The 144,179-nt window shown below is 46.9% G+C and overlaps 1 protein-coding gene across 3 annotated transcripts; it reads right to left on the bottom strand.

Annotated features, from left to right (window-relative positions):
• Positions 1-61,351: 61,351 nt before the first annotated feature.
• On the bottom strand, positions 61,352-105,229 carry LOC144167370 (carbohydrate sulfotransferase 3-like). 3 transcript variants are annotated; one of them, XM_077696655.1, is made up of 5 exons: positions 105,116-105,229; positions 90,750-90,882; positions 75,100-75,251; positions 66,124-66,626; positions 61,352-62,337 (listed from the first exon to the last, which is right to left on the bottom strand). In XM_077696655.1, the coding sequence occupies exons 2-5, from the start codon at positions 90,758-90,760 to the stop codon at positions 61,798-61,800; spliced, it is 1,206 nt and encodes a 401-aa protein (XP_077552781.1). In that variant the 5' UTR covers positions 90,761-90,882; positions 105,116-105,229; the 3' UTR covers positions 61,352-61,797. The 3 variants fall into 3 exon arrangements, with proteins under 3 accessions (XP_077552781.1, XP_077552782.1, XP_077552783.1); XM_077696656.1 differs by lacking the exon at positions 90,750-90,882; XM_077696657.1 differs by lacking the exons at positions 90,750-90,882; positions 105,116-105,229 and adding an exon at positions 90,598-90,661.
• Positions 105,230-144,179: the final 38,950 nt, after the last annotated feature.

Below are 144,179 nucleotides of genomic sequence, written 5' to 3'. Positions count from 1 at the left end.
ACGAAGGTCCGCGGGGATGACGAGGAGGTAATTCGCTCTTGTTCCGGGGCAGAAATTCTTCTTCACAAGGACGGAGTTTCTCAGGCTGAATGCTGGTAAGCTGCGTTTGAAGGTCCTAGGAACGGCAACGTTGCATCCCTCGAGGTACTCGATTATGACGCGTAAGTCGGGGTCGGCACGCTGCTGGGCGGCTAGGTCGCTCTCCGTCACGATCCCGAAGAACGCGCTGAGTCTTGTGGTGGGTCGACGGGGGCGCGGGACAGGCAGTCGGCGTCGGAGTGTTTCCTGCCGGATTTATAAACGACGGTAACGTCGAACTCCTGCAGGCGCAAGCTCTACCGCCCAAGACGGCCAGAGGGGTCCTTCAAATTGGCGAGCCAACACAGCGCATGGTGGTCTGTTACAACCTTGAATGGCCTTCCATACACGTATGGTCGAAATTTTGAAATCGCCCATATAATAGCCAGGCACTCTTTCTCAGAGGCAGAATAGTTTTTCTCCTCCTTCGACAGACCACGGCTGGCATAGGCGATTACCCTTTCGCAGCCGCTTTGCTTTTGGACAAGGACGGCACCCAAGCCGATATCACTGGCGTCCGTGTGCATTTCCGTTTCGGCATTTTCGTCGAAATGAGCGAGCACGGGCGGGCTTTGCAGGCGTATTTGCAGCTCGCAGAATGCTTTTTCTTGGTCGTTTTCCCAGCTGAAAGGGGTGCTATCTTTCGTCAAGCGCGTGAGTGGCTCTGCAATGCGTGCGAAGTTTGCCACGAAGCGCCGGTAGTATGCGCACAGCCCGAGAAATCTTCGCACGCCCTTCTTGTCTTTCGGCCTTGGGAAGTTCGCAATCGCTGAAGTTTTTGCCGGGTCAGGTAGGACTCCCGCGGCGTTGACGACGTGGCCCAAGAACTTGAGTTCCCCGTATGCGAAACGGCACTTTTCAGGCTTTAGCGTCAACCCCGACGTACGAATGGCCTCGAGTACAGACTCCAACCTTGCAAGGTGTTCGTCGAAAGTCCGGGCGAATACCACTACGTCGTCGAGGTATACGAGGCAGGTGTGCCACTTAAGGCCAGCTAGCACAGTGTCCATGACTCTTTGAAACGTCGCTGGTGCTGTGCACAGCCCAAACGGCATCACCTTGAACTCGTATAGGCCGTCTGGGGTTATAAATGCAGTCTTCTCTCGGTCTCTCTCGTCGACTTCGATTTGCCAGTAGCCGGTCTTCAGGTCCATCGATGAGAAGTACTTCGCGTGGCAGAGGTGGTCGAGGGCGTCGTCGATTCGGGGAAGGGGGTACACGTCCTTTTTCGTGATTTTGTTCAGTCGCCGGTAGTCAACGCAAAACCTTAATGTGCCGTCTTTTTTCTTTACGAGTACGACGGGCGCAGCCCAGGGGCTTTTCGATGGCTGTATAATGTCATCGCTCAGCATGTTGTCGACTTGAGTCCGGATGGCTTCCCGTTCGTGTGAAGAGACGCGGTACGGTGACTGTCTGGTAGGTCGGGCTCCATCTTCGGTTATTATTCGGTGCTTCGCTAGAGGGGTCTGACGTAGTTTTGCGCTCGACGAAAAACATTCGCTGTAGCGACGCAGCAAAGCCAATAATTTTTTCCGTTGTTCTTGCGGTAGCGCCGGATTCACGTCGAATGGCTGCGGGAGCTTGAAGGTTTCTACGGGTGTGCGCTCAAAGTCGGCGACTGCGATCACATCACTTGCTTCTTGCGTTTCTTCGAGGAACGCAATTGCAGCTCCCTTGTTTAAATGCTGGTACTCTTCGGTGAAATTAGTGACCAAAACGTGAGATTGGCGTTGCTTAAAGTGCGCAATGCCTCTTGCGACGGAGACGCCGCGGTCGAGAAGCAACCTTCGATCACTCTCTACGATAGCGTCGATGTCAGAAGCAGCATCCTCACAGTAGACGGCGATCATCAAGCTTGCGCGGGGTGGCAGGGTGATGTGATCGTCGGCGATCCTGACAGCAGCACGGTGATCGGGGTTCGGTTGCGGCGTCGTGGAGTGATCGGAGGAAAATGTTATCGACTTGGTCTGCAGATCAATTATTGCGCCGTTGTCCGTCAAAAAGTCAATTCCGAGAATCACGTCGCGGGAGCAGTTAGGCAGAACGACGAACGCCGCAGGGTACGTTGTGCCGTCTATGGTGACGCGCGATGTGCACATTCCACTTGGCGTCACGAGGTGGCCTCCTGCTGTGCGTATGTGCGGACCGTCCCATCTGGTCATAACTTTCTTCAGTTTAGACGCAAATGGTCCGCTCATTACCGAATAGTCGGCTCCCGTGTCTACGAGGGCGACTACGTCAAAGCCGTCGATGGACACCTTGACGTCGGATGCCGCCTTCCTCGAGTTCCGGGTGCGTCGGGGCGTCGCATCTCGGCTTGTGCGTGTTGACGGTCGGGCACTGTGCGTCGTCGTTGTCATCGTCTTCTCAGCGGACGTCTCGTCGTGTACGGGAGTCTCGTCAGGTCTGGGTCGGGTCGTCGGGATGAGGGCATGTTGTGAGTCACTGTCTTCCGCGAGTCGTTGCGTCGTTGGAGGGTTTTCATTTTTCCGCGATCGTGCAACTTTACCTCCAGAAGTTGCTGCTTTTAGTTTCCCCCGCGTGGGCTGGGGGACCTTCCACGTGAGAACTCAGCATTGCTACGGCGGTTCGGCGACTGGTATGGGTAGGGTGACGGCGAACGGTTGAAACGGGCTGGTCGACGGCTGGTGTTGGACAGGTACTCTTCGATCTCCGATGGGTGCTGGCCGGTTCGGGGGCGGGGTGCGTCGACGGAGAACCCTCGCAAACCGAGCCTCCTGTAGGGGCAGCGACGGTAGACGTGGTCGGCCTCTCCGCAGTGGTAGCACAGCGGACGATTGTCGGACGTTCGCCACACGTCGGTCTTCCTTGGGGCAGGGGGTTGCGCCGCAGGTGGTCGGGCCGGCGAGAGGGGACGACGGTACGGAGCCTCGTGACGATAGGGTGCAGGTGGGCGAGGGCGATGTACAGCAGCCGCGTAGGTCATGGCTTGCGGCTCGCGAGGTGCTACTGGCGTCGTTGAAGTTCCCAGCGCTTGCTGCACTTCTTCTCTAATGACGTCGGTAAGAGAAGCGACTTGTGGTTGCGGCGTCGTCGGGAGCAGTTTCCGCAGCTCCTCCCTCACTATTTCGCGGATAGCCTCGCGTATGCTATCAGCCGGAACCCGCATGTTGTCGATGTAGTTCGCACTGGCCGCGCCAACAAAGTTCCGGTCATACTGCTTAGCACGCATTTCGAGAGCCTTCTCAATCGTGCTGGCTTCGGTCACGAATTCAGCGATGGTTTTGGGCGGGTTGCGGACAAGTCCAGCAAACAGCTCCTCCTTCACACCGCGCATCAAGAAGCGTAACTTCTTTTCTTCCGTCATTTCGGGGTCCGCGCGGCGAAATAATTGCTTCATCTCCTCAACGAAGATCACGACCCCTTCGTTGGGGTGTTGTGTCCGAGTTTCAAGCAAAAGCGCAGCTCGCTCTTTTCTCACAACGGTAGTGAATGTCTTCAGGAACTCCCTTTTGAAGTGAGTCCAGTCGGTCAAAGAACTCTCATGGTTCTCGAACCAAGTTCGAGCAGCATCTTCTAAGTAAAAGAAGACATGCCGGAAAGTTTCTTCGTCGTCCCACCTGTTGAAGATGCGGACGCGCTCCAGCTTCTCCAACCATTCTTCGGTGTCTTCAGCGGGGGCTCCCCGGAACGATGGCGGTTCCCGGGGCTGCTGCAGGACGATTGGCGATGTTGTTTCTTGCACCATGGTGTTGGTTGCAGCGTTCTTTTTCTTGGGCCCTTCTGGCATCAAACCGAACTCGGGTGGTAAATTTTGCAGGCGGGGGCTGGCTCTTGTTGGACTGGCTTGGCGGCTTCTCGAGGTTGTAGTGGGCATGAAGGGTGCGTACCCCGCACCTCCACCAGATGTCACGAAGCCAAGGACGATGCAGTTGTCTTGCAGGAGAAACAAGTTTATTGGAGCGAACTTGTGCTCCCCTAACAACTCAAAAGAATACAGAGGCGGCGAAGCAGCGGTCAACAAAGTGACTTGCGTCAGCGAGCGTCGCAGAATCGAATGCCCCGGCGTCCGCACTGCAGGCTTTTTATCTTTTGGCGCGCGTGGTTCTCGAAACGTCGATTCGCATCGAGAACGTAGTAGACCCAAGATTATTCTGGGCTGTTCACGTTAGATCGGAATGCTCTCCCTATCACAACAGATAACACATGCGGCATAGAAAGAAAGAATTGAACACGCGCTTTCCTTGGCGCAGAGATAACACAGACCGGCACAGCCGGGCGGTAAAAGCAAAATACAAATAAACAAACCCAATGTATGGTTCGCGGCAATATGTAGAATGGCGCTTGGACATACTTCTCCCCTTCTACTCCAGTTTTCGAATGATAGATATTACGAAAAAAGTTCAACCTGTGGTTTCGTCTGTGATCTTTCACGTCCTGCCATTTCAGTTTACTTTTACTTTCTCTCATGCTAAGTTGAGCGTTCCAATTACCTAATACGAATCGCACTGACATATCCTGTATGTTTTCCAGCGTATCAACCAGCTCTTTAGTGTAGGGATCCACGAAAACACATGCGTACTCCAAGATTGAGCGCACATGAGTGAAATACGGTTGTTCTTTTCAGTTCGATGGATGTTCACTGAAATTTCGTCTCAGAAAGCCAAAAACATATGCAGCCGTAACTTTTATGGTGTGAACCTGCCTATTTAACCTCTAACCACTCCCTAAATAAACTCCTAGGTATTTATATTCCTCGGCCCTTGTCACAGCAGCATAATTTGTGGTATACGTATCCAATTGGAATGAAGGTTTTCTTGTAAAGGTGCCGTTAACACACTGTTTAACATCCAAAAACTTTTCTGAATCAGCCCACCAGGATGTTATTAAATCCGAATAAAGCTTTAGGTATACAGAATCACGTTCATTCGCTATAGTCCGGTAAACTACACAGTACTTTTGAACAAAGCTATAGGGCCTATAGTAATAACAATGCAAAAACCGATTCATTCAGTTCATAGGATGAAATGTACTACGCATAAGGTGATATGGAACACCATCATTTGCTTTTTTTCAGTCCAAGAATATACAGCCAACCACTTTAAGCTTATCTATTGCAAGAGCGAAATCGTGCGTGAACTCAACAATCTGTGTTGAACAAGAAAATCCTGACAAAATTCGTGTTTGCTAGGATGCTGGCGATTGTGTTTAACCAAATGAGTCATATCCCAAGAGTAGCTGTTCACCTTCAAACATCGGAACTAAATTAACAGCTAGGCTTCGTCAGTGACAAGGCTCCGTTGTTATCGAAAATTTAATTTTTTTTCTTTCTAAATAGGCAGTCGTAAAATCCCATGAAGTAACATAGTGCAGGGCATGAAGTTGATCCTACCAATGCACGAGCGAGTCTCTTCTACGTTTATCACCAACAACATAGTGCAACATTGCTTGTCGCAGTTTAATTGTAAGCAGAATAACTTGCGCTTTTGCTCGCACTTGCCTTTCTTTGGTGGGGAGTCCTTGACATGGTGGCGGTTTAGCTCCTGCGTGGTGGCCGCTTGCTCGACGCCCTTGAAGACCAGTTATTTTGGTGAACCATCTCCATCTCGGATCGGACATCTCTGCCGGGACGATGTCTCCAATGCTCTCCATTTCTTGAGGGGGCGAATAGCCTCGAGCTGATGCGTCGACGAAGCCGGCGGCAGAGGCGTGGTAGCGGCGATGACTGGCGAGGCTTAGCTCACCCGTCGGTGTGGCACAGTCTTCTTGTGGCAATAAATGACATTTCGATGGCCTAAAAGGCTCCCTGCTAATGTGCAGTGAGTCCTTGCACCTTGCCCGTTCACCAAGAACACTCATTACTGTTTGAAAAACGATGTTCGTTTATTTAAAACGTAGAAACACGGAGCGGATGAAAAACGTGTCCCCGTCGTTCGGCTCCCTAACGGCTTTTTCTCCCCCCAGGAAAAAACCGGTCGGTCTCCTTCCAAACACGCCTGTGCATGAATTCTCGGCGCCCAGGCGCGTGCCGTTGTTCGGCTGTATGCCGTTTGCCGAAAAAATGACGTATAACCAGATACCTTACGTAGGCCGGTCTCCTCTTGAACACCGGTTGCCAAATATTCTGTGGCCATTCGCTTGCCGTAATTCGGCCGAGGACCACTAACCGAATGACAAACGTATATTCTGGGGCCGTACGTCGGCCGGTATCCTTCATAACACTGGTTGCCCGAAGAAAACGAATATTCTACCGCCGGACGCGCGGTTCACCGTTGAAACAACGAATGCACGGCAGCCGCGCTCCGGCCGGTCTCCTTTCGAACACCAACTGCCGCAAGAATACGCATATTCTGTGGCCGGTCGCTTGCCGTGCTTCGGCCGATTACCGCTTCCCGAAGAAAAAACGGATGCCCTAAGGCCGTAATTCGGCCGTTCTCTTTCTCAACATCGGCAGCCGTAAGAAAACTGAATATCTGGCAGCCGGTTAGCTGCCGTTGTGCGTCCGGACACGGGCGGACGGAAAAATACCGAAGCGCTGGTTGCCGAATGTTGGCCGTTCAACGCATGATCAGTGGCTGCCAGAACCTGGATGCTGGCCGGACATGCCAGAAAGCGGCCATAGACGGGCCGGTCTTGGGGCACACTTTCTGTGCCGCCTGGGCGAGTAGTTCGAATGGCGCTGGCTGCCACCCCCAAGCACAGGAAACAAAAATACCTAACATAAATAGCCCAGAAAGTGAAGGGGAAAACCGCCCCGCCGGTAGCGTAGTGGTTATCGCACCAGACCGGTATTCTGGAGGTCGTGGGTTCGGATCCCACCTGGCGGGCATTTTTTCTTCACTTTCTTTCTTTCTTTCCAAATTCTTAATCTGTTTCAATGATCTACCACATCCTCCCCTTTGCTTTCCGATGTTTTCTCGACTGCCAACCCTTATTTCTGTGTTATTTTCAATGAGCCCCTCATTTCCTATTCTGATTCGCTACATGCATAGCGAGGGCCTCTCTTCTGGCAGTCTTGGTGCCATAGGGAGCTTAAGAGGGTTCAACGCTGGTCGACCACTCTGGACATGTCGTAGACACTCGAGTCCCGACCAGGGATTAAAAAGAAGGTCCCCTTCACCCCGAGTAGTCCGAATGGCGCTGGCTGCCACCCCCAAGCACAGGAAACAAAAATACCTAACATAAATAGCCCAGAAAGTGAAGGGGAAAATCGCCCCGCCGGTAGCGTAGTGGTTATCGCACCAGACCGGTATTCTGGAGGTCGTGGGTTCGGATCCCACCTGGCGGGCATTTTTTCTTCACTTTCTTTCTTCCTTTCCAAATTCTTAATCTGTTTCAATGATCTACCACATCCTCCCCTTTGCTTTCCGAGGTTTTCTCGACTGCCAACCCTTATTTCTGTGTTATTTTCAACGAGCCCCTCATTTCCTATTCTGATTCGCTACATATATATATATATATATATATATATATATATATATATATATATATATATATATATATATATATGTATATATATATATATATATATATATATATATATATATATATATATATATATATATACATAAGAAGGTCCCCTTCACCCCGAGTAGTCCGAGTGGCGCTGGCGTCCACCCCCAAGTGCAGGAAACAAAACATACCTTAACATAAATACCCGAGAAAGTGCTGGGGAAACAGCCCCGCCGATAGCGGAATGGTTATCGCACCAGACCGGTATTATGGAGGTCGTGGGTTCGAATCCCACTCGGCGGGCATTTTTTCACCACTTTCTTTTCAACTCAAAATATTCTTCATCTCTTTCTATGACCCACCACAACCTCCCCTTTGCTTTCCGAGGTTTTCATGACTGCCATCCCTTATTTTCTGTCTTATTTCACGGAGCCCCTCATTTCCCATTTTCTGATTCGCTACATGCTTGGCGAGGGCCTCTGTTCTGGCAGTCTTGGTGCCAAAGGGAGCTTGAGAGGGTTCAACGCTGGTCGACCACTCTCGACATGTCGTAGACACTCGAGTCACGGCCCGGGGGTTAAAAAGAAGGTCCCCTTCACCCCGAGTAGTCCGACTGGCGCTGGCTTCCACCCCCAAGTGCAGGAAACAAAAAATACCTTAACATAAATACCCGAGAAAGTGCTGGGGAAACAGCCCCGCCGGTAGCGTAGTGGTTATCGCACCAGACCGGTATTCGGGAGGTCGTGGGTTCGGATCCCACCCGGCGGGCATTTTTTCACCACTTTCTTTTCGACTGAAAAAATTCTTCATCTCTTTCTATGACCCACCACAACCTCCCCTTTGCTTTCCGAGGTTTTCATGTCTGTCATCCCTTATTTTCTGTCTTATTTCACGGAGCCCCTCATTTCCCATTTTCTGATTCGCTATATATATATATATATATATATTTACATATATATATATATATATATATATATATATATATCTACATATATATATATATATATATATATATATATATATATATAATAAAGGGAGTAGTAGAACTTTGAAGATGGTAGAGAACACAAGAGAAGAAAAATTTCGAACAAGGTAAAAGCACGATTGTGGCCTACGTTTCAGCAAAGAGAACTTGCTTTCCGAGGAAAGCAAGTTCTCTTTGCTGAAACGTAGGCCACAATCGTGCTTTTACCTTGTTCGAAGTTTTTCTTCTCTTATATATATAATATATATATATATAGCGCCAAGGGGTAACGTTTCCAGCGCGCACTTGAGCCACGGCATTCATCACATGATTGGATCAGCCACAGTTCAAAGCGCCATAACGTCTCCACTTCCCTCGCTCTGAAAGTGTGGGCGCGTTAGACTTAGATACCTTTCAGCACAGGGGGTGGATAGCCGGGTTCGGTTAGGTAAGGGAACAGTTGAAACTATTTTTGTTGCGTCCGATCCCATATTTTGAGGCTTGCCCGTTAGACTGGCTCTATATACTAATACAGAACGTCCTGTGGAATTACAATAACTAAAGTAATGATTGGTATTCAAATAAACAGTTATTCATATGTGTGTTTACTTTACAACAAAACAGACTTTTCGCTAGAAATTCTGTGAAACTTACGTGGAACGTTGAATACCCCGAAGGGTTTTGAAGAACAATGGTTTATTGTGGTTCCAGAACTGCTAATATATTCAAGAAAATTGAACTGAACATAATTTAGATCAATTTATAGCCGAGCATCATTGCCTACAAACAACAACTAGGAGGATCAATCACCATACCTGTGCTATTAGGCTGTGCACCATGTCGGCGGTGGATATAGCTGCGCCATTGTACTGGGTTGTATGAAGGCCGAAATAAGTTTCCAGTTCACTAGCTGATACTACACTCATTATTAAGATGTAATTCGTCTTACCTAATAACGGGGGATTTAAAATAAAAACACAAATATACAATCAGAATTCCAGGTCCTAGTATAGCGAACGTACGTCAAGGCACTCAAACAACCAGATGACGGTTTCTGTATAACATATTACCTGTAAAAGTTTCTGGTATGTGCCCACAATTTTGTAAAAAGAAAACGTTTAAAGCATTTTTGACTCATTCTTGCAACGCATGTCCCATCTGCATTGCGGGCTTCGTTAGTAAAAAAAATATTTTTTACAGATAAAACGTCACCGAGGAAAATTTTACGTAAGGTTCACCAACTATGGAGACAATCGGTACCATCAATGCATGTCAGCCGAAATGCTGTCCCAAGCGGGTCGTTTATGGAGAGTGCGGCTCCGCTCAGCCGAATCGTACGCTAAAAACTTGTAAGTAATCAAGTATATTCTCTTCTTATTGCACCAACCACAAATTCCGCTGTTATTGATGGTAACACGTCCCCATTCAGGGCATGTTTTGACACCACCGTAAATGTATCTGAAACTGGAGATGTCACAAAATCAACTGTATTGTCCTACCAGATTGGACCGCGTAAGTAACGAAATATTCTTCTCGCATTCGGAATTGTAAGTTATACTGAACTCATATCTTAAGCATAGCATTAGATATCTTTTGCGTCAATATTCCTCTGCTGATATTTACTTGTTGACCACGAGACCTTGCAAACCACGAGACCTTAACAAATGAGAATGCTTTGTCAGAAATCCGGAGCATCACAGCTTCAACACCCTCTAAAAACTGCGTACATAGGTATCTCGGCTGTTTAGGGACGCTGGTAGTAATAGTTGTTTTAAATATTTAAATTTTTTGACTAACATAAAACGTTCTTCAGTAACCCAAATGGGATTACCAAAATATTCAAAATATTCACATGGGCGTAGCGTTGCGAACGCTAAACTGTTTTTAGGGACTTGTCCGGGTAAACACAGTAATAACTGCAGAAACTAGAGAAATATTCCCTGGCATGTTTTCGTCCCTATACATACATGTACTTCAATAAGATTTGATTGATTGATTGTAGGGTTTAACGCGCCGACTCAACGCAGACGATGAGGCGCGCCGTAGCGGAGGGCTCCGGATTAATTTTGACCACCTGGGGATCTTTAACGTGCGCCGAAATCTCGTACACACGGGCATTTTTGCTTTTCGCCTTCATCAGAAAAGCGGCCGCCGCGGCCGGGAATCGAACCCGCGACCTCGTGCTCAGCAGCGCAACGCCTTAGCTGCTTAGCCACCGCGGCGGGTTGTACTTCAATCAGGACACGCAGCAAGATCACATTGTTCGGGCCACATTAAACTTCACAATGATGCTCACTGATCTAAAATTGTTAGAACAAATCACCACTGTTTATTTCTGTTTTTGGGAGAAATACAGGGCTAAATTTCAAATATTGCTGTAACTTTGAAATTCTTCGTGTATTGACAGTTCAAGTGTAAACCGATTTTGCTGATACGAGGGTCGGTTGCATTCTTCCGGAATGGAAAATTATTATTCAAACCTTTTAAAGTCAAACTGAGTAGCTGCGTACAATCAGCTATTAAGAGTCGCAATTGTCATTCCGGAAAACAACACTCCGTGCATTATCCCATATATTTTGATTAGTGGGTAGTATTCTACAATAAATACTTACATGCCTCGAACTTTTATTGGCGCTGCAAATCCTTACAAGAAAGTGGTAACAGACCACTGGAACCGTTGTTTTTTGTTATCGTAAATTGGCAGATAATTGTTACAGCAAGGATTTAAACAAATGGGAAGTATTGAACCAGCCAGTGCCTTGCACAAAGGCTTGTGGGAAATTTGCAGACACCGTGGTCTTTTACCTTCCATAATGATGTGGCGGAAAAGAGTTTTGATAGCTTCCCTTCAGCGGAGTAACTTGAGGAATCGATTCATTCAAGAAAAATCTGTTAAACTGTAAAGCTACGTGGGTGTGAACGGCGCAGGATGTAGGTTGTAAAAAAGGCACTTGTTATCGCTCATAATTACAAGTTTGTATTGCAGTGATGTGTCTTACGAACGCCTTGGTAACCAGTATCGTTAAGTACTTCAACCACGTGAGGACATTTCAGCAATTCGTCCAGATACCTGATGGGCGAGAACTGTGCGGTAGACAACCTTACAATATCTATGATCCACCAATAAGTGCAGAAACTTTCATGCTGCAGAGATTTCATAGGTGTTGTTGACATGTTCAAACAAATGTACAAATAATTCACATGTGGTTCCCGCAGACCATCAAGTACAGCACCGGAAACTTATCTACGTGAATGACGACGCCTCCTGCTGGATTCTTCAAGATCTCAATATTACTAATCACGCAGGTGAGTGTCCACTCCTCGAGGTCGTAATTTTGAGAAAGCATAAATTTTGAAAATTTCACCACGCATCCTGCTCTATTGCCCTTGTTCTTCTCGCGTGATTTATTGGCCTATGAGACATGCAATGAAAGCTTTTACCTTCGCCTATGTTTGCCTAAACCACTGTTTTGTGCAATATATTTTTTTAATAATGTGCGTAGCAGCACTTACAGGACGCGACTACCGTCTTCACTGCCATGTTTGTTTTATCCTGTTTTAACAGCTTAGCGAGATTGGGAATAAAAATGAGCAGCAACTTTTGTGGTGACTTAGTGCCTGAAGCGGTAGGGCGCTTGTGGCAGACTTTGATAGAGGCGACACAGGCAGCTTTTCTAGCTGAAGCGAGCGAAAAATTGAATGCAGTGATGTGTCCGCGGTGTCAATTAGGCCGAAGGTCGCGCTAATGCTCGTTGTCCTCAACGAAGTGCCGCATCTTCGCGCAAAAACACCGATTTAAAGGATATCTCTGACCATGGTAAAAAAGAAGGCTCTTACACCTATTAGAGTGGTTTGTACATTATCGAAATGAATACACAAATCACGCTGAAAATAAACAATCCTTTATCGGAAAATAAGCGTTATACTTGTTGTGAGTAAAAATGTTTGGTTAAATGGAGTGTTGTATGGTAAGAAGAAATGAGAGGTGGGCTAGTTGGTGAATCATGCCTTACAAAACGCAGCCGCAAACGGACGAGACAAAAGAAAGGAAGGTGCACAAAGAAAGGAAGGTGCACAACTCAAACACTGCGTTGTGCACCTTCCTTTCTTTTGTCCCGTCCGTGTGTGCGCTGTTTTTTTGTAAGACATGCCAAGGGCTTGACTGAATACTATGAAATACATTTATTGCTCATATTTGTATGTATCACCGGTTTTGAAGCGCATATTTACTATACATTTTAAAGCTACCGTAAAAGAAGTGTGGCAAATCGGAGACAAGAAACGAAACAAATAGGACAGCAATCGTTCCTCAACGAACAGTTCCCAGAGCTTAACTCGCCAGTTTGTTGCACGTTAACACAAGAACAGAACATTCTGCCTCAATCAGCGGGGCAGTCTGTCGAGGTCCGTTCGCACTGCGGAGCCGCAAGCGATTCTCTAAAAGAGCTAGTTGTTACCTTCTGTGAACAGTTGCCGCAAGAGTGTACGGTGTGCAGTCGGCTGTCAAGCAGTTTCCCGTCTGTAGTGAGCACTGCAGGGTTGGCTCTGAAAGATGGAAGTTTTTTAGTTGAGGACGGTTAATTGTGCTAATGCCCTTCTGGTTTATTTGGAATCGGGGGAAGCATGTTTCGTAGTAGTCGTAGGATTCATCCACGCGTAAAAATGCATCTGCATACCTAGGCGAAGCCCAAGCTGCACCTTTGGCATGGGCTTAGCCTGTTTTTTTTGTGCACCTACTTGCTCTCTACGTTCATTTCGAGGATGTTGTCCTAACAATGATCCTGCCCAAAACTTAGTAAACTCAATATTGGCTGCACCCTGCCTCTTGATATTACATAGGCTAAACTTAATGGCTTCTCGGCTTCAAAACCAAAAGTATGTCAGGTAGCACTGCTTCGGACAATAATTTGCAGAGAATATCTAAGTTTCCGTTTTAAGATATATGACACTACAATGCTACTTTTATGAAGAGGGATCCTTGCGGCATGCAATTGCTCAATTTAGGATGTATGCTTTCCGAGCACTGAAGTTAAGCCAAAAAAGCAAGAGTAGCCGCAACGGTTCTCATTCGCTATGACACAGGAAGGAGACGGGTCATCTGCGCTTGTGTGGCTTAAGGCGTGGGCATGAAAGGTTGTGGTTAAGTCATATTTTTTTTATTTTAAGCGAGAAGGGGAGAGTGTCAGTCTTGAAAAGTGTTTATTCGCTAATTGCGACGCCGGACCGAACGTTTTGGCTGTTTGCTAAGGGAGAAAGCAAGAGCAAGACAAAGCGAGGCAGAGGCAATATTAGTATTCAGTACGATATATTGTGTGGCAGAAAAGGAAGTACGCCGACCGTGGGGACTTCAAGAGTGGTAGCCGAACTGCGGAACTGAGGGGATGCAGCTCCTTCCCTTGTCCTTTTAGTAAGCTCGCGTTAGTTCAGAAGTGAATAGCTGGCCAAAGCTGCATTCATTTTTCCTGAGAGGCGGATTGTGAAAAATGAAATTGTTGTTTCTTGAGCACCCGGTTGGCATTGGAAAATTGGTTCAAACGGGGTGCACGCTTGCGCGAATTTAGCGCAGTTTCATTTTAGTCTAGATTTACAGCCATCAGAAAGTAATTAACCTACCCCAGTTCGGCACAAAGAGTACGGGACATTAAGATTGTATCATTGCTACGGGCCGCTAAACCAAAACAAAAAAAATAGCAGTGGCTTAGTTTGGCTTGCCAGGATATACGTAGCGGGAGCTAAGGTTCGGCTGGTTATTCTTAGCTTTCCTGGTAGTCTAGGATTAGCTTGGTTATCATGCATACTGCTGCTTCAATACCATATACGGTATACGCATTATGTTACACATATATATTTATCAAGCGGCTGCGGTGCAGCGTAACCAGTCGCTCCACAGCTAAGCTGGTTCTACAGGCGCACGCCGGTGTTGCTGCGACGCACAAGCCATCGCAGCCACACCCGGCCACACCTGGCATGATCAAGTGGACTGGTCCGCCACGTGCGGAACGGATGTCTAGGAAGACGCTGCGCGTGTGCGGTGTGTGAGAGACGCCGGGAATCGAGCAACGTTCTGTGCGCCTTGTGAAGTCTCTGCTTCTCGCGCATGCGCAGCACGACTTACTGGGAGCCACGCAAAACTTTCAAGCCTCGGCCAATGTAGCTCACGCTACAAAAAGACGCCCACCCATTCACACGAATCGACAGCATACTCAACCACTTTTGTGAGCGAAGAACAGTAGAACCCCGCTGTTACGTTCCTCAATGTTGCGTTTTCCCGGCTGTTACGTTGTGTGCCATCGGCCCCGGCATAGCTCCATTAGGATATAATGTATTGCGAAACCCGCTGTAACACGGCTGTAACATCGGACCCTGACACTCCGAAGCGGCTGGGGCACCGCAATTTTGGCTTTGGTGAGTCTTGGGCAGGCTTTGTTACTGAACTGGCTACAAGCAGCCGCAAGCGAGTTGGAGAGGCCGTCACTATATAGCCATCCGTCGAACGCGCTATCACGATCATCCCTAAACTTACAACAGAAGCTTCACTTCGGAACGCGGGAAGTGCGTGATCTTAGCGCCGCCAAACTGCTGTAATGGTGCCATGCAGCGTTTTTAGATTAGGCCAGTTGGCAAAGAGCCCAGCTTTCCAGTACCGCAGCACGGGCCGGTGCTGCCGCCGACGAGGCGGTGGCGCTGCTATAGCGTTGACTTAGGTCCCGACGTGTCGTCTGCTGCTCCTTCCTTGCAACTTTCGGCGCTTTCTACACCACCCATACATTCACTTGCGCCAGTCCTCGTAAATCGCCGTTATACACACTGCGCTTTCTGCACCACCGATACAGGCGGTGCTAACGGCGAGCGAGTAGTACGGGGAATTCACGACGCCAGATTTGTAGCCGAGTTTGAGCAGTTTCGCGTGGACCTTGAAGGGCCGTGCTGCGCAAGCGCAAGGAGCATTGGCTTGGATTGGCTTGGATTGGATTGGGTTCGATTCGATTGAATTAAATTGGATTATGTGGAAACTCAATCCAATTGTAGTACGGGTGTCTAGAGAATTGTGTCTGCAGATTCGGCGGTCTGTGCATACCAATAGAGTGACGTCATAGCCGCGGCAGGCGAACTGGCGCCGGCGCGTGCCAAGCTGTGCGCCTCTGTTGCGCAGCAGCAAAGTCTGACGGTGCGCCGGAGCCCCTTGATAGCCGTTACGCGTGGCTCCTGGAGAGCTGGGCGGCGCATGCGCAAGGAACAGTGACTGGACTGGACCGGACTGAATTGGATTGAATTGGACTGGACAGGACTAAGTTCGATTAGATTGAATTGGATTGTAAATCGTTTTAGCAGCTGTAAGCAAGATAATCAGCTAATCCTAGACAACCAGGAAACCTAAGAATAACCAGCTGAACCTTAGCTCACGCTACGTATACCCTGGCATAGCCGAGGTAAGCCACTGCTAATTTTTGTTGTCGGCCTTCACGAGTAGGATGACGGCAAGCGAGTAGTACAGTGATTTTACGACTCCTAACATGACCTGAAGCCGTCTTAATTGCTATTGGAAAAACTAAATTTGCACATAAAACTACGAAATACCGCTAAATTTGGCAGAACGGGCCGAAACCAAGTTGGAAACAATGGAGCTCTGCTTAGGGGTTGATTTAACGACGCCAGTTAGACGCCGGCTCGTTTTCGTCGCTTTCCTCCTTCTTAGGTTTTCCTGGCTTTTACGGTTTCTTTTCCGGGTCTGGTAAAAACGTATTAATGGGGTTCCACTGTACTTGTCTTCCATGAGCCCGCAAACCTGGTATTGCCAAGTCAAAGTACACGGGAGAGATAGTGAAAACAATGCGCTCCTAACGCGAGACTGACTGTACGAGTGATAGGTGCTGCCGTTTCTAATCCACACGGCAGCAGCAATGTTTTCAAGAGAGACATCGACGCTGCGCTTGTCGGTCTGAAGAGGCACAACTGTCTCGTCTACCTCTATTACGTTATCACATTCGCCCCGAGATACGGCGAATAGCTTGGAAGATTGGAGTCGGTACTGGAGTCCACACGTACATCGGAATTAACGCTTAGACCTATAAAGACATCGCGTTGGAGGAACTAACGCGTCTGATTTATTGTCAACTCGGAAAAAGTTCTGCCTGACGAACAAAAAATTCAGCGTTTGCAAAATTTCTTAGGCTCAACTACAAGAAAAGACAAGAAATATTCCTCGCAGCTAGCACGTACTTCGGCACCTCTTCGAAAAAACTTCGGGCGCATAGATCTTCTACTTCCACTTCTGACCAACGACAACGTCCCTTTCTGTTGGCGGGAAGCGCAACAGGAAATGTTCAGTGATTGGCACAAATGCCTACTAGCCTGCAATGTCATTGTGCTTTCCCGGTTTGATGAGCATGCCGAAACTGAAATTCACAAAAATGGCATTGACAAATACTTGGGTGTTGTTCTTGCACAGAAAAAAACAGCTCTGAAAATGTAGTCGCTTAGAAAAGCCGTAGTTTGATGAGGGATACGAAAATTCAATGAGCTAAACCAAGTGCAAAATGTCATGCAACAGCGGATGTGAGTGGTTTTTACAAAGGTTTAGATTCGGCTTCTTTTTGTGCATGACAGTAGAGTCGTCTTCATCGACCATATTTAGGGGAAATCCCCAAGGCGGTTTAACTTTCCTGTATAGCTTTCCTTTGTAGCCGCACGGCTGCATTTAGATGGATGTCAAACTTTTCTTCGTAGAGTCGTGTTGACAGCCAATTGTCTTGTTATTTTTATACAGTTCCCGTTAAACCACCGTTACAGCCATTTACTGTAACCACACGTCCTATGTAGATGGCCGCTACTCACAGCAAGCAGTAATTCTGCTATGTCTACTCTTTCACTGCGAACTAAATATGACAAGTAAATGAAACCCGTCGTAATAAAGATTGCTATCCCTCGCCGTTACGGCATAATGGTAGAGTCGTCGTAGGGGTTACTGCTATATAATATTTTTAGGAGTGCCGTCCATAACAAAATACTTATGTAGCAATAATCGCGCCGCCGAATGCCAAGCTTCACTGCGCAATGGGCAGCTTACAAAGGCCGAGCTTATAATATTGGTCTACTTACCATCGGCTTCACCTCTAGACAAACAACGAGTGCAAGTAAGACTATTTGGTAAGCCGCCTTACATCATTGGCGAAGGCCCTACGACCTGTTTTGTATTTCGAAAGAATTTTTCTATGGGCGGAATTCACTGGCGTGGAATGCATGCAGGAAACCATGCGACTGCGCCGCCATATCTGTGGCCAAGCGTCTGTTGCCAAGCCGACGTTGGGCGCATGGCCCTCAGATAAGGCACCCTCTTCTCCTCCATGCCTTCATGGCGCCAGGCAGGCCGCGGGCCGTGGCGTGGCCTTGGGTTTCCGTGCAAAGCGTGTGGGAGTGATTTGATAGTCAGTTGTACCGCGATATCATTGGTTACGCGAAAAGTCATGATTCCGCTAATGATTTTGACAACCTTATCTGCAATTCCGCCCCAGCCTCCGCGCACAACTACGAGCGAGTGCTAGTCGGGTGTGGCACAAAGGCTGCAACGTGAGTGCAGTGGTCCGCTTAGCAGCAGGAACTGCATCATTTCCGAACTGTTGCCCACTGAACGCAAAGTAATACTTCGACGCTAAGTGCTGTTGAGTGCAGCACAGTACGATCTAGCGGTCGCCAGACGCGTATGAAGTAGCCGCCGCAGATCTTCTGATTGCCAGCCGCCGCGCGCTAACGTCAGGCGTGAGTTGTTTTGCTGAGTGTGAAAAATTTAGCGCACGAGACAGCCAGTGCTAAATCGGCGTACACGTGAACCATTTCTCCAAAGAAATTATTCAGCTTTTGTACTCAACCACGCATTAGAGGGCACTTACAAGACATAAAGTCGTGAAAGCGGCACGGGTGCACTTGCGTCGACACCAGCAGCGGCAGCCAACTTCAGCGTCGGACTTATGCGCGCCGTTCGCAGCCGCGGTTTTGTCCTCTGTAGATTCGAAGTGCTAGAGGGTAGGTAGAGCACCCATACATAATCTGAGTGCGATTATTATTGTATCGGTTGATGCCACTATCGATAATCGGCCTCAAACGCAGCAGACGATGTACGCTGGTGTTTTTGTTTCTGCGAGATGCGGGCGCAAAACACATGCGCTGGTATGGTGGCCACCGACATGCCGGTTTTCAGTGTTACCCGACGGAGAAATCGCCCGCTAAACATTTCATTGAATACCACCTACACTGGCAACGATCCTGTGCGAGAAGGAACGTGCTCTGGGGGCAGCGGGGCACGATATCAGTAGAGACTGCAGGGCAGCGCTAAAATAGCGCCGATGTTAAAAGTGTACAGCTTCTAAATAACTGGATCGCTATTATAGGAGTAACTTTTAAGTCTTGCACTACTACTACAGATAAATGAAAGTACTAGTAAAAGACCATTCTGCGCTGTGTTGGCTCCCAATTTGGAAGGACCCCTGTGGCCATCTCCGGCGATACAGCCTGCGCCTGCGGGAGGTCGACCTCACCATCTTCTAGAGACCCGAGAAGATACATTCAGAAGCTGACAGCTCATCACATGCACATGTATACCCACCTCCACAGGATTGTGATGCGGCCAGCGTATTTTTCGGCGTCGTTACAAAGAGACACCTAGTCAATCAGCAGCATGGTTGCCCGAATTCTGTGTCACCATCGTCCTTTTAGAATTACAGTCAGTAAAATGTCCGTATATAACATACGTTCTCCTTCAACTGGCTATATTTAAAACGTTCCGACACATACTCTTCAAGCATGTTAAGGGGAATGAATTCGTTGGCGTAGACTTCAGAATGGTAGAGTAATTTTCTCTAAAATAATTCAAGCCAACAGCACAGAAGCTTGGAAAAACACATGCAGGCTTCCAGTTCCTCGGCCAACGTTAACTGCTCCGACGTTGAAGCTTTGAGTTACGCGCTGCAGTCAGACTGGATCTACTTTTTTTTCTCCTTTTGTGCCTTTTTCTTTTCCCTGGCCGTACAAAGTAGCACAATTTTCTTTGAATTTGGAGGGTGGCTTTAGAGCGGACATTTCTCAATTATAAACTTACTTGTTCATGCAGGTTGTGAACATCTCTGCAGGAACCAAGATTTATAATTATGCCGACTTGACCGATAGTTTTTTGAAGTGGCCGGGCCGGTTCTCACACACTATACGCCGTATTCTGAATGTGTCCTTTACTTCACCTGCCAACAAAAAGATCTTTGAAAGCTATTTCCGCATGTAAAAGCATTTCGGTATCCTCCACTCAGCCAAGTCGAGAAAACGCGTGGAGTGGAGGACAGACTCAGAATAAGGCCATAAATATATTTCGAATGTGACGACTTCCTTCAGGGAGACGCCGCTTTAACGTGAAAGTGTGCAGAAAGCCTCCCGAGATTATGATTCTTTGGCACATTTACGTAATTGGCGACAAACGCGTGCTTCTCACCGTAGTTTATTTGGTCCTTTAAATTCAATGGCGAGTCGAGGCTTGCCTGAATATCCACAGGCAATGATAACACACTGGTTGTTCCCAGCTGGGAATTTTTTTTCAAGGTCCCTCCTGTTATCCCGCAATACAACCACAATCCAAGTTTTTAAAATTTATATGCGACTCTTCACTTCGCCGCAGAACGCGAAGATTACTTCATACTACACGAACCGGCCAGATATGACGATCTTTAGTATATTTGTCGCTTTTCCCACAAAAAAATTGAGTAGTTCTACGCCACACACCAAGCTGGACTTGAACATTTTGATTTAGCGAAGACTCGACCCCGACACCAAGGGAAAATGGTCAGGTGACAGCGCTGTCGCTGTCTCTGTCCCTCTTCTAGTGTCCATGTAGCGTCTGCGCTACCTTAAGATGCTTGACAACCAATACCAACTACGTAAACTGCGCATTCTTCAAAAATTAGATTTCGCTGCAGCGTATCTAAGCAAAGTAGCCGCCTTCAAGATGTCTGGCGCTCATTTAAAATTTTTGTTCATGCAGGTGTGTCTACATGCCGAGCAGTGCATTAACTTATTTATCTAGAAAATGTTAATGCTCTTGCTTTAACAATCCTGTTGAGAAGCCTTTGTTTTCCACTGTGTGGTAATATGTTGTGTACTTTTTTCACAGTAAATTTCAATAGAGCTTGGTCACCTCAACCTATCTTTAAGTTTTTTAGTTGTAATAGCTATTTCTCCCTTGAAGTACCGCCGGATGTTTTCGAATACTATTAAGCGTGTCACCGCAGTACGGCTACAGGGCATATGTCGTGTTTTGTGGGTACAAAACTACAAAAATAGTGCAACAAATTTTAAACCGTGAGATAGAGAACGCTTTCGCTTGGTTTTGTAAAAATTAAAAAAAAATCGAAGATTGCATTTTTTTAGTGGATTTCATATTTCAGCAACATGCGTGACTGTCATGTGATGCAGCGCGTCATTCATGAGAAGATTTTAAAAATAAAATACAACGGATTTGAAGAATAAACTATGATGAAGAAACAATACTAAAAACATATAGCTCCTTAGTTTCTATACACGCACACAAAAAGGGCCCGTCATTTTGGCAGTTTGTAAAAATGTGTAAAGTTTGCAATATTTATTCGAGAGAATGTTCTCTGCAACTCAAACAGTTTGCACGGCTACTTCTTGTAATTTCATAAAGTATTCACAGAAAAAAACTGCACAGATACCCGCAGTATTTAAGTGTTTCGTTTAGAATTTCGTGCGATTCGCCACGACCAAACCAGCGCGCGTGTGACCCAGCCGGCCTTGAGATTTTTATGTATTTATTACAAGTATCTACATGTCCCATTGAGAGTTCTCTTATGGTATAGTAGGAAAAAATGGGAACACGAAATTATAACCAAAATATTATAATACATAACATAATAAAAGAGAAATCTAAAAACTTACAGCACAGCATTGTAAGAAAATAAGAAAATACAGGAGTGCAAAGATAGCACTAATAATACAAAACTAAAAGAAACTGCCAAAGTAAGTACAGAGCAAGAGGAATACAACATTTTAAATGTACGGGTTATTACATGAACTCACAATTCCGTTTCGATGACTCTTAGGAAATTACAGTCGTAGAACATTGATAGTTTTAGCGCGTTCAAGTGTCTAATAGTGTGTGAAAAAAAAGAGTATTTAACTAACATTTAACCGACAGGTATATTCTCTCACTAGTTCTCTGTGATCTCTTCTTTCGGAAATATAACCAAGTGTGCTTAAATATTGTTATTTACACGCTCAAAAGTCAGTATGGAATATATTTTAAAGAAATTTAAGTCTCTGAACTTACCCTCGTGCAGAAAAAGGTTTTAGCAGGGGAAATGTTTTTCCCACAAACTAACTTCAGATATGCTTTTCTTTACACAAGAGGAGCTGTATGTAACATTTTTGTCAATATTAAACATGTCGACCGGACACGCCTGTCCAATCTTTAGAGACAACACTCGCGGGAAAAGTCCTCTGGCACTTAAGCCTCCTAGCGTGGTTTGAAAGCGAAAGCCTAGCATTTGCAAGACGTCTTTTCTGCGGAATTTTTTTCGTGTCTCTTCACTTTTCTGTATTTCTTTTGGTGCAGATTACTTCGACAGTTGGACAGATAGATTGGTGGCAGCCTGCAAGACAGATCCTCCTGAATAAGAGCTCTCCGTGCCAAGTGTTCACCTGTTCTAATCGTTTGCAGTAGCGTTCACCTGTCACGCGGAACGACCAGACAACCTCCTGTTCCCCTCATCCAGGGTGCCTATTAGCTTTATGGTAACTCTATAGTAACCTAAGCTGCCTTGGGAAACAGCGTTTATATCCCACAAAAACCAACCGACGATTTTATTTATCTATTTCCTCCCTCTCCACTGAAGGCTGCATTCAGTGGGAGCAGCAACATGGCACTGCGAGATTTTATCGCTTGTGGTCAACACCACTGCCGGCGCCGGCTTTTCGGCGGCACATGGTCTTACCGCTACATGTTTATATGCCAATGTGTGACTTCGCGGAAGTGTTCTTCAATTGTGAGAATCATGCCATATGTAACACTATACATTTGGAAGACTTAAATATGCAAGGTAGTGAATATAGCTTCGAAAAAATGCAAGGACAGGAATACGCAAAGCACTCAAAAACTCAAAAAGTAGAATCTGTACACCGTACGTCTTTAGGGCGATGGCCATCGACTTTGTGTCCTTGAACGAGTTATGTACAATAAATTGCTGTGAGTGCACGGAATGGCAGAGCAAATTGCTGCGCGGGTCGAGAATACAAAACAGCTCCGAAGGAGGGTTCAAGGAAAGGATGAAAGAGCCTGTTAGAGATAGAGGCTGTCGTCGCATGTTCAATACGAGCCGCGCTGTAGAGAAAATTTAATGACGAGGTGACGACCATGCGACTCTTACGACGGCGAGCAGATAGAAACCGCTTCAGAGAAAGTAAGTGCCTGGTCAAGATATGACGTGCGCGTTCACAAAGTTCAAATAAAATTGAACCGACGACCAACTGTATACCGAACTGGAAAGTTCCTAACATCCCGCATAAATTTTCTAGACTCGTAATTTTTTCACTCAACTGTGTCGTTGGGCATCCCTCATGCTGCCGTAATTTCGGTGTCAAACAATTTTTTCTGGTTAGTGGCCTCGTGCTCTCTGTTTGCTGCTCTGTTGTTTCGGATGATTGCGTGACGCGTGCGGTTGTGTTGCTGCCGTTGTGTCAATGTTGTTTTCTCAACAAAACTGATACAAACATTAACTCTTGTAAAAGGTTATTTTTAGAATTTACTTTAGGAGCCAATACTTATTGTTACAATAGAAAATCTTACACCGGGATTTCACTTCCAAGTTTCCCAATCACTCAGTATAGATTCATTTATTCTGTAATTGATTCTTACTGTTTGCACTGTTTCGGCTTTAACAGGACTTAATTAAGTAAAACAAAATAGAAACAATGAATGCAACTGAATTAGAAGCTGTGAATCACCAAGCCCACCAAAAAGGAAAAAAATTCATTCGGCGTAGTTTTTTTTTTCAAAGCCATTGCGTGTTGTAATCATTGTTAGGATTGCTGCTACAACAACATTTTGAAATGCAGAGTTACGATATTAATTCAGTTTTATATTTTAGGGGACAACAAATTGCAATGCCAACTAATGATGAGTGAAAGCACCGTTAATGGAGATGTTCCACAGGAGTGCCTAAATTCCTACCTCACACACTGCGGGACAGTCACGGCTGGTAGCTACAGACACGGATGCCTACATGAGCCAGACGACAAGAAATTATGTCCTCCTGTCGACCCACGACCACTGGGTTGCTAAACCAACAAGGGAAAAAATCATCCGACTACTTCTAGGATCGCAGAAAAGAAAAACAACCAGTTTTCAGCTGCGGTCATTTGTTTCGAACGGAATAACGGCAAGAAAACCATGCGAAGCGGGTAACTGCATACGTTGTTGACATTTTGCTTCTTTGCTTATGCCTACTGCTGGCGTGGCAAATGCTAGTTTCGTACCTTATATATTTTTTTAAAAATAAAGTACCAGCTCTTCGGAATGGTGTTTTCACACTTGCTTTTAAAGTAAAAGTAGTTTTTGTGTTCAATGAAAAATGGCGGGCAAAATTGAAAATGTGGGATACGTATTCTTGAATGTGCCTGATATGTACCGAGCGTCGTTTCAAACGACTACCATTGGCTAGCCATGCTGACATGAAAACATACTCAACACTCGCCCATCCATGCCCCTCCAATGATAATTTCTTTTTTTACGTTGTACACACTCAGATCCATTCTTATGCAGCGCAGCCTTAGATGGCGTATAGTTTCATTTAATTTTGCGTGGTCGTGGTATTTCCTTTCGTTACCGTTAGTACTTGCAGCGTTGCGGATCCTAAGGTGCCTGATCCTGGGGCCAGTGTTTGCGATTTTCGCATTGACGCTGCTCCGACCGCACCGCCCTGTCCTCTGACGGCAATTATCGCTTGATTGTGCTTCCCAGAGAGTTTCTTAGTAAGTATACTAAAGAAGAAACTGCGCCTCGTAAGCCATGTCGTCGTGGGGGTTCATGGGAAGACATCCTTTTTGGCTTGGGTTGGCATGACAATGGGGTTCTTCAGCGGTTTTTAGGATTTGGTTTCTTCACAATGCATTAACACGTTTATGAGCTACAAGGAAGCCTGAATCCTCCCTGTTCTGTGGTAGCCGTGTTCGGTGAAAAAGCAGGCACTGCGTTATCGCACCTGACGTCGGTCATGCTGCATTCGAAGGACGTATGATTGGGCGGGTATTATGCCGCCGCGGAATTTGTAGCCCACGAAAAGAAGAAGCAAAACGTAATTCGACGGAGACAAGATGCGACAGATACGGGCCCTTGTATGCACCCTATTTTGTCATCGTCCACCACTGTTTAGCGCCACGTTTTCTTTTTTTTTATTCAGTGATTGATTGTGTGGTTTAACGCGCCGACGCAATGCTGGGAATGAGGCACGCTGTAGTGGAGGGCTCCGGATTTATTTTGACCACATGCCCTATTCTCGACTGCACAAATTGCCGCCAATTCGCCATGTTTTTTGCGTAAACACGACGTAAGCAATCAGTGACGTGCTGCCCTTATAGCTGTGACGACGTGTAGTGTAATTTGACGATTCACTCATAAAGATCGCAACCAAGGTAATAAATATTATTCAAGAAAGATATAAAAACACTTGGCATGTACTCTCAAACTTAAGGCAGTAGCTGAGACTGACAAGAAAAACACATTTCTGGAGGTCAAAATTGGCGTCAACACCACATGGCGATCGAGTAACGTTGATCCAAAAGCGAGCGAAAGGCGTATGCCGAACGAAAGAACATCACGCATTTTTTTTTACCGTACTTATTTATTCCTTTCAATCGCTCTTAGTAACATACCTTGGCTCTCTGCTTCAATGCAAGCTTTGTTGCGTTGTCTGCTTCCCTGCCGCCACCGCGCAGCGATATATGTTACAAGTTGACGCCGTGATCATAGAAAAAGACGGCCACGAACATCGCTTCTATGACACATAAGAGCAGCGAAGCGCTACGCCTGATAACCGCGGAGCGCACCGATGTCGCCGATTTAATCATTCGTAAATATCGACTTCAATCAGCGCTGTAATAAACCAAAGAATCAATTTTTTTTGTTATTTTTCTCTTGAGTTCGATCACGTGACCCAACAGCTTACTAGGATGAGTGCGGACAAATGCCATGCATTGAGTTCTCTTTGTAATGGAGAGACTTGTACTGCCCTCTTATGTTGTGATTACGGCAAACAAATGAATTTTATTTTATTGCCAAACATAAAAGCGAAATACTTCACGTTATTTGCATGCTCTATGATCGCTGACTTGGAAGCAGCGAAAACTATAATTTGTTTTGGTAGGAAACATGCTTTAAACAGCATGCATGCGAAAGTGCACCTGCTGCAACTTGGCGGACATTTCGTGGCTCCGAAAGCGGGGGCAATCTTTTGCACTTTTTCCTTGTTTTTGGCGACAAAAACACCCCCATTTTTAAGCTGTTACGTAGCATTACGCCACTTTTACGCAGGATGAAGTTGCCAATGCATGACGTAATCGTTCACGCCAACTGTTTATATTACGTCATGCCTTCTCAGCCAATCACAGATAGGGCGTGTATTACAGGCATTATTGTTGTTCAATAGCAAAGACAGGCTTACGTTGTCATGTCTAGTGCTTTTAGTCTGGTTTTTCATTGCCGGCCAAGAATTATGCGCTTTCACTACAGAGAAATAAGGCAAACTTTAGAACTGGTACCCGTAACCGCAATAAAGGTCAAAATGACGACAGCACACACAACCGCTTTGTCAACCGGAAGCACGTGGCCAAAATTGAACACCAATCAGAAAAGACTTCCAGCGAATTGCCGGCAAACATGGCGAATTGCCGGCAATTTGTGCAGTCGAGCATAGGGCCCCACCTGGGGATTCTTAACATGCGCCGAAATCTCGTACAGACGGGCGTTTTTGCTTTTCGCGTCCATGGGAAATCCGGCCGCCGCGTTTTGTTTTTTTTTGTTAAACTAGCTGCGGGTCGGTGCACCGGTTCATCAAGAAGGCAACGTTTTCTTAGGCACGCCCAAAAAAATTTCCAATCTGTTCAAACGACGTTATATTTTAAATAATGGTAAAATTGTTAAAATCGGAGTCTCTCATGAGTTTACCTCCCCCCCGCCAAATATTAACATTGTTCGTAACTACAACCTTGGCGGCCTGCGGAATAGCAGGCACAACCGTTCCGCAAAAATACGGCTTACTTCTTTTTTTCTTAATTTTAAAACAGCCTGCTTTTATTTTCCACTTACAGAATTGCTCACTAATCTTCGCGTTTTTGTGGCAGTTTGTTTAGATTTGTGCTCACTAAATCGTTTCAATCCAAGACAATGATGAAACTAATGCTAGCGCATGATATAATGGCGGTCCAGGACGACACAGAAGGCCTTGATGTGAGCCACCTAGACGCTAGCGCCAGATTCCTCTCTAGTGTATATTGTAAGAAACTCTATGTTGCTTCTCGCTGTAGCTGGGGGTGCGCCCACACTGCTACGAGCGAGATAAACGCCGCCACCATCTGTGCTCCTCGGCCTAACTCCTCTCCAATGTTCTTGCTACGTAGAGGCGTAGCCAATCAAGAAAAGAGCATTGTAACCTAGACTGTAACATATAATTCTCCGTTGCATTGACCGTAATAAATGACCTATAATGTTTGTTTTCACGCCACCGTTATAGAATCCACGCACGAATTTAAGGTTGGCAGTTGGTGCCGGTAATAATTTTGGTACCGTCATTCGGACTTTCCTTTTCAAACAGTGCCTATCTCGCATTTATACTTTTGTATTTTGTCCGTGAATCAAAGTTCCTCTGCAGCGGGAACGATCTAGAAAACAAGAATAAGCATAAAACATTGCATCAGTGCGCTAAATCATCAGCTTTGAGTGTTTCACCCACCGACATTACACCTTGGTCACGGGGCGTGACTAGTTAAGAGCTACAGATTGTTATGCAGTAGCGGGTGATCTTGACCGGTGCAGAAACGTTGTTGCATAAGCCCGCTTTATTTTTCGGCTTCTTGAGGGAAAAGGCACTTATGGGACAGATTGCAGGGGTGGCAAACAAACCCTACGATGTACATAACGTCGCACACAATGACGTGTCTTTGAGCCTACTATTAACCATCTACGGATCGGTTTATTTTTTGTGTTTCAGTCTGTATTGGTAGCTTGCTTTGTGCGCGTGCATATTTACCCGTGGTGATTTTGAGCGTACAGCTTGTTCAAGAGAAAGATCTGGTCTTAGCCGTAGCCGTACCAATACGCAAGCCGTAGCCAAATACAAGTGGTTGCTTTGGTTCAGCGGTCGCTCACGCAGTGTTGACTATTATAGAGGCATCGCTGTTGTCCTGTCTGCTATGAAAACCTTGTTGATGCTCTCGCATTCGCGTGCGAAACAGTTATTTGGCGGTGTCTGCGCTTAATAAACCGCTGTGAACAGTAGATATATAGAATATTTTTTTCGTAAATCTGGTCTTGCACGACCAATCCAGAGGTTGGGATATACTCCTCGCGAGAACCAAGTCTACTCACCAAAACTAGGCACCTGCCAAAGAAAAAAATATACAGCCCTTTTCTCTTCAGGCCACGAAATCGCCGCGATCCCATCGTATCCACCTCTCTCTCCAAATGGATGCAGAGCATCTGCGTAATAAATTGTTGCTTTCTGATTTCGCTTATCAAAATTATACTTAGCTGTTACTATAACCTTACAACAAAAAAGGTCACTTATAGCCTCAAGCAATTTTAAAAAAAAATCATCAAAACATAGCGAGCCCTTAAATACGCACTGACAAATGCCAGAAATGTAGCAGTCCTGGCACGAGTGATGGAAGGCTTCCCTCAAAAGCTTACACCAATCTCCCTTCCGGGGTATGCACCACTCAGAGAAGAGCAAAAGACAAAGAAGCTGTTTAAGTCTAAAGGCGGCCGCTCAACTTCTTGGCACAAACCAAGTAGCCTTGGAAACTACATCCCACAGAAAAGCTGGTAAACCATCGGAGGCTACTAAGTATACCGTAAAAAAGATAGGTAAATGTCCGTCACCCATTATGTACGTTCTGATCGACCAGTTAACTGCAAACTAGTGTGGCAGTCCGTCAAGCCCTGCGCTATAAGGTTCTACTGGGTGCCACATGTCTCGGCATCCTGTCCGGGAGTAATCCAGGCCCTCCTCAGTTCGCAAGCAGCGCCCGCAACTACGACGCACCAAAGTGCAGCGGCAGTGGCAATGACGCCGATGGGCAACAAAGGAAATGATTCAGCAGTTTCAGGGAGGCCTTCTACCAAGCTCAATGTCGTGTACTCCCGAGATTCCACGCTCTGCACATACAACTAAGCAGCTATATTTAATCCCAATGGCGCTGATCATGATACTGCGCTTGGTTGGTGCCCTATTGCTTTCCATGTAGGTCTTTAGAGCACGGATTAAAGCAAACGATCGACAAAAACCGCAAAAAATTACGTACTTGGCAAACGCTCCTATGATCAAGGATGGTGCCGATGGTTCCAGACCCTCGTCCGAGGAGCCGGCAGTCGGTTTTATGAGCAGCGAAGAGGACTCAACAACTGCTTCAGCCACGCATGGTATCAGATTTGGAAGCAGTAATGTCGCTTCATCGTCTGCAGTTAAAGCCACACGACGCAAACAACGCTCGAGGTACCGTACTCATCGTAAATACTTCGCTAGCACCCATGTCCTCCGTTATTCTGACACGCCGAACTATACCCCACGACACCAAGTAAACCTTACCCGAGTAACGCGCTCAAAAAAACTTAAACCTACTTTCCCCGACTCCAAAAAGTGGCATGGCACCTCGCAGAAGACTACGAGGCTCCACCGTACCGAAATACATGAAAGCTGGAAGTTCTGAAATCCATCAGGCAACGCGGTCTTTTCGCGAGACTTACTCAACAAGCAGACAAGAACAAATAAAGCATCCAGTAAAACATTTTCACGTTTTCATTATGCTCTGTCAAATGGGTCAAGAACTTTGTAAACTTTTTAGGAACTTTACCTCATGCATAGGCGCAATATCAAAGGCCTTTCATTACATCAAAAATAAAAATTTATGTAATCCGTACTCTATTAGGCTTAGCTCTTAGTTGCTGCGCTTGCCGCGATGCACGGAAATATGCCTAAACAGCACTTGATGTTCTCAAGAGCATTTTGAACTGTAACTCTTCTTTTACTAATTAAGGAGCGCCGCCGCCACTCTTCCAGGTCAATTTTGGTGGTGCACGTACTGGGCAGGTTTGAAGTATTTTGTTGTGGTCCTATAATTACGCCAAACAATTACGTGCTCCTTGACACAAAACCACGGCACTTTTAGCAGCCGTAAAACAGACTCATCACGTAGGTCGAAAAACGCGTGCCTTCAGCTCACTAAAGGAACCGTGACAGGAACAAATAAATTCAGTGGGACACGTTAACCAGGCAAGTGCTTAACCACAAAAAGGACGCCCCCTCTGTATTCATTACACGCGTCACAGTTCGTATTTTGCCGGAATTGAAGCAGCATAGGCGACACTGGGACGAGCTATTCCTCTGTCTTGTCCATTCGACCTTTGCGACCGAAAAAATTCTTCTTGGCGAATACCATTAAGTTGGTATGCGCCATTTTTTATATGTCACCAACACCCCACCCAGATCCAGCCATGACTGACATTACGGACAAGCAAGCGTCGTGTCCAACGTTCTCAGTCCAACGAATTTGCAAGACAGAGGCGCAAAGTTTCAACCAACACCATCGGACGAGAGCCATGAAGACCACCTGGCCGCCTGCCCACTCATCCCTTTTCGGCAATCAAGCGGTGCACGGTCGCCTCCGAGAACATGCACGCCGGAAGCGCAATGGGATGACGAGACGGCTATACATGCATCCTACACAACGACTTGACCCTTTACTACAGGATCACAAGACGCACCTTTCATGCGCCGGTCGACCAATCTATGAAAGAACCACATGCCCCCGTTGGACGCCTTCAAACGAGTACATTTCCGAACTCCGCGGGCCCTAACCGTCATTTATTTAGGCGCCAAACAAGCACTAAAAAGTCAACAAAAGACACGGGTGAGCACTTCACGCAACCAGGCATTTTATTCTTGAAGACAAATATATAGTCGCCAAATGGTCTCCGCCCACACGGTAGAACAGCGAAAACAATTAAAGTGACAGGACTGCCGAGCCTTGAAGCTATAAAATTACACCAGTGACATCAATAATTCTGCGTAATCAAGGAACTCTATATCATCACATTTAAATCCTCAAGCACTTTTTCAGGACGTTCCTTAACCGTTGTGTGACTAAAGAAGCCGTCGCGTTTATTCGGATGTGGATTACCGCCGTAATTTCTGCCTTGCGTACCATAGTAAAATATTCGTATCCTGAAAAACGGAGCTACATTTCCATTTATATTTTTCACAACTCAGGGGCAGCTGTTATACAACACTATCCTCATAGGGGCCAAAGTTACATTGCTCGTCACAGCGGTACAAGTCGGTCGCTGTCGGCTAAGCAGAGCACCCTACTACGGAGGGCAGTGAAGGTAAATTCTTAGACCACAAAGGAACACTGTACGCAAAAACGTGAAAAATAGGGCAGAGAAGAAGCCATTGACAGGTAGCAAATGTTATATGAAAAAGAAAAGAAAAGCGAAGAGGAACAAAACCAAGTGCCGTAAGAAACTAAAGTTATCAGCGTAAACCAATGAACATTAAGTTTTTGTTAGAGTAAAGCGTGTGGCTTGTTTGAGTTAATAGTAAGAAAACTTTGGTTGATTCCTCTGTGACAGGTATCGGTAAAACAGGAATATGAAACGTGCAGCGAAATTTGCAGCGAAAGTAGCATGATTACGGGTCGACGGCTCTCCTGTGGGTGTGCTTGGCGGGCGACGTCCTGCTGCTGGGTTGCTGCGGCAAAGGTGCAACCACTTCGGTCCTGCTTTATTGCGTGTACGGCAGACGATTGGGTTGCTATGAGCTCAGCTTGTGGAATTAAGAGGCAGAGTTGGTAGCTTGGACCGTGAATGTGCGAACGTGTTCCACTTCCCCCTGACGCTTCTCTTTGCACCAAATCAGTAACGTTAGCGGAATCCGCTCGTCAGAGTAGTTGCCTTTTTAATGGCGCGTAATATAACCGTATGGCCATCGCGCTGAAAACGACGCAGCTTACGCTGTCCGATCGAGGCGCCAAATGTCGGCACTCGTTAGCGTCCTGATGCAGTACATCGCTTCACTTTTACTAGACAGCGGCACCATCTACGTCAAACAAACTTTTTGTGCAGTTTTTCCAGTGTTGTTGTACTGGGGTCATTTCAGTGACGGATATGATGTCGGTGAAATAAATCTTTGTGTATCCCGGCATAAAACACTTTCGTGTTAAAATAGTGGGCTGGCGCCGCTACCGAACACCTGTTATACAACCAATGCGTTCTTGTAGTAATGACGTACGAAGCAGAAACTTGCGGTTTCAGTAAAGAACCCGAAAATAAAGTTAGCTAGCATTGCCCAGCTATGATTAAAGAATACAAGGAGCCAGAAGCCAGGAAGGGCAGAAAAAACGGGTCTGAAATACATTCTAGCTTACATTAGGCGATGAAAACGGGCACGGCTGGGTAAGGTAATGTCCATGAGGCACAAAAAAGTGGTCCATACATTGCACGGAGAGGCTCACAATATACCGCCAATGCAACAGGGGTCGGCCAAATACTTGGATGAGGGATCATCATCATCATCATCATCACCGGCCTATCTACGTCCACTGCTGGGCAAAGGCCTCTCCCATTATTCTCCAATTGCCTCGGTCATGTGCCAACTGTGACCAATTTATCCCCGCAAACTTCTTTATCTCATCTGCCCATCTAACTTTCTGCCCCCCCCTGCAACGCTTGCCTTCTCTAGGGATCCACTCTGTTACCCTTAATGACCAGCGGTTATCTTGCCTTCGCATTACATGTCCTGCCCACGTCCGTTTCTTCTTCTTAATTTCTACTAATATGTCTTTAACACCAGTTTTCTCCCTGGCCCACTCCGCTCTCTTCCTGTCCCTTAATTTTACACCTATCATTTTCCGCTCCATTGCCCGCTGAGTCGTTCTCAATTTAAGTTGAACCCTCTTAGTGAGCCTCCAAGTTTCTTCCCCGTAGGTGAGTACCGGTAAGATGCAGCTGTCATACACTTTCTTCTTCAGCGACAATGGTAGGCTGCAATTCATTATCTGCGAATGTCTGCCATATGCACCCCACCCCATTCTGATCCTTCTAATTATCTCTGCCTCATGGTTTGGATCTGGGGTCACAACTTGGCCTAAGTGGATATAATCGCTTACCACTTCCACTGCCTCGCCACCTATGTCAAACCGCTGTGCTGTCCCGAGGTTATCGATCATTACTTTAGTTTTCTGCATATTAATCTTCAGTCCCACGGTTCTACTCTGTTCGCCCAGTGCGGAAAGCATGCTTTGCAATTCGTCCCCCGAGTTACTTGGATGAGGGATAAGATACCACAATTTAGTGTGAAAGGGTAAACTCGGTAACACTCGCTAGAAGAGGCTGGAGATCCTTTGGAGAGGCCTTCGTGCTGCAGTCGACACAACAAGGATGATGTTATGCTTGATGGTGACGGGGATGAGAATAGACCCTTATATTACTACTACGTGTGAAAGAGGGAACCGAAGAAAACACAAAAAATAAGAAACGCCCAAATGTTCAAACACCGATCAAATGTAATAACAAAGGCACTACATAACGTAAATTTTCACACACAAGTCGAGGGAACGACTGAAAGTCCCGAAGGAGAAATGTTTCGCAGCATGTTATGTTGAAAGGAGACAACCATTTTAACAGATTATATTCATTTTCTAAGCTTGATATGGCAATCAAGTTTGAAGGAAGGCTGTTGAACAAAAACGTGACATATTAATGACGTCTTCTGTTTCCGTACTTGGCGAAAGCACGCGCGGTGGAATATCGTTCAGCTTGCCGCAGCAATTTCTTCTTTTTCACGGGTGATTTATATTCTGAATCGTAGTATAGGGTAGTGAGTTCAATATAGGTGTATAGGTGAGAAAAATTAATGATCCGTAATTCATTCATTATCTCGGCAGTTCTAGAATGTTATGAACGTTCTATGGAGGGTCTTGTTTATTTTCATTTGCCCTGTGGCAGTACAGCCCCTTAACTTGTTATGCCAAATCGGATGACGCTTTCAGCTAAGGGCAGGAATAAGTAATATCGCGTTCATGTGTGGCAACCATACTGAAACTTATAAATACTCGCTTAGTATGCTTTAGCATTTTACATATTGGAGCAGTTTGTTCTTCCCAGCTGAAATGCTCACGGGTGCAAATACCAAGATGCTCTAAATCATGATCATATTAGAAGCTGGCAAGAATTATTTTTGAAGTCTCTGGTGCGTAGAAACATCGAGGGTCGGGCAGACGCCTTTAAAAAGAATTCCCATTTACGTACCGTTGTTTTTGTTTAGATCATACATATATACTTTTGCGACACTCAAACTAACAGTTTGATTATATCGCCTATATAACTTTGACTTCAGGTTCATGAAAAGAGTGGACATTGTTTAATGCAGTGTCTTCCGCGTGTTGGTAAAAAGGAGGCAATACGGTACGGTACGACAACTTTATTGATAGTGCCTGCAGACGGCTTGTCGCCCATGGAGGTAACGCCGGATCATGTTGTTTTACACATACACAGTATGCTAGTAACATCGGTGTCTGATTTAGATGTTTACATTACCCGACTCGTGTACAAAAGAATAGTAATGTCGCAAATAAAGCATTCAATTATTCCGTTTCGGAAAAGGCTAATCCATATGCGCATTCTGTTCCAGGAATAGTCTCATTGAGAACCATCGCGCCCTGCCTGTTGCACTTCGAGTTCCTTTGCCCTTGACGCCCAACGCTAAACGTTTGTGCTCTGGCTGATAGTTGCGGGATTCTTTGACCGCCTGTTACGATTTCAGAACACCAAGAAATCAACACCATCACGCTGCTTCTTTCCCGTGGGCACTGCTGCTGCTGCTTCTTATCCCTGTAATCACTGACGGTGCCCTCCTCCTGCACTACTACACGCTGGGGACAGTCGATGCTGGCACCAATAAGAGCACAACAGACAGCATTGTGGCAACAGAGATATTTATTGTGACCATAAATCCATAGAATCCAGCCCTATCACGAAACAACAAGCCACGACAGAAGAAAGCACGCCCGAGGCGTCCTCTATGGTTCAGCGAAATGACGAGCGTACCAATTCAGCCGCCAAATCGAGCCGCAACCTGCACAAAGAACACGGTATTTGTACGATACTAACGTTCACCCGGTTTTTATGAAAATTAGCCTTCAAGTTTGTGTGCTTGTTGCAGTAAGTCTGAAAACCGAAGTCTGCTTCAAAGCAGCCAGGAGCCTTGCCACGGACATGAAGTCCTCAAAATTTAACATAAAGGCACCCTGCAACTCTTAGTGCAGTGCAAGTAAACCTGCGTGGCGTTTAGATTACACTGCCAGGAATACCCGAGCCATATATCACACGCACACGTGAAACGGTCATCGCGCAAATTGCTGTGAAAGACGCGGAAAACCCAACCGCGCTTTCTTCTACTGATGTCATTATGCACCCCTGACACGGCCTAAATGACGTCATTTGGGCCAAGGCTGTCCTATTGGCTTTCTCTTATCAACTTCACGGATCATTTCTCGCATTTCCTGTGACGATACGCCGTCGTCGGCGCTGTGTACCAGCCTCTGCTATGTCTGATCCTGTCCGCATAGTTTGGTCTTTATTTTTTGTTCGCGCAACAAACTCAGTACTCCCCTTCGAACGAGACCACTCGACAACAAATGCTTATTGCCCCAAAGACGCCCTACCAGCTTCAGCGCGCGCTTGTGAGTAGGCAGCCATACCAGACCGGAAATAGACCCCTCCATGTTGCGTAGCAAACACGAAAACTCCCCGGCATGTGATATATCGAAGGCCACAAAAAAAAAAAACGCAGCGAGTCGCACCCCTTTCCGAGAGATAGCGCGCAGGTTTCGCCGTGTTGTCCGCGGTTGAGTTGAGAAGGAACAATTATGCGCGATTCGCGCGTAGTTTCGGAGATAGTGAACGGATTTTCATAGTACTGCGCGAGGAGATTGCTGGGACAATAGACTTCACCTCAAAATACATTCCGAGTAGTCGATGGTAAGTGTTGCAGGGTCCCTTCAAATAAATCAAAAGTCTTCTATCAACATCACGTGAGTAAATTTTGTTAAACACATTCCTCAATTGACATTCCTAAGCCAGCTGTTGCACATCTTTCTGCCACTAAAATTGGCCCCTCGTTCCAGCAGTTGTGACTAAGAAAAAGTAACGCTATGAACAAGGGATCCTCATGCAGACCGAGCGTCTCGGAGCTATGAATGCGTGATTGATGTCAGCCAAGTACAGAATATAATTCCATGCTTTGTAACTCTCAGAATCGTGATGCGCAGTATACACCTTAATTCCCGCTTTACTTAGTTTTATAGATCATGCGTTGAAGGGACACGACCCTTATCTATGATGCGCCCCACTCCCGGTGATCACAGGAACACAGATAAGGCCGTCAACCCTAACGTGTCCTGTGCCTCGTGCGTGTGTGTGCAATGAACAGTGAGTGCGCAGGAAACACATTGTTGCGCATCACACCCGGAACAATCTCACAACCATGAAGACTGGCTTAAAAGCAGCGTTCACGAGTGCTGATGGGATAATTGCACGGAATAGTGCAGCGGCAGCGGATGGGCACCATGAGACAAGCACGGGACAGGCAACCACAACTGAAACCCCTGCCGGCCTGGACTAACCAGCACATGTGGTGAGAGTGCACTGTAGTGCTTGGGACAATGGACTCTGAAACTGTCGTGAATCCTCTGGCATGCGGTGTGTTATCTTCCGCAGGATCGTTGCAATACGTTGTTTAGTGTCGCGTTGCGCCGACGACTCTCGGTTTCATGCTGATATTTCTGCACATGCTGTTTTTTTTTGTTATCCCGGAATAAACCGGTGATTTATGTTTTTGCGTTTCATTGTCGCCTCGTCGGTCGGGGTCAGGCTTGCGAACCCTTCACACACGAAGGAGGTTCCTTCAGCGTCAATCGCTCAGATTTCTTCGTAGTTGTTAATTTGTAGCACACTCCTTACTAGGCAATTCGGCAAACTCATTTTTTTTTAATTGCGAGAGCTTGCCCTACGGCATAATGGAAAGTTTTAGAGGTAACACTGCACCCGTTTCCGACAAAATCCGAAAAGAAACTGGTACCGGCGTCCCAACATCCGACACCTAAAACCTCTGGGTCTCCCAGGATGGAGCCCTCTGCCTAGAAGTATTGAATTACAGAGTTTCTGAGACCTAAACAAGTCCACAACAGGTGTTTAACGCCAGCTCCGGCGCAGGCTCCACACAAAAGGGGCGGGTGTCCGAAACCTGGGCGTTATATCGGGCAGTCCAAGCGTGAGTAACTTCTGGGGATAGCGCCGCCCCAACTAGAAGCCTCCGCCGCAAGACCTCCCCCAGCGAGCGAGCCCACTCGGAAGGTCAGTTCCACAAGGTGGAAGTAAAGCACGCGTGGCAGGGCGGAGGGTGTCCTTTTTCGCCGGCAGTTCTTCTAGGGTAGGTACTCGAAGAAGTGGTAGTGGCCGTGGAAAGTCTCTTCGGTGGCAGGTGCGATCTGCCGCAGTGTGGTCAGGAAGCGTGTCCCTGCGAATCCACAACACAAAGAGAGGGCATGGGTAAGTGTTCATAATCACGTGAATGCATGCAGCCACGCTTGTACACCGCACAATGAGATGTAAATCTGAATCGCTGCCGTTGAGTCTGTGAAAATTTAAAGTATCACCCCACTAGTCACTGTCGCTGCAAGCGCCTGCATATCATCCTGAATGGCAGTAAGTTCTGCTAGCAGGCTAGGAAGAGCGCGGAGAGTCTCGTACCTGCAGCTTTCGTTCAAGGCAAGGTAAGACGGACACGTCAAGGCCGTGGTGACAATGTTGTCGTATGCACCGGCGTCCTAGAAAGCCTGGGCAACCGGTTGCGTTGCAGGTACCCTGTCAGGGGCACGAAAGACGGTGTCTGGAGCTGATGTAGGCCAGAGGTACGGACATAGTAGTCAGATGCTTGTTGTCTGTCACCTGATGGTAGAAATAGATCAGCCTAGCTGTAGAAAAGGCTGGAATCGTCTCGAGAGGCTGGCCCATGTACGCGGCGAGAGCTGCCGCCTGTGGAACTAGTCTCCCTTTCGGAAGGCGGGTGGGTAGACGCTGCTGCATGATTTCATTGAGCGTGTTTATTTGAGCTTCCGCTTTCAGCTGCGGGATTGGCGTTAAGCTGGGGAGGCCAGTGGTGTTGCACATGGTGGCCATATTAATGCAGGCAAACGCATCCTCGAAGAGCTAGGCTACCCTTCAGCAGGATCCTCGAGGAGCAGTACCCTGATCCCTAGGTGCATTCGAGAGAAGTTCATAGTGGCCCCCGTGCCCCGAAACGTGCATCCTGTCAACAACGAGGGCAGACGCAAGGCAAGAGCAGCAGCGATCCTCAAACAGATCAAGCAAAAAAACATTATAGCAAGCTTCGTTGACGCTGCGGAGTACAGCAGTGGGAAGACCTTTGCCGTCGCTGTGGTCGACTCCAGCGGAAATATTTCTAACTGCGCTTCCATTCGCACATCAGACCCCCAAGTCGATGAGCAAGTCGCCATCGCCCTCGCCCTGCTAGACGGTCGTGGGTCAGAGATCTACAGTGACTCCAAAACGGCAGTGAGGGCTTTTCAGAATGGCCGCATAGCTGAGCAAGCTGCTCGCCTTCTTAGCGTTTGGCGTACAGATGCTCTCACGCATCATTCAATTCACTGGTTCCCCGCTCATGTAGGATCTCTCGCGGCTGCTCCCCCGAACCTCAATGAGTCTGCTCACGAGGCTGCGCGCGACCTCACTGACCGCGCTTCCTCTGTAAGGAAAGCTGACTCGCCTCCCCCTTACGGCCACAGGGATGCTCCCGCTACTTATAACGAGGTCACGAAATTTTTCTACATGTCTAGAAGGGTCTTTCCACCCCCTCACCCCAAGTTGAATAGGGCGCAAGCCGTTTCCCTTAGACTATTACAGACCTGCACATATCCGTGTTTGGCAGTTCTACACGAAGTTTACCCCGACGTATATCGCGACGACACCTGCCCGTCCTGCGGACAGACCTCTACTCTAGCTCACATGCTCTGGGAGTGCGGGTCCGCACACCCCAAGTTCAGCAAGGAGGACTGGGACTCTCTTCTGCGTAGCTCCGCTCTAGACAAGCAAATCCTGGCAGTCCAGCATGCCCGCGACCGGACCGGTGGGCTAGACCTGCCAATCCCGACGTGGGACTAGCCGGGTGCGCGACGAGCTCGCGTCATCGCCGGACCCTCAATAAAGTTCTTTCACTCACTCACTCACTCATGTGATGGAACTGAGCCGCGGCTGTAGTACGGAACGCACTAGAAGACGGGCAATCGTCCAGTAGGCCTCGCCTGACTTCTGAGAGATACGGCGGACAAGGTGGAGCGGTTTTCCGGCTTTCTGTAGAGAAGATCGTAGCCACTGAGCTTCCGAGTCTGAGGTCGCTATCTCTAAGCGAAGAACCCGAAGGTATACATTCTGAATGGCGGTACCATTAAGCTACAGGACAATCGGCGATAAAGCAAGGGAGAGACGGCCCCAATCATTGGCGACTAGAAGTGCAGCACTCTTCTCTTGAGAGAGGGTGAGGCCCACATACTCAGACATTTCTGGCAGTGTGTTAACGCTTGCTGGAAGCACTCGGCTTGTCTTGTCAGGTCTGGATGGAGTGCTCATACAGTAATGTCATCCGCGTACATGAGGAAGTACAGGTCTTGAATGTGGCCAGGTGCCAGGCTAGCGGCAACAAGACGATCTTAAACGTAGCGGAGACAAAACAGACCCATGTGGCACGCCGCGCACGGGTTTAAAGGAGCCGAATCTTCCACCGTTGCTGCATACAGAGAAATAGGGGTATTGTAGGAAGTGCCGGCCAAAGACACAGACTTTGTCTGGGAGGAGGAGAGAAATTAGTACCTCTAAGATAGCAGCATGACTAACATTGTCTTACGCCTTGCATATGTACATCATAGCTAGCAGTGTCCTCACACGGCGTAAACGGCTTCCCGCCAAAACCATAGATGACAGGTATTCCAACACAGATTGAAGGCGTGCCAGTTGGTATATAAGTAACTTATAAAACAGCGCTAGAAACAGGACTAACGAGGCAGGTCTCTCTGTGTGCCCTTTCTGCAGTCCTGTTTATAGCGCTGTTTTATAAGTTAGGTATTCCAAGCCATCCTCAGTACAAATAGGAGACCTGAATCCAATGTGCGCCGGGTGATACCATTGAAAAGTATCAAGCCACCAAGAAGACGTGTGGCAAGCATCCGCTCTAACAGCTTCAACAGTGTAGATGTCAAGGCGATTGGTCGCAAGTTACTAAGTTCATGTGGTGGTTTCCCAGGCTTTGGGATGTGTACAATATCCTCCCGAAGCCAGGATTCATGGAATTTACCATTTATGGAGTACATTTTGTTGTTTAATAATTATCGACCTAAGGCAGAGGCACTAAATTGTGGTCTGCAGCGGAGCTCATTCTCCTTGTGAGATAATCAAGGGCAGTTTCCTTATGCGCAGATCTAAACATTTTCCAAGGCCGCTGATTTCTGCAAAAAATCTTGACTTCGCCAGCAAAAAGGCTGAAAACGACAGCAAATTTAAGAACTTATGGGGCTTGATTTGCCTGCCTTCGGCTTCTCTAGAAGTAGTGGCATTAGCCTTTCCGATTCTTTTACAATACCCTTCTCTGCACAGGCATGAATCGTGGGTGGGCACAGTCCGTACCAGTAGTTTGTTGTCTAAGGCAATCCTCCGTGTTTTTTACACCGAATATCACGAAGTGTAGCCCACTGTGCCCCAACACTTTGGTAATTATAATAGTGTCTTGGCATTGGAACCGGGATTATAGGAGGTGACTTGCAGTAATATCTGGAACTAAAAATAACTAAAAGCAATATACTGGCTAGTTGGTGAACGTAGACTACTAAAATTTAGGCGCGAACTAAAACAGGGACAACAAAGGACAACAGGGATGACACTGGCGCTTGCTATCAAGGGGAAAGGAAACAAACACTTATACACTTATCAAAGGAAACACTTATAACCACCTTAAAAAACAACAATGTGCGGCATTGTCCTGTCGTGTGGTCCGGTATATGTGGGCCAGACTGGCCGGTGTAATAATGTACCCCTAATTGAACAGCCCTCTTCTTTGCAAGGAATGCCTTGAACTCATTTGACCTTGCATTGTTCTCAATGTAGTTTGCACAGCGTTTTTACGGCAGGGGAGGGCTTTTCAAGTACCGTAATTGCAAAGCAAGAAAACTTGTCGAAACGATCAACTTACAGATAGGGGGATCAGACTTGTCAGCTAACCCTCTTTGAGTATGTCTTGTTTGAAAGGCTTGTCCTTCGCCATGCAGTGTCAAACGCTTTTTCCATGTCTAAAAAGAGAGTCATGCAGTGTTGCTTATGTAAAAATGCATTCCTTGCATAAGACTCAAAGGCCACGAGCCTTGCGGTTGTGCACCTTTTTGATCAAACGCCTGCCTGGGCATTGTCTGAAATTCCATGTTATTCTAAAAAGTACTCTAAAGGCCTGTTAATCATTTTTTCAAACAGCTTGCACAAGCAGCTCGCCAACGCAATCGGCCTATAGCTGCTTGGTACAAACTTTCCTTTCAGTCTTTTAAGATTGCAATACCGCTGGCCCCTGTCCTTGATTTTGGGAGACGTCCTGTTCGCCATATTTTATTGAATAAATGAACAATTGCAGTTTGGGTGTCTGGGTGTGCATGTTTTTTATTTCGTATGTGATACTTTCCGCCCCTGGGGCTGTTTTCCCGCATGTTGAGGGTTCTAAAGAGAACTCATGCATAGTGAATGGGCAGTTGTATCCCATTTTTTTTATTTCGTCTTTCGCAGGGGTTGTTGTTTCATTAGATTTTTCTGTCTTAAAAACAGTACGGTTTAGTGAGCAGAGCTGAAAACACCCTCAAAGTGTCGGCCAAGAGCATTAGCTTGATCTTCAAGCATGTCTCCCGCTGTGCTAACAAGTTGGAAGGTGTTTGTGTTCCGCCCTTGTAATGCACTAATCCTTTCCCAAACTTTGTGTATATCAGTGTTTGAGTTGATGGATGAGATAAATGCTTTCCATCGCTCAGTTTTGCCCGCGCGTCTTATTCGCCTGCCCATTGCTTTCGCACGTTTAAAAGAAATGAGGTTCTGAGTCGTAGGATGCCTTCTAAACACACCCCAGGCTTTGATTTGTTCCTTTCGACTTTCTCTGCACTCCTCGTTCCACAAAGACATCGGTTTGTTGTTGTTTATACCAGAAGTCTGAGGGATAGAGGAATGAGTGGCCTTAATTATGTGTGCGGTGATGATATCTGTAGCGTGGTAAATGTCAAGCTTTTCTAATTGTGCATAAGACATTTGAGACATTTCATTGAATTTTTTCCAATCCCCACACTTCCCATAAAATATTTGTCCACGTGTTGGGAATTGTGGGGATGCTTATAGCGCTTAACGTGACAGGAAAGTGGTCGCCACAATAAGGATTTTAACCTACACTCCACTTTACTAAAGAAAAGAGAGTGGGGGAACCTATTGCCAGTTCGATCGCAGAGTATGTGTTGTGTGTTATACTGTAACAAGTTGGGTGTTTTTTTGTTAAACAAGCAGGTACCAGATGCAGATGATCGCAAAAAATTTTCGATAAGTCGCACCCGGGCATCGGCACGTGGAGAGCCCCCGAGCTCATGGTGAGCATTGAAATCACCCATCAGTATCAAAGGGTGTGGGAGCTGGTCAACTAGACTTTCAAATTTGTTAGCTCGGTGGTATTCAGGTGGTATATATAAATAACAAACTGTTGTTAGCTTATCATAAATAATTGCCCTCAAGGCAACCGCTTCAAGGTTAGTTTGCAGTCTCATTTGGTGACAAGCTATCGACTTCTGAACGACTAGGGCAACACCTCCAGAAGAACGAGTGCAGCCATCTCTATCCTTTCTAAAGACTGTGTACTGTGACAGAAGGCGTGTGTGATTTGCGTTGAGATGTGTTTCCGGGAGACAAATCACATCTGGCTTGTGTTCTGACAGTATTGCGTAAATGTCGTCAAGATTTTTCAACAGGCCCCTACAGTTCTACTGTACAATGTTTTGAAGCATAAATTTCGTTTTAGGAAAGATTGTGCTCGTTTGTTTACTTCAGTTTTATTTGTTACGTTGTAGGCCTGTTACTCTTGCTTTCTGCTTTCTACGCTCAACTGAGGAGTGCCGCTCCCTCGACAGCTCTGGGGCCACCGGGGATGGCGTTACGTTAATTTTTTCGTCGGGCGCCCCATGAGCAGCTGATGGGTCAGGCTCTTTCGGGCGTGCTCCGGGAGGGTTGGTTTCTTGGTCGGCCGCGCGCGCTGGAGGTGTAGAACGCGGCACGGGAAGCGTGGAGGGTGGAGCCGGCCCCGCAAGTTTATGCTCCCCAACCTCTCAGTAACACTGAGGATGGGTGCATTAGACACCGGAGTGGCCGCACTATCTGCAGAAGTCTTTCTCGCCACTGCTGCTGCAGTTACAGGCATTGTGACGACGTTTTGGGCTTCCGAGGGCAGCACAGCGGGGGGCGAGGATGGGACCAAGCCATACCTGCTGTACTGGGTCGCCACCGACACCAGACTCGGCTCCGCACCCCGGTGAGCCGCGTTGGCATATTTAGAAAACATGGCGTGTTTTCTCCGCGCTTCCTGGTATGAGATGCTTTGTGTTACTTTGAGATTGATTGGTTGTTTTCCTGGTTTGAACTTTTCACATTTTCGGGAAGAAGCTGCGTGCGGTACTTCACAGTTGCAACATTTCAGCTCATCAGATGTACAATTTTTGGGAGGGTGATCGTGCGCTGCACACTTGGGGCACGTCAGATGTCCGCGGCAGGAGGTTGTACTGTGCCCATACCGTTGGCACTTGCAGCATCGACCTGGGCTGGGGATGTGTGGTCGAACTTCGCAATGCAAGAATCCTGCAGTGACTGACTGGGGAAGATTGCTCCGATCAAAAGTTACAATTACATGCTTCGTGGGTATTTCATTTCCATCACGCTTTATCATTATTCTCCTGACTGCAGTAACCCCTTATTCACGCATGCCATCTAGGATGTCAGAATCGGTTTTTTTCAGGAGGTGAGGTTCAGAAATTACACCTTGCGAGCTGTTTAAGCTTCGGTGTGTAGTGACAGCTACTTAGATACTTTGATACGCCTTTAAATGATCGACTTGCCTTTGCTATCTTTATGACGTTATCTTCTTTTCTCCAACGTTTGCGACCCACCTCCAGCGACTGTCGGACGTTCTGGCCGTTTTTCGCTGAGCGGGACTTTAACTTAACTCTGGAAAATGCAAGTTTGGATGATGGAAAGTCACCATCCTTTGCCACCTGGTCGATGCTAAAGGAGTGCAACCTGACCCCGACAAGATTGAAGCTGTGCGAAAATTTCCCGTTCCACGCTCAGCAACAGATTTGCGCAGTTTTGTCGGTTTGTGCTCTTATTTCCGCCGCTTCGTCAGAAATTTTGCCGAGATTGCCAAACCCCTTACCGAACTTCTCAAGAATGATACTCCATTTGCTTGGGGCCCTGAGCAAGCCGCAGCCTCTTCTCGCCTCGTGGACTCCCTGACCAGCTCACCAATCTTGGGCCACTTCGACCCTTCTGTTCCCACGCAGGTGCGCACTGACGCCAGTGGCCATGGCATAGGTGCTGTGCTCACCAAAGTCCAGTGTGGTCACGAGCGGGTGATTGCGTTCGCGAGCCCACTCTTGTCACAGGCAGAACGCAACTATTCCATCTCAGAACGCGAGTGCCTTGCGCTGGTTTGGGCTGTCGAAAAATTTCGACCGTATTTATATGTTCGCGATTTCACCATAGTGACAGAGCGCCGTGCGCTCTGCTAGCTATCGTCCTTAAAATACCCCACCGTGCGGTTTGGTCGTTGGGCACTACGACTTCAAGAGTACAACTTCAACGTAGTTCACAAATCTGGATATTTGCACAAAGACGCCGACTGTCTCTCCCGTTACCCCTTCGGTACGCCGGACACCGCTTACATCGCTGACGATGCTTACCTCTTTGCAATATCCGATTTCCTCCAGATGGGCGAAGAGCAACGCCGTGACTCTTCATTGCGCGCAATAATCGAGCGCCTCCAATGTGACCCATCTGAACCATCGCTACAAGCCTTCCTCCGGGACGGAGTCCTCTACCGTCATAACTAGCGCACGGATGGGCGTGACGTCCTCCTTGGGGTACCTGAACACTTGCGCCTAGTTGCATTTAACAGCTTTACGACGTCCACTTGGCTGGCCGTCTCGGCGTTGCGCGCATTTATGCCCGCGTCCGCCACCGATTCTTCTGGCCTGGTCATTATAAGACGGTCAAGCAATACGTCAACGCTTGCGATTTGTGCCAGCGCCGCAAGAAATTGTCAGTGCTCCCTGCAAGTCCTCTTCATGCCGTGGATATTCCGACCGAACCATTCTTCCCCGTCGGCTTCGACCTCCTTGTTCTTTCTCTTTATTGCTGCCCGGCAATAGGCGGATCGCAGTTGCTACCGACTGCGCGACCCGATATGCTATCACCCGTGCCCCGTCAACAAGCTGTGCCACTGATGTTGCCGACTTCCCCCTAAAAACGTCATTGTGCAGCACGGTGCTCCGCGTGAACTCCTCACAGAACGTGGTCGTTCCTTTCTTTCCAAAGTCGTTGCCGACCTGCTACGCTCGTGCTCCACCCGACCCAAGTTGACCACAGCATTCCATCCCCAGACAAATGGTCTAACCGAGCGCTTTAATCGCACACTCACCTAAATGCTGGCCATGTATGTCTCATCTGATCACAAAGACTGGGATGCCGTGCTTCCATATGTCACATTCGCTTATAACTCTTCATGCCAATATACCACCGGCTATTCCCCGTTTTATCCGTTGTACGTTCGAGAACCAGCTTTGCAAAAGGAAACTTTACTGCCTGCTCCTGCTTCTTCACCGACAGCCTAGGCCACCACGCCATCACGCGGGCTGCGCTGGCACGTAACGTCGCTCGCGCGCTGTTGTGTGATTCCCAGGTTGCCGAAAAGTCCCGTTATGACGATAAGCACCACACTGCGTCTTTTCCGCCTGGCTCTCTGGTGCTCCTGTGGACGCCTCTTCGCCATGTTGGCCTTTCCGCAAAGTTGATGCCCCGTTACACCGGATCTTATCAGGTGCGCCGACAGGTGACGGATGTCACGTATGAAGTTTCTCCTTTACTGCCCTCCACATCCCAAGCGTCTCCTTCATCGGACGTTGTTCACGTATCTCGCCTCAAGGCCTATGAGACGCCTGTCGATAGCGACTCCTAGCCAACACCGGGACAGTGCTTTCGCCGCCGGGGGTCATGTTACGTGACGCTTGAAATACAGGCAGACGACGAAGACGACGAGAGACACTGGACGGTGCTCGGTTCGAGACAGAAGAGGAGAAGGTTGATCGGCCAGATTGCGAACTGTTCGTTTATGCGCTGCTGCATGCAACAATCGCAGATTGTGTGAATATCGCAAATACGCCTCATTTTTATCCTAACAATATCATGCATCTCAGTCTCACTCAAGAGTTCATTGGTTTGTTCTTTGGTGTGCACTTCCACGAGAATGTCGCCTGATGTTAGCTTCTTCGCTTTGTAGTTTGCGCCAACTACAATCTCTATAAACTTAGCTACCAAAAGACTGATTTACTGGTGATTGGTGCACCTTTCTCAACAGAATGTATTATCAGAAAACGAGGGCAGTTGTCAGGTCTTGTTAACAATTGAGCAGAAAATGGTGGGAAAGCAATTACTTCTGTGGGAGCCCTCTTCAGAGCTCGATCGTTTCGTTGGGGGGGGGGGGGATTTAGAATATACCATACGCTATAGATACAGCAGGGAACGGGGGTACTTTCTTCTCGAGCCTTACCCTGTTAGCAAAAGAAGTCCCGGAGCTCCCTTCCTGGTAAACAGACAGGGAACCCAACCACCGGAGCTTGACCTGGGCTCCGACGGCCACCGTTTGAGGTTTCTACCCTTCACCTTAAAACACATCGTCACTGTTAGTCACAACTTATGTACGGTGGCTCGGGGTCCGCTGTGTCGCCAATGCTGTCACCAAGATTACTCAAGGTGCCCCATGAGGGGTGAGAGGGGCAATGTAGATAAGCTGTGTTTAAATGATGTAAGATGTTAACTTGTAAATGTCATCATCATCCTTTTCTCTGCGTGTCTTTTCTTTCCTGTATCTCTTCTTTACGGTGACTAAAGTACTTAGTGAATCACCCTTGTAAGACCAGAGCCATGTAACTGAAGTGTTAATTCATGAGACTTAACCTATGAGACCGTGATTGCAAACCCACAACACATGCAGAATAAATGTGATCCAACTTTCGATAAAACCTGTTATAAACTACACTTCTTCCTTTCAAGCCCCATAACCGAAAATTCTGCTCATATAAAAGGTTTGATACTCGTATACCTGAAATTGTTGTGTCACTCATTCAAAACACATTTTTCTTTCCTGCCTCTCAGCTACGAGGAGGCGGAAAATTCAAACTCCAATAAGTTTGCGCAAATAGGTTGCTTTGAGCAGAACTCCAACCAAATGCGATAAGGTAAATTTTATATTCGCAGGTACTACAGCATTACATATTTTAACCGCTAAAATGAAACTAATCTGATCAATTTTACATTAAGCAATGTTTATTCATACACTTAGACGATGCTCCTACTATGGCTCCATAATTAATCTCTTCCCCGTCGTGGTTTGGTGCAGAATAATTCAATATGACATGCACATTCGTACCTGTTTGACAATTCTTAACCAACTGTTTGCAGGTTTAGGATTGATGTATGCACATTTAGTTAATGACACTTTATTTTAGTTCCTGTGATATTGGCCTGGTCTCTGAAAAAGATGTTTTAATGTTGGATAGAAACATATATTTGATAGACACGTATGTTTATAATGTTTTCCTCGCTTTGCTGCATTTTTGCGAAATGTTTAGAAGAGGTCCCGCTTTTGCTCGTTGCGATTTGAGGTCTTATTTATTTATTTATTTATATATTTATTTATTTATTGTTATTTTTTTATTTATTTATTTATTTATTTATTTGTTTATTTATTTATTTATTTATTTATTTATTTATTTATTTATTTATTTATTTATTTATTTATTTATTTATTTATTGTACCCTCGGGGTAAAAATACATTGTAGAGGGTAGGGGCAATAAAAATAAAAAAGCGAACTATACAAGCACAAAAATACTCCGAAAAGAACATTGGTGAAGAACATCAAGTTCGTAGGAGCTATTTTGACTAAACTACAAGTCAGTGCACAGTTGACACTTAAACAACCACAACAACAATAAAAAAACTTGGCATTTATCTGGAATCCTCTGTATACTTCGTATACCAATGCGAACGCATTCCGTGTATCGAGAAAACAAAGCAGTGGCTAATCTTTCACTGACAGTGGGTAAAAGAAAAAAAAAAGATAAAGGAACGGCGGCGGAATGAGGCTCTTATTTCTACAGTGCATGCGCACAAAAGTACAGGAAGCGGTACATCCAATAATCTATAGCGTTATTGTTTACACTAGATAAAAAAGAACAAAATCATTACAGATAATTTTGAACAATGTCCGCCCATGCTCATACGAAACAAACAAAAACAGCAGCGGAGAAGGACATATAAATCCCATTCCATCACGCTGAATTTCCGCACGCCGCATATCACACTGCAGGTAGCATAGCGGAAACCATAGTGAAAAAAAAATGGCAGCATATCCACTCCGCAGATGATGGCGAGGGAGCGGAGTACGGGGACTCGCAATGACTTTTTAGTTGCGCCACGAGTGACATTCGATTTGCGCCCCGGCCGTCATTCGATTTGAGCCGTGAGCTGCACCTTCATTATTTCCTAAATGAAACTGCAACTCACGGCTCACATCCAATTTCGCTTGATTTTCGCTTGATGGTGGTGTGCGCATGGATGGACGCGGACGGACATGTGAAGGTCTAAGGTAATCCGCATCTTTACAGGCGAGGGAGTAAGCCATTTGAATCTCGGGTACTAACTCACGGTCGGTAGCCCAATGGGTGAGACGACTGACACTAACTCTGTCTTGTCTACCAGACACAAGCTCGAATCCTGCCGGTGCCTGTATAATTTTTTGCTATTGCAAATGCTATGCGCACGGCCGCGGACGGACATTGTGCGCTCTGAAGGTGCTCAGCACCGAAAAGTTAAACAAAAGTATGACACCACGACGGGAGTGAGCTGTTCAACGCATTTTTAAGAGAGTCGGATTGACTATGCAGGTTATGGAATGGGGAGCACAATTCCGGTCATTGCAAGTTTTAGAAAAAAAAATGAGGTTGAGTGCATGACGGTGTTTGAATGAGGAACATCAACTTTCTGGAGGTGGTTTTGGCGCAATGAGATGTAAGATGGAGTCCCTATCAAGATAGGGCGCAAAGCAGGATCATGATAGTACATTTTCTAACAGAGACGCGGGTTTTTCCCCAGGTGGCTAGTCTGGAAAGGCCCAAGTTAAACTTCATTTGCGTTACACTGCATGTGCGATGATAGTTACCAAGAATGAAGCGGGATGCACGGTTCTGAACTCGCTCAAGCATGTCTATTAACGTGGAGTGACCAGGGTCCCACACTGAAGACGCATATTCAAGTTGAGGGCGGCTGTACGTCATGTACACGAGCGGTTTTAGAGCTGTGGGAGCAAGGAAGAATATTCTGCGAAGGTACCCTAGGGTCTGGTTAGCTTTTGCTGCGATATTTTCGATATGAGTATTCCAGGAAAGGCGGTTATGATATTAACGCCAAGGTAAGGGTACGATGTTACAGGATTTAATGGGAAATTGCTTAGGTCTTATGTTCGGGGCGCATCATCTTTCCGGCTTATTCGAATGACGTTGCGTTTCTTAATGTTTGACTCCATTTGCAAAGTTTTACACCAAGTTGATAAAGTGTTCAGATCGCTCTGAAGGTTTGTAATATCCGAGTTAGTAATTTTATGAGAGATGGCACAGTCGTCCGCAAATAATTAAGATTTGGGTCATTCCATGCCAAACGTCCCAGCCGTAAAATCGACCATCCCGGAGTTGCTCAGTAAAAATTGTGGGTGATCCTCGCATGGCCCACAATGCTCCCTGAAAGTGTTTTTGTCCAAAAGAATTTTTGTTCTTTTTCTAGCGGCCATTTTACCTCCATGGTTTAAAGCAAATATACGTCTGTGAAAAAACTCATGAAAAAATAACTTCTGCTACAATCGCCACCATTTTTTGTGAACATCATGTTGAGACCCTTGGCTACGCTATGCCGCTTTTTAAAAATATTTTTCCTTTTCTTGGCTGTGATTACGCCATTCATAATATACACGGTGTCGAGCATTTTCAAACATTTTTAGCAAATACGAGCACATTCTCTCAGCCAATGAAGCATTTGTACCTGTATCTCAGCATTGTGGAAAATTGGTAAAAACTATATTTACACTAAAAACAAGTGAAATGTGCAAGAAAACTTTTGTCAAACTTGGAAAAATCTCCTTTCTGGCCCATATTCAGCATGAAATTGCGCATTGTTGTGCTCGTAGTAAAAATATCAAAAACAAGCCATTCACTAGCACAAATGATCGCAGTTTATTTCAGAAAGTTTAATCATAACAGTTTTTGTTTTAACAGAGAAAAAAAAATTATCAATTTGTACAGCGACACTACTTTACCTCGTTGTTCCACAGAGCGTCTTCTCTGCACGGCATGCACCTGCCTGCATGAAAGAGGCGCGAGCCAGCGGGTTCGCGCTACAAGAATGCCTTTCGCCGCAATGGTATTCGTAGCGTCAGCACAGGAAAAAGGAATATTTTGCGTGTTAGTGGGAAAACTACAACGTTGAGCTAGCGGTGGTGCGCGCATTCCACGAGAACGGGTAACTCAACGAGTAGATGGACATCAGATGTGCATTAAAGCATCGGGTTATGCAATTCCCGCTAACGCACACAAATAAATCCGTTTAACTAAATGACTCCGCCGCTGTTTATTTCATAATTTTCGGCATACTTAAAAGATACCACATATAACGTACCCTGCTTCTTTATGCACGTCCATGTCCAGCTAGTCGTTGAGTTACCCGTACTCGTGGAATGGGCGCACCACCGCTAGCTCAACGTTGAAGTTTTCCCACTAACACGCAAAATATTCCTTTTTCCTGTGCTGACGCTACGAATACCATTGCGGCGAAAGGTATTCTTGTAGCGCGAATCCGCTGGCGCGCGCCTCTTTCATGCAGGCAGGTGCATGCCGTGCAGAGAAGACGCTCTGTGGAACAACGGGGTGAAGTAGTGTCGCTGTACAAATTGAAAACTTTTTTTCTCTGCTAAAACAAAAACTGTTCTGATTAAACTTTCTGGAATGAACTGCGATCATTTGCGCTAGTGAATGGCTTGTTTTTGATATTTTTACTACAAGCACAACAATGCGCAATTTCAAGCTGAATATGGGCCAGAAAGGAGATTTTGCCAAGTTCGAAAAACGTTTTCTCGCACATTTCACCCTTTTTCACAGTAAATATAGTTTTTATCAATTTTCCACAATGCTGAGATACAGGTGCAAATGCTTCATTGGCTGAGAGAATGTGTTCGTATTTGCTAAAAATGTTTGAAAATGCTCGACATCGTGCATTTTCTTTATGGCGTCATTACAGCAAAAAAAAAGAAAAATATTTTAAAAATGCGGCATAGAGCAGCCCAGGGCCTCAACATCACGTTCACAAAAAATTGTGGCAGTTGTAAGAGAAGTTACTTTTTCATGATTTTTTTCACAGACGTAAGTTTGCTTTCAACCCAGGAGGTAAAAGGGCCGCTAGAAAAAGAACATAATTTTTTTGGGCAAAAACACTTTTAGGGAGCATTGTGGGCCATGCGAGGATGACCCACAATTTTTACTGAGCAAATCCGTGATGGTCGATTTTATGGCTGGGGCGTTTGGCATGAATGACCCATTTAAGAATAAATGTTACTAGGCAAGTCGTTCATATAAATTAAAAATAGTAAAAGTCCAAGAACAGACCCTCGGGGGACGCCTGAAAGAACGGGGCCTGTGGGCGAGTGGAATCGTTCGCGTTGACAAATTGTATGCGTGAAGTTAGAAAGGCATGGATCCACCCGAGTATTGAGGGGTCGATATTTAAGTTGTTCATTTTGTGAAGGAGGATGAAATGATTCACCTTGTCAAAAGCTTTCGCAAAATCCAAGAATACGCAGTCAGTTATGAAAGCATTGTCTAGATTTTCATGTAGCTGGTTGGTAAAGGAACCTAACTGAGTGTCGCAAGAGACATTTTCGCGAATCCCGTGCTTGGAGACTGTGAAGAAGTTGTTACTCTCAAGGACACGGGTAAGCTTGGAAAAAATGACATCTTCAATTAATTTACAAGGCACAGGTGTAAGTGAGATGGGTCTGTAATTGCAAGGATCATGGGTTGCTCCAGATTTGTGTACAGGGACAATTTTGTTTGTTTTCCAGTCGTGCGAAAGTATGCCTTCGTTATAGCCGGTATTCAATAGCGTGGAATGCATGCAGCCAACCATGCGAGTGCACCGCCACATCTGTGGCCAAGCGTCTCTTGCCAAGGCGAAGTTTTGCGCACGGCCCACAGATCAGGCACCCCTCTTTTTTCCTCCATTCCTTCACGGCAGCCAGGCGGGCCGTCGGCCACGACGTGACCTTGTGTTTCCGTGCAAGGCGTGTGCGAGTGATTCGATAGTCAGTTGCACCGCGATAGCGTTGGTTACGCGAAAAGTCATGATTCTGCTCATGAGTGTGACAACTTTATCTGCAATTCAACCCCAGCCTCCGCGCACACCTACGAGCGAGTGCGAGTTTTGAACGTGAGAACACTGGTCCGTTTGACAGCAGGAACTGCATGATTTCCAAACTGTTGCCCAATCAACGCAAAGCAATACCTGCACGACAAGTGCTGTTGAATGCAGCGCATAACGGTCTACCTATGGCCAGACACGTATGAAGTAGCCGCCGCGCTCTAACGTCAGACCTAAGTTGTTTTGCTGAGTGTGAAACATTTACCGCACGAGAAAGCCAGCGCTAAATCGGTCTACGCGTGAGCCATTTCTCCAAAGAAATTATTCCGTCTTTGTACTCAAGCACGTATTAGAGGGCACTTACCAGATATAAAGTCGTGCATGCGGTGCGGGTGCACTTGCGTCGACATCCGCGGCGGCAGCCAGCTGCAGCGTCGGACTTATGTGTCTTATACGCACCGTTCGTAGCCGCGGTTTCATCCTCCGTGGATTCGAAATGCTCGAGCGTAGTTAGAGCGCACCACTTAATGTGTGTGCTACTAATATTATATCTGTTGACGCCACTATCGATAATCGGGCTGAAACGCAGCAGAGGATGTACGCTGTGTTTTTTTTTCGAGATGCTGGCGCAAAGCGCATGCACTCGCACGGTGGCCACCGATATGGTGGTTGCCAGTGTTGCCAGGCGGTGAAATCGCCCGCTAAACGTTTCATTGAATAAGGCCTATATGATTGCGAAAATATAAATTGTAAGAATATGCAACAGTACTGGGAGGCCTTCATTGAAAAGTTAGAGATTATTTAGTCCCCGCCGCATGAAGATTTGAATTGATGCCTTTGGATCATTGTTTTAATTCCTGTAGAGCTAAAGGTGATGGGATCCATGGGGGTATGATTATATGGCGGGAGTTCTGGGTATTGAGAGCCGATACCTGACGCAGAAAATAATCTAAGAAAAGTGTGGTTTAGTAAAGAAGCCCAAAGATGGCTTGGCAAATCATCACCAGTAGGGCCAAGTAATTATAGATTGTTACTAGCGGTATGTTTGCAGATGTTCCAAAACTGTTTGCGATTCGTCCTTAAGATGCTAGTAAGGGTAGTGGAAAAGAATGTTGATTTCGTAGCTCTTAAGGCGCCTAAATACTTTTAAGCAGCTTCCTTACACTGCACCTATCGATAAGCGCTTGGTGACCGCCGGAAGCTGCGAAATATTCTTTTTTTTTTTAGTTGGCCAGCCGATTTAAATTCCGATTATACCAGGGGGCGTTAAGATTAGAATAAGCGTGACCAACCGGAATAAATTTATGCATTAGTTCCAGAACCTTATTTTTGACGATATTCCAGTTGGTTTCAACAAACCGTTCAAGGTACCCTGGCAGAAAAATGTCCAGAAATGAACCAATTTATTCATTGATCACCGACTGGTTGCCTTTGCTGTAATCTCTAATGGCTTTGAAGTATTTCAGGGATGATGAGCGACGGTATGGTTTTGATAAATGCAAGAAATTATGATCACTGAGGCCTGGTAAATGCGCGACTGGCGAGATTATACCAGGTGACGAAGTCAAAACAAGATCCAATATAGATGAGGAATGCTCTGTGATTCGTGTAGGCGATGTTACAAGCTGCGAAAGGCCAAAGTCTGCGCAAAGTGTGGTAAAACTGTTTGCTTCCACTTTGTCTGGATGAGGCGAGGGAGGCGTGGTACACCAAATATAATTAGGGAAATTGAAATCACCCAGTAATGGAATGGGCACACCTGGAAATCTAACTCTAATGTGGTTTAGGCAGTCATGCAGTCTTTCGCGAAATAGATGTGGCTGCTGGCGGCGGATGATAACAGTCGCTAAGTATACTTTTTTGAAGTTCACCGTTATGCAACACCCTACAGACTCCAACTCGGATATGAAGGGTAAACAAAAACACTCAAAGCATTCATCAATAGCAATCAGGGCACCTCATTCAATTCTTTCTTTCCTATCGTTCCCAGAAATTCGGTATTGTTTGTTGGCATAAAAAAGTTCAGAATCTCTTACTTTGCTCGATAGCCACGTTTCAGTTAACGCAATCATGTCTGATGGAAAGTCATTAATTAGTGCTCAAAACGCATCTCGTATTGGAATAAGGCTCCCAATGTTGGTGAAAACCACAGGAATGTGGGATTCTGTTGGTGCGAGGCCACCACGCCTCGCATTTTCCTATGTGTATCTACAGGGCCTAACGCGCCCAGAACGAAGGCCTCGTGGAGGCTAATTGGGTTTGTTACCCATTGGTACGCCCATTTCATAGATAGTGTCGTCGGTTGCGTTGTAGCTATATCGTTTGTTATTCGCAGTTAGAACATTGTGCGATATTATAAACGGAACCTTCAAACATTTGCCGTGTTCAGTTACTTTTTTTTTTGCTGCACGAGTTGCTGGACAGAAGTCTACAGACGTCGCTATCTTTGGGTAGCTTCCGGTTTGATAGGACGAGTTCTTTTGTTTTGCATGAGGCAAATTTTACTATGATTGGTCGCGTTTTGCCTTCTTCGAACCATCCGATCCTCTGTGCCCGTTCTATGTGATCACTTGATGAAATAGGAGTGAGGGTGTCCCAAACAATTTTCAAGATTTTGATTTCTCATTCTGGGGATTATTCTTTAGCAGTATCCCGTATGTTAAAAAACAAGAGATCATCTTGAAGAGCACGATCTTCAGCTTCATCGAGACGTGAATGGAGTACGCATGTCTCGCTTTCGACGGGTTTTACCGTTTCGCAACGATTTGTCAAGTCCTGGCGCGACTATTCAAGAACAGACGTTTTGGTTTTCGCTTTTTCTAACCTTGCCTTCACTTCCATGATTTCTTTAGAGTCGTTTTGCTGCTGTAGTTTTAATTGTTCAATTGCTGTAGACATAGCCTTTTGTTCCGATTCCATCCGGATTGATCGAGCATTAAGGTTCTTTACTGTTTCCAGCACCTTAGTTAGGGCGTCACTGGTGGGGCCCGGGTTACGTTCAATGTCACCACACAGCATCAAAAACAAAGAACACAAGGGTTCTGTCAGTGCTATAGGGCATGAAAGCACTACAATGAAAACGTCGTCCGACCTAAAGTAGCGCAGGGGTAACCCTAAAATGTAACTAACCTGCAGAACGAAGAAAACTGGGTGTGAGAACTTCATTCTGTTCGTGCTTCCATGCCCTCTGAGTAACCCGCGAGGGTGCTCCGGCTTTATAGGGTCAAGCAAAGTTCTTCGTGACGTCACTGTGCAGCACTCCGTGATAGCAAGCACGTGCATCGCGCAGATTTGCATCTGAGCAGCGACACAGGGCGATGGCAGGGGCGAGATTGTTGTGGTGCTGCGTAGACGTTCTGCGTGGTTGCTGACAAGTTGAGGCCTCCGTAGCGCTGGGTAGCAGCATTAGAGCACTGGACGGGCCTGATTTTAAGGCCCGAGCCCGGCCCGGGCCCGCTTTGTGAAGCCCGAGCCCGACCCGGGCCCGTGACACCGATCCCGGGCCCGGCCCGGGCCCGGGCATTCATAAGTGAACCTAGCCCGGGCGCGGCCCTGGCCAGCCGTCTCAACCCCAGTCCCGGCCCGGGCCCGGTCATTTATTTTTGAGCCTAGGGAGGGCCCGCATGTGTGTGACCAGGCCCGGTCTTAGACGCTTAAGAAAGTTTGTTTATTATATTTGGACCAGTGTTTCCGTAGCGGGAAATCAGACGGAGCATCTAGTCTGTACAAGCACGTCCTGAATTGAAACGCAAAAAATAAGGGTTTAAAAGTGCACGTAGTTTAGCTTTCACCGTCTGCAGTTCACGCCACATCGGCGTAATAATAGCTCGTATTCTTAAACGAGAGGCATCATCACATTTGATGACCGGACTCTTGGCAATTTCACGTGGTTGTCTCGGTCACAAGTTGGTATTGCTGAGATTTCTTGCTTCCCATTTGAATCCACGAGTACTTGTGGGCGTTGCAATATTTTCCCTGCAGTGGTTGTTAAGCGGTGGTGCTTCTCTGGCACGCGAGTTTGATTTCCAGCCATGGCAGCCGCATTTAGATTGGTTCGACATCGTAAAACACACGTACATAGACATAGGTGTGCAGCTCCAGGGTGTCTTAATTCCTTCCCCGCTAGGGCATTCCTTGTAACCGTATCTTTGATCCGTTATACACCCAAATATAAAACGTGTATGCAGTACATGAAATGTGTATAAAATTACAGTATAGTGACTATCAGACCTAGCAAAACATGTTTGAATCTGAACAATGTTTGAAGTTTGAACATCTGAACAATGTGTACAACTAACATCAAGAAACGCGTAAATGTAAACTCAGAATATTCAATTTTATGCTCTTTTCTACACTTCACGTCAGAACTATTAATAGCCGGAGGTGTGAATTCAAGCCCGAGCCCGGCCCGGGCCCATGGCGTCGAGTCCGAGCCCGGCCCGGGCCCGTGGCACTGAGCCCGGGCCCGGCCCGGGCCCGTGGCACTGAGCCCGGGCCCCGCCCGGGCCCGCCAATAATCGACCTCTGGCGGCCCGGCCCGGCCCGCGGGCCGGGTCGGGCCCGGGCTTTAAGGCCGGCCCGGGCCCGTGCAGTGCTCTAAGAACCGCGGTGCCACCAAGAAGAGGCTAGATAGCTGCAGAACGAAGAAAACTGAGCGTGCGAACTTCATCCTGTTCGTGCTTCCATGCCCTCTGAGGAACCCGCGAGGGTGCTCCGGCTTTATAAGGCTAAGCAAAGTTCTTGGTGACGTCACTGTTCAGCACTCCGTGATAGCAGGCACGTGCATCGCGCAGATATGCATCTGAACAGCGACACAGGGCGATGGCAGGGGGGGGGGGGGGCATTGTTGTGGTGCAGCGCGAACGTTGTCCGTGGTTGCTGACTCGTTCAGGCCTCCGTAGCGCGGGGTAGCAGCATGGAGAAAGAATAAAATAGGAGGGGAAACTAAGCTTCCTGGGGCAGCGTGATAACGTCACAAGCACTTGGCGAACGTCAAGTTTGCGGCATCTGGCGGCAAGCGAAAGAAGTGCGCGGTCATCGGCACGGCCGGGGCGCGTTCTGTTCCCGCTCGCCCAGTCCAACCCGTCCGCGGTATCCCGTCGGCATTTCGCCGGGCTGCCGAAACATTCCGTGGCCGAAGCGAGAGTGTGTGCGCTCTTCTGCGCTTCCGTTGGCTGAAGAGGCCGCCTTCGCGATTAATTTTCGGTCAAATTTAGACCGGCCGGTGCGAGCGAATAAAAGGGGCATTTTCTTTTAATGTGTAACCAATCTTTCGCGAGCACCAAGCCCAGAATAGAGACGTGTACACGCAAAAAAAATGTAAAACCTGTAAACGTACGGCCTTATCTCGCGTGCGATGCGCTCGAAGCGAGTTGAGTGCACCGGTCAGTTTAAGACGTGCGCACGCACGCACGCGCTACGTCGGAGATAAACGCGCGTTCCGTCACCGCGTCGCGCAGCAGCTCGAGCTCGGCTCATGCCTTGTGGTGAATGCTCCAAACAACAGTGTTACTTTTAATACATTCAACCAGGTGCCGCTGTCAAATTGTTCGCCGCCGCAGCTGCGGAGTTTCGTAGGTCGCCGTAGTTATCATTGTGACATTATCTGGTCGCTCGATCGCACCGGCCACAATGGGCGTTTTTTTTTCATTTTTCATTTCATTTATTTCCACCTTAAAGGCCCGAAGGCATTACATAAGGGGGGGCGTACAAGGTATGAATTTCTGCTCAACCAGGAACACAAACAGCCGGAAAAAAAAAGAAAAAGGGAAAAACAAAGTGGCACAAAAAGTGTTGCAATAGACATAGACGCAAAATACATGGCTCCAAAAAATAATCTACAAGGGCATATGTTAGCTCTATTTAGTCATATTGACATGTGACTGCTAAGTTTATTTCGGAAGGTTTGGCGGTTGCCGCACGTGACAATGTTATCAGGCAGGTTGTTCCATAGGGTAATTCCATTGGGGAAAAAGGAGTTGTTCATGGCTGAGGTGCGGCCGCTGATTGGTGCTATAGGGTGGCTGTGGTTAATGCGGGATGAAGTTCTGTGTGATGGTTGTAAGAGGGCGTGCCGTGATTGTGGGCGACAGAAGAAAGCGTGGATCAGGCTGAGCCGACAAACAATGCTACGTGATTCACGAGATGGCAGCTTCAATGATTCTTTTAGTGCGGTCACGCTGATATCGTTAGAATACTGGGAGCAACTGAAACGGGCGGCGCGGTTTTGGATTCGTTCTAGATCGTTAGTAAGATATATGCAAGGGGTGCCAAATTGAACAGTCATACTCGAGTTTCGGTCTCACAAAAGTTTGGTAGGCTAACATCTTAATATCTGGTGAGGCTAGTTTCAGGTTACGGCGCAAGTATCCTAGTGTGCGGGAGGCTTCGGAACAGATAGTTTGTATATGAGTTTCCCATGAAAGTGACGATGACATATGCAATCCGAGGTATTTGTATGAAGATGTAGAGCTAATCGGAACTGAATCAATGTAGTAGGCGTAATGAGGTGAGGTGCGTTTGCGGGTGAACGACATTGTTTTACATTTATTTAGGTTTAACGGCATGAGTGATTTGTTACACCAGGTTGCAATCATTTGGAGATCTTTTTGAAGAGCAGCGCTGTCGTCTGGATTACGGATGGGAGAGTATAGAACGCAGTCATCTGCAAAGAGGCTTAACCTTGATGATATGTTAGTAGGCAAGTCATTAATGTAAATTAGAAACAGCAGAGGGGAGAGCAAGGCACCCTGGGGGATGCCCGACGTTACATCAGAGAGAGGAGAGTCGTAGTTATTTGCGCTAGTGTATTGCTTGCGGTTTTTTAAGAAGTTCTTGATCCAAGAAATAATGTTGAGAGGGATTCCGAGATTATACAACTTAAGGATTAATTGGTTATGGGGGACATGGTCGAATGCTTTTGAAAAATCTAAAAATACGGCATCTGTTTGAATGTTATCGTCCATGAAGTTTTGTATATCGTGCGTGAATTCAGCCAGTTGCGTTTCGCACGACAGAAGTTTCCAGAAGCCGTGTTGGTGATGATAGAAAAAATTGATGGTTTCCAGATGGGTCATTAAAATTGGCGCGATGATGTGTTCGAGCAGTTTGGATGCGATGCTGGTTAAGGAAATAGGGCGGTAGTTGGCTGGCGAAGCGTGATTGCCTGATTTAAAAATTGGTATTATCTGAGCCTCTGATCCTCTCCTATATATTTTTGTTCCGTGGGTAGAAGCATCCAGGAACCCCGGTGCCGCCAAGAAGAGGCTAGAGAGCTGCACAACGAAGAAAACTTGGGGTAGAACTACATCCTGTTCGTGCTTCCATGGCCTCCATGCCCTCGTGATTCCATCTCTTTTATACATAAATGAAACGTACGTAGTAGGGTTACCAGAAATATTTGATTTTATGCATTTATTGCCCGTCGTTAAGAATGCACAGTCACTCTTCTGTGTACCTAGCGAAATCCCTCAAGTTAACTGCATTTGTCTCGCCTGTAATCGAATGATTGCATGCCGAAAATGCTGCACAGCCCCACAAATTATCTTCCCACACCGCCAGGTGAAGTGAAGTTGTAAAGGTGCAATATGAAAGTGTAAAAAGGAGCAAAACGCCATTTCGCCTAACGTTCATGGCGTTTTCATCGCCAGCTAATGATAGTAATGTTCTGATTGGGCAATCTATAGCGAGAAAAGAGGTGTATTTCTGATGCTCTGTTTTTATAATAAGCAAGCGGAAATCCATCTCTAGCATTTTTTTCTGACGTTTTTTGGGTGCATGGAGCTAATTTGACAAAGAAATTAAAGAAATGTAGCGTACACGTTTGCAGGATATTGGCAGTACATTGCATGCTGACAAATGAAGCCCAAGTCTTTTTTTTAATATTATGCCAATCACGACCGCGGTGTCAGATTCGAGATAATAATAAACCAGAGAAGGTGAATCTCTGTAAAAGAGTGTGTAGGTTTTTTTTTAACCCAAAACCACAAGATATACCCGCAACCGGCACAGATAGAGGAAGAACAAACAAATAATAGTGAACCGTGGCAAATGGGTATAGATATCGACATAGAGAGAGTTTAAATAGAAGGGATAGAGTATAATTATTGTGCATAGAAGAAGGACACCGCACATGTTTTTCACTTGTACTCCCGGTTTATTAGGCAGCTCTCGGCCGCGGAGCCCAATCGCGGCGCTGCGGAGTCTTGCGGCAAGGTCACATATCAAGCTTCACGGTTGTGCAACGTACTCCAAGGTGATGTCGCATTCGTAGCGAACGCTGGTCTATTGGAGCGTCGGTGCCGCTCTTCACAGACTCGACGAAACGAATGGCTTCCACAGGAGGGGACCTAGGAGTTCCCGTTGTGGCTGAATAATGGAACGTATAACAGGTCCTAATGCCCGACCGTCATCCGTGCCGGTCACACTGGACACCGCCTATGTTCTCCCTCCCCAGGTTAGCCTACTACACCCTCGGCGCTGTCAGCTCGTGATTGGCCGGCGCGTTGCACTAGGTCGTGCCTTGTCTTCACCCTCAGCGCAATAGCACTGGCTAATGACCTTGGCGCTGCATGCCTCCCGTCTCCTTCTGTCGTTTTCTCTTTCGCGTGGTATTCTTCATTGGCGGGCCCTTGCTATTAACTTTCTTCGCATGACATGGGTAATATTTTGCCCGAGTTATGGGTATTTTTGCAATGTTCAACCGGTTTCTACTCAACTGCAGTATTTTCACGCCAAATACTGTATGGCCACGTTGTTTGCGTTTTTCTAAAAAAAATTCTGTTTTGTTTGCACAGCTCGGCACAGTTCGGCTTTGACATTCTGGCATCACTCCCTCGGTCGCCGCTTGCTTTCGACGCTTTACATAAAAAACTGTTTTTTAGAAGAATGCATCAAAATAGATTGTAAAATCCCCATAATGTTTTTGTTTGTGGATTAATAATACAGCAAAGGTCCACGATGATTTGGGAAGGCTAGCATGCAACATTCTCATAGCCCACGTTATAGGTTGGCGCAGAGGTGCCCATAGCTTGCGATGGACCGGCGAGGATATGTAATTCATGAAATGCGCTGGAAATAGTGGCCAGGAAGAGTAAATGATAAGGAGCAACAAAATAGTGATTGTAAGTATGCCGCAGGCAACCGTTTTGCTCGCGGGGTGCAGTCACCGATAATCTATTTTGCCTTAGTTTAGACAGAAATCCATGTCTTTTAAATCACCCTTTGAACCACGCAGGTGCCGGGATCTGCCCCTTTTCGCTTAGCGTCAAAAGTTCATAATTGAGCCTCAGAAGCACGTCGCTGCAAGCCCTCTCAATAGCATGTATTGTTCCGTTCGACAATTTTCGTTTCCACTCGACTGCAACACGATGCGGATTCCTCTTAGTGGAGTGTGCATTTCTAAGATCTCTGAACGTCGCTCTTGTATGGCTTTTCACGTACTGGGAAACGGCCGTTGTATAGTTTAAACCGAGGTAACGAAACAATTGCGGAGCTTCGTTCTCGGGATCCGCCGCTAGGTCTTCGAAGCGGAGTCTGATAGTACGATTCGGCTGCATTCGTTTCGCCAACTCTTCGAAGCTGTCAAGGTCGGAGCGCATTTGCGCGCACAGGGCTTCGGCACTGTCGCACGCCTCATTGTCCGTACACCAGCGTAGACCACGGCGGGACGAGTAGACGGCACGAGGGTCTCTCACCAGGTGAACCACTTGAACAGCAGGAGCAATGTCTGGATTTCTCTCAATCCAGTCAGCAACCTGCCATAAGTAGAGTCAAACATTCAATCAGCATTGAGTATTTTTATGCGATAACAAAATCTTCGAAATTTTCAATCACTAGAACACAAGGCAACAGGCGTTAAATTCAGTTACACTGCTCTCTAACCATTGAAGTTTGTGCTGAGTGAAAACATTTCTTCTTTACGATGCAAGATAAGTAGCTTCCACTCATCTGTGGTTTTGTCTTTGAAACTTCTCAGTGACGCCTGTGTAATGTTAAGCAGAAGAAATACTCACTGCATTACATCACAGTTTGCTCATATTAAACATGACGTTTGGCTGTAGTACCCCTACACTCTCCAGAAAAGCTCTGGTTGCTTGTCTTCATTGAAAACTGTTCTAGGCAAAAAAACAATCATTGACCGGCTCTTGCATGCCATGTTTCGTTAGGGGCACTTGTGAACATGTTTGTGGTATTTGGGAGCGTTATTTCTTCTCCGGAGCGTTGGAAAATTTTACAATTTCATTGAAGCAATATAGAGAAGACTGAACAGGAGGCCTTTAGGGCGCCCTTTACTTTTAGGTTTCGACAAAAATATCTGTGTTTTCCTTGTATTTTCTGCTCGCCTAAAACACAGTCCGAGAGAAAAATCGCGGAATGCCAGTGACGTTGACAGTTAAGTTTTTACGTGCAGTCAGCATCAGGGAAAACATCACACGCGCAATTTTAAACGGGGAAGGTTATAGTTTGACCTTCTAATTTACGTAGTGCTTCTACTTCTACGTCCAATTGACCTTCTGACACTGATTAACTGCCACTGTAGCTAAAAAATTGAGTGCTTCAAGTTTGCTCAAAATGTCCCACCTGTCAAACAAAAGTTCAGCAAATTATACGCCATTATGTGTCAAAATCAAGGCAAGCAAATATTCATGTACAAAACATTCACAAGTAGGAATGAGTGCTCGAAGCCGGATTACCGACCTGCGCCAGGCGTCCCCAGGTCGCTTCAACCCTGCATGGTACTATTCGCGTACGCCGACTTCAGGTATTGCATTGAGCTATACGTTTTGAAGTGTAAGTCTTCTGGCGGCGATATTACGAGTACTGATTGTCCCACCTAGCGATACCGTTCCCGCACGTCCAAAAAAAAGTTTTTACTGTGTCTCTTTGTGAGTTACCGCATATTAGTCTTGTTTTAGATGGTCAAAAGGACATGTTTCTGTGCCTGTTCCCACAAGACAAAGGTTCTGTTGTTGCCCGTGCTTTACAGGAGAGGTAGACTAAAATGTCGCAAATTTGAGTGCTTGTTATTACCGTGAGGGGAAGGTGTTCGGAGTTGGCTTTTGAGTATGTTTCTCTGCCTACTACGTCTATCGCTGCCTAAGGATGCCTACGACTACGACTGCAAAGCTCTGCTCAGGCCCTGCACGGGTTGGCTATGGCTGGTCTGAATGAGCGTCATGCCAAAAACAGGACGTTTATTGTCAATAAAACATTTGTACCTTTACTGTTGATAGAGCGGAAAGCTGAGCGTGGTGGCGATAAGCTGTTAGCATGATTGCACGGGGTAACGTATAAAAACTAAAACAGGAATGTCCCAACAGGACGAAGTGCGATAGAAAAATGGCCAGTTTTCTGCTGGGCGAGTTCGCGAAATGCTGAAGGCGTGGTTCTTGTGCCTGTCCCTTTTGTGTTCGAACCATGTCATTAAATGTACTTTTTATTTGGGGAAATTGTTTCCAGGTCATATCAACTGCGTTGTAAAACATTTGCTGCCGAATACCTTTTCGAGCCAATCGCATCAGACCGTATAATTAGGTTTCAGGGGGTTAACTCTGCTGTACACTACGCTGCTGCGATGGCATTTGCTTTGCTTATGACGCTGTTCAAATGCTAGGAACTGTTATTTCTTTGCACCACTTCAATTCTCACTGGAACCAAATAGGGATCCAACAAATCTACTTTATTTCCCGCAATGTATTTAAGTTAGAGATCATTGTTTGGCCATGTAAAAAAAAAAACTCTCTCGAGCTGTGACTCCTTATGTCGAACTGCATTCATACAACACTAGAAAATAGTGTCGCCAATTAGCCTTCGGAACGTTGCTCGAGCAAAAACACAAAGAAAAGAACGCGAAAGCGACGCAAATGCAACTCCGCAGTGAATGAGTGAATAAACCTTATTGTGCCGAACACTGGAAAGAGAGGAGCAGAATGGGGTGCCCGGCGGGTCCTTTTCCCTCAGATTGCCTCCAAGAGAACATTGGCCCTAGCGGCATCCTTACCAAGTCTCATCACCTTTCATTGATATTTTTCTTCTCTCCCTCAGGAAGGCGGACGACTCTTAGTTGAGACTCCGCGTCGGAGCTGAGCAGCATTGCGTCCCACAGCTCCCAACTATTAATGAAAACTGTTGGTGCTGTAGGGGCTGCGCGAAGTTCTTGATAATTATGGGCTGGGGTATCCATAATGCTTCGTCTTCAACGCTCATAATCAGACTTAGCTACACATAGAAAGACAACTTTTTCGATGCCATAAAATCAGTCAAGACGGTTTAAAAAAGCAGTCAATAAGACATTAATTGTTTAAATATCATGATCGCACTCTAAAATATACTACTACGCAGGTAATTAGAAAGCAAGTTTAAACTTTTTTTTGTATTTCTCAGAATAGGCATTTTTAGCGAGCTTGATCACCGTCACTCCATTTATAGCGGCGCTATGGGCTGGCTTTTTTCAGTTGTTGGACTGAACTCATTCAATAGCCACTTGTGAAAAAATGGCCACAAAACAAAGCAGAGTGTAATGAGTATCTGCTACGACAAACCTACAGAAGCCGTGCCCTAATGGGCAGGCTGTACTTATTGCATCCAGGGAACTTCCAGACTAAAAAAAAGAGAAATGGGAGCACACGAGTGAACAAGTTCATGCGGCGTTAGAAGAGGGCACTACTCGAGATTTCAGGTCCAATATCCGGCTCAACAAAAATTTCTGGGAAAAAAGGAAAGCAAAAAAAAAAAACGCTCGAAAGGTGTTATATCTAAGAAGGTGAGGAAATATTGGCGAATAATCTTTAAGAAAGCTAGCAGTACGGCACTGAAATTACCACAAACAATCACACAAGCTAAGGGCGGCACCTGGTGTATGCTTACACCCTCGGGCTTTTGTCGACGCGAACCAGCAACATCAAAAGTCGTAAAACTGACAATCGACTTTACTGTAACCTATGAAATTTTGTTATGCACAACGCTGTACGCGCACACAAATCACATGCATCGGTGTCTAAGCTCGGTTACTTCTCCGTACTCTGCAATTCCATGCGCCAGGCGGACGCAACCAAATAGCGAACGGCGTAACATTCCAATGCGTTTTACCCAAAAGCCCGATGAAGTGCTGATACACCATTTGCTGAAAGAAAGGGAATTATTTTGTTCGAAATTCTCCGCCATTCTTAGTGTGTGAGCGACATTGTTAGCTTTGGTACTTTGTCACTAACTGCGGCCGCTAAATCATATATAAACCAGACTAGCAGTAAAAGTTCAAGCAACAAATAGGAACTATGATGTTTTCGTGACACCGTTAAAGAGGAGACAAGCTTCCAATCTTAGAAGCTTATATTCCATCAGAAGCTTGTTTACACATGATGTTTTTTTAATAGTATAGCTAAAAATATTTTAGCGCTTTATTTTACTTTCCTCTGCCATCTACCAAGCTACATGGGAGGCTATACGTGCGTGAGAAAGTGCAATACAATTTTCTTTTTGTAAGAATACATCTCCATCGACGGAACGACGGAAAAGAGAAATAAAACAAAGCTTTCTCGCACCTGACTGACGTAGAGGCGTGTAAACTTCAACACTTGCTGTTGGGCACGAGAGCAGAGGGCGGCCATGTGAGCGGGAGAAGTGCAGGACTGCCCGCCTTCACACACTTCAGCCAAGAAATGGTTCTTCTCCACATACTCGAAGTGGTTCTCCAGCCACACAGTGTACAGCGGCACGTTCTGCATGCGGCACCGAACAAGCTCGTCTAGAAGCTCGAATGCGTGACGTTGTCTGCCAGGGCGAATACGGCCACTCACTGTAAATGGCATGAGTGGCTCGAAGTGGTAAAATGTCCTTGCTCCCGAAGAGAGAAGCTCGCCGACGAACGTTGATCCCGACCGGTAGTAGGCGACAAGGAGAACTATCTTTACATCAGCTTGAGCGACGGCGGAATAAGTCTTCAGTGCACTTTCAAATGCTGCTGGCAGCTTTCCTTCTAACGACGAATCCCATGTTTCGGTTTCAATTAAATTTGAAGTCGTGTCACCTCGCCGGATGCCACCTCCTGCAAAGTAGAAGCCAGTTCTTTTTAGGTAATGATTTCTATAGCCTTGTAAAACTGTAATCTTTATGTTATCGGTCCTTAAGCCCTTGAAATTAAGTGATTTTGCTGCAAAATCCTGAATCCTGTCTAGCAGACCCTCATATAAGTGATGTAGGTATGAACATTGCAATCAACCTTTACGAACAGTCACATAATTTCCTTTATACCACGCGAGATGTAACTCTATCTTTCACTGTATTTCATTCGCGGCAAAGATTTCTACACTATGGGTTGCGGAAGGTTTTATTGCGTATATTTGCGGAAAGAGAAAAATTCATGATTCAAGTCAGTTTTCCACCTGTACAACAGGATCCTAATAAATACTTACTCAAATACCTAAAAGGTCACGCAATATAATTAGCTATGTGGTTCCTTGTTACGAATAATTTACGTAAGCACCCAAATTTCCTTTGGTAAGTTGAACAGTATAGGCAAATACGTTGCTCAAATCTAAGAAAAACAATATAAAAGATGTCAGCAGCGGCCTCATCAGTCTACCTATATCCACTGCAAAACGGAGGTCTCTGCCACAGTCCTTCAACATACCAGTCTTTGATGCCCGGGTGACTGGTTTGAAAGTCACCCTACAGAATCAGGGGCCTGTAAATTGCAGCCCTGCGCCCATTCCGCGAAGCCAATTGTGAGTGGGTTGGCGCTGTGTGCCCCATTTAAACTCTTTGAAATATGGTTGTCTCCCAGAATCAACAATTGGGCCACTCAGTTGTTACGCACCTAGGAGTCAGGAAACTCTTTAGCTGCTCTATATGAGGTTAAGAAAAAGGGATTGTTCAGAAGTTACACGTGTAGGCAACCAGAGCATAATGTCGTCGGGAAGGGCACGGTTGGGCAACTGCTGGCCTGAAAGCCAAGCTTAAGGTCACCCTTAACGCAAATAATGCTTCTTATAAGATTGAAAACCCGTGGCGGGCGCGAGCAAAGCGCAACGAGCCCACAAAAACTTTGTCTCGTCACGTAATATCCCGTAGTATCTCGTGACATGGGGGAGGGTATTACGGAAGACGCGGTATTTTATGGGCGAATAAAGCCAAGCGTCGGGTAGTGAACGCGACTCGGAATGATTAGACCCCGCCCCCGCCCTCCACCCCCCCCCCCCCCCCAGATGGGAAAAACTCAGAGAGATTGCCAGAATGCCAGGTAGGCCCTTCTCCAGAGTAAGCCGAATTATTCAGGGTGTTCGGGACGCGGTCCGCCTAGGAAACCTGCTGCATGGATGCAGACCGAAGGTGACCAGGGACACCAATGGCCTGGGTATCATTGCAGCACCTGCAATCAACCACTATCTGAAAGCCCCTGAGATGCGGAATGAACTAAATGTGGCAGTGAACGCTGAAGTTTTCCGAAAGCGACTGCATAAAGCGCAACTCTACAGCTGCATCGCCACATGGAAACCCTAGCTGTCGGCGACGAATAAGGCCCAGCGACCGCATTCGCCCAAGCACACGACTCGTGGAGCGCGGACGATTGCAGGAATGTCACCTTCCCGATTACTGAACATTTTCCACCGACTGGGATCAACGCGAAAAGTCAGATGCACAATTAACGCAAGGTGTGTGAGGGACTCATTTCGCGGAAAAAACGGGACCGAAGAATTTACGCCCCTTCATGGTGTGGTCAGATCCGTATGTTTTGGGATGAGTCTATTTGTACTGTGGACAGCGCTTCACGAACTGCGGCCAAATTTCGGTTTATTCAAGTGTCTTTATAGACGGCCAAAAGTTCTTTATTCAGTGTTCACACCTACTTCTTGTTTTTCCACACAACATGCAGACGCTGGACAGGCACTGCCGCTGAGCGGTAAACGTTTGGGGCTACATGCTAAATAACGAGCTAGGTCTGTTGCTCGGCTCTGAGGGACACTTCAATGCCAGCACCTACGAAGATCTTCTTGACGCCAGCATACTGCCCTACGTCCTGTAGAGCCTGTTCTGCGTTGTCTACTATTAATTTCATCGTAATCGGAGTTTGTTGCATATAGCACGACCGGTAAAAACGCCCCCTGAAGAAGAGTCATCATGCTCCTCAATTGGCCAACCCGAGGAGCCGACATGAATATAATGGACAAATATCTGGGGTTCGATGAAGAAGCGGTTGTCCCAAACACCCATTCCCAGAGGGTCAGCATAGGCCTTGATAGAAAAGTCGTGGCTGAATGAAACTGTTTGCAATATTTCGATATTTCATCCTGCCTTTTCGATTGCTGGCAACGCTGAATGGCTGTCGCAGTGGGTACAGGAGGCAATTTTCCCCTGTACTTAAGCCTGATCACGAGGCGACTAGTCAGGCCAACGAGGCCGGACGGTTTACGCTATTCATCCTAACTAGCGTGATCTGCACGAAGGCATTTTTTAGCATTAGCATTACTTTGTTGCACCACCTGCCGATTTCGTTCATTTCAGTGAAAGATACTTCACCAATACAGGAGCTATCATTGGCAGAGCTATCATGTGCACGACCTGCCGCTGTTTCCACAAACTATATTGCAGCATATATACTCCGTAAAACTCCACACTTACCCAATGAACCCGAAACCACAGGATTCGTTCAGCTCCAATCGCAACTTCCAGCTATATATCTAAGGTTACAGAACAGGCTGGCTTTTGAGCTTCAACCCGCCAAGAAATAAAGATATCAACGTGCCAAGAATGTACGAACTATACAAATGATCAGGGCATTTTCCGCAGGCTAAATGATGCCGCAAAGGCAAGCTAGCAGCATAGCTTATGCTGACGAAATCGCGAACAAAATATAAAACAATGTTAGCTGGTAAAGGACTATAAATAATAGAGCTGTGCTCGGTTTTCCCTCTACGCAGTGTCGAGGCAAATAACGGTGGCGTTGCGGGCGCCGAACGCGCCAGTAAGACAAACCAAAATGCTCACCCGCCGAATGATGGTCTTTACATACCAAGGACGGATACGAACTCTTGCAAGTTGTTCCTATTGCGCAGACACATCCCGTTACCAGGAAGCGCAGCATGCACCGAACGATACGTGCTTCATTGTTCGTAATTCAATGTATCACGATTCTACGTCGGGCTTTCACCTCAGAAGCACGCAAGGTGACTCAGGAGTCCAAAGAAATATACAAGGTTTCCTCACAAGCAAAATTCGGGAAAAGCAAAGAAATTTTTACTGCTGTGTTAAAATAATAATTTCTGTGGTTTAGCTTTGGTCAACCCTAGTTGATAGCGAGCTTCACTGGTATCACGGTGTGGTTTCGCTATGAGATACAGATGTGTTTGCAAAGAATGCACTCTTTATACATCTTTTTCGCCTCACGGCGTTGTTTATGCCTCGTCGCTGTACGAGCGACCACAGATGGATGGTCGTCTTCCTCCATCGCCCATGGCTCAGCGCTGCACGCGGCCTCCTGGCCTCCCTTAGTGACGCGCTCTTATCTCTGTGGCGGCGGCCTCGTCGCCTTCCTCCACAAGGTAACGACACAGGTCGCGAGCACGTTCCCGTTCACTCCTCGCATAGCTCTCTCCTGCCGCCTATTACTCCCCGCCATCGGATCACTGCTCCGTGCCGGGCGCTCAGCCAGGTGAGGACACGGGTCCCGCGCACGTCTGCGTTCCCCCCTCGCCTATCTCTCGGCAGAAGCGTTGCAAGCCGGCCAAGTTGGAAAGACATATTCTTAGATAAAACAAGCGCGAACACAAACTAGCCCGCCTTACGGTGTTAAAACAAACACAAAGGAAGTGGAACACAAGTTGTATCAACGGGCGTTTAAGAGTGCCTGAATAGTATTTAAAGGGCCCCCAATCAACCCATCTTTCTATTGTATAAATGCAGTGGATGTAAGCATAATTTTCCAGACTGACATTTTATTTAGGCACCGCGAAGTCATGGAAGCGTTCCATTTAGCAGAAAGAGGAGGCAAGTGTGTCAGCCAAGCAAGCGTGGGTCTTCCTCCCACAGAGATTGCATATCTGCCCGTGCCCCCACTATCGGCGGTGACTATCTAGCTGCCTTATCACCGTGACATTTGTAAACTTGTTTCGCTCATACTCAGTGTTTTTATTGTTTTATTGTAAGTGTTGATATCCACCCTCCTAGACAAAAACTTCAGTTGTTAGACCAGCGGCTGTCATTGTGTTCCACTTCCTTTGCCTGCCTTTATGTTCGCGCTCCTTTCAACTAAGGATGAATCTGTTCCTCCTCTACCGCCTATCATTCTCCGGCGTCCGGCCGCTGCATCATGCCAGCGCAAAAGCTCTCCTCACCTCTAGCTCTCAACGTCAAAACTGGTCATCCCGCAAAGACTGCCCGAGGTAGCTTAGTGTACTTTCGCTACAAAAAATGACATCGTCACTACGAGCTACTTCATGTAGCCCCCTCACTAGCCCTTCCAGGAATGCCCATGCCGATTAACGCAACTGTTCTTGGGACGCCCCCGCGCTACTAGGATGACCTTTTCACGCAGCTGTCTGAATGACGAGGACTATGGTGGACGCTACAGAGGCCCCAAGTGCGCAGACTACGACGCTTCGCGGCTGCTGCGGTGTCCAACATAACCACCTGCCGGGCATGATAAGGGCCGCATTCCCTGCGTTTCCGCAACGCATTTGGGCTGCGCAGCCGAATGGCATACGATTTCTTCTCCGAGAAGAGTGCTTGTCACACTCGTACCAAAAGTGGAGTTTCCCTCCTCTGTTGTTTCTTACTCCTTGGTTGGGTGTTTTCTGCGCATTTTTTTCAAAATCAGTGATTTACTTATTCTCTCACTGGCACTAGTTCGGAAACCTTGTCAGCTAATATTTTGCATGATGTTGCGATTTCTTCGATTGATACGATGAGCGTTGCTGAATGGCCGAGTAAAAATACTATGCTCTGCGTCTTTAGTTTGTATTGTAGTCTTTTCTGTTTGTCCACGCGTACTGTAAGATAGCTTAGACAGCGACGTGTAAAAGCCAATGCTGCCTTTCGACAACACAACTTTGCCTCTGCATAAATGTACCTTTCTACGGCTGAGCAGCTGCGCAATGTCGGCACGGTTTGAACCCGTTGAATGATGTATGTTACGCTGCTCTTGTCGCTGCATAGTTCAAGTAGAAGGACATATTGTATGGTAAACAATAGGTTGCTGGAACATTCCTATCTGTTTTCTAACAATTATATTGAAGTCACAGGAAGAGATATATCTAACCAGAAGTATGCGGTGTGTAGTTTGGAACGTGATACCCCAGACAGACGATTTTTGGAGATTAGAGCACAGAGAAATAGTGTCGGCTGAACGAGCTGAGATTGAGCATGTGCAAACGTTCGCATTTTATGAAGGTGCCTTGCCGGTTGGGCAAGTTGCTCTCAAGGCTGAAAGCTAACGTTAAGAGACGCCCTAAGGGAGTCGCTAAAACATTCTGCGTTTGTGAGCAGTCTAAAAACCAAACTTTGTACAACTCGAAGGGTGAACAATGCAGTGAAAAACAGATACCCTGCAATCGCGCATAAGATGGGATACTAGCGACGTTGCCGGGATTCCTCTATCGTTATCGTGGACAGTGCATGTACACTAGACGTACGAAAAGGAAGAAAAAATATCATTATTACGACTCCTGAAATGTACCACTATATGTTTATTTTTGAATAAATGATAAGCTTTATAATCTAACAAAAAAGTCTCTTGCTCGAATAAAGTGATTTGCTATTGCATCAAGGTAAACCCGAGGACCAACAACGCTAGGTCGGTTGTCGAAACTCCACCAAACCAGTACTTTCTATTTTGGCGAGCGGCATCGTTCGGTTTATAAAAACTGACTCATATGTTTAAAACTTCCTCCTATGTATGGTGTAAAACTTCATTCGTTTCGCAAATTTGAGCCTTGAAATCTTGAGTGTATAACCATGTCCGCAAACATCGCTCTTTGGCAATTGCATTTTATGCTCATAATCACAGGCAGCCTTGGCTATAGAGCCTGGCGGCTGTGTGGCAGCTATTCAGACCGGGACAGGAATGCACAGCGATGCCGGCGCGGTTGTTATGTGAAGAACGGGGCGAGGCTGTCGTGCAGCTGCAGTTGTGCACCCTGAATTAGCCAGCTGCGTTTGACGAAGCATGATGTCAAGGTATCCTGCTGCGTGCGCGGCGCACTCCATGAACGGCAAGAGAAAACCATTCAGGTCACCGAAGAATTCCAGGCTGCGACATTATTTCGAGTTGGTTTCCTGTAGCCCATTTGCTTTGTCTAAATCAGTAGAGGTATCATCAATACGTAGACATTCCAGGGAAGCAGGTGTAACGTTGAAAATGGACTATAATTACATCAAATTGACGCGTACGAACCCAAAGAGGTAAAATATCAGGAAATGTTGCGGGACGTGAAAAAACATGATTTTTACTCATTCTTGTAAAAACACGAAAAACTAAAAAAAAAACGACGATTGCGCTCACGGATATAAAAAAATCCCACACATGCATTCGCATAACACCGTAAGGAATATTTCCTTTATTTCTGAATCATCAAAGTTCCAGCACAGCTTCCCATTTTGAAATCTAGGCTGGATTTCACGTCGAGGCGTTTATTTCGCACTAAAATTATTATCAAATGGTGCCTGGTTCGGTTCCGCTTGATGGCTGAATGCTTCGTTGAGCATTCATTGCTTCGTTCAGCTGGTTGAGCCTTCCTTAGCTTGTACTAAGTCGCGCAAGGTGTGAAATACATCAAAGCTGCAGGAGTTCTTTCTACGTGAACACTGAAGGACACATCACCACGCATATGTACAACTTTGAAATTATTTACAAGTTCCGTCGTCGCGTTTGCACTGTGCTAGTAGTAGCCATCGCCATATGCATCGATATCCTCGTGTTCCTGAGGCCAAGCATTACATACGTGGTAGCGTTTGAGGAAAGCAGGGTTGCAACTGCGGCACGCATAGAGTTTCATACAATAATAACTTGAAGGGAAACTGGCGCTAGTGTCAACGCTAACTCTGAGGAGGTGCTTACGTTTCGATGGGGATGATGGGTAGTTCTGGAACCGTATTGCGTACAATCGAAAAGGGTCTATCGCTCCGCATATTGTTTTAGATGCCAAGCAGCTGACGGTCGAGCCTGTTTCCTCCGCCGTTGTGTGGGTGCCGTTGTGCGGTGTCCACACCCCCAGTGCTGATGATGATTGTGGCAGGATTACCCTAGGGACTGGCCAACAAAAGAATCCATGACGAGATAGCTTCGCGTTCAACCACCGTCGTCATCTTCCCGTCGAAGAACTCTGACTACCACACCCTCCCTGCGCATGCCTGGCCAGGCACCGCTGATGATAATTGTGGCAGCATACCGCTAGATATTGGTCAACCAAAGAGTTCATCACGAGATAGCTTCCCGTTCAACCACCGTTGTCTCCTTCCCGTAGCGGAACCCTGAATAGTAGGCGACGCATTCGTCTTACCCTCTCCGATGCTCCTCTCTTCTCCGGCATTCCTCCTCTCCTCTCCAATGCTCCTCTCCTTTCCGGGATTGCGCAATTAAACGACAACACCTGTCGCTCCGCGCGCGATATTGCGAAGCAGCTTAGGGTTAGAGACGTGGAGGTAGCCGCTGCATACTCCGCTGGGGACGCCACTGTAGATCCGCGGTATAAATGACGCGTGCGTGCGCTCCGCTCCCGTAATTCTCCTCCCAAAACGCCGCGATCGAACGGAAAACTAATGGGAACTTGAGTCGACCCCATGGCTGCTTCGCATACTACTCAGGGTTCCCCTACGGGAAGACTGTGAAGTTTTTAACTTTATTTCTTCTTCTGGTACTTGCGCACGTGTTCTAAGCATGTTCTTTCCATCGGGATAAATCATTCAGTTGATAGTTCAGCGCTCGTCTTGCGTGTTCTTCCGTCTCGTTCCGCATGTTTCTGCTGTTTAAAATAGCACAACACTGTGTTCTATGTATGCGGAAGTCAGTTCACTCCGTGTAGCTGGGGTGTTTTCTTTTTCAGGGGGCAAAAAGCAATAATGAAAGTGTATCAAGCTATGAGCACACATAAAGATGTCAACCGAGTCTTGCCCCAACTCACCCAAAAATTTTGAACTTTGAAGACTATCAACACTGCAGCATTTTACGTTGATTTACCACGACTCCTTCATTAATTATATGTAGCGACCAGCGTTTTGCTTTGCTTGGGGAACTAGCGTGGTTAGGTCCGGTCCAGGAATTAACATCAAACTACCTCATAAAGGCGTGGCCCACCTAAATTAATGTCAACTAACATCAGTAGTAGCGTTTTTCGGATAAAATGTTGCACTCTTGGTGTTGGTGTTAAACTTAGCTATCAGTTCTCGAATATTCTCTACCCTACTGCAGTTATGATCCCGTGAACTAACACACATTTTCTGCAAGTATAGTCATTGAACAAAACTATGTGTTTCCGGCTTTTCCACAACAAGTCGTCCTACATAAAGTTGAAATGTAACGCACTTACCTTCCAACGATTTCTCGGAGAACTCCTCAGGTAGATCATTCCTGGAAGGTAGCAGTGGGTCCAAGATCCTCCATGCGAATCCAATGTAGAAAATAAAAACGAATACTCCAGCTCCCACGAAAACAAAGGGCCGCCACTTCGCCATGAATGCTCTGAAAATGTAATAATAATTACCAGGGAAATAAACCTATCGGCCATTTGAACTTGGGATGGTTGACCAAAGCCACTTCCTTTTAACCTCCCTGCTGAAGTAATAGTCATTTTCAGTCTTTCTAGATATTGAGAGGTCAACACTCATTTGCTATATAGAAAATACCGGGAACCCTACGTCGGCCCGATGCGGATGTCTCGAAACGTACACGAAAAAAGGGTGTCCGGAATTTGCGTTTTTTTTTTATTTTCATTATCATCTTCCCCATCATCATGAACCTGGCTGTGTTCACTGTAGAACAAAGTCATTTTCCAAGCGTTTGCCGCCACGTCTATCGCGAGCTTCAAGGGTACATTACTTACGAATTTTTGTTGTTCAACGCTGAATCCAGTCCTTGCTCCGCCCCTACTTTGTCTATGCTTCATTGTAGCTACTCCATTAAACGAATGGTTGACCTGTTGTCCCTACTACATATTCAATGCGATTTCAATGCCATTTCTTTTGCTTACATTGAAGTGGAACGCCATCCACACGGGTTTTGATGAATAAAAGGTACTTGATCACTACATTGAGTTGGAGGCACAAAGGGGGGGGGGGGCGGGGGGGTGTTAGGTGAGTTGTCTTATGCCAGTACGTAAGAGTATCTTAAATAGTAGTAAACCAGTCGCCAAGGCAACAATGGCTTACACAAGGCATTCAAGCAACAACATTCGCTTGGTAACCTTGTTGCGTTCTTGCCAAGGCAACAAACAGCCCTAAGGCAACAAGACTTCAAGCAAATGGTTACACAGTCGGTGAAATAAAAGACCCCCGATACGCTCTTGTACGCTACACTGAGCTTAAAGGGTCTATGAATGCAAAATAAATGTTTATTTTAATAAAAACACCCCTTTTATTCGGTAGAGCAACGATAAAAAATTGATCGCAGTTAATACGAATATTCTACATAAAAAAAGACAATAGAGAAGGGCAGACTCCTCCGCCACTTTAAGTAAAGGTCTTTATGACGCCACATAATATTTATAAAGGACTAGCGGTAGAACCCGGTGCTGCTCGGGTGGGCCATTATATTAAGGACAGCAATTGGTCTTTGTTAGTCGCAATATTAGGCTACTTCATTGGGAAGTGGTACACACTCGGGAGCGCCTACCTGCTGTCAGTACATAGGCTCCCACTGCAGGCGCGTCGTGGTAATGTGAAAGGAATGGTACTCTGTTTTACTCCAAATCTCTCTAAACAAATTGCACCACGGTGGCGCGTTTGAGTGACTGAGTCAGTGAGTGAAAAAGCTTTTATTAAGCGGGCGAAGTGGGAGTGGTTCCCAATTTCAGAAAACCATGTGATGAGTGGGCAGCCTTCGCTCTGGAGGAAGTATTGTCTGGACACTCAGATCGCTGTTAGTCACCAGGTTCTCCCACAGTTCAAGGTTTGGAAAAGTGGATGGAAGAAGGAGATGCTTGATTTGCTTGCACTCTTAATATGATTTGAGAAAGAGTGCCAGGTTGCAAACACAACTTGAATTCGGCAGGAGATCGCGCTGGGAACACGTGATGGAGGCCGGCTGGGTGAGGGGTATTCTTCCTCGTAAGAAGTGCTATCTCAGAAGATATGAACAATGCTCATCGGTACAGTTTTATCATAAGTACAATGGGCTCTCCTGCGCGAGGCGCGAGGTTGCAGTAAGTCCCAGCAGATGCCGAGGGCTAACCTTTGTGCTTTTTACTGGTACATCTTCTCTTTTACATTTATGATATATGACACCTGCTCCTACGGGAGACGCGTAGTTGCCGAAGGTGTCAACAGATGGCGACCGCTAAGCAAACTCGGGAAAACTCAACTGAATTTTACGTCCAAAAGGATGCGGATTAAAAAATCTCGCTGGCCTTCTTATCCGCATGTTAGGACAAAATCCTGAAAGTGGGTTTGGGCAATTAAATGGGCAGCATTTTCAAGAAAAACGAATGGGAGATATCAACTGGCTGGGTGGTAATTTGCGAACGTGTAAAAACAGTGTTTTCCCGAAATCCCGCTTGCGTCTATTGGTAGGGTGTCATTGAAAAATGTTGTATAACAGTGTTGAGATACGTGAATAAGTTGCCTATCTCAACAAAAACCAGTTCGATATCTCAGATGGCGGGCGTTAAAAAATTAATATCTGAAAAACTATTTTACCGCTTTTCGCTCTCCTCGGGGTGGAATTTTTAAAATTTTAAGAAATATTGACCTCCAACACCGTAATCAGAATGTGCCCTTGCAATCTGTAGCCGTTTTAAAGAGCGCTTTGGCTAGACGTGTACATAACCTGTCAGGCCTTTTTGGCTAATCAGCCGTGCCATTTGTAAAAAAAAATTTCACCCTTCTAGCGGCGCCACAGAGCGAAATCCTTAAAAACGGTTCTGTGCATTTGTATGAGTAACATATTTCAGCAAAAATTAGTTGGAGAACTGAATCGGTGAAAGATTTATTTGAGAACCTTTAGGAACACTGTTTTAGTTCCGGAATGCGGAATCACCTCGCTGGTGTAGGTTAGGGCGAAATCGAAAAACTACTTTTTAGGTATTGTTAAGGGCTACTTATATCAGCAAAAAGCGCTTCGATATGTGAATGGGTGACCGAGAAAATCACGAATTCGCGAAACCACAATTTCGCCCTTTTCTTCGGTTAGGAGGGCGATTTCTGAAAAACCCGCCTTAGTGAGCACCTACTCAGTGACGCAAATAAACTCGTGAAATTTCAAGTCTCCAGGTCTAACAGTATTGGCTTGGCGTTGATGAGTCAGTCAGTCAGCCTGTCGGGCACTTCTTTTTATAGGTATAGATTGGCAGCCGCCTTTTCGAAGTTACTGGCATGAAATATGACTGCGCTATTGTAGTACATTGAAAAGTAAATAAATACCGCGCAAAACGCAGGATAGAAAGGACGCAGTAGTTGTTTCCTACAATGCTAAATACTATTTTCGATTTCAAAATTCGCCGTTTTAACGCTTTCATTCAGAGAGTGGCGTGATATGATTTGTAAACCCTAACCACGTTAATGGGACTTTTTTGCAGAATATACCTCACATACGTCAATGTGCTTAATGGTATTCAGAATTGCACTACACTTGTATTGTAATAACTCTCGTCACAATTGACTTGGTGCTTTAGGTTGTAGGGTAGCCATGGGCATTTAAAAGGGACACTGAAGTGAATTTGTGAAGCTCCCGTTTTTGCTTGCACTGCGTAGACTGACTCAAATTACCACACTTTTCATCGTTTATGTGGTTGATAAGTCGGTACTTATTTTATAAAGAGCGAAAGAAGAAAAACTACCTTGCGCAGTTTGCGGCGGCCGCACCAACTGAAAGCTGTGACGTCGGGAGGAGATGCACCGTGATTGGACGATGTCCAAGATTAGCATTCAAACAAGTTTCGGTTTATATTTCTGTAAAACAACCTGCTTGAGATCCGACAGCACCGTTGGATGGGCATTTTTGATATCTCAGTAATCGTCATACCGCGCTTCTGCGATGTTATCGGCTGTAAAATGCCGATGTTAAGCCTCCCAGGACGGCTTGGCACCGTAGCCGTCACTAGCCGAGGCCCACGAAGTAGATGAACGCCCTCCGCGTCCCCGCAGACGCTCAAATTCCATGCGGGTTCCCCCCATATTTGGAGCTTGCCTCACTCATACCTGAACCGTAAAAAGCGTGTTCGCACCAGGCCAAGGGTCTGTTGATTCTGGTCTGCGGCCACTGCCCGCAAGCAGTCGGTGCTAGCAACAGCACGCCAACGAGAACTCGCTAGCGCGTCAGTGTCAGCCTGCGCGCATTCTGTGAACTAGTTCGTGGAGCAGTGAACGTTACGGCCCAAAAATGGTGAACTCACTATAGAAAACATCGGCCGAAAAAGGAAAAGTCAACTTATAAAAAAAAGCATGTACCCCCAGGGATTCAAGCTTGTGATTTGAAAAATTCTCGAAATAACATATCTAGCGCTCCATACCACTCGGCCACGGGGACCGCTGCCAGCATTGGAAATATAGGTATATATTGTATTACCAGTTTATACTTTTATTTAGTTTTAGCATTTCAAGCTGCTTAGGTGACAATTTGTTGTATAGCGCTCGTGCACCTAGCGTTCCCCAAATTTCCACAACATCTCACGGCTAGCAATTGCATTTCTTAGACGGAAAAGCGTTCGCAGATTTGTGGTCCGCTGCGCTTGTTCACCCAGTGGAAAAAAGTGCTTCCTGCTCCCTAGTTTTACGCTGTAGGGTAAACGTTTCAGTTTATTTTATTTCGGTAGTACGTATATCAATTTCGCTAACTCTACTACTGCCTTCAAGTGGTCTTATATTTTCCTACTGGCGTACCAGTCAGCGAAGCGTCGCATGTGCGCTTGTGCAGCGCTTGTGTGGAGCGACCTGGACTAGGATCTTGATACAGTGTACAATTCTAACAAAGTAAAGAAAGGAAATGCACATTCTGCCATCCACAAACGTGTCGTGGCTTAGTTTCAAATAAGCGAAGGAATTGCGACAACTCGTCGGCTGCTGGCGGGCTAAATTCTGGGCCGACTGACCCTTTAGGAAGGCCGGCGAGCCGTGCAGTAGCGCAGTCAAGCCAAGTCATCTCCTCCTGACATTACCCGAAAACACAACAAAAAATGGGCGATGATTCAGAGGGGAGGACAGCTATTTAGAAATTATTTGTCGACTAAATAAATTCGCGTAAATGCACTCAGAGTGGTCGAAACATCGTCTATGGACTACGGACTACACTGTGCCCTAGTAACACGCAATGTTTACAAATCACTTGAGTGTTCCTTTAACCTGCTTCAACAGCACTTTTTATTTGTCTTCCTGGAACGTAGTTGCGAAGTAAACGAGGTTCTGTTCAATTGAATTGTTTTGTTTGATTGCATAACTTACCCGCTAACCGCTAGTTAACACAATGAGAATCATATTTGATGTGTTCGGTTTATTGCGTCACTGTTGGCGTCCTGTAGAGCAAAATTTCATTTTTTTTCTATATTTGTTGCATTTGTGCGAGTAACATAGAATCATTTCTGGCTATAATAGATCTCACCGTTCTCCCGAAAGACACTTCATTCAAACCGAACAATTAGAGCTCCCGACCACAGAATGCTGACACTGACACCATTCTTTTTTTGTTTCTTCTAACCTAACCTACTTAACTAAAGATGGGCCTAGTGAATTCGCTACGGTCTTAACCTAATAGCGCGTGGTGTAGATATGCAGTAATTCCTACTTGAGTAATTTTAGTAATAGAATCTGCAAAATTAACTGAGATAGTTTACGATTATTTTGCGAAAGAGGTTACAATGTCCATTAGCTAATATAGCAAAGCACTTTGACGCCCATACGCTAAATGCGCGTTTCACCAAGGGGATTTGCCGAGCGTGGCGCAGTCAGAAAGAATCATGACGACGCCTATGCGAAGACACAATCGCACCACGACACGCTCTTCTATATGTCTGTGCGTTGCAACTACAATGTACTGCACAGGGTCTAGCTCAGCGGCAGCTAAAACTGTATCACTAACGAGAACGCTGCCAGGAAAATGCAAGGGGAGACTAAACTGCCGCATGGTCAGCGAAGAAGCAAACACTGCGCTAAAATCTCCAGTATAGCCTTCACCAGCGCAAGCGTTACGACGCTAACACTATGCACTAGACACATATATCTTTGAAGATGAAGATAATTTAGCTTCAGGAAATAATATCTTCGATCATACGAACTATATCACATGAATCATGGAGTAGGTTGAAACCAAAACTAATGGTATCGCATTCGTACGCGTAAGCAGCTTTAAGTGTCGTTTCAATCGTTCTATATTTTCGATTTATTGGCCAGCCTTTGGGATTTTGCTGTGACGCCGTCTCCTGTGGTTTAATTTGTCCATTCCCATTGTCAGCTTTGCCTAACCGCTGCCATACCATGCTGGCGCAAAGACTGAGATAAGTTTGGACCCTTTGTGACGAAAGCGCAAGAAACCCAGAAAACACTTCCGGAAATTTGGCTAATGCCCAATAAAACTGAGCATAAGCCCTCGGCAGCCATACTGCTCGAGAGAGAGAGAGAGAGAGAGAGAGAGAGAGAGAGAGAAGTTCTTTATTAAATAAGGAAATGCAGAGAGGTTTCAAAGAGCATGGGGATGTGTATGCCAGTAATGTCGGGCTGCGCGGCCTGAGCTGCTTTCTGTCCACGTTCCCTGCGGGGACGTCGAGTTGAAGGGGAGGCTGCGTCCGGTGAGCGGACATCAGGTGCGGCATGATTAATTGTGGTTGTTGGATGGTCCCGTGTGGCCTGCGCCTAGGACTTGCTTGTGGGAGCTTCGCCCTGAAGCGCAGGGTTATTTTAAGGCACAATCACAGGTGGAAACACAACTTCTGAGTTTGCTGGTGGGTCGTGACGGGAAGGAGCTTTCCCTTGTACTTGCCCGACACTGCGTGAAAGAGTAGCTGCCTTTTTCTTCGGGCAAGCTGCTTACGACGCGGGATGCGGGCCGCCACAGTTTTCGCATCGTGGTTGATTGCGCGAGGTGCAGTCTTTGTGTGGGTGGTCCCCAGTGCATATTTTGCAGCGAAGGTTTCCTCTGCAGTTCCTGGCGATGTGGCCGTGTTTCTGGCAGTTGAAGCACTGTGTAGCAGATCCAGCGTACTCTTCGACGGGGAAGCTGTTGAAGCCAAGAAACACCCGAGCTGGCAGAGGTGAACCTGGCTTGAACTCCAAGATGACAAAGCGTCGGCGGGTGTCAGCAATTATTTCATTTTCATCTCTTATACGTAGGTGACTTGCCGACGGGCAGAGATAACACCTTGGTCGCTCAGTTCCCTATTGCCTCTTCAGTGTACTGAAGGTGGACACCTTGGATTTTACCCTACGTTGCCATGTACGATCGTGGCACGCGCACCTCAACTGGTACACCAGCAAGGGTGGAGACATGTAGAAGTCGGTTCGCTGCAGCCAGTGACGACACGGTCACAATACGCCTACCGTCCTTGGTCAGGCGATGTGTTCAAACGTTTTCTTGTGCCGTCGCCACCACTTTTGACGCCAATACGTTGGGGTTGGCTTTCCAAAAACTACAAACTTCAGCTGGTTCAAAGACAACAGAAATCCCGGCGGCTCGCTTTTTCTTGTAAGTGACAAGGGTAAAGTCGCCTTGGTTTACTTCTATGTCAGTAGCGTCAGAGCAAACGTTCCGATCGGCGGTCTCTTGGTCAGTAGCACGCTTTTTAGGAGCTGAGGGGCTTTCCAGGTTATCATCGGGAGTGGATTCATGCGAAACTGCAGGAGTACCTTAGTGGGGTCCGCTTGGAGTGGCCAGGCCCTGGCTGGTTTCATCCAATAAGGCAGCATGAAGCGCAGGCGATGACGGCACATTGCTGAGCTGCAGGGTCCGCACGCAGCTTCGCTGAAGCCGTTTGACACGGGGCGTCCGCCCTTGTGAAGTCACTGGGTCCTTGTAAGGAGGCAGCGCGAAGGATTTCAGTCACAGCATAGAGGTATAAGTACACAACGCCGAAAAACTCCAGAGCAGCAAAACAACCAGCCGGTTGAGCCGATCTTCGCCTTCCTCGCGCTCATATTGCTCGAACCACACACTTTTTGCCCGGTATCGTGGTCATATGCAATAAGGTCCAAATAAATTATTTGATTTCGTTTAATGTCTTCGGTCTTTATTACTACATACATTGTCACTTCAAATTTTTCACCGTAATTTAAGTGACGATGTGTTTCATCCCGTCTGTCGAAAAAAAAAGTTTGGGTTCGTTGCACAAGTTTCGAACCGGTTCGGGGAACTTGCTCGCCAAGTTGAATTTCAAGGGAGGTTAAAAAAAGGTGATTCCTTCTTTAAAACAATTGTGCTAACAATTTACGCAGAAACAAAACTTGAAAATACCGCATTTTGCCAATAACTCCACCGTGCAATTCCAAAGACAAGTGAAAAGAATGCGACCGCATAACTGGGAAAACCGACGCAGTAGTGACGATTCATTAGGCCCTTTCTCGCCTAGGGAACTTGTTTCGGGTGTATTCACGAGAGATGAGCAGGTGTGTCCGGTCGACATGTCCAGATTGGACGAAAATTAAACACAAACAGGGAATTCGAGATTTAGTAGTATTTGTCTTCATTTCCTATTCTTCGTGTTCATTTTAGTTTACGGAGCAAAAATGGTTGAGTTTAAAACAGCACTACACAGAAGATAGGTCGCGCGTTTTGCCGTAGTTAAAAAATCAACATAATACCGGACAGCATAAATATTTTTTTTACTTTGACTAGTTGATACCAAAGCTCTTTTTTATCCCGTGACTCAAATACATGTTCAACTATTTTGTACTTCTGTAGCTACAAAGCACGAAATATGATCATATAGCTGTACTACAGGGATATAGTTAAGTGGTTTGTTGCAAACTAATGGCGTGGCATACGTGAAATGGCCGGAACAAACTTGTGCGCTTTACTAGTTGTAAGCACCTATTACATCATGCATTATACGCTGTGACGACAGGTTCGTTTATGCGAAAGGTCGGACAAAAATAAAGGACGTCTAGAGAAATCCATCACTACGTTTTGTGCTTATTCAAGGGGGAATTAAGGTGCAAAACTAGCGCAAACTATACGAGTATGAACTCAGCGCAGAATATTTTAAAACCCACGTGGCTGGCCGTTTCTTAGGTCTTGATCAATGCTGTCTCGTTTTAAGTTACGAATGCTCTCTCGTATGATGCTTCAAAGCTATGCTGTGCTATGGGGTGCGTGTATATTTCAGAGAGGCAGAAAATGTTTTTGACCGCCTGGGAAAGTTAATTAACGTCGCAATATCGACACAAAGGTGTATCGCTTTAGTTTTTTGTATCAGTCTGTAAAACTGCCGCCTCGGGCAGTGATCGAACATAGAGCCCTTTCAGCTGGCTTATCCACTGAACCATTCAAGCTGATAAAACTTGTAACAGATGCACACTTTTCATTGTGTGGTATTTAGAGAAAAGTATCAAAAGCAAGTAGGAAGTACGCTTAGACTGGCAGGCTCTTCTCTTGCGCAGTGCAGCAATCTTTCCGGCTGATTGCTCCTAGGCAGTCGCATCGCAGTCGTGATAAAATATGGATGTTTTATCACGACTCCATAATGACACAAGTGTATTTTCCTTCGTTCAGCCTTGCAACCAGCAGCAACATGCCTTTGCAAAATTGGTGCGCATCTCATTCCCCATGTTGCGGCCATTAATAGAGCGTTGATAGTGTTGTCATTGCGTTGAAAGGGACTGCCTGAGAGAGGATACGAGGTTATCATGCGTGAAAGAGAAACGTCTGAATAGCATAGACTACGCATTATCGCTGACGGGTGGTCGAAACGTTTCGCCGTGAGCGGGTAACCGTTATCTAAATTTTAGTTTCAATTCCGCATCGGGTTGAGTGGGCTCGAAAAATATCGGTTCGGGTTTGGGTTCGGATCCTGCAAAAATACTGGTTGACTGTCGGTCCAGTACCGTGCTTATTCTGCGTAGTTTGTGCCGAGAAGCTGGTTTCGTACCTCGTAGCATTAATTATATTATTATGGAAGATAGACGCGGAAACTAAAAGCAGTGACAGCCATCTATGTTAAAGACGTGTTATGAAACCTATAGATGCCTATTTCTAAATAATTTCTGGATTTCTCTTTCGTCATTCTGTTATTATTTCGACATACTTTCTCGCGCACTGCGCGGCAAAAGTGTACTACTGTATTTCTTTCCGTTCGTCATCGTTTGTCCCCCACTGATTCAACTTACGTGGCAGGCAGTAAAGTATTGTGATGATGTAAAAAAGGACAAGGTGTCTCTGCGGGTATGCAAACGGGTTGACGTGAATTTCTGATACAATTCCCGTTGGTACTAGTACATATGACAAAAGAATTGGGGCAGCTTTGCACTAGTCGCGCGAAGTCTGTCCAACAGCGTAGCTGGGTGACTTTCCTAGCCTATTCTTGGTTCGGCTGAGTTTATGCATGCTTGGAGACTTGGCCAAGTTTTCCTTCTGCTTAAGCTTGAAGACTAGGTCAGGTTTTCTCCGTGTTGTCGTCGTAAACATCCAACAGAGCAAAGAACACTCGGTCATTAAAGTCTGTATAATGTACACGAACTTGTAAATCTGGACCATTTGCAACTTCATGACCTGTCGCCGCCGCTGTACTGGCACGATATTCCGGATTAGACCGAAGTCGTCGCAGCAGTTGCCATGTAGCGCCGCGATGGACTTCGCACCGCGGTTCCTCTTGTTTGGGAGTGATTCTGTTCTTTTGTCGTACCATCTCTCTCTTCGTCGGAGGCACGCTGCTGAACCTCACGTAGATTTATGAACTTGACGGCGAAAGTTCTGCATGTCTGGCAGGCCGGGATGGTTTTGTCCGTATGCTTTTACGTCTCTCCCAGCGTGGAATGCGTCAGTACGCACTCACCCCGGCGGCAACCAACTTCGCGAACCCGGCGTCTGAAGCTTGAGCGTTTTTGTGTTTCTCGCTAGAGGGGCAAACGCACGTGACTCTCCAGTAGAACAGTAAGCGAGACACCACGCCATGAACGCTGGGCAGAGTCCTGTCAAAGGTACAGCGGTGCCGGCCCGCGCGATTTCCTCATCGCTCGGCGAGATTTCCCTGCGCACGTTCGCCAGCCCAACGCCAGCTCAATCAGCATCGCTGCTACAATAAACCCTTCTTGTGAGTTTTATAACCACTTTGTTTGAGGTTAGGATACCGCGGATTCTCGGTTTTGGTAAGAAATCTGGGTGAGCCAAAATTCAGCTCGTAATTTGAAGCAAAAACGCCAATCCTTCAACACAGCCAGGAGCTTGTGTGAGCACGTTTGTTTGTTTCTAGATATCTTCGGTTCTTTTTTGACGGGGTACTTGGTTCATGTGTCGTGATAGCGTTCTTCATTTTGAATTTTACTCCTGATTTCCACCCTGGCCACCCTCCTGACCTGCAACGCTGGGTGCATGGACCGTGTTACCGACAACTCCTGAACTTTATACACAAAACTAATCTGTTCGTGTTTCTGTAAGCGCTTACATCTATTATGCCGCAGGGCAAACTTTCGAATAAAAAAAAAACTACTGTTTTGTCGTCGAGATAGAATGGTCGCCTGTAGTCCGGACTCTGGCATGCGGAATGTTGAAGTGTGAGGGAAGCGTAAAGACTTTCCCCTCAAGGGTTCTAGGCTCGAATTATTTCCAATAATCGGATAGCCCCGGTTCAAGACAATTTATGGAGCCTGATGTATATCAAAGACCATCCACTCGAAGCACGACTTTCCTGAAGAGTTCGTACTTTTCTTTAAAATATTGCGGCGACTAAGCTTCACTGGTTATTTGCTTTCTCCCAGCGGAAAGGCTTATAATGTTTTGTTTTGTTTTTCTGTGCCTTGTGTGTCGTTGTGCGTTGAGTTCGTTGCAGCGCTGGGCGTCGGGATTATGGAGTATTTTCGGGTTTCTTAGTGCGCGTTTCGAAGAAAACGTTTTGCCGGCCGAAGAGCCCCTAAAGCCGAAGGAGGGAGCATTTGTGCCCAGGGCACCGACTGGAAGAAAACCGTACACCGCAAGACACTGTTGTAACTCGCTCGTCAAGGACGTCGTCTTGTTTGACACGCATCCGAAAGTTGTCCACCCACGTTTATGTTCTCTGTGACTGCCCCATATTCCTCTGCCCTTGTGTGAGCTGGTATCCAAGATAGGTAGAGAACAACCTATGTCGCTATGGTACTACGAAAAGAAATAATTGTAAATAGAGTATACGGGGTAGGGCTTCGCGACCACGTTTTTCTAACCAGCTTATTTTAGTGCTAAGCACTCGCTCTTCGATGAAAGATACGTGATTGCCCACATGTCATTTAGTGCAGCAGTAGCCACGTGATTTCATGGGCCCTCCTGCGGCTTCGCCTGCAATTGAATCATTAGGTAGGTGAATAGTGGCCGACTTTATTTTTGTTCTTTCGTTTAAGCGTAAGATTCTGCACACGGAGTTGGAGTTGGCGATGTAATATAACGAAGAAGTGATGACCTCGGAAATATGGCAAAAAAATTTATTGAGTTCTTCTCAGGTGAATTCTAGCTAGGTGGATGGCGTGCGAACTTTCTGTGTCGTTCGTGAGGAAGCCGTATCATAATGCTTTTTGCGAAATGAGAGACTCCAGTCTTATCCTATTGGCAACGCTATTGTGCCCGACCACAATGGGTGGTGCCCTACGAGATTCAGTGAGACATGGCTTGGGGCGGTAAAGACATTTTCGGTATTTTCGAAGCCTTCATAATATCGTGGCGGAAATATACGCGATGCTATGGTAAAAGTTGCGTGCTCACTGGAGTCGTGCTTCCAAACGATCAAATCTGTTTTGTTGCAGGCGTATTTGGCGTTGATGTGGTATGTTCGAGATTCGGGGTGTTTCGAACTGTCGGTTTAGTTGGCGGTATACGAAGTCGATACACAATCTACCTCAGTGAACGACCAAGCTTTGTTTAGCTGTTATATTTGCTGAGACCTAGCGAACGTACTAACTGCCGCATGGTGCATGCCACGCGTCATTGCGTGCAAACACCTTTTGGGGTTTTGTCAAACCGAATATATGATGTTAGAAAGACGAACGCAAATAACAACCCAAGTGTGCCTCCTTCGGTAATGCCGTTTCATGAAGTATATCTGTGCACATGTGATGATGGTGTTTCCACGGATTCTTTGGGACGCATTTGATTTTGTTTATAGGTGAGCGTGATAGCGCTAGCATTCTGGCTCAGAGAGAGAGACAGCAAAATTTTGCAATATAAACAGCCGAAAAAATTACAAGCGGATCCATGAATCTTTTGCATTCTCTTCTTCTCAATCACTGATTTAGCCTAGTGTTCCCCACCAGTCCCAGAAATTTACTTCTTGTCTGATGTAGGAAATACTAGATAGGGAATCTAAATCTAAAATAAAACTTTAGGTTTTTTAAAATTGCTGTCGAATTGTCCACATTTAACATGAACCGAATGATAGAGCTCTGCACAATCACTGCAGGGGTCTTCCGATCTTCCCAAATAAGTCAATGTTCCCCGTAAACACTCATCGCTCACCTAACTTTGCATTTACTAATATCTCCGACCTATCCCATTTACGATTTTTAAATACTCCCTCTGAACAAGCTGTACTGAATTCTGGAAGGACAGCTTCTTCCGTTGACGCTCATCTGGATAGTGAAGTGTTCACTCTGCTCATGAAGTAACATGCTTCCAGGCTGTGTCCTAAATGTAAGTCCTCTGTTCTCTGGTCTCTCATTGACACCGTTACTGCAGAGTAGTACGATTATGACATATTTTTTTCCTAGCATGCTAATGCTGTTTAAATGCTCTACGATACATTCTAAAATTTGATATGGCCTTTTTGTGACAAGAATCTGATTTATTGTACATCTTCCTTTCCCCAAAACCATCTTGTCAACATGTCTCTTTAAAATTTGGGGCGTCGCTGATGTGGTACACTTTTACCTTGGTAAATAAGGTATATGCAGTACGCAGTTCGCTTATGGGTCTCCAACAGCTACGCTAGTTGACAGAGTTCTACTGGTGAATTAAATCTTCGTTGATGTTTTTAGGCTACTGGTACAATAACGTCTTGACATATTGCGAAATACTATTTCAACACTAAGTAGTGCGATGGTTTTTCCACCTATTATTGGATCCGTGGTTTTATTGCCGTCCCCGTCGGCTCCGCCGTTTCTGCCCTTCAAAGGGGATCGCTTTTCATCAGTTGGTCGTTAGCTACTGTAGTAACACCATGAACAATAATTCTCTACATAATATATTCCTGGCTTAACCTTGTTGGTGTACAGTTTGGCATAGATACTTTTCGATAATTTTATATTCCGTCTTATTGTTGGCAATGTTGTCTTATTATCCATGACTGGATAGCACTTCACTAATAGAAAATATTCCACTATTTGTTCTTGCGATCATTCAGTATTTTCAGTGTTAATTCACTGAATTTATTCAATTTTTCTTCTTAAAACTGTGTCGATCACACAAGAATGCTGGCTATGTATTCACCGGTAGAGAAAAATGAAAACGACATACAGGTGAAACAAGTTATAGTTTGTGTTATTTAATCTCAAATGTAGAGGCGAGCAGTCATAAAAACTGGTCCATTCGGTGCAATGATTGCTTAGACAATTTAAAATGCCCCTGCCCAACGTAGTAATAAAGACTGCAGAAAATTTCCAAAGTCACTTTTTCCAGCATGTTCTAAAGTTCAACGTTGTTTTGAAACTTTGATTATCAATAGTTTTATTGCGAAAGAGGCTTGGTCATCTTTTGGGCCACTAGAACAACCAGTATCAGCATTCTTGAAAAGTGAATTCCCAGATAGGCGTCGAGGCGTCAACTACAGTGGGCAATTTATATACCAAACGTAAACAAGCTGTTGGAATAAAGCACCACTCACAATCAATGAACTCTTCGAGCGCTAATACCGGCTTATAAACGAGACCTGAGCGGATGTTTTGAGTCACGTACACCAGGTGAGTGGACTCGTAGTGCTATTTACTTAGGAAATACCCACTAGAGTCGGGTTGTTGTTTTTACAGACGTTTCCATGGAGGAGAGCTTCCGGTTGAACTTTCACTGCATCTCTTGTGTGTCACTGAGATAAATGAAAGATGCAGTGTTTTATTACCTGTAACTGCTTTTAATGTTCTCACGCTCAGGCGCACTGCTCCGCACTGTGATAAATGGGACCCTGGTCTTTCCTGATAGCGTAATTATTTTATTTATTATTATTATTATTAGCGTAATTATTATTAGGTTATTATTAGGTTATTATTTATTTTTATTTTATTTAATAACGTAATTATTAGGTTATTAGCGTAAGCAAAATATAAGGCCAGACTAAGGTTCTCAGCCCTACCAGTGGCATATAAGGTCAGAAAAAGGAACCTAAGCGTTGTCGCTGAGCTAATCATGAAAAAGGAACCCACGCGTTCCCGCCAACGTGATCACAAAGGCGACATCGCTGCTGCCTCGCCTTCATGTTGGCCACGCTATGATCCTCACACATGTTGCATATAGCTACGGACCATACAATTGGCATGACAACATTCACTGCGTCAAAATACTTCACTTTGGCTCCACGTTATAACCGCTAAATTTTCCAAATAGGAACACATTGTTTTTCTTCAGAATATCTAGTTCCAACAAATCGCGGCAAGGCAAACGCACTACAGCATGGTTATCACGAATGCTAGAACTTGCTGCTAGCTGATGCCAGTAATGTGCAAGTTAGGTGAAATTATTTATACTCTTATCATCCGCGAACTCAAAATAATTTTTTCGACCTTACCTGCACCGCTCTGAATGCCTTTATAAGAGTCCGAACGGGTAGTGAGACTGAACACCGCTCTGTTTCGGTACCCACACGAACAACTGTCACGATTTCATCAAACACCTGGGCGTTCTCGACCATGTATAGTCGGACAACCTGCCACAGATTACCTGCCCCACATTGAGGAGATGGCGGCAGCCGCTCCAATTTTCCCTTCTGTATAAGTGAAATCGTAATGCACGCGTGAATTCAGCAGATGTTCGCAGGGTTCGACCTTTACACGGCGTGCGTCCGTGCTTCCCCCTGCGATGAGAAATGAAAAGAGTCTCAAAAAATCGCCTTTCACCAAAATCTGCGCCGCCTTTCACCAAAATCTGCGCCAACTCTCGTGACTTTCAAAGACGGTAAAATGAAAGGTTCCAGTTTTTACTCTATCGAGAATAAGTGGCGGATTACTAACCAAATTTCGTTTAACTGGCCACAGGTGTTAGGTCTGTTACATTGTCCACCACTCGGAAACACTTTTCACGATAAACCTCAGCGCTTTGCCGTATTTCTTGGAGCGCAAACAAATTAGCAGCGCTGAATGTTCTGCATAATTAATGTAGTGCAATTAAAGAAAACCAAAAGCAAACAAAAAATAAAATGAGATATCGAGGAACTTATGGCTTGCCACACATTTTTCTGGCCGACAAAAAGGTGTGTTGTCAGGGTGGATACAAAAACGAAAGCTCCGAGGCGAGTTTTGCTTAAAAACATGACTTTTTCTCTGCCAGTGGGCGAAGTCCGACTTCCCGTTTCCTCAGAGAGACTGGCCTTTGAAGCTACCCCGAGTTGCTAACCGCTAGCAAAGCAATCTGCATGATAACTTTGAAGGGATGTGTGTCGGAGGGTTTTACTCGCTTAGCAATGTAGCTTCTGGCCTTGACTTCCTTATTCAGCAACCCCGATTGCAACGGAAGCTGCAAGCCAGCCAGGCTTTCAGCACGTGCGTGCAAGTACACGGGTCAAAAGATGTCCCCAACTCTGGCACTACTTACACTGAATGCGGCCTACTTGGATATTCTCGCCGCAATGTTCCATGATATAACTGCATTGCCGTTACTGTAAAGCGCCGCATTCGAGGATGTACAGGATGAAACCAAAATGAATCGTCTATAACACCGTGTTCTCCCGGAATTTAAACTACAACGAAAATCCTCTGATTGACTACTTTGGAAATAAACGAACTTGGCGGGGTCTCCGTCGCCGACAGAGCTTTCGCAAAGAAACTTGTCGCCACTCTTCTAATCAATCTGATCGCGAAATGACTGACTGACTGACTGCAACGGCTTACTTGCACGAATGCTTTGCTCTGTGGACAGCCAATGCACTCGCCATTTGTACAAGTGCGGCACGCACACACACAGCTGGCTGGCGCCGAATCTTTTCAAAGTGCTACGAGTTGTGCCGCGCCTCCGCCAGATGGCGCCACGGGTCCCGCGACCGAGAGGACGCAGTGAAACATCCCCCTCGCGAGGGGCACGATCAAATGCAGAACATTTCCGGGGGCGCACGACGTTAAGTAGTTTGCGTTACGTTAATGTTGTTGCACTAATGGCAACTGCTGACGAGAGAGCGCTCGTCAGCAGTAATTTGAATGAGTCAACGATATAACGCGCGTTCGTTGCGTCCCATTCTGTGTCGGCTTTGTGGCGCAGTGGGAAGAGCACCATGTACATTGCGTTCCGCCCGCAGGGTCGAGGGATCGAAACCGGGCGCCGGATAGTATTTTTTTTTATATAGTAGGGAGGGGACGGTGCGGACTACGGGCGTCAACGCGGGTGACATCGTGAGTTACTGAGACATGACAAAGCGGGCACCGAAACCACCGTTGCCATCAATCAATAGCTCTATTTTCCATTCTTGCTAACCACGTAAGAGTGAATTAATTCGAAAGGGATAGCGTTTCAGCTGTTCAGGTTGTCTATCCATGCTTTCCTGCTTCTCGGTATTCGTTTGCCTCTTTGCTCACGTTTGTTGCGCGTGACACAATTTCTTGTTCTACCATTACAAATTACCCACTTTATGGCCCTTGCTCCCATACCTGTACGCCCTCCTCAATAGTTGTGGTAAAGTTCCGTTTGTCGGCTCTGCCTGCCGGCCAAAATTTTAGAATAACTTCGAAGCAAAGCGAATATTTCGATGCAGAGTACTCTGTCTAAGCTGCTAGCGTGCAGTGTTGACACAAACGCTTTGACAAAATACTTTGCAAAGTGCCCACTATTAGTTTGCGCATCAAATATTTACCCCCCAAAACAGCTTAGCATTCTGGAGTAATTGTTTGCACTGCTATAGGCGTCAAAACAAATGGTTTTCGAGATTGCGGTGACACCTACAATAACAAGGAACTTTTCCGTCACATTCAGATCGATTCGTAAATTATCAGCGGCCCTAATACACGTATTCACGGGTGTCTACAGCGATTAGGTATATTTGTGTAAAGCCGTTAAGATAGACTATTATAGGCGGTGTTCGGACTTGTTAAGAACGTGTCGCCCTCGTCGATCTTCTCAGCGGGAACGCGATCGTTTTCGAGTTATTATTGCCTAGCATTCGAGGGCCGTGTAACACACCGCATTTCCACAAAAAGGAAGATGTTGCGGAAGTTCCACCTGTAATCGCTATAATAGCGCACATGCAGATACCTTGTCGCACAAAACATCCGAAAACTACAAATAAAAAATACAAAATACGGAAAATGGCGAAAAGCTTAACTCCTTCCATGTCCGAAATTATACAGATTTCACGAAAGTTCCACCTGTAATCGTTATAAGAACGTAAATGGAGTTAATTGGTTAGGGGAAATTGTGAAAAACTGCAAAATAAAAAGAATGTTACATTTACGCAATATGGCAAAACGTATAACGCATGGTATTTCCACAATAATGCACATTTCGCAAAAGTTCTATTTGTAATTGATATGATAGCGTAAATGGAGTTAATTTGTAGAACGAAATTTTTAAGACCTATAAAATACGAAAATTATAAAATAATTAGGGACAGTGGGGGACGGTGTACCGCCTTGCATACCCACAATAACGAAGAGTTTGTGAAAGTTCCAAATGTAATCGTTATAATAACGTAAATAGAGATAGTTGGTGGGAATAAATTTTGAAAATTACAGGATGAGAAAAATATTTAACAAATTTACAGAAAATGGCAAAATGTATATCGCGTGGTATTTTCAGAATGCAGATTTTGCCAAAGTTTCCCCACTAATCGCTATACTAGCGTAAATGGAAATAATTGGTGTAACAAAATTTTGAAAATCTAAATAAGATGAAACATATATAAAATAACTGCAGAAAAAGGCAATCTATGTAACGCCCTGCATTTCCGCATTAAAGCAAATTTGGGGAACTTCCACCCGTAGTCGTTATGCTAGCGGAAATGGATATAATTGTTAAAAAAAAACTATGAAAAAAATAAATAACAAAAACAAAACAAATAGGAAAAATGGCACAACGTATAAACGACATGCGTTTCCACAGGATGCGGATTTTGCGGAAGGTCCACCTATAATAGTTATACCTACATAAATGCGATAAATGGTAGATAGACCGTTAGAAACAGTAAAAAAATTAAAAATACGGGAAATGGCGAACCATGTATCGCCCTGCATTTCCAAAATAATGCAGATTTCCCGAATGTTCCAAATGTAATCGTTATAATAGTGTAAATGGAGATGATTGCTCCAACGAAATTTTGAAAAACTAATAAATAATAAAAATAACATGCAATTACGGAAACTGGCAAATCGTGTAATGCCGTGCACTTCCACAATAATGCAGATTTCCCGAAAGTTCTAATTCAAATCGTTATAATAGCATAAATAGAGATAATTGGTCTGGCAGGATTTATAAAAACCGAAAATTTCAATAAACCTCACAATTAAAACAAGCGGCTTAAGAATGCTGCGTATTAGTAGATAATTCTCTGAATTTGTGCAGCATTTTTTCAGTGTCAAATGGGGCATGAAATTCCGCCTTGCCCGACTCAGACTTGCAGTTCGATACATGCGCTCCAATTTCTCTGTATGCAGACAACCCCCATAAGGCGACTTTTACTGTGAATGAGCCGCGCACGCCAATAAAGCGGCGCCACAAACGCTGAGATTTTCCAGTGTTCACACATTCAAAAGTTATTTTTATTGCGGAATGTGATATATGACTGGCTTAGCGAAAACTCGGTCTTGAAGTTCACATGCCTGATTTTAGCCATCCTAGCATCACGCTACGTTTAATTGCACAGGGTTGAGTTTATGCTTGGGTAAAAAAGTACTATAGCTTGCTTGGGTTTTAATCCGCAGGAGATGGTTACAATGCATCACATTTAATGATGATGTTTGTAGTTTAATGGCGCAAAGCCGACTAAGGGCAAAGAGCGCCAAACAACAGTGATTACATGAAAGTGGCATGAAAGTAAAAGTAGAACATTTCAGTAAAAATAAAGTAAAACACAACGTAATGAAGGTGACTGGTGTAAAGGGCCAGGTTGTCAACATGCATGATATGAAATGAGATGTAACAATTTTACATCGGTAAGAAACTCGAAAACGCGTTTGATTGAAAACAGGGCTTCGTCTCCTAAGAAGTATGACGGGTGTGGTGGAATATGTCGAGTGTAGTTGTGGGAAGTGTTTGCGTCGTGGTGTGTCAAGTGCCTTACATTGTATAAGGACGTGGATCTCGGATAGGGCCTCTCCGCCCCTGCTGCACAGAGGTCTTGGAGACCCCGTGAGAAGGTGCGAGTGCGTTGCATGCGTGTGCCCTATGCGTATTCTAGCCAAGGCGACTTGAGTGTATCTATTAAGTGTGTCGGTGGTGTATGGTCCCAAGTGTGGTTTTATTACGTACAACGTGTTGTCTGTTTGTTCACTCCAGTGTGTTTGCCATGTTTTGCGAAGTTGTTGCCTGATGTGTGGCTTCACGTCGGTGTAGGGTAATGTGGTTATGTCTACTGTATTCGAGATTGTAGCAGCAGCAGCCATTCGATCCGCGGCTTCGTTCCCGGCTATACCACAGTGGCAAGGGATCCAGCAAAGGACCAGTTCAAATTTATGGACATACACAGACATAATACCTTTAAAGATAAGATTTACAACGTGATTTTTTGAAGACTTTGTTGAAAACAATGCCCGCACAACACTGAGTGAATCTGTATAAATAATGGATTGTGGGATGTGGCTTTGAAGTATATGATTAACAACAAGAAGTACACCTTAAGCCTCTGCCGTAAAGATGCTAGTATAACTGTTTAGAGTTTTAGTGACATTAAGGCCGGGTCCATGCGCAGCGCAGGACACAGAGATGGAAGTCTTAGAGGCATCCGTATAAAATTCAGAACACTGATACTTCTGGAAATACAAGAAGTGCTGCTGAATTGGACATGTGGGAGCTCGGTTTTAAGTGCGAATGCACTTTATAAGCGACCCCAAACCATCCACCGCCGGCGGCGGCGTCCGCAGTGCTCCTCTATATTTAAAAAAGAAACAGCATCCGGCGCCAGGTTTCGATCCGAGGACTTTGCGGCCGCAGCGCGACGCTCTACCGACTAAGCCACGGACGCCACGCTGATATCAGTGTGAGTAATGCGCCTTATATCTTTAACGCATTCAAACTACGTCGTCAGCGGCGTGCGTTGGCGACTCAGCGGCGTTATAGCGGCTTGATAACTGCGTGGTGTACACGTGATACTACAAACCCGATGGAAGAGATGGAAGAGAAGGCGGAGAGGCGGTGGGCTGCGGGGGCCGAGCGCAAGCGCCGCAAGCGGGCCGACAACCGTGCATTCGCACTTTCACATTCTCCCCCTCGGGGAAATGCGGGGGAATTTTTTTTATCTACATGTGTGAAAGATGTGTCGCATGACACAGGGCGGAGATGCCATGGTGCTATGAAATTTGTTACAGAACTTTGGATGGTGTCTAAAAAGGAGACAGCAAGCTCTGACGCTTCCTCTCTATCTCTGTAAGAGAAGGGCGCAGAGAACGATGGTCGATTTAAAAAGAGTTCGGTCATCGATGTATCTTGAAAAACTGATTTAAAAGGATGGCGAGGCATTCATGAGGTTTTAAAACCATAAAGCAGGTCTGTCTAAGCTCGCTGACGTTCTAGGCTCCATTTGTTGCACTCTACATACAGACGTTCGACTGGACTAGTCCGAAAGGCGCCACACGAGAAGCGGAGCCCTAGATGAAGCACAGGGTCCAGCATTCTGAGGGATGTTTTAGTGGCTGACCCATAGGCAACGCTACCATAGTCCAATCGTGAACCTATCAAGGTGGTAAAAACACGTAAAAGGAGTTGTTTGTCAGCGCCAAAAGAAATCCGCGACCGAACCTTCAGGATAGTTATTTATGTTTTAGTTTATGTTTCATGTTTTATGTTTTTATGTTTTTTATATTTATTTATGTTTTTTTTTTTCGATTTATGTTTTTTTTATGTTTTTTTCGGTGTTCAATGTTTTCGAACACCGAAAACAGGCATTTATGTTTTAGTTGTTTTATGTGTGGGATGAATGTGAGCTCTTCGTCAAAGATTATACCTAAAAACTTGTGTTCCTTTTTGACAGGAATCGGGACACCATTGAGTTGAATGTCTGGATCCGGCCGGATGTCACGCATCTTGGAAAACAAAACACAAGTGCACTTCCCAGGATTAAATTTAAAACCGCTGCTATCTGCCCAACCAGCTAGATTGTTAACACCAAGCTGGACTTGGCGCTCGCAGGCACACAGGTTTCAAGACTTAAAGGATAATTGTACGTCGTGTGCATAAATTGAGCAGGAAATCGACGGTGGCAATGCCTTCCTAAGGGAATTCATTTTCACAATAAAAAGGGTGCAACTTAAAACTCCACCTTGTGGCACTCCATTTTCCTGCACATGAACCCTAGAGAGTGCAGTTCCAACTCGCACGCGAAACGTTCTTTCGGACATGTAACTGGCAAGCGTGTTCATCATGTTACCTGCCATGCCGAAGGACTTGAGGTCGCTTAGGATGCCATAGCGCCACGCAGTATCGTACGCTTTTTCTATATCAAAGAAGACTGTCATGCAGTACTGCTTATGGAGGAAAGCATCTTTTATATACGCCTCTAATGCAACGAGTTGATCGTTGGTAGATCGCCCCACCCTGAAGCCTGCCTGGCAGCTCTCGAGAAGACCATTGTACTCTAAGTACACGAGTCTCCTGTTTATCATCTTCTCAAAGAGCTTACACAGGCAGCTTGTCAGGGCAATGGGACGATAACTGGCAGGAGAGTAAGGGTCGTTCCCTTCCTTTAGGAATGCCACTACTATGGCCTCCCTCCAAGAGCGTGGAATGTGCCCCGAAAGCCATACTTTGTTGTATAGGTGTAGGAGTGTTTCAAGGGTGTCTGAGTGTAAGTGTTTTATCATGGTGTACGTAATCTTATCTGCACCTGGAGCTGAAGGTTTACATGTGGTCAAAGCTGCCTTCAGCTCATGAATTGAAAAAGGAGAATTGTAAGAAGTGTGCGACTTGTTGTTATCACGCAGGGACTTCTCCGCAGATGTTTTGTGTTTCATGAAAGTGTTTGTGTAGTGTGCTGAGCTGGACACGTGTTCGAAGTGTTGTGCAAGTGTGTTAGCCTGGTCTTCCAGTGTGTCGCCTGTTGTACTAACCAAGGGCAGGCTGTGTGTCTGTTGTCCTTTTAGTTTTCGTATTCGTGTCCAGACTTTGTGTGTGTCAGTGTATGAGTTGATGGAAGTGAGGAAGGTGCGCCCACTTTCCCTTTTCGCCTCACGACGCACTCGCTTCCCAAAAGCCTTTGCCCGTTTAAAAGAAATGAGGTTATCTGACGTGGGGTACCGGCGAAGAACACCCCACGCCTTGTTTCCGGCCTCTCGCGCCCGCCTGCAGTCCTCGTTCCACCAGGGCCTCCTTAGGTTGCGGGACGCACTGGAGGCCTGGGGAATGGAGTTTTCGGCGGCGTCGAGTATGTGTGCCGTGACGAGTTGGGCTGCTTCCTCCACGTGTAGGTGTTTTATGGTTGTGTGGTGTAGTTTAGATGTTTCTGTGAATGTACTCCAGTTTGCTTTTGATTCATTAAACTTTTTATGGGAAGATGGACTGCGCGGGCCTATGCCTATATACGTTAATGAAGTGGGGAAATGGTCACTACCATATGGGTCCGTGCCCACGCCCCACTCAAGACATGGAAAGAGAACTGCTGAACCAATAGCCAAGTCAAGATGCGAGTATGTATTGTGTCCTAAGTTGTGGTATGTAGGCTGTTTTTTGTTGAAGACGCATGCTCTGGAGGACGTAAGAAACTTCTCTATGAGGCGACCTCGGGCATCCGTTCTAGAGGAGCCCCAAAGAGGGTTGTGCGCATTAAGGTCGCCTGTTAGGATGTATGGTTAGGGCAGCTGGTCGACCAGCGCCTCGAAATCAGAGCTCGAAAGTGCATGATCAGGAGGAATGTAAATGGAGCATACCGTTATCAACCTATTAAATATTATCGTACGGATTGCTACAGCCTCAAGAACAGTGTTCAGAGTGACAGGGTGGCAGGCTAAGGATTTCCTGGCGACAATTGCCACACCTTCTGAAGAGTGTGTGCAGCCAACCCTGTCCTTTCTGAATACCATGTACCTATTTAAGAAATTTGTTTGTTTAGAATTGAGGTGGGTTTCCTGGAGACACATGATACTCGGCTGATTGGCATGCAGAATCTCATACACATCGTCAAGATTTTTAAGGAGGCTTCTGCAGTCCCATTGGATGATGTTTTCTGTTCCCATTATTTATATTTAAGAATAATTGGAGTGTGTGTGTGTGTGTGTTTGTTCATGTGTCGTCTTTCGGGGCTGTTATTCTAGGATTTTTAGGCTTTTCTGGCGGCTTGGACATGGAGGCCGATCCTTGCGCTCCGTTGCACGCAGGAACGGCGCGACATCCATCTCCTCGTCGGATGCCAGAAGAGTGCCCGGCGGACCAGGCCCCCCGGACTTGGCCCCCTTTCGGGAGCCCTTCGTTTGAGCTGCCACCGCCGAGGGCGTCCGGGGCACCAGAAGTGGCACGTGAGGTGCGGTGGCGGTGGGAGCCGATGCGGGGCCTCCGGTGTCCATCCGGTCGGCACCCTCCAACGCACTGGTGGTCGGGGAGGCAGAGGCGGGAGGGGCACCGGTCCCTACAGAAGAGGTTGTCACCACAACCGCTGCTGCCTCAGCAAGCGGCGTGGCGACGGATTGGGCTGCCAGGCACCCCAGGGGGGGGGGGGGGGGGGGGCGGGAGAGGGATCAGGTCAGACTCGCTGAACTGGGTCCCTGTAGACACCAGACGCCGCTCTGCCCCCCGGCGACATGCGTCGGCGTACCTCCACAGGGGGAAAGAGGCGAACCTCTTCCGCGCCTCTGGGAAGGTGATGTTCTCAGTTATCTTAATGTTCATGATCTTTTTCCCTGTTTGAAATTTTTCACATTTGCGGGAGTACGCTGCATGCGGCCCCCCGCAGTTCACGCACGTGAGGGTGTCGGATGGGCAGTTGTCGCTGGGGTGATCGTACGCGGCGCATTTTGCACAAGTGCTTCGACCACGGAAAGAGTTTGTACCGTGTCCGAACCGCTATTACTTGAAGCAGCGGCGAGGGTTCGGAATTCAAGGACGAATGGAGCATCGAATGAAGCCTGAATTTATATATTGTGGAAGTGCCGAGCGGTGAAAGGTCAGGATAATGTGTTTGGTGGGGATTATCTTGTCGTCCCTGCGCATCGTGATGCGCCGAACAGCTGTGTCGCCCTGATCTTTTAAACCTTCGAAAAGGTCGGCATCTGTTTCCGTCAGGAGATCTGGCTCAGAAATCACACCCTGGGAGCTGTTTAGGCTCCTGTGGGGCGTGACCCTGATGTCCAGATCATGGATGCGGGTTTGTGCAAGAAGAGTGCCGGCTTGTTGTTCGGCATTGAGTTCTACAAGGATTTCTCCGGTACTGAGCTTTTTTGCTTGATATTTGCCACCTATGGTGCTTCGCAGAAATTTAGAGATCAAGAATACGGTCATGGAAGCGACAGGTCTTGCTGAGTCAGCTGACTCAATCACAAGAAAACAAGCATAGTTATTCACGGTTGTTGACAAGACGGTTGTTGAAAGAGGTGGGAACGAAACTTCGGTGCGGCCCCTTTTCGGGGGCCGATCATGTTTGGGGGGGTGTTTGGAAAATGCCATATGATACATTTGAAAGCAGGGAGACGGGGGTACTTTCTTCTTTGACCTTACTCTGGTAGTCAAAGAGGTCCCGGAGCTCCCTGCCTGGTAGACAGAAAGGGAGCCCATCCGCCGGAGCTTGACCTGGGCTCCGACGGCCACCGTTTGTGGTTTCTACCCTTCAACATACAACACATCGCCACGGTTGGATCCAGCTTATGTTTGGGGGCTTGGGGTCCGCGGTGTCGCCAACACCGTTAGCAAGATTGCTCAAGGTGCCCCGTGCGGGGATGCATCACATTTATCACACTGTTATATGTGGATACGAGAATAATAATCATAATTTGAACATGATGTACTCCTCGCTCTAGAAAACGATTTTGCTGTGCGCTAAATCGTTACATGTTATGTCATTGACATGTTATCAAACCAAGGATTACGCACTGGTTATGAACTTGAACGTGACGCATAAAAAAACCATTTCGCCATCTCAATTGTAGGCCTCGCAAGAGTTCGTTCCACTTGTTCCTCAGAAGTCTTAGAAAAGTGGACCAAACTCTTCTGAGTTCCCCATCTGCAACCACCTATCATGAAAACGGGCCATATCTACTAACGTGAAACCTAGAGGGGTGGGGGGAGAAAATGCGTAGGGTTGCTCCTTCTCTAGTGAAACCTGAATTTGCTTGATTATACCCCGAACATATTTCAGGAGAATCGGGTTAAACAAAGCTTCTTCCCGCATTGACCTTTTCAAGTTAGCGATCTCCACTATCGTGCTCTGAGGGTCCGCCATTCTCAACCAGCACTTGGTGAAAGAAAGTACAAGCACAGCTTCCGAACTCATTGAGTATTGGCATGACTCTACCGTTCGCTACCTCAGGCTGGCAAATGCTGCACTAACATTTTTTTGCGTACCTAATGGAAGCTGTGTTCTCAACGTAACTTTCTACAAGTTGAGACACGTACAACGATCGAACAGGTCTCGAATGGAGACTGACATGTTGCGCATGCTGATAGTTATGAATGTAAACAAAGATGTTTGAAAATTCCATGACCAGCTCTTTGTAAACAAAAGGTTTCATTTTTTATAATAATGTAATGTTCTCTGCTGTGATCATTGCTGATTCATTTCCGAAGAAATTCCAAAATTTTGGAGAGTAGTTGCTCAAAAACACTGCATCTTCCCGATTACCAGTTTGAAACAAATAGCAAGTTTGGCACCTTGAAGTGGCCTTCTAAAAGATTAATCTGAGCGTATTACGTGGTACGCATGTAGATTTGCCCGAAAGAATTCCCGAATGTAGGAATATTTTTACGAAACAACCCGATTTCTCCACGAAAATCAGCTAGAGAAATCGCACATGATTTTACAAAATTATAAAACCCCAAAGTGTATTCAAAGATAGTAAGTCTCTCTTGTGCCACATGGCGAGTGTTGATTAGGTGCCGGAGAAGCGATCAAGCGCTTGGTGAGGCGGTGGCGTCCTCTCTTCCACTAAACCGGATTTTAGCAATTTGCATGCCCCATCTGCCCCACTTCGGAGTAGTGGCAGGGGTCAACGCGAGCCCACTGCAATGCCAGCGTATCACCCTGGGGGCTGGTACTGGGTGATCAACCCGGCTGCGGCACAAGGTAAGTACAGTTGACCCTCGTTATAACGAACAATAATATAGCGAAATGTAGCTGCCTAAATATTAGCTACGTAAATATAAACTTCATTGCTCACGCTTTATTCAATGACACCTATTCTTTTATTACGAAATTCAAACCATGAGGGATACACGCAATATCGGATATAACGAAGAAATACTTGACCAGGAGTCTGAGAAGCTACTTGGAAAAAAGGCCCCGTCGTCCGAAACCGGAGAGGTATAAATATAAAGGCCCTTCGTTCGTAGACACTGTGAAAAACTTCATCCTGCTCAGTGGTGTGAGTAGCCCCTAGACGAAGACCCCATCCTTAATCAAATAAATAAGGACGCACGCCTCTTTTGCCAATTGAACTTTGTTTTGTTGTAATTTTACGTATCCAGGTTTCGGTTCATTGAGCTTAAAGTGCAACCTGGATTCGAGGCCGGAGGTATACATTTTTGTTACAGGTATTTCTGCTCAAGCAAGATTTTCGGTTTGTTATATCCGGTTTTCGCCTCTACTGTTACAACGAATATCTGATATAGCAAACTAATTGTGCTGTGGCGATACTACTTCGTTATAGAGCACTGCACGGGCATAAATTTGAGGCCCGGGCCCGACCCGAGCCCGCTTTATGAAGACAGAGCCCCACCCGTGCCCGCATAACCTATCCCGGCCCAGCCCGGGTGTCCTTAAGTGAGCCTAGTCCGGGCCTGGCCCGGGCCCGCTGTCTCAAGCCTAGGCAAGGCCCAGGCCCGATAATTTATTTTTAGGCCTAGGAAGGGCCCGCGTGTTTGTGACCTGGCCCGGGCTTAGACGCTGAAAAAATTTGTCTATGCTATTTGGTTGAGGGTCAACGTGGCGTTCCATTAGACGGAGCATCTAGTCTGAACAAGCACATCATGAACTGAAATGCAAAAGAATTAGGGTTAAGTGCACGTACTATATCTTCTGCACTTCACGTCTGCAGTTCACGTCACATCGGCGTAATAGTAGCTCGTATTTTTACACGAGAGACACCATTACCTTTGATGACTAGATTTTTAGTAACTACACGCGGTTTTCTCGGCAACAAGCTGTTATTGCTAATTTTTTTTTGCTCCGCGCTTGAATCCACGAGTATGTACGTGCATTGAAGTATTTTACAAACAGTGGTTATTTAGCGATGGTGTTTTTTAGCACGCAAGTTTGAATCCCGGCGACGGCAGCCGCATTTTCATGGCTGCGACATCTAAAACGCACTTCTACGTGCATAAACATCGGCGCAGTGGTCCAGGTTTTCAATTCCTTACCCGCTAGGGCATTCCTTGTAATCGTATCTTTGGTATGTTAAACTCCAAAATGTAATATCCTGATGCAGTACATGAAATTTTACTAAAATTACAGTACTGCAAGCATCGAACCTGACCAAACACGTTTTGAAAACAATGCGTACGACTAACACCAACAAGCACGTAAAAATAAACTGATACCATTCATTTTAATGCTCCTTTTTAAATTTCACGTCAGAGCTGTTAACGGCCGGTCCCATGAAATCAAGGCCGAGCCCGGTCCGGGCCCACGGCATTGAGCCCAGGCCCGGCCCACGCCCGCCAATAACCCATTTCGGGTGTCCCGGGCTTTCGGGCCAGCCCGGGCCCGTGCAGTGCTCCCCTTTGTTATAACGAGGCTCGACTGTATGCCTTTTCTGGCTACGACCGACCACTGAACCCGATCAGGCCTAGCGTCAAGACCCGGTGGATACATGAGTGTCACACAAATTATAACCCGTCTACAAACAGCTTGTGCTTGTGCATGACGACTGTTGGAGCGCAGAGGGAGCGTTCCACAAATCTTTAGTTCATGTTAGTTTACTTTAGCAAGGTTTTATCCATTCTACACTTCTGTTTTCGAGCGCGTTACGTTTTAGCGCGAGGCGTTGAAAAACGAGTGCCCCGGTGTTTCATACCGTGACTTCAGGATACGACGACAGGAGACGCCGACATGTCAAGCCCCTAAGGGGCTTTGCCCCTAAACAATCCACCCTTTTGCTCATGAGACACGGGCACTGCTTAGTACAGAGTGCCTAAGAATGTCGCTCCATCGTCACCGCATGACGTACGACGAGAATTGTTTCTTTAAAGGCTGGCCTGAAGTGCGCGTAATTACTAAGAATGCATATTGGGCTTGATGTGCAATTTCTTTTTTTGAAAAACAAACGAAGGTTTTATTTGAACCTGAAGACAATACGGCGAAGTGCAGCTTCAGGAACAGTTTGGCCGTACATTGTAAAAGTGGAAACTTTCACACAAAAAAGAAAATATATTTGATTGGCTGTCGGGAACTCCGATATTTTGCACTAGGTACACACTAATCGCCCATCACCCAAAATTTTACACTGGCAGCGCACTGTGGGCATTACTGCACGGTATACGGCACATAAACGGAATAAAACTGACTAGTTTTGGTCGTACACCTTCATAATTTGCTGTGGACGTATCAACGCTATGTACGCTAGAACAATTCATTTCGTTTCTGGGACGGAAAATGCTCGGTAAAACTGAAGTGATAGTGCTGCTCCAGACCTTAAGTCCTCGACTTTATTCTCGTGCGTGTTGGTTGACCCAACAGTAGCGATCTGTGAGTTATAGGGGCTGGTCTCCGGTTTAGGTAAACCGATACTTTGGGAAAGCACCAGAAGTATACGTACTCTTTCTTGCGGGAAACTGACCCTTATGGTTACTTCATCATTGATGTCTCCGTCGGGGCCATTGGGAAGGAGAGGACACTAGGCAACTGCAGCCGCTGTTCCCCTCTGCTATTCGCAGTTGTTGTAAGCAGGTTCGCAGGTTTTCTGTCCAGCGCTGCCAGCCAGTTGCAGATGTTTTTTTTCGAATTCCATGAGAGATACGTAATTCAGAGCGAGGACGGACTTATTTCACTTTATTTTTTTCTGCCTCATGGAAAATGAGCGCAACATTATACGTTGCGAAATGGTGAACGCTGTCGCTGCTGTGAACTGCAATATAGCTACGATTCACTGCGGAAACGCGAACAACACACGTTTGGTTGGGTATTTTCGTATACCAAAAACTTTTTATTCTTCATTAGAATAACAATTATGGGGCAGTCCTACAGGAAATTCAGCATATTTATACTTTTCGACACCGGTGAATAGTTGTTAAATGAATGCAGACATGGTTTTTGAAAAAAACAATAACGTGTTACGGTTGCAGCAGCATACTTCCATCTTTACCTGTTCCATAGACACCATGATACAAAAAACTTCAACAACATGGTCGGAGTCGTTACTCTTCATTCAAGAGAAGTGGCCACAGTATTATAATACAGCATACGTACCCACGGTGTAAAAAAGGCAGGGGAACGCGAGCGACATCGCCACGCCATCTGACATTCCACTTCTGGTGTTAGATATCGATGTGGGCGTGCGCGCCCAACCCCCGTATACTATCCTACCTTTTCCTTCCATTCAAGAGGCAAACCTGATAGCATTGAGCGCTTGGTGCTACAGGTCACTTTTTATGCTCAACTCATCTCGCTGGCACACGCTTCGGCGGTGGACGGCAAGTGTGAAGTGGGCCTTGCTATATCTGCCCTTCTTTGAAAAAGCACACAATGCTACAAGATTTTGATATCTTAGTTTTAAGGACGACAGCGTTTTTTTGCTGTTTAAAAGGGAAATTTTGGTATGTGTTTGTGTGAATGAATTCAACGCGGTTTGCAACATATTATTTATTTTTTATCTTCTTTGTGTCAAACCCGCGACCCTGCCGATTTCTTCTCGCTTTTTTCTAATTCAATACTTTCTTTAGTACGTGTGCAAGACGACCTTTTATCACACTTTATCTAAGCAAACAATTTTTTCCCTGAATAGCTTCTCTTTTCTGTGTGCTCATTTTTAGTTACCTACCAACTGAATGCTCGTCGGTAACTACCCGAGTAAGCACATACTAATATCCCGACCTTTTTGAAGGACTAACAGCAAACCTATTAATTTTACATTTTGTGGCGGACAGGTTTCGTCTTGGATGAAGTTGGCAAACATGCTTGTGCCACTTCTCGCGCATATGACAGGTGTGGCGGAAGGGCATGGTGATCACGCTCAAGTGACGGCAAGCCTAGATGGCGTCCCACCAATAGACTTTCCGACGCTAAAAGAATGAATCCACCTCACCGCCAGCCCTGTAACTACTTCTGCATGCCCATTTCGAGATTTTTCAGAAAGCCGGTATAAAATTGGCCTGACATCTTTTTAACTGTTTTGCCTATTTAAATGGCGAAAAAGCGAAATTGCATGGCTTCTGGTCCTTACCGGTATTCTGTATGAGCTTCTTGCCAACCTGTGAAACAGGCAACAAAATGTCTAAGCATTTATTGGGGATTAAGTCGAACTTTATTTATTGCGAATATATTTATTGAAGATGAACGCAGAGCTTGAATTACTCCGCGAAAGTCAACATCGGGGTGTTTACTGGAACGTTTACTACTATCGCTTACATTATATTGATGTCATTTACGTATGGGGAGCATGCGCCTACTGTACGCAACATGGTTAAAAACTCGGGACCCACAATAGACGCAAAGTCACGACATTTATTCTGCGTTATTTCTTTTGAGTAGATTCCCATCAATGCACAATTTCTGTGGGCTGAATAGCATTGACAAATACACTGCCAGTTCCTGAATATACTGCCAGTTCCTAAAAAACAAGATGTACTCCCGAAGTAGGCGTGTGAGAACTGAAAACGCTGCAAGCTATCACATCATACGGCAAAAGTTTTGAGAACACGGCAAACCTATATTGAATTGTACATTTCCACTGTATTCCTCATCGGAGGTGCGAGAACAGAAAGAAAGGTCGCATAATGTTGTTTGCGCTATTGGCTGCCGCCAGCCTACGCCAACTCCGAAAAACATGCTTGACAGTTCGATTGTAGTCATGCCTTTACATTTGTTTGCTCGTAACACTTGAGGCCTAACGTGCAGTCAACACTCTGATTACCATGTTTTTGTAATACCCCACCTCATCCCGTATAACGCACTGTACTGCAAAACTTGAACGTTTTGCGTATCTTTTCCCCGGTCGGGGCACCTTGAATAATCTTGGGGACGCTTCGTGGTGACACCACGTACACCAAACCCCATACTCAAGCTCTTACATACCGTAGCGAAAAGGTAAACGGTGACCACCGGAGCCCTGGTAAAGCTCTGGGCGATAGGCTCCCTGTCTATTTACCAGGCAGGGAGCTCCAGGTCCTCTCTGACCATCAGGGTGAGGCTACAAGAAAAAAACACCCCGTTGAGCGCTTTTTGTATATCTCGCATGGTAAACTAAAAACTACTAAGAAACCGTACCCACCCCTCCCACACATACTCTTTCCAAAACAAGATAACTACGCGCAGGTCTTGAGGATAAAATCTGTTTACACAGAATGCACTTTTATGTACCAGTCAGTGTTCCTTATTGCAATGTTCTTAGAAGGTGTAATCGGCAGGTCACATAACGCAAAAAACTCAGAAGAGGCAAAATCCTGGCGGAGGTGAGTAACCAGCAGCAGGGCTCCAGGCTTCTCACGTAGTCACCCATGGCTTATTTGGACATCAGGATCACACCCCACCGGAGGCTCAAAATCTCCAGGGTTGTATCCCTGAGCCAGATCTTCTAACCGCGAGAGACACCGATCTGCTCGAAGGCCTCAAAGATCAGGGCATAACAGCACTGAGGCACGTAATCATGATAAGGGACAACAAATAAATCGCTACTAAACATGCCGTTCTTCTTTTCAACCGCCGTAGAATGTCCGAGTACGTCAACCCAGCTTTCATTTATTGCACAGTCCTCCCGTACATACCCAGCCCGCACTGCTGCTTCAAGTGACAGCGGTTGAAGCACGGTACGAACTCTTGCCGCCGCAGAACCTGTGCAAAACGCGTCGCACAGGACCACTCCACTGACAAGTGCAACTTTAAAACAACTTCACTTGCGCTAATTGCCGGGGCCCACACGCAGGCTACTCCCAGACCTGCGAAAACGTCTAACATAAAACGAGACTAACCTACAACAAAGTAGCAGTGAAAATCTCTTTCAAACCCGCAAAAGAAGTTCGCCTCTTTCCTTCTGGAAGGGTACGCCAGATCAGCCTCGCGGGGGGTCGGAGCGGCGTCTGGCTTCTGCAGGGACTCAGCAACACGAGTCTGACTTTGTCCAGCCCCCCTCCGGCTTGGTTCTCTGAGGCAGCCCAATCCACCAACACACTGCAGGACAAGCCTGGCGCGGTTAAGGTGGCCACGGACAGCGTGAGCAACAATGCTGATCCTTCCGAGTCTCCTTCCTCGGCCGCCAGAACACCTGAGGGTGCCAAGGAGATGGACGTGGAGGGACACATTGCAGCTCCAACCTTCGCCGCACCGCCGGTCCCTCCTGTTGCACTCCCGACGCCGGCGGCGGTGGGGGCTAAAACGAAGGGCACCACAAAGAAGGCTAAGTCCAAGAGGCCCGGTCCGCAGGCTCCCCCAGCACATCACACGGAGAGGTTGACTTCGGACGGTATCTTCAGACCAAACCAACAGAGAGCACCAAAAATCTCGTCCGACAATAACAGCCCCGAACCACCACGCACACACACACACACACACACACACACACACACACACACACGCACACGCACACACACACACACACGTGCGCACGCACGCACACACACACACACTTGCACACGCACACGCGCACACACACACGCACACACACACACACACGGACGCGCGCACACACACACACATGGGCGCACAAACACACACACGGACGCTCGCACGCACGCATACATACACACGGACGCATGCACACACACACATACACAACCTCCAGTCATTCCTAAATGTAAATATTGGGAACAGAAACCATCCTTAAAAAAGTGTAGAAGCCTCAATAAAACTCTTCATGATGTGTAGCCGATGCTGCATGCTGATCAGCCAAATGTCATGTCCCTCCAAGAAACACACCTGAATATAAAACGAACACGTTTCTAAATAGGTACGTCGTATTTCCAAACCACAGGCATGGCTGCACACACTCTTCTGGGGGTTTCGCCATTCTAACCCTGCAATCGTTGGCATGCCACCCTATTACTGTGAACAGTGGAATTGTGGCGGTAGCAAACCTCACGATAACATTTACGGGGTTAATAACGGTGTGCTTACTCTACACCTCTCATGACTTTGAGCTCTTGAGCTCTGATTTGGCGAACTCATGGATCAATTACCCGAGCGCTTCATTCGTACAGGAGACCTGAATGCGCACAACTTTCCTATCTGTTCTTCCCGCACGGATGGCCCAGGTCGCTTTATAGAAATATTCTTACAATTTTCGTGACGCCCATCAACAAAAACAAGCCTACATACAATAACCTAGAACACAGCACTTATCAACAGCCTGACGTTTCTATTAGCTCTGTAGTACTTTTTCCTGTGACGGTGGGAGGTTAGCACTAATCCTTAAGGTAGTAACCACTTCCCAACAACATTAAAAATAAGCAAAAGACCTAACAGTTCGCATTCCTACAGCACCGGAGACCTGAGGACTGGACCTTCTGGCTGCATCGATCATGTACCCCTTGATAAGTTGGGCTTCTTCGTCGGCGTCTGAGTGTGTTGTCGATGTGTGGTAAACTTCAGATGTATCGGTGAATGAATGTTAGGAAGGCGGTGGCGCGCCTTCCTCACATCAATAAACTTATACACCAACACATACAAAACAAGGACAAGATTACGTAAGCTCAAAGAACAACACACACGTAGCCTGTCCCTTTTCAGGAGAAGAGGGGACACATTCGAAGACCAGGCTAACGCACTCGCAAAGCACTTCCAACACTTCTCTAATTCTACATGCTACACAAACACTTTCGCGAAACATTAAACCGCTTGTGAAAAGAATTCACTACGGGACAACAGCGAATCACAGACTTCTTAAAACTCATCGTTTTCACGACATCAGCTGAGCAGTGCTCTGAATGCATGTACGCCTTCAGGTCCTGGCGCAGACAAATGACATGCACTATGATGCAAAATTTACACGTAGACACACTTGAAACACTTCTCTATTTATACAAGAATATATGGTTTTCGTGGCATCTTCCGAAGTATCGAAGGGAGGAGATAGGAGTGGCTTTCCTGGAGGAGGGAAAGAACCTGTCGTCCCTGTCAAGTTACCTTCCCCTCGCCTTGACAAGATGCCCAAGCAAGCTTTTCGCGCAGATGATTACCGGGATTCTTGAGTTCTTTTTGCAGCACAATGATCTTCTCCAGAGCTGCCAGGCAGGCCGAAGCGATCCACGATCGACCAAGCCGTGGCACTTTACTTGTACATCAAGGATGCCTTCGTGCATAAACAGTTTTGTGGATCGGGATGAATGATCGAGGGCGAAGTGGAAAAAATTACTCCCACCTCCCCTGGCGGGAACCCCGGTGTGATGCGACGCTGAAGGTGGTTCCGTTGGGTGTTTCCGTTGGGTCGATTAGTCGAATTGCGTGAAACGCGTAGTGAACGTGAATTGCGTTTCAATCACATCGTTGGGTTCCACGCGAGGGGATGCGGGCGTAATTTTGAGCATAATGAGAAGATTGATTTGTTGACACTATTCAAAGAAGCTCATCAGGAACCAAAAGTCACCCAACCAGCTGCTTTCTTACAAGATATGGTCGAATCAGCTGGCGAAGTAAAGGCAGCCACTTCTGTTGATTGCTCAGACAATTTCGCTCCCAACTATGAAGTTTACCAAACTAGTCATAAGAGCAACGACAACGCAGTGGGGGCATCTGACCAGCCGTCTTGTCCGTGCAGTCCTCCCGAGGCGGGGACATCAGCGCGCCAGGAACGACTTAGTGAAGGCCCACAAAAACCACAGGTTAAGGAAGGAGCACATCATAAATATCGACAGCCTAAAGAAAACCTAGGCTCACCGATGGAGACAACTGATAGATGTTGTCATCACAGCAGCACAGCTTCCACGGGGATTGTGTAGGCCAAGCCACAACGTGCAGATCTTAAGACCCTGATGTCAAAACGTAAAAAGCGAATAAAGCTGGACCCACGAAAAGCAGGTACAAGTACCACAAAGACGGCTCCACGGAACTACATGAAAAATTGCCGACTGAACGGGACAACGAGGAAGAAAGAAAAAGCCCCGTGTAAGAGGATCACTGCCCGCATAACACGAGCCAACCGATCTTCCAAGCAAAGAAAAGCGATCCGACGCGCATGTCTCGAGACGCCTGCACGAGCACAAGTCATCCAGGACAAACAACGGTGAAGGCATGGCACTTGCCCTGGCCCAACTCCACAAAGTGCAGGTATCACCGACGCACCAAGCATCGGTGGAAGCAAAAGTACAGGCTAGCAAGGGGCGGCTACAACGGACAGGACATCGCTTGGTATCATGGACTGATAAACGAACTTGAACTTCAGCTTGTTGGGGCGACAAAGGCATTAACGCAGAACAAAGGCAGTAACGCGGAAATTTAAGCATCTTCCCGTGCTAATCGCGCGCCCGGGAGAATGTTGCAAATATTAGAGAAAGAAGAGGTGGCTATCGGCAGCTGCCCACCAATATCACCATCCTTGTAAGGATCCATCTGCCATTAAAGATTCGCTCACGTCCCGCGGTCCTCGCCTCGGTTCTTTAACAACCATGAAGACTGGCCACAGTGATATGCACCAAAACAAGGTGAGCTGGTCAGCCATAGTTGCGCATCCCCCCACTGCTCACACCTTCCCACCCCTGCCCACCACTAACACTGCTCACAACCCAAAATTCCTCCCTACCACTAACACTTCCCTTATCTCCGCCACTCCCGAAATCACCCTGTCCTCCCAACTCCAGCAAACGCTACAAACACTACAACAACAATGCACGCAGCTTAGCCAGGGCCTTGATGCCCTAGAAGACACGGCCCGCGGCCTACCCTCACGCACTCCATTTGAACCATCCATAGACGCCATAGTACAAAAGGTCTCAGAACGCCAAATTCCCATTATTGACCAGCGCATCACCCAAGCCTTCGAAGCCTTCCAAGCCCAACTAGCATCCACCCTAGAGCCCCTGCAGCCACTCATGGAACCGATCAACATTCGAGTCGCGGAATTCGACGAAATGGCCGAAATTGCCCCTGCTCCCCAACCGCAAACGAAGAAAGCCAAATTTCAACAGCAACAGTCCTTCCACCCCCTGTCTATAACGATGGGAACTGATTTCCAGGATTTCACAATCTACCAATGGAACTGCCGGTCATTCAAAAACAAGAAAAATCAGCTAGCCCTATACATTTCCCCAAGTCCTCATCAGGTCACCGCCCTACAAGAGGCTGACACCCCCCACCCATCTCTTAGAGGATATGCCACTTACACACAAGAGCCCCTTCACCGCACTGCAACGTTAGTGGCAGAGCACCTTAACGAGCAAGAACATCACCTCGCCTCCCCCATTGCACACACTTTTATAGAGGTTCTTCCTGATCGACACTCTCACTCAAGTGTTTATATCCTCAATGTTTACAATCCTTCGCTTACCTCACTTTACGCGATTGAGGCATTGATACACGACGCTAAGAAACAAGCATCCCGACGTCCCTTCATCCTACTCGGTGATTTCAACGCTCCACATCACTGTTGGGGCTACGCACAAGCATCTAAAAAAGGCACCGCCCTTCTCCACGCTAACCAGCACCATGCCCTAACTCTATACAACGACCTCACCGCCCCCACCAGGCTGGGTACGAGCGTCTCTCGTGACACCTCCCCTGACCTCACGTTTGCCAACAACGTCACTCGCCTGGAATGGCAACGAACCAAAGACACCCTGGGCAGTGATCACTATATTATCAAGATAACGACTAACCTCCGATGGACCACGCGCTCATTGGGGAAGGCTAGGATTACAAATTGGCCCGAATTCTGCAAGGACCCAACCACACTTCCCTCCATCACGGACAGCCTCGATGATTGGACAGCAGCCCTGGACGCCCTGGCCGAGAAACACACAAAAACTGGTTCAAATCACCGATAAACACCCGGAGGCTGACACCCATCCGGTGCATATATGGGAAACCCGCAGGGGCCTGGTCAAATGGTGGCAGAAACAAAAACACAACCGCACCCTCAAAAACGCATCGCGAACATTACCCTGCAGGCTGTGCAGTATGCACACACCCTCAGAGTACAAAATTGGCACTCTTTCTGCGACCAATTAAAGGGCACCCTCAGCACGAAGCGGACCTGGCACATCCTTCGCAAGCTCATCGGAGAGAAGCCTACACGCACCACCACCACCCACCAAATTAATCGCCTCATCCGACACAGCGATCTACCCCCCCCCCCCTCCAGAACTCCTCCACTTTCTCCGTGACCACCTATTTGGGCACCAGACAACCTACCCCAAGCCCACTTCGATCCTATATTCAGGTCCCACTAACGCCGCATTGGACAACCCCTTCACCACCGAGGAACTACGCCAGACCCTCACCAAGCTTACTAGAAATACAACTCCTTGCCGCGATCGCATCACCAACAAGCTCCTTCCAAATCTGGACGACGAGGCCCAAGAATCTATATTGGATCTCTTTAACCACCACTGGCAAGCGGGGATGCTCCCTCTTCAATGGCGCCACGCAGACATTACTCCAATTCCTAAACCCAATAAGCCGATTGCACCCACTAACCTACGTCCCATATCTCTCACGTCATGTCTCGGAAAGCTGCTGGAACATATGGTACATGTAAGACTCACTGCCCATCTGGAAAATATGGACCTCTTTCCGCACACCATGTTTAGCTTCCGTAACCACCTTTCCACACAAGACGTTCTTCAGCTAAAAGAACAGGTCATAGACAACCTCAGCAAAATTCATCCCAGTGCAATCTTAGCTTTAGATGTACGCGGAGCCTTTGACAACGTCACCCATGAAGCCATCCTCAATGGGCTGAACACCACACGCTGCGGGCTACGCACCTGCGACTATATACGGGATCTTTTATCCGACCGAACTGCCACAATCCGACTCGGATCATTGATCTCCCCAACGTTCTCCACACCCCCCAAGGGCACCCCACAAGGTTCTGTTATCTCCCCCTTATTGTTCAATATCCCCTTCTAGACCTGCCTAAGCAGCTTTCGGGGATCCCTAACCTTCACCATGCTCTCTACGTGGATGATCTTACCTTCTGGATCACCAAAGGATCGCCCGGCACCCAACAATCCGCTTTACAAGAAGGGGTGGACACCGTCCTCAACTACCTAGCACCACGCGGTCTCACCTGTCACCACTCAAAATCAGCCCTTCTCGTCCTTCATGCACGTACCCGTGGAAGACACCCCGAACCGGCACCGGACCCTCAGGCCATGATTCACCAGGAACCTGTCCCGCAAGAGAAGACACTACGAATCCTAGGTGTAAGCTTCCACGCCGATGGATCTGGAAGAGCACTATTACCCCAACTACACTCCAGAATATTGCAACTCGTCCACCTCATCCGTCGTATATGCATGCACAAACACTGACTTAAAGAACAAGACACGTGCCAACTTGTGCAAGTATTACTGCTCAGCAGGCTTACATATGGCACTCCTTATGTCCAACTCCGACCCCAACAACACTCCAAATTGGATGCTCTCATCCGTCGAGCCTACCACATAGCCCTGGGACTACCGGCCTTCACTTCCACCAACAAGGTCCTTCAAATTGGCCTACATAATTCGCTCTCCGAACTTATAGAAGCCCAAAGAACCAGTCACCTCTCTCGCCTTACGCTCACCCCTACAGGCCGAACAGTCCTCCACAATCTAGGCCGTCCTACACAAGAACCCCATGAAGCACTACAGCCAATACCACCTCATATTCGGTCCACCATCGAAGTCACCCCCATTCCACGACATACGCATCCCGAGTACAACAAAGGACGTCGCAACGCTCGTGTTCACTACCTACATAAGAAGTATTCTTCGAACAACGACACCCGCTACACCGACATCGCTCACTCACCTTCCCACTCAACCCTAGTGGTCACCGACACCAACGGCACCTTATACACTGCGGCCGCATACCGCCACCTCTCCCCATCTGTAGCGGAAGCTACTGCAATAGCCCTAGCAATGCATACAGCAACCTGCAACTACCTCACAATTATCACGGACTCGCAGCAAGCCTGTCGAAGATACCTCCTTGGAAGAACTCCTGTACCTGCCCTCAAGCTTCTACAAGCCCTAGTATCACCTCCTAACGTGACCATCGTTTGGACCCCAGGTCATGCCTCCCTCCCAGGGAACGCCGCAGCCCATGCTGCGGCCCGCGAACTTCACTTCCGGGCACTCCCAGCGAAGCCGGGCGACTTGGACACCCTGACTACACGCTACACCCACTACCAGCCACCTACTCCGATATCGTAGCGCACTATCGCCACACCCGCCGGGAATACCCTCCCCCACACCCTGCGCTCACCAACAAAGAATCCCGCATCTGGCGACGTCTCCAAAAAAATACATTCTACAACGGCACCATCCTCTTTCATATCTCCCCCAGCCGTTTCACCTATAACTGCCCCGACGGCCACACCCCAGACACAACCCCCCCCCCCCCTCGTATTCTTCTGCCCACACCATCCCTCCCCACTTCCCACACCTATTTTTGAGCAGTGGGAATGCGCGCGGACCAGCTCGGACCTGCAGTACCAGCAAAGCCAGATCCAGCGGGCCACCCGAGCAGCGACAGCACGCGGCTACCTGGAATAAGGCGGCCGCCCATCTGCTCTAAATATGTAAAATAAACGTTTGTTCCTCCTCCTTCTCCTCCTGTGGACGGAATCAAACCTTGTTCCCTCGCGTTTAGAAACCTGCCTCTATCCGATTGCTCCATTTCGACATGATCGAAGCGGTTTGGAAATCTCCGACGACAACAGAACAATCTGTCAGAAGATTGACGTTTCTCTGGCTGCTGTAAGGCTGTTAGCCACAAGACGTTAGGGTTAACTTCCCCTTTGGTGGTTTGGGGCTTCAGTCTTAGCGTCAAATCTTAGGGCTCAAGACCTCAAACCAGCACGAACTCAAAAAATTAAAGCTGTTTGTAATGATTCCAGCGCCCATGATCCCCGTCTTGACGATGACCCCCCTCCCTTCTCGTGGCCTTGTTGGGTCTCCCCGTCCTGTGACGGAATGTTGGGGCGGCCTCCGCCGACGCCAGCGAGTCGCAGCCCTTTGTATGGGCCTCGCCGGGGGCTTTTACGCGGCGTCGGGGGAGGCTTTCCTTGCATCCTGACCTTCGGGGACGGCCAGGGGGGGAGCGGAGGTCAAAATCCTTATTGGCATGTGCGCTGCTGTGGGGGAGGCGGCATTGCTCGCGCCCTGCTCGCGCATGCTTCGACGAGTTTGTTCGGAGCTGCGGCCCAGAGTGGTCGCACCAAGACTTGCTCCCGTGGCGGTTTCTGGGCGCCAGAGCCTCACAAATTTCTCGCCAACCGTGCGGCGGTTCGGCACACTTTTGGCCTCCGGGCCACCATCAGGTATCGCGCCGCGATACCCCCTTTTGTGCGCTGCGGCGCCTTTTAATTTTAATCCAGTTTTTCTTGTCTTGTGCTATGTTTCGTCGTCTTTTGTAAATACGTGTAAATAGACTTCTTTTTCTTCATCACTTACTGGCCTCGTCTCGTCATCAAGTCCTTCACCACCCTCCACGACGGCACCAACCACCTTCTTCAACGAACCTAACTTTACTCCGTTCCACTCAATCTCAAAGCTTTCGGAAGTGCCGAGCAGTGATTCGCAATAATGAGTTGCACCGCCGTTATCCGCTCACTGCTGCCACCCATTGCATTACAAATTTCCCGCCTTCGTAGCGCTCGACGCCACCTCAAAACTGCGCCAGTGAGAGTTCTGTGGTTTTTGCTGCTTGCTTTAATTTCGTATGCTGGAGCTGCTTTTCTTCATTTGGAACGCGTAACTTCTTTGTTGCGCGACTGGAGCCTTTCTGCGTCATTTCGAACGCGCCATTCTGTTTCTTGCGTGGCTAGAGCCTTTCTGCGGAATTTGGAACGCGCCGTTTTTTCTTGCGCGGCTGGAGCATTTCTGCGTCATTTAGAACTCACAATTTCTTTCTTGCGCCGCCACTTTTTTTGCTTACTATCGTAAAAACCAACCCAACGAGCGTTCTTAACTGAATGAACACAGGGGCTGCTGGTTACTTGCACAGATTGTGCCCGAAACGTACCTGAAGGTTTTTTTGCGCTAAATGACCGGGAGATGTATGACAAGCGTCAGCGGTTCATGAGGTTATGACTAGTTAAACCGCCTGGTTTTTTAAGCCACTGCGTGAATCCTTGACGCCAATACAGAAGGCTATACTTGGGTCCGTTATCTCGCTGCGACGCCTGATTCAGGCAGTCGCATCGACCGTTAGCAAGCTAAGACGGCAAGACGAGTCCATAAAGTTCTCTGCACTGAAATTGTTCGCCTAGCACCAAGCAGCAGATACCGATTCACCCCGTACACCCCAAACCCGAACGTTGGGCCTACGGTGCAGACCCAAAAATTGCTGTGGGTATTCTAGAACAGTGGCGCGCAGCTCGAGAGTAGAGCACATACTTGCAGTGTGGGATTGGCCAACAAAAGTATATGGAACGAGAAAGGTTCACGTTCAACCGTCGTCGTTGTTAGACGGTTGGGTGCATGATTTTTTGAAGTATGCTGGGAACCCGAGTAATCAGAGTACATGGAAACTTCTGTATCCATTTCCTGCTTTGGTGTAAACATATTCGTGTGGCGTATAGGTGATACCAAATATTTAGAACACAAATATCAACTCCGCTATCAAACCGTTGTGTAATTTGTGTCCTTTTAATTAGGTGATTGTGCTTCGAGGAAAGGTGAGCTTGCATTCATGGGCAGAAGGAAAAATTTTAATTACAAATCTGCCAAGGCCAGCAGAATTTAAGCTTACACCACTCGAGGTATTGCTGAGCTTTGCTTTTTTCAACAAGTGCTGTGTATAGCGTCATTTCATCACAATAAACACGCAAGAGCACAGTGAAATACGGGATGAATACCTAACTCGGAATGTTTTCGCAATCGCCATGACAGAAAGAGAGCGAAATTTAAAGATAAAACTTTTTATGTAAAATGTTTCTATAAAGTCTGCAGTTCCGCATTCTATTATTATCCGCCGTGGCTGTCCTTCTGCGGTCATGCAAACGGCCGCCACTATGAACTGTCAATAAACTAAAGAGAGCATTTGTCATTTCATAGAAATTGAACCCATCACTTCCCTGAAATGGCCCTGTGCACTACCAATGCCCTATCTACGCACTTTTTTTTTATTTTCACTGCATGAGAAAACACATAAAACACAACTACACCACACATTTTTCTATTACAAGAAAACTTGTTGCTTCTTTCTTCGCGGACATATACCCACCGGGGAGATTCGCCTTCCAGTTTAGCTGATGTGCCAGCTCCACAACGTCCACAAAACAGATTTGAAAGCGTACAATATGTGCACGCCACGTGATACCTAAAACTGGTGGCAAGTGAATAGAACGTAGCCAGTGAGTGAACTTTATTCTGCAAAAAAAGAGCCGTGGTACATTTCTCATGTCAGACTCCCGTTAGCACCTGCTCTCATAACTGCACGTTTAACCAACTCAAGCTGAGTTTCGCTGTTGGAGTTGGCCAGATCTCTCTCGCACTGCTCATGCAAAGCGTTGGAGATTAGGACCGTTTTCGTTTTATTTGGCAGGCCGATATCACGCTGTGGTGGGCGCAGATCTGACTGCTGTGTGGGCAGGTTGGGCTGTAGAGGGTGGGATTGATGGCGTGAACATTAGATTGGTATGGGAACGTGTTAGTTGGAAAAGCCTTAGTTTAGGCTTATGTTGCTGGGTGATTGACGGGTGGGCACGAGGATAGTGTTGCCTAGTATTGTTGTGTGATTCTCTTGTAGGTTACTATGGAATGAGGCGCTTGCAGACAGGTGTCTCGCGGTGTACGATAACCCTCATTTCGGGGTGTCGTATGGGCTGTGACTTCACCGCGAAAGCGATGGGTTCCCAGGCCCAAACCAGACGGATCTTGCGTTGAGAGAGTAGAGGGTGAAAGATTCTGGCAGCAGGTCTTGATATTCGCCCGCGTAAGTATCTTGGGCATGCTGATTGAGGATCAGCAATCATTGTATCGGCTGAGATATTGACGGTGGCAAGAACGATGGCGGCATTTTTGCTTGGTTGGTGTTGCTTCCAATACGTGTGACACTCGGTTTCGTTCCTCTGTCGTTTGAAATGAATTACAGTGGAACCCCGCTGGTACGTTCCCCGGACTTACGACGACCCACTTCTTACAGCGGATCACCTCGGTCCAGGCAAGCTCCCCACAGAAACAATGCATTAAAAATCCCGATGTTAAAACGCTCCAGTGCACGTAGTCCGCTTTGTACGACGGACCATGAGTTCGATAATTTGCCGTATTTTCCATATTGTACAACGTTTCGCCGCATCGTTCCGACCTTTATTCTTAACCCCCGTTTGACGCTGCTTGATTTGCAAAGGTACGCATGCCGACGAGACCACTTGCTGAACAGACGCAAGCAAGCAGGACTGGCACTCGTAAGCCAGAATTAACCTTCGGCGGCCCCACGCTGCAGCAATACGCCAACGCGACAACCGCGAAAAGTCATAGTTCAGGGTACAAGTGGCTGGCGGACGTGAATTTGAAGCTCCCGTAGAGCCGCCGACGAATGCGAAAACACAACGACGCAACTCCACGGCGATGACTGAACAATCGCTTTCCTCGCCCGCTCGATCCAACTTTCTTTCTTTCACGACGCTCTCTTCGCCTGTCTCCGCTCTCTGCTTGGTGCCAGTTGGTGCCTTTCAAAGCGGCGATGCCACTTCGCTTCTTTCTTTGCGACGGGGCCTACATTCACGCGCTTCCTCCGCAACGTGGAGACATGTATTCGTTACCACCAGCCTTTTGGGTCACTCACCGGCCGCCGCAGCAAGTCACTGTGGCAAGATCATGCTGTAATATTCGCTTCAACAAGGTTTACTCGCGAAGTTTGAATCATCTTATCTATTTCGCGTTGCTGGGTCTTGTGGAAACGGAAACACCTATGTGTTAAACACTTTGACCTAATAGCCACGGCACGGGACCGTTCAAAGGGTGTCTGCCCCCTGTACTGGTTTTGGTTTTTGTTTCTTCTTCTCCACCTTGTACTGTCGTTTGTTTCTCTTACCCTTGGCAGTTTCAAACTCGCTTTTCCCCTCTCAATTTGCTCGACCACATTGGCCTTATCTTGCACGCGCAAGTCGTGGGACTGGCGGGCTATAGATAGAGCCGGACTTCACGGCTGTGGCGTAGGGCACGGCGCTTGTCTGGCGGATTAGCTCGGATGCCGTGGAGGTTAGGGGGCACAACATAGGTTCTTCTTTTCAGTTTGGATTTCAGATAAAGGATCGCAAATCACGCGAAGGCGCACTAAATATAGTAGTTCAAATAAGTTCGGAGCCCACCTGTCGCGTGAGAACGTCTACTAGGCCACCATTTACCCGCACCCCGGTCGTACGACACCACGTTCACACGATGCTTTCTCGCACTCCATTGAAAGTCGTAATATTGGGGTTCCCGTGTACTTCGACTTGTTACGATGGCGGCTGTAGTCACCAGTTGAACTAATTCGTGTCAAAAGACTGAGCAACAAAAGTGACTAGATACATTAAACGTAATTTTGCAGTAAAAAGTTAGGTATCACTATGTTTTCTCCTTAAAGGCATGCAAGGAGACTTAAGTGCTTAGAGAAATTTATTTCGGGGCGCAACTACCATATTTCTCTCTTCTTGCCTCCGAGTTCGAGAACCAGCTTCTGTCATGATATACGAGTAACGGGTGGTTCTTGAGGCACAAGCGTAGTTTGCGAGCTGCGCATTCACGTCGCAGAACGCCGAACGTCGCTGAAGGGACCAGGAGTGTAAAATAACGGTTCGCACTTATGGGTGTGTTGAGCCGCACCATCTGATTTTTTAGTTTTTGAAGGTTTCTTAAAAATCCAACTGCGCGCAAATTAACGAGGACGTGAACACACTGAAGACACCACAAGCGCAGACTCACAACTGGTTTATTGTTACAAAATTCAGAACATTAAATACCCAGGCGCCCCACATACGTCACATTCTCAGCGCTATCGGCTGCACACACAACAAATAAAAATAAAAATAAATAAAAACTCAGAAGCACACGAATGACAGATAATTCCGCGACGATAACACCATCACACATGAAATATCCTCCCCCTCTTCACCACGCATGCCCTGAAGAGGCTTCAAATTCATGTTTAGTGCCCATCTATGTAGGCGACTTCGCGACTAAGCAAGGCAATAGATGGGTGACTAATACAATCAGAACCAGCTTTTAAAATGTGTCTGGCTTCGACAATTTCTCTTGTCTGCTGATTCTTATGCCTGAATAAAATGGTTGTGCGCTCAAACACAGGGGTACATTCAGGGGTACATTCAGGAACGCATGCACGGCAATGGGAAGACATGTGGCTCAGGTCCCGTTTTTCTTTCGAATAGTTATGTTCCTTAAGTCTTGTATTTAAACAACGCCCGGTTTGGCCTATGTATACCTTGCAACATACAAGTGGTATGGAATAAACAACCCCCGTAGCACATTGGACGAACTTCTTTTTGTGATTAATACCACATGCTCCTTGACGTTTTTCTGCCCTTTTGTTCACTTTTGGGCAGATCTTAACTTATTAGGAGCTGAAAACACTATTTTTACGTAATACCGCCCGGCCACTCGCTTTATACCGTGTGACATCTTGTGAACATAGGGCACTACGGCAAAGTTTTTCGGCTTTTCTTTTGGTGGTATGGCCTCCCTGTCCGACTTTACCCACTTTACCAGCTTTTCACTTGCTCTAGAAATAACATGATCAGGGTACCCGGATTTTTTTATCTTCTCAACCTGCTGTAAGACACTATCGGGCATTGAATGCTCACACGATTTCTTACAGCAGGTTGAGAAGCTAAAAAAATCCGGGTACCAAAAAAAATGTCCGGGACTCTTGTTTACACACAGTCTTCAGAGTCCAGGATTGCGTCCATTCCTTGGCGCCGCTGGTCTGGGCCCAAACGCCGTAACATTGCCAAGGCTTCTTCGAGGGCGTCCTGGTTGTTGTTACCCTCCGGGCGGTTGGCGCGCAAGGCTCTTGCACGCTCTCTGTGGAGAGCCCGGCACGGTGGTGGCGCCAGCTGATTTCCGGCACTTGGCACACTTCGCACAGCACGGCCAGTTCTTCCTGGGTGTATACCGGCCGTGGTTCTACCGGGTGACGTTCTGCGATTGTGAGCCCCTGAAAGGGTGCCGGGACGGAGGTGCGCGGAGTGCCGACGAATACTTGAGGCTGGTCTGACCACTCCAGACGAGAGTACCAGCCAACCGGCTGGCCGGAAGGTGACAGCACCGTCCACGAGGCCACCTCTTCCGTAGGACGTGCCGGACGGTACGGCGGCGGGAACGGTCGGCGCCGTGAACCCTGGGGCGGAGCCGAGAGTTCGGGTTGCCGACGGTGGTAGGGGTGGGCCCGACTGCTGTTCCGGGACATCTTCTGCAGGCAAAAACAAGGAAAACAAAAAGGAGCAACTAGTTAGTGACGCGTGCGCAGATTGTATCGTGGTGACGGGGAATACTGACGTGGCACGCGCTGCCCGCGGCAGTCTTCTCGCTGATCCCCGTGGGCTGCATCCTCCCGTGAAAAATACCGCTTTAGTTCGGATACGTGCACCGGACCGTACGATTCACCCGTGGAAGAGTTCTTCAGCACATACGACAGGTTAGACTTACTGACAACGGTATACGGGCCATCCCACCTGTGTGCAAGTGAGGCGGTGAAGCCCTTCTACGCATCACTAAGTGGATGCGTTCGCTTCAACACAAGATCACCCACGGAAAATTGTACATCCCGTCGGCGCTTGTCGTACTAGGACGTCTGGTCGATTCGGGAGATGTCGAGATGTTCGCGAGCCTCCTGGACGTAATCTGTCAGCCGCTTGCGGAGGTCAGCCGCGAATGTCGCGGGGGATTTATCGGTGCGATTCTGCGTGGGTTGGAGCGAACTGTCGAGAGGACACTTGAGGTCTCTGCTGAAATTCTCTTGCGCTGCAGTGAAACCGGTAGATCTGTTAATCGTTGTCCGCGTTGCGAAGCCCATCTCGGGAAGCTTATTGTCCCAGTCCTTGTGACGGTCAGTGTGAGCAATAAGCATCGACTTAAGGTTTCGGTTGACCCGTTCCGTAATGTTCGCTTCCGGGTGGTAGGCCGAGGTGCGCGTGTGGCGTATTCCCAAGGCGTGGCAAGAATCTCGGAAAACCTTGCTAGTGAAATACGTCGCGTTGTCCGTGATTAACTGCGAGGGAAACCAAACCTCGTAACACTTCCAGGAGGCATTCCCACACCTTTTGAGAGGTTAGCTTGCGCAAAGGAAACAACGCGACCCACTTTGAGAAGTGTTCTGTAATTACCAACAAGAACTGGTTGCCCTGAGGACTTCGAGGAAACGGCCCCATCACGTCGCATGCAACGATTTGCCACGGCGAGCTGCTGTGGACGGACGTCATTGTTCCAAGCGGCAGGCTTCCACGTGGTTTGGTTTTCTGGCATATGGGCAGGAGCGAGCATACCGAAGTACATCTTGTCGCATTCCCGGCCATGTTTCTGTGCGGCATAACTTTTCATAGGTTTTTTTGCCCAGACGAGGGACCCGCCAGAGCGGAGTCATGGTAATAGCCGATGAACAACTTACGCAATTTGCGGGGAACGACAACTCTGAAAGGAGTTTGTGCTGAGGCGTCGTCTGCCTGGGGGATGTATCGCAGCAGCATACCGTGATTTCGAAGCAAGTAGCTGTCCACCTCGTCGTACCGGGGAGTTTGTGGAGAGTCTGTTGTCGAGAGCTTGTCGATGACTTTGCGACATAGACCATCGCTCCGCTGTGCCGCAACCAAGTCCTGCTGGCTCACCAAAGATCCCCACCGGTCGTCCGTGGGGGCCTGCACTGCTGCAACCACCATACTTTCTTCGTTTTCCACCTGTGTATCAGTAGAAAGGGAAGCACGTGAAAGCGCGTCTGCAACTGTATTAGTGGTGCCTTTCTTATATTCGATAGAGTAGTCATAACGCTGCAGCGCGAGTGCCCAACGAGCGAGTCGTCCTGCTGGTCTTTGAAGCCTCTGAAGCCAGCAGAGAGCTTAGTGGTCAGTCTGAATGGTGAAGCAAGCTCCGTCTAGAAACATGCCAAATTTTTTTCAGCGCGAACACAATCGCTAGGCATTCCTTTTCGGTGCAGAATAATTGCGTTCCGCTGGCGTCAGCGTGTGACTGGCGAAAGCCACTGGTCTCAACACTTGATCCCACTCTTGTAGAAGTACCGCCCCCAAACCGAATTCACTGGCGTCTGTTTGTACCACAAACGGCTTGTTTAGGTCAGGGAGTTGCAAAGACGCACTTTCTGCTAATGCTGTCAGCAAGGTTTGGAAAGCGGTACTTCTACAAGAGTGGGATCAAGTGTTGAGACCAGTGGCTTTCGCCTGTCAAACGCTGACGCCAGCCGAACGCAATTATTCCGTCACCGAAAAGGAATGCCCAGCGATTGTGTCCGCGCTGAAAAAATACAGTGGCGCCCCACGTTGGGCGCCACTGTAGGTATTTCTGCCTACAGAGGGGGGTTCAGGCAACAGCCTCGTCAAAACATTACAGCACAGAACATTGCGAAAGGAACAAGGGGCTTTACTGCAGCAGTGAAAACGAAATATAAATCGCACAGAAGATACAATCAACAACGCACATCACCAAAGCACTTCAAGGTCCGGAGGCTTACGCACGACGGGACGGACGGCTGACCGCTTGCTGACGTGCGGGCTCCTTGGAAAGTGGCTGGTGGCGGTCGCTTGTCTCTTCCGGCTCACGGCACTACTGGCCGGCGACTCCCCCCTCGTAACAAGCACCGCTGCCCTTATCTAGCGTGCTCAAAACGTGCCACGCCCCCCTCCATCGCACAGTCTTTCCGCCGTGTGTTCACAGATGGAAGGAGAGGTGGCGCGCGGCCGTTTGAACTGAACAACGCGAGCGCTCACAGGCGAGAATCCCCACACCTTAAGGCCCATTTAATAGAAATCTGTCTTCGCCATAGCCGTACCAATTTCACTAATATTTCACAAATACGAATAAATGCCTTGGATGAACGATTTCAAGCAGGCAGCTTCTACGATTACAGAGGCATCCCAGTTGTGTTGTCTCCTAGCAAAACCTCGTCAACGCTATCTGATAAACGTCCGAGAGAATTAACGGCTTTTTGCTGGCAGCGGCATTTATTAGACAGCTGGAAACGATGGGTCAATAGAATAATTTTATTCAGCAATATTGGATTTGAACGACCTGTGCAGAGCTTGAATACACACCCGTGCCAACAAAGCCAACTGGTCAGAACTAACTACCTGCTGACGAAAACCACTACAGCTCTTTTCTCTTTAGGGCAGCATAGGACCGCACTCCAATTCTATCCACCTCTCTGTGCAAATGGTTCCAAAGCGTCTCCTGAAATTAAAATCCTGGTTCCTCCTTTCAATGAGCCCAAATTCTACTTAGCTGTTTAAAGACCTTTTTATGAGGATTAGTATTCTCGTGAGACCCAGTGTACAATATATTGCACAGTCGTTCTCAGCGCCGTAGCGGTTTTCCAACAGCAGTAGAAGCTAAGACCGCCTGTACAAAGAATTGCACAGACATGTGCTGCCATCTAGCGCAGAGTAGGAGAAGTCGACTGCGCGGTTCTTTTTGCACGCCATTTTGACGATGGCCTCCGTTCCCGTGAAGTCGTTCTGGTCGGCCCGGCCAAGTAAGATGCTCTTATTTTCTTACCACTTTGCGAAATGGTTTGAAATTTATGTTGAATGGATTCTTGAATGTCTAGGGATCATCTAGAACCCAATTTTATTTCGCGCAAACGTATATTTTTTTGTTGTCGAGCTGAATTCTTTTGTGTACAATTTATTGCACACTGGGATTGAGGTACACTGTATGAGGTATTTTCGAGTGTGTGTGCTCTATGTAGTGTTACGATGACGGGGCAGTACAGTTATATTTATCTCTACCAAATAAGCGTTTTTTTGTTTATAATACAACGTTATCAATTTCGGATTTTCTGGACTGCGCTAGGGCTGCGGCTGAAAACTGCCGCAGTGATTCTGGAAGCCATTGCTCTCAGGACAAATCGGATTTCGACTTGTCAGAAGACGAATATTTTTTAATATTCTTCTCCCTCCGCCGCCTCCTGCTCGTCCTCCTCCTCTTCCTTCTCCTACCCCTCCTACTTCTCCTCTTCCACCTCCTCCTCCTCCTCTTTCTTCTTCTTCTTCTTCTTCTTCTTCTTTATTTATTTATTTATTTATTTAATTCCTTTTTTGTTGTTTATTTTAAGATTGACTAAGTTCCAAACTCGATTCCTCAAACACAAGCAGAAAAAAGCTTCGAAATGTTTCTAATTTTCTTCGAAATCATCCACCTAGGCAGTTATCTTTCGGTTTCACGACTATTGTTTGGCCGTTCCCCTGATTGGGTATGCGCCCGTAATGTTAAGGAACAACAACAACAACAACAACAAACACCCCTCCCAGATGCTTCCTCTTCGACCACGATCGCACCATTGCCTCATGTCTCTTTCAGGAGAGCGGGCGCCAGACACATACCTGAGCTTTCTCAACCAAAGTCACCATCAAGGTGCCGTAACCCCGGACGCTCACAATGCTCGAAGTTTTGGTGCACCCGCTGCGACGCATTTTTTTTGTTTAACTTCTTCAAGAAACTGCTTCAAGCAGTTTCATAGCTAGAATGTCCAGCTGGAGAACTGTCTTTTCTTTTATTACGCGCAATATGCGATTTTTTTTTCGTGCACTGAATCCCAGTGTCAAATATATTGCACATGCCATGGTAGGCCAACGCCACATTTTACATCAATAAAACTTTTTTATTGTAAATTCCTGGGTACAATGGGCTTAAGTACACGTTTTCTTCTACTACACGTGGCAGGTTGTTAGTCGGGTCTCACGAGGGTATTGCTTCAACAAATTTCAAAAAATGATTTAAAAAACGAGCCCTTAAAGATGCCCTGAAGAATGCAAGTAATATTGTGATCCTGCTACGTTCTTACGAAGGTTTTCTAAAGATTTCGGCAATCTCCTTTCGGGGGTATGCTGTAATCAGGCGGAGAAGACCAAAAGACGAAGAACGTGTTTGCATTTGAGGGCGGCCGTTCAACTACTTGGCACCAACCAAGTATCCTTGGGAACAACATCCTGCAGGAAAACTGGTCAGCCATCGCAGGCTACTAAGTGAATCGCAGACGAGGTAGGCAACTCGCCGCCATCCAACATGCACAGTGTCTTCGACGAGCTAACTGCAAACCCGCGTCGCAGCTGGTCCAGCCCTGCGCTGTCCCGGTTCTACTGCGTGCCGCGTGTCTCCGCGTCCTGTCCGCAAGTAATCCAGGCCAACGTCATTTCTGCAGCGGAGTCCGCAACCGTGCTGCAACAATCTGCAGTATTCTCGACAATGGCGCCGATCGGCCGCACAGGAAGTAATCCAGCAGTGTCAAGGAGGCCCTCTACCAAGCTCAACGTCGTGCATGCCAAGACTCCGCGGTCTTTCCGCGCAACTAAGCACCCCTGTTCAATCTCAATGGCGCTGATCGCGATCCTGCTCATGGTTGGTGGCCCACTGCTTTTATTGGTGATGTTTAAAGAACGGCTACATGGAAACGACCTCCGAGATACTGATTCGATTACCGACTTGGAAGACTTGCCTATGGTCACGGATGGCGCCAGACCTTCATCCAAGGCGCCGGCAGTCGGTCTTATTAGCAGCGAAGAAGATGAAGCAACTCCTTCGAGCACGAGCGAAATCCATGATGACATCGATGATGTAACCTCATCTCCGGAAATTAAAGCCACACGACGCAAACAACGCTCGAGGCGCCGCTCCTATCGTTTATACCTCGCTAGCACGCATCGCCGGCGTGATTTTGACGTGACGGACTACTATCCGACGAAAACAAGGAAACGTTACCGCAGTTCCAGACGCTCAAAACACTTAAACCTGTTTTCGCCCACTACAACGACTGACGTGGACCCTACGACTCCAGCGTACTGAAATCAATGAAACCTGAAAATTCTGAAATACATCAGAACATTCGGTCTTTTCACGACACTGACTCATCCAGCAGACAAGAACAAGTAAAACCCCCAGTAAAAATATTTCACGTTTTCAATAACCGCTGTCAAATTGGTGAAGAACTTTGTATAGTTTGCAACAATTTTACCGGTTGCCTATACGCAATATCATAGGCATTTCATTACATCTACGAATAAAAATTGATTTCGGTAGCCTAATATCGCCTCGTATTCTGTTACTCTCGCTCATTCTCACTACTTCTGTGCAGGATGGAACGTTTACTTGCGCTTAGGCTGGTACATTGTGTGTTCGTGGTCCTACGGTCGACACAGAGTGTTTGTCCCCTTTCGCCCTCTTCAGATTCGGACATGGAGCTTCAGGATTGGCCTACGGAGTCTGTTTCTCAGTATATTAAACGTTCCGTATCACCTATTGCTGAAGCCCTGCAAGTGCAGCCAAAGCAAAATTCAATCTGTTAAGTTTGATTTCATGAAAGTTTGCACACAACGCTAAAATGTCTTTCCAACTTCAACACACATACTGGAAAATGTTAGTGCTGGAGATAAAGCTCCATGGTTGCCAGCAAATTTCAAGGGCCCATGTTTAGTTTCCTAGTGGTGTCGTTGCTTCCAACCATTGATTTGGCTGTTGCTATTGTGGAATTTGAGAATATTGAATATTGTTGATATTGTGAAATTTTGGAGGAAGGTTACTGCACGAGCGCTATACAACAAATAGTCACCTAAGCTGCTTGAAATGCTAAAACTAAATAAAAGTGGAAACTGGGTATACGTTATATACCTTATATTTCCAATGCCGGCAGCGCTGGCCAGTGACCGAGTGGTCTGTATCGCAGGGTATGTTATTTTGCAAGTCACAGGTTCGAATCGCCAAGCGTATATATATATATATATATATATATATTTTCCAAATGATTTTTTCCTTTTTGGCCAATGTTTTCTGTACTGAGGTCACCATTTTTGGGCGATAACGTTCACTGCTCCACGAGGGAGTTCGCAGAACGCGCGCAGATGGACACTGACTCGCTAGCGAGTTCTCGTTGGCGTGTTGTTGCCATAAGCACCGACTGCTTGCGTACAGTTGGCACAGGCCAGAATCAGCAGACCTTTGGCCTAGTGCAAACAAGCTTTTTATGATACAGGCATGAGTGAGGCAAGCTCCAAGTATGGGGAAAAATCGCATGGCATTTGATCGTTTGCGGTGACGCGGAGGGCGTTCATCCACTGCGTAGGTCTCGGCTAGCCTCCCAAGCCGTCCTGGGAGTCTTATCTTAGGCATTTTACAGCCAGCAGCATGGCATAAGCGCGGTTTGACGATTATTGAGATATCCAGAATATCCGCCCAACGATAACGTCAGATGTCAAGCATGTTTTGTTGTCAGAACCGAAACCAAAACTTGTTTGAATGCTGATCCTGGACATCGTCCATTCACGGTGCATCTCCTACCAACGTCACAGCCTTTAGTTGGTGCGGCCGCCGAACACCGTGCATGGTAGTTTTCCTTCTTTAGGGCTTTATAAAATATTACCGACTGATCAACTGGATAATCGATGAAAATTGTGTTAGTTAAAGCCAGTATACGCAGTTCAAACAAAAACGGGACTTCGACAAATTCACTTCCGTGTCCCTTTAAGGAGTTTGGGGCCGACGCTGGGTGTTTGACAGTACGCGGCAATGCTTCTTTTTTTATAGTGTGCGCCCGTACCGCTTGGACAAGGCCGTCCATCTAAGCTCTAAGGGGTGAAATTGTATCAATTGAGCTGGAGGATATAGCCTTTCGGAAGGCATCCCAATTAGAGATACGGGCCATGCTAGTTTTGACAGTGTAATCTTTATTCCGGTTGCTGGTTGAACAATGTCTTCATCCGAGTCCACATTTTCATCAGTTCAAGTCCAGATGACATTGAATGCACGCCTAAAAAGGATAAGTCGGGAGTTGTGTCCCTGGCAGTATTTCTGCCCCTGCAAGTGACTGACTTCGGGTGATTGAACAAGATAAATTGAAAATCTTCTGTAGCCTGAGCCACCAGGGTCCCCCTTTTTGTTTGTACGTGTACCCCACTGCGGGTGGGTGGCGTTGAAGTCCCCCGCTATGATCAATCGTCTGCCATTCAAAAGTACATTTTCTTCTCTTATAGTGGTGGAGATATCTAGAGTCTTTTAGGAAGGGGGTCAATATGCATTCGGGATGAAAAGGCTAGATTTAGCTTTAGTCGAAGGAGAGAGGAACTCTATGAGAACCTAATTGCATCCCCATTGCGTGATAACGTGCTGATTGCTGAGATAGTTTCTTGCACCAGAGTTAGGGTAAAGAACGTGTCGGTGGAGCCATAAGGGCCGTAGCCCCGTAGTTCGACAGATGAATTAGCCTCCTGCAAGGCGAGAACCACGGGTTTTGGGTTAAGAGTGTTAAACAATTGATTAAGAGCAGCTGCTTTCTGTTTAAGACCGCCGCAGTTTTATTGAAGAATGGTCGTAGACTGGGTCCCGGCCTTCTGTAAGAGATGCGGTGATGAAGTTGCGGGAAGTGCATGAGTGCGGCACGCTTCGGCTATTGCTTCTGATGGGCCCTGTAGAAGAGCTCTTTTGACGTGTGGTTCCCAGTTCGTATCTGTGATCGGTGGACTTACCAGCGGTGGTAATTTCCTGTCGGAGGGAAGTGTGATCGGAGCGAAGAGACCAGAGTTCTTGATGTAGCAACCCATTTTCTTGGTGGTTGTATTGGAGTTTTGGGGCGATGGAAGTCAACTGATTAGCTAATTCGGGAAGCATAACTTGGACATAAGAGAAGGGGGTTGCGGTTGTGTTTTGAGAAGAGAGAGTGGCCTGTGTTTTGGGCGGATTCGGTTTTCTGTGTTTTTCATTGGGTGTTGCCTCTGGTTGCTCAAGTATTTCTGACCGAGCCCACAGTGGCGCTAATAATGTGTTTTTTTTGCTCAAGTAGTTGAGACGCATGTTTGCAATTGACACAAGAAATAAGGTTTTGGGGTAATGTTGGGGGTGTTGTAAGGGCAGATTGGGAATGAGCTGTGGGAGAGACCTGTTGGACCCAGCTTACTTGTTTAGGCTCGTTCTTGTATTGGGGGCGGGTTGTCGACTTGCTTCGACAGTGGTGGCGATTATGTTCGGCTGTATTGATTCTCGAGCTTGATCTTGATTGTCGCCTCCTCCGGCTGCTACCGTCCATGGTGGGATTCCTGGAGCTGCTTCTCTCACCCCGGCCTGGCGTTGCCGACCGGTCCTTCTGCCCATGGCTTGCGGTCTGGTCTCGATTGGACTCCGTCCATCGTTGTTGCTGCCGTTGTCTCTGCCTGAAGACGTACGGAGTCAGGTATCAGTGTGGGCACTCTTTCGCACCCGTGTCGTGATCTCCGCCGCACAGCGTGCACTTGGCCACACAAGGGTGGTCTGGGGCCAGGTCTCGTATGCCGCAACGCGGGAAAATCTGGGGCGAGGAAGGCGGCGGCGGTCGGTTGATCTGAGTTAGCTGTCGTCGGCCTTTTCTGCGTTGCGCCTTCGACACGTTCATGATCCACTCGCCTGCCGCCGCTGAATCCTGGTTTTCATCAATGTCGTCGTGTTGCATTTGGTTGTCTTCTTCTGCGATGCGTTGATTGTTATTCCCCACGCACGCACGGGCCGCGTCGTCTGCTCCGGAAGGTGCCAGATCCTCAGCCAGCGTCCGGTTAGTCCACAGGATCTGGAGGGAGCCTCTAAGTTCAGGAAACTGGCGCTTACCAGCATAGCTTTGACGCATGCCTCTCACATGGTTCAGTGCACTGCGCTGCTGAAATTACACTGATAACGCGTTTGCAACACTATTGTTTGAGCAATGCAGTGCCCAAGACAAGCGCGTCGGAGCTGGTGACCTTTTTCTTATTTTTCTGCAAACGTGTGGCGGTACTGTAATTTCAGTCGTTTTCGAGGTTAGCTTAGTTAGATGACAGCACGCTTGTTTTAATGCGCGTGCTCAGTATCTGCCCTTTCGGCTGCTAAAACGGCCGCTCTTTTGCTTCATGGAACACGTAATGCTTTGAAATAATATAAAGACATCAAGGAAATCAAGGAAAATAAAGGTGTTGCAAACTCTCTGAAGCGCGCTAAAATCATTCCTGTTTTTATAAAACGTGCCAAGTAGCTAATATCTAACTATACGCCAATTTCTATCCTTTCATCTCATAGTAAACTATTCAAAAAATTATTTCCTGATCGACTAAATAGGTGCCTAAATAAATTCAACATTTTTAATTCCTGTCAATTTGGTTTTCACTCTGGTAGTTCCAAATCTCTTGCAGTTTTATTCAAACTCGTCTGACTTGTGTAAGTTTGAGAGATACCTTTTTTTTCCATGTTACTTAGCGTTTTGATACTATTATCCGAGACAATCTGTTCCACAAGCTGTTGTCCTATGGTTTAACAAGTCAGCCTTCAAATTTTCTAGAGTATTTTCTTTCAGAGAAGGCAAGAGTTCGGTTAATAATGCGTATTCTGAGACTAAAATAACAATCAACGCTTGCGAGAAGGTTCTATTTCAGGTTCTTTATTCTTTATTATCTGTTAATTGACCTCACGCTTTGTTGTATATACTGACGACACCACAGTATCATCGGCTGATGAACCTCTGTTCATTCTTACGTGTATTTTAAATGTTCTTTTGACTAACGTAACTAAATCAGCCTGGTCAACCACGTAACAACCGATCCGCCAGAAAAAAAATTCATCATTTTTAGAATAGCGCAGAAGCGCGTGTCATATCTTCCCACCATTTCGCTTTCTTCGAACGCCATAAGCACATGCGACAGTGTAGGCTTTCCTGAAGTGTAATCGACTAACACCTGGAACTTCAAAATCATACTGATCACCTTGGAAATAAGACGGCGTTTGGCATTGAAGCACTTGTAAATTCGGGCCCATTTGTTTTCACGCCAATCCCTCCGTCTCTTTATTTTGCTTTCCTACGTGGTAATATCACATGTGGTATTCGTGCAGGGACTAACCCTTGCGGTTGTCATATCGCACCGTTCCAACACATTCGAAATAAACCTATTCGTATCATTACTGACAACTCGTTCCCTGCTAACGCTTGTGTTTTGCTTCAAAAGAATAATGTCTTATTGGTTAAAATGCATTCTGTTACAACATAGGCACTGTTTTCTTATATCTACGTGTTAATTATTCATCGTACCAATTTATTGACAGATTCCTACTCCAAAACCACAAGTCCACCATGTTCGCAGACCATTACTTATCACCCATAGTCCGTACTAACTATGGTCAAATCACATCCGCTCTTTCGGCTATTTCCTTCTGGAACAGTCTTTTGGTTAAATTGAAATTCTCATCATTATTCTGTTTCTTCGAACACACTATAAAATCTTTTTGTTGAATAATGGAGCGTATTGTGTTGTTTGTATAATCTGTATTTTCATGTTACTGTGTGTTACGTTATATAAGTTTGCTGCGTTTTGAGCTAGATTGCATGTATTGTGCAAGTGCCCACTTTATGCATTGTTTTTGCCCCCGAACGCGTCTCCATTTTAACACGAAAGTCTTTTATGCCCGCGTACACCAACGCCACGCCAGCTTCATATCGACAGAAAAAGTTCCAATAACCCGGCTTCGTCCGGGTTCGAGTCACGAACTCTCTTCCCACAACGGGAGGTACACAGCGCTCTGCCGAATGCGCTATGGATTCAAGCGCGGATTGGTCCACGAACAAGACTCATATCTGTCCCACTACTTGCGTTTTTTCAGATGGTGCTGCTGTTTAGGAGAGGCGAAGCAAAGTAGTTCATCAGTACCCTGGCCTACACGATCGGGCGCAGGCACAGCGCCATTGCGCAACGGCGCGCCGCCGACCGCCGATCGCGGAGGCCAAGTCAGGACGCTAATGAGCGCCGACAGTTGGCGCCTCGATGCAAGCGTCTTCGTGCACACGGGACGCGGTTTGATTGAGGCACCCTCCGCCACCTGCTCCTTTCGGTTTTGGTTCGGTTTCGTTAGCGCGGTTTTCAAGGGACTGTGGTTTCCTTCGGATTTACGCAATACTCCGGCGCATGCTATCAAGTGCCTAACGTTGATGCGTCTAACGGTGCCATACCGACGTACTATAAATAGCGATGTGCAAGTTAATACGGTTTCACAATAAATATTTGAATTTTCCTGTGAAGGTACATTTCACTTTCGTGTTTTACCGATGCCTATGGAAGAGGCATCATCATTTTTTTTTAATGCAGAGCATTTCTTTAACTCACAATGTCACCCGTCCGTTGGCGATCAGCGTCCGCAGCCAGCCAGCCCGTGCGCCCTTCCCCCGTTCCTCCTCGCTCTCAACAACAGGTGCGGGGGCGCATGCGTGTCTCCGGCGCTGAAAGAGGCGTTGCAGCAGCAGGTGCTACCTCCTCTCCCTCTACTGCGCGCGCCAAGGCAGCGGCGAAACGTCAGCGTCGAGCGGCCGATCCCGAGCATCGAGAACGAGAGGCCGCCGCCAGTCGTCAGCGTCGAGCTGCGGATCCATCGAATCGAGAGCGAGACACGGCTTCGAAACGTCAGCGGCGAGCGGCGGACCCCGCGTTAAGAGAACGAGATGCCGCGGTCGGCCTTGTTGACGTAGTCCACGACGTACGCCGCGCACGCCTAGTGGTCGAGGATGACTTGCAGGTCCATGTTGGAGTCGAGAACCCTTCCGATCCACGGGTTGAACGCGTTCACGCGCTTCTCGGCGGGGGTCCTCGCGTGAAGCACGCACGGACGCAACGCGCCAGCCCGCAGAATCTCCGAGTACTCCTCCCCGGATTGCACGTCGTAGCCGCGCAGGAACTCGTCCAAGCTCGCAAACTCCCCGTGCTCCAACGCCTCGTGCATTTCGTCGTACTTGGCCTTCAAGCGCCGTCGACGCACCTGTACGACAACAACAACTACAACTACCGCCGCCAACTACCACAACCCGCCACGTGACCACCCCCAATGCTCTGCATTTACTCGTGTCCCTCGCCCGGGCGCATGCGACGGAGGTTTTTTTAAATTCGCATTGTGCCTAAATATTCTGGAACACTTATCTTTACTCCATGTTTCGGTAAACCGAGTTCTTTGCTCTTTCGTATTGTATTTGTGCGCTCTCTGAGCTGTGCCCATTATTTTAATTACTCGTTTTAGTTACCTTTTGTTTGGTTTTAAATGCAGAGCATTTGTTTAACTCGCATGTAGCGTCCGCCGTCCGTCCGCAACAGCTCAGAGCGCAGGTGCGCCCTCTCCCCCACTCCTCCTCTCCCGCATCACGCTACCCTCCTCGCTCTCAACAACAGGTCCGCACCTCTCCCCCTACACTATATAAAAAAAATAATAGTTATCGGCGCCTCGTTTCGATCCCACGACCCTGTGGGCGGAACGCGAGGTACATGGTGCTTTTCCCACTGCGCCACAAAAGCGACACAGAATCAAAAGGTACGAACGCGCCTTATATCCTTGACTCATTCAAACTACGTCAAGAAGCTGCTGATACACGGCAGCAGTTGCATCAATCTCGTCTTCACCAGTTGCTGCAACGCACGACCACTGCTTAAAGACCCCTTAACAGTACACTTTAGCGACCACGAAGCCGTCGTTCTCAGCGTCCAATACAACGACAACAGCAACAAATAAATAAATAACGACTTACAACAACCTACTCCTTGCCTTCACTTCTTGCGTCACAAAAAAAAGAAAACCCCATATCTCCAGGAAAGGGGACTCGAGTCGCAAAATCACGAAAGTAATAATTAATATATGAAAGAAATAATATTAATTAATAGTAATAAGCAATAATAGTTAACACATTCACTACCACCCCACCACCACCCCCCAAACACTAACGTTAACGCAATACACCAACCCCCTACGCGACGCATTTACTCGAGTCCCCCCTCGTGGGGAGATGGGCCCAATTTTTTTATGCTTGTTGTAATTTAATTCTGTGATAATTAATAAAGGGTCTCGTTGCAGTCACTGGACTTCGGCACCTGTGTCTGTGTAAGAAATTCCTTGTATTTTACCACTGGGTGACGAATTAAAATTTAATAATACATAAAACCGTTGCAGGGCGTCAACTACAGAAATCGAACTGAAAGTTTATCGGCGACTCTCAATTTTGCCGTAACAGGAGACTTGGCAATTAAAATTTCTCGTTCCAGAAACATCGCGGTATTTTCGGCCTACATTCATGCCGCGCGGTAAATGCAGAATCTAAGAGCTCTTGGTGACAGAGTATGCATTAAATAAACTTTTATTTCTAGAGGTAGTTAAAGGTCTTTGATGTTGCGCTTATGCACCGGGTAAATGTGTTGAAAAGTATGCAAAGTTATTCACCAATTCGCCGGAGCCCATCAGAATGCTCAAATTTTTTTATTGGAGCTTTTGCTTTTTCTTGTAGTCCTCGACGAGGTGCCATGCCAATTTTTGTAGTCTGCAAATGCATGGTTAAGTGTTTCGAGCGCGGGTAAATCTCTTAAGGCTTCGTCATATTCGTAGGATAGTAGTTCGGCGTGTCAAAAAACGAAGGCTGTGGGTGGTAGGGATCTATAATTGACGAGTACGGTGCCTCGAGCGTTGTTGGAGTTGTATAGCTTCAATTTCCAACGATGTGGTTACATCTTCAGTGTCATTCCTGGTATCATTGTTGGCCCATGCAGTTGTTTCTTCATCTTCTTCACTGGTCTTAAGACCGATTCCCCGCGGCCTGGACGAAGGGCCGCTGCTATCTTTGATCATAGGCAAGACTAACAATTCTTCCGTAATCGTATCAGTTTCCCAGAGGTCGTTTGCTTGAAACGGGTCTCTAAACATGACCACTGCAAGCGCTAGGGCACCACCCACGAGCAGGGTCAGGATCAGCGCCATTGGGATTGAACAGAGGTTCTGAGTTCTATGTGAAGACCACGGAATCGCGCTATCCCTCTCTTTGAGCTTGGTAGAGTGCTCCCTTGCCGCAGCTGGTTCCATTCCTGTGCGGCCGATCGGCGTCATTGCCGAACCCGCAGGAGGTTTGTGCGGCGTGGGTGCAGACGCCGCTTGCGAATTAAGGTGGACCTGGATTACTTCCGGACAGGACGCGGAGACAGGAGGCCCCCAGTAGAACCTACGCAGCCCAGGGCTGGACAGGCTACCACGCAGGTTTGCATTTAGCTCGTCGATCAGAATATAAGTGTTGGATGGAGGCGATTTACTTATCTTGTCTTCGACGGACATAGTTGCCTGCGATGGTTGACGAGTTTTTCTGTGGGATGTAGTTGCCAAAGCTACTTGCTTGGTGCCAAGAGTTTGAGCGGCCGCGTATAATGAAACGTGAGCATCTTCTTTGTCTTTTTCTCTCTCATTAATGGGGCATACCCCCCAAGGGAGAGAAGGTAGACTGGCTAGAGCTTCAGATAGTAGCCTTCCTTAACACATACCACGACTTCTAGATTACTGGTATTGTTGACGGCATATTTAACGGCTCCCTACGTTTTATTCATTATTCAAAATGGGTTAAGGGTATTACTAGCCCTCGTAAAAGAAGGTTATAATAAAAGCTCAGTAGCATTTGGTTCGCTGAAACCATGAAGATACATTTTGTTGCTAAGATAAAGTCCGGACCGATTTCAAGAACGTGGTGGATGGAATTGGATCGCGGTCCTATGGTGGCTCCAGAAGAATAGGTCTGCATTGTATTTTTTAGCAGATAGTCTTAATGAGTGGGCTTAGTTTGCGCAGCCTGGTTGTGCAACACGAGTATTATAAAGGTAAAAACTGTGGTTCATCCCTCTTCCATAAGAACCGGTAAAACACGAAAGTGCAATGTGCCTTCACAGGAACAGTCAAATGTTTATTCCGTATCGGTATGAACTTGCACATCGATATTTTTATTTTTACGATGTGGCACTGTTATACGCATCAACATAGGCGAAACTGGATTGCATGCGCAGGAGGGCTTGGGTTTCCGTGCCTCACATGACCGCCCACCATCCCTGGCGCAGGTTTGTCAAGCGAAACATACCTACATAGGGAGATTGTCCAAGGTTGGCAAAAAAATACTCCAGCCGTAGCCGTAACCACGGCAACACTTTCTCGGAACGAGAAAGACTCCAACGTTCGCAAGAATAGTGGCAACCCTTGCTCAGATCAAGAAAGACACTACATAGGGTACGCCCCCTCCAAGGAGATGTCCAATCATTATCACTTCCAGAAATTCACGGAAGCTCTCACTAATAGAAAAATCATGGAGTAAATAGTTGCGGGGTGAATAAGAATCAAATAGGCTTCAATCGTGGACCTAAACCATTGTGATGCTCGTGAAGGTTGCGTACAGCTTCGCTAATATCAACTCTTACGCGTTACTGTAAACTGCCCCCACTGTTCAGGGGGACGCACCTTATCGCTCAGGCTCTCATCGTTTCATGTCGTGGTCGTCTCATATCGCCTTAGTGTCGTGTAGTAACGGTACTCAAACATCGTGGCACTCGCTTTCCAGCGCTTCACTTTAGAACATAAGGGCGTAATAAAATACTACACCGGGATACTCATTTTCCAACCACTCTAGAACACTCCCTGCTTGAAAGACAGGGTACTTGACAGACAGGATACTCATAGCAAAGCTGTCTACCTCTACTACCTTACAGTTTCACCTCCGTGGACACAAAGGCCGAAGCGCCAGGAATGCATTTCTACACTGCATGCTTCGCTTGTCCTCCGGTTTCACTTACGATTTCATCTCCATGGGTAAAAACGGCAAGGCGCCAATAGCCCACTTATAAGCTGCATCCTTCGGCCCTCCCCCGGTTTCTTGTTAGTGGAGATGGCCAGGGTTTTTCATCCAACGTCAATAGCGGTGTAATAATGCGGTCGCCACCGAAACAAATTTATCGGACGCTTCTGGGAGAGCGTCGATGAGGTTTTGATGGAAGACAACACAACAGGGATGCCTCTATTATCTTCACCATGGCATGTGCGACCGCTTACTCTGAACTTTGAATCGTACTCGTGAATTGCTTGCGAATTGGTACTATGGGTTATACCGGATCTTTCTATCACATCGGCTGTAAGTAAATATAATCACGGATAAACGTAACGGAAGCACAAAACAAGCAACCAATTCCAAGAAATCTGTACCCGGTTGATAGTAGCCGCAAGATACGTAATCGTGTGCGAAGTTACTTACCTCATAGGGTTCGTGTAGTCACCCCTGCAATCTGGCTCATGACAGCCGCTTTTCTCTAGCTGGAAACAAAGCTTGCCTTTAGAACCAGGTTTCTGCACCGGTTAACACTCTCTCTCCCCCCTGCTGTATAACAATTTGTAGCCCTCTACTAGCCACGCCCAGTAGCCAAGTTGTGGCTTAAGTGAGTCAGACCAAAAAAACACTATTTTTAATTATTTACCGCTGTTATTTCGTGTTTTATTATTATTTGGGTTTTCGCGACCGTTCGCGTGGCCGACACACTTTTTTTTATAGACAAAAGGCAACCAAAAAAATTCAAGATAGACACTGTTTAAGACAAATTCCGCGTTTTAAAAGTGTAGCTACCGAACTTTTGACCGGCCCCATCCGCGTATCTTTATATGGGGCGGCAATTTTAGATCGTTACTCTGAAAAAAATTGCAGGTCGTCTATTATGTTGCATGTCACTGAGAGTTCTAGGTTACAGTCAAGGTTACGTTGCTTTCCTAGATATTGGATTAGCCACTACTGACCAAGCATATTAAAGGGACACTAAAGGCTGAATGAAATTTTGTTTTTCACTGAAAGATCATACATTTCGTAGTTCTCCCTCGTTTTGTTTGACGAGCAACCATATTTTCTGAGAAGTAAGCAGACAAAGTACGCATTTGTCTCTCCTGCTTCCGTTTCATTTTTTCTTGACGTAGCGATTGTGTAAAAAAGGAGTGAACTCCCATAGTGCTATAGAGCGCGAACGCTGGAATAGGAAGCTTTCACGCCTACAAGCCACAGCCAACGGCAGCAACGTTCGTCTGGCCAAGCAGGTGCTCGAGGGGCCGTTGTGCCCGCATCCCAGACCCCATCCATCCGGCTGTGAGCATGGAGGGATGCGCCGAAACCGCTTTTGAAGCAAGAAGCGGCGTTTCGAATATCAGCGCGGTGTCCAGGGCTTCCAGCTGGCGCCGTTCCCGACGGCACTTCCAGCTCGCTTAGCAACCACCGCCATCTAACATTATGTTCTCTCACGTGGCGGGAACCTAGCACGAACTAAGCACTCTTCCCGGCAGCCATGTCGGCCGTCGTCCTCGCCCGTGCTCCCCATGACGGAAACATGAGAAGGGAAAGTGATGTACGCTTTATGGATTATCAACGGCAGCACGAGGCGAACAGGCGGATCGGTCATTACCCAGTCGCAGTAAGTTCATTTCACAGGCGATTTTGTTCGAACCTGGCGCGCGTTACCGATCGCAACCTTTTAAATAACGCGTTACTACTCCTCTGACTCCTCCTCCACCGCAAGTGAGAACAACAGATCAGAAGCTCTGTCTGGTCGTTTAGCAACCTGGAGTGAGTTTTGTTGTTTCTGCCGATTCTAATCAAGAGCCTTTAGTTGCTTTCTGCTGTGTATGTTGCTTGAAGAAGGAAGCTCGGGGGCTCAAGGTCGTGGGTTATTGACTTGCCTAATTGCGCACCAAAGCATTGCGAAAACAAAACCGAAGTCATGACGGCTGACTGAATAAAGCGGGAAGTAGACTTCCTGGAAAGCTGCAGTCTTCGGTTAGAAAAAGCTGCAGTCGTGAAAAGCTGCAGTCTTGATTCCTGCAGCTACAGTCTTAATTCCTGAAAAGCTGCAGTCTTCGGTTAGAGATACGATGATCTCACGAAATGCTCTAATTCAGGTTTATTTCACGAGCTCAGCTACTAGAGAAATGTTTTTTTTTTCTTCCAAGCATCTATGGACGCTTCTTCTAAGATCTCACGCAGTTCACCACTTGTGTGCCGTCACGAGCCGTAGTGCCCAAAATCTTTCGGAGCGTCGTCCCTGTGTTTTCACGTTTTGGCGTGTTGAATTATTGAACTACTGCTAGATGCGAGAAAATGGTATAATTATATTCTCGGCGGTGCAATCCATCGGTTCAGGCCAACTTGTTTCCACCCTTTGGTGCCCCTTTAAAGAGGAGTTGGAAGTAAGGGCGTAGATTCGGCTGGTTTTATCTTGCTTGTAGCAAAGCCACCGCGCAGCAAGTACCACGGGAAGCACAATCAAGCGATAACGGCGGCGAGCGTCGGTGCAGATTTACGGTCACAATGGCAAACACCGGCTCTCCACGACTTGTACGTACAGTGGGGTCCACTGATAAAGGGAAAGAGCCAGCGCGTGGATCACGGAGGAACCTTTTCGTTCCTCCATGGCGTCGATGCTGCGCGACGCGAAGCGCAGGCGCCGAGAAGTGGCGAGAATCGGAGACAGCCTGTACATGCGCAATGGCCGCACGAGGCGGGAGAAGCCGCTTCGTCTGCTACGGATCTCCGCTGCGCCGCTCACATCCCTCAGTGCGAAATCCCTCAAAAGTGCCGCCATCTACAGGAAGAAAAACGAAACAAGCACGCGTCGCCATGTTGGGGGATGGCGGTCGCGGGATTGCTTGGTACGGACCGTGTGAGGAGCTTTCTGGGCTTCGCGATCCTTCTACAGTCGAACACGGATATATCGAACACGGGTATATCGAATTATTGTCTATATCGAACTCATGAATTATCCCCTTGAAAATTCAGTGTAAAAGTATAGGGATTCGTACGTTTATATCGAACGGTATTTTTCCCGACATTGGGTATATCGAACGCCGCGCGAGCTGAAAGGTGCTCTTCGGCGGTCGCTGCACTCCCGATTTCCGCGGTCGCTTAGTGCCTTCGCCGAAACCCGACAGGGACAGAAGCCGGGGCCTCGGAGCGCCACGCTTGCCTTCTCATGGATAACTGGTCGGCCAACCAAACCACCTGCGACCTCGACAACATCGAGCTCAAGTTTCTGCCTCCGAACACAACAGCCAGGCTGCAGCCGCTCGACCAAGTCGTTCAAGCTTGGGTACAGGAGGCGACTCCTCGGTAGTCTTTTGATGAACCTCCGCGTGGGTACCGAGCTTAAAGTTGACCAGCTGGGGGCCATACACATGATGAGGGGTGTCTGGAACAGCGTAAAGCAGAGCGTGGCCAACTGCTTCCGGAAGGCAGGCTTCGTGACGGCTGAATTTTCGGAAGCTTGCGAAGACGGCGACGACGACGAAGAGGGCATGGACGACACGTTTCGCGAGCTGTCGTCCCTTTTCCCGGCTGCTGTTCCAGCCGGAGTGTCTGCTGGCAACTTCGTGAACGCTGGCAGCAATGTTTAGGCTGTTCCAAGCGCCAGTGACGAGGATATCGTAGCTGCGGTTGCAGGAACTCAGGCTGATAGCACGGGTGGCGAAGATCGTCCTGACGAGGATGTGGCTACACGATCGTACCCCACCGGTAAAATGGCGGCTGCGTTCAGCTTCATTCGACGTAGTTGCGGCGACATGGAAGGAACTGGGCTGTCGCACTTGGATATCTTCGAGAAGATCGAGACCACCGTCTTTAATTCCATATACAGGACGAAGAGGCAGGCAAAGATCAGCGATTTCTTTTCACGCAAATAAAGCATCTTGTTCCGTCGTTAGTGCGGAATTAGTAATTGTCATTCATGAATGCGCCGATCGGTAAGCGGTCGTCCGCCACAGGTGAGGTCTCAGACCATATTTTTTATATCGAATTTTTCATATATCGAACTATTTCGCGATCCCCTTGGAGTTCGATATATCCGTGTTCGACTTATATTCAGATTTAAGTGCACCAAAACGAGCGACGCGTGATCTGTGGACATTTCGTTGTTGCCAACATTTGCGAGCGACTTCGCAAATACGCATTATGCATCCAAAGAGCAGTCAGGGAGGGAGGCACCGGCAGGTAAGCTTTTGGAGCTGTCGCGTTTCTTCTTTTTTTTTTGTTCGCTTTGAAAGCGCAAACATTGAAAGCTATTCCTGTTGGTTCGCATAAGGCGGGTTTCTCAGGAGGTCATTCCTGAAACCTATCGAGCCGATGCGGGCTGCCCTGAGTTAGAAATGGGGGAGGAGGGGGGCACTCCGCGATATAGCTATACGCTAAAGATCCTCTGGGACGCAGAGGAAACCTGCAAAAATCAAACAAAAAAACGCTTATTAAAAGAAATTGCATACCTGGCCTTTTTTTTAACACCGGAGTGTTGTAGATGGCTGTAGTGTGTAGCGCGTAACGCGTTAAGCATTGCTACTATTGGCCTCGAGGACATACCGTGGCGCCACGTACGAGTGGCGTCACTTGTAGGACGCCGAATCGTGTTGTCGTCTGCTACAGCAGATTTCCCGTGCGTATGCGGAAGCGTCTTTTTTTCTTGTGGCCACCGTCTCGCCCGCTTCTTGTGGATTTGATGCAAATTACCAAAAAGTTGTCTGTAAACCAAATAATTCGGGCGTGCA

Source organism: Haemaphysalis longicornis, unplaced genomic scaffold, assembly GCF_048455015.1.
Source record: "Haemaphysalis longicornis isolate Haplotype H1 unplaced genomic scaffold, Haemaphysalis longicornis Haplotype H1 scaffold_2, whole genome shotgun sequence".
Lineage (NCBI taxonomy): Eukaryota > Metazoa > Arthropoda > Arachnida > Ixodida > Ixodidae > Haemaphysalis > Haemaphysalis longicornis.
The sequence above is the reverse complement of the archived record's forward strand: the minus strand, read 5'-3'. Positions and strand labels throughout refer to the sequence as shown.

What these genes read in the sequence shown, in the direction of transcription:
- LOC144167370 (XM_077696655.1), bottom strand. An exon ending in CTCCGAGAAATCGTTGGAAG is followed by an intron (nt 66,627 to 75,099) that starts GTAAGTGCGTTA and finishes TCTACTTTGCAG; the next exon opens with GAGGTGGCATCCGGCGAGGT. An exon ending in CACGCCTCTACGTCAGTCAG is followed by an intron (nt 62,338 to 66,123) that starts GTGCGAGAAAGC and finishes TACTTATGGCAG; the next exon opens with GTTGCTGACTGGATTGAGAG.